General features: G+C 36.1%; 6 protein-coding genes across 14 annotated transcripts; 4 read left to right on the plus strand and 2 right to left on the minus strand.

Moving 5' to 3' along the window:
- The first annotated feature begins 3,747 nt into the window (after positions 1 to 3,747).
- On the plus strand, positions 3,748 to 7,132 carry LOC131929736 (uncharacterized). Its single transcript, XM_059286085.1, has 4 exons — positions 3,748 to 3,827; positions 4,503 to 4,623; positions 5,733 to 5,805; positions 6,314 to 7,132. The coding sequence occupies exons 1-4, from the start codon at positions 3,776 to 3,778 to the stop codon at positions 6,881 to 6,883; spliced, it is 816 nt and encodes a 271-aa protein (XP_059142068.1). The 5' UTR covers positions 3,748 to 3,775; the 3' UTR covers positions 6,884 to 7,132.
- A 5,217-nt stretch (positions 7,133 to 12,349) lies between these two features.
- LOC131929729 (tumor necrosis factor ligand superfamily member 10) lies at positions 12,350 to 37,443 on the plus strand. 4 transcript variants are annotated; one of them, XM_059286074.1, is made up of 7 exons: positions 12,350 to 12,564; positions 31,313 to 32,258; positions 32,574 to 32,601; positions 32,866 to 32,949; positions 35,022 to 35,212; positions 36,891 to 37,011; positions 37,269 to 37,443. In XM_059286074.1, the coding sequence occupies exons 2-7, from the start codon at positions 31,650 to 31,652 to the stop codon at positions 37,415 to 37,417; spliced, it is 1,182 nt and encodes a 393-aa protein (XP_059142057.1). In that variant the 5' UTR covers positions 12,350 to 12,564; positions 31,313 to 31,649; the 3' UTR covers positions 37,418 to 37,443. The 4 variants fall into 4 exon arrangements, with proteins under 4 accessions (XP_059142057.1, XP_059142060.1, XP_059142059.1 ...); XM_059286076.1 differs by lacking the exon at positions 12,350 to 12,564 and adding an exon at positions 14,959 to 15,007; XM_059286075.1 differs by lacking the exon at positions 12,350 to 12,564 and adding an exon at positions 30,756 to 30,878.
- Positions 37,444 to 46,218: 8,775 nt separating this feature from the next.
- LOC131929727 (tumor necrosis factor ligand superfamily member 10) lies at positions 46,219 to 53,732 on the plus strand. 6 transcript variants are annotated; one of them, XM_059286066.1, is made up of 7 exons: positions 46,219 to 46,352; positions 48,230 to 48,979; positions 49,393 to 49,420; positions 49,793 to 49,867; positions 50,171 to 50,373; positions 50,840 to 50,960; positions 51,437 to 53,732. In XM_059286066.1, the coding sequence occupies exons 2-7, from the start codon at positions 48,335 to 48,337 to the stop codon at positions 51,586 to 51,588; spliced, it is 1,224 nt and encodes a 407-aa protein (XP_059142049.1). In that variant the 5' UTR covers positions 46,219 to 46,352; positions 48,230 to 48,334; the 3' UTR covers positions 51,589 to 53,732. The 6 variants fall into 6 exon arrangements, with proteins under 6 accessions (XP_059142049.1, XP_059142054.1, XP_059142050.1 ...); XM_059286071.1 differs by lacking the exon at positions 46,219 to 46,352 and adding an exon at positions 46,415 to 46,503; XM_059286067.1 differs by lacking the exon at positions 46,219 to 46,352 and adding an exon at positions 46,454 to 46,581.
- Positions 53,733 to 56,147: 2,415 nt separating this feature from the next.
- LOC131929728 (uncharacterized) lies at positions 56,148 to 62,801 on the plus strand. The gene is made up of 6 exons (XM_059286073.1): positions 56,148 to 56,238; positions 57,707 to 58,356; positions 59,167 to 59,194; positions 60,360 to 60,437; positions 60,944 to 61,231; positions 62,492 to 62,801. Exons 2-6 carry the CDS (start codon positions 57,793 to 57,795, stop codon positions 62,608 to 62,610), a joined length of 1,077 nt encoding a protein of 358 aa, XP_059142056.1. The 5' UTR covers positions 56,148 to 56,238; positions 57,707 to 57,792; the 3' UTR covers positions 62,611 to 62,801.
- Positions 62,802 to 81,711: 18,910 nt separating this feature from the next.
- On the minus strand, positions 81,712 to 84,765 carry LOC131929716 (metabotropic glutamate receptor-like). Its single transcript, XM_059286055.1, has 2 exons — positions 82,594 to 84,765; positions 81,712 to 82,215 (listed from the first exon to the last, which is right to left on the minus strand). The coding sequence occupies exons 1-2, from the start codon at positions 84,763 to 84,765 to the stop codon at positions 81,712 to 81,714; spliced, it is 2,676 nt and encodes an 891-aa protein (XP_059142038.1).
- A 7,430-nt stretch (positions 84,766 to 92,195) lies between these two features.
- LOC131929718 (salivary glue protein Sgs-3-like) lies at positions 92,196 to 92,870 on the minus strand. Its single transcript, XM_059286058.1, has one exon. The coding sequence runs from the start codon at positions 92,868 to 92,870 to the stop codon at positions 92,196 to 92,198; it is 675 nt and encodes a 224-aa protein (XP_059142041.1).
- Between the last annotated feature and the right edge of the window lie 13,195 nt (positions 92,871 to 106,065).

Genomic DNA, 106,065 nt, shown 5'->3' on the forward strand with positions numbered 1-106,065 from the left:
CTGGTTATTAAAGGAAAATATTTGCAGACATCAGGGACTCAGTGAGAAATGAAACATTAGATATTGAATCAGTGCCGGCGCCAGGTTATTTAACGCCCTAGGCAAAACTTACTAAAACGCCCCCTTTCACACAAATTAATTACTTATAAAACATATGTATAAGAAATTAAACTGGACTGTCTTTAGTTATAATTGTACAATGTCTATATTGTGTGATTATGTAACGATTTTAAAAAAATAAAAGGTATAAATATTATAGATTCCAGCCTAAAATTGTTATATATGAATCCTTTGGGAGAGGGTGAAAAATATGAAACGACAATGCTTTAGATGTTTAATTTACGACTAAGACTGTATGTCTACTAACATTAAGTATTGCAATATACAACGGCTACTGATGCATTTGTTTTTCAACTTGATAATGCTAAACAAAAACTACCTAGAACTTAAGCTCTATATAATTTTTACAATAGCAAATAATAACTTAAGGTGTATTTATATGTAAGCGGTCAACCTAGGGTGCAGGAATTTGAAATGAATGTAAGTTAGACAACTAATTATCTCCCATTTAAAAATCCAAAGATTAAAATTTTATTCCAGGGAAATAACTTTCACACGAATAGCTAAATTAACCATGTGTAACTAAGACATGCTTTAAAAATCTAATAAAACTCTTTAAATTTCCATACAAAATGATTATAACAAATTGTTTGTATGAGCTATGTAAGATTGCCAAAACAATATCTTCTATTTATTGAATATTTAATTGTTGATTTTGTTTGCAAATAATCTAAAGACGGTATCTTTATCATAACATACTTCTATTTAATTTTGATGACATTCACTTATTTGTACATACCATTATAATTCACTACCAAAAATTTTGGATCCCTAAACTAAGGGACGCCTTTCAAAAATCAAACAGGGTTTTAGACAATGCTAGAATTATTGATTAAATATAAGAGTATTATAACTTGAAAAAAAAATTTACGGTAAGTTATAAATTCCATACTTTTTAATATTATATATTAATACTTTCAGAGAGGTAATATAGTTTCCTAAAAACTAAAGATTTTTCAGCTAGAGGATGCCAACCTTTCCTTGTAGTGTGTTCCATACTGAATTGAAATCATCGATAAACTCTACTACTCAATATACTCTGGTACATTCACAACACATATCAAGCTTCGATACTTAAACATAACTAGACACGATGCTCCAGAACTACGACACCAAACTCTACAAACGGTACTCCCAATCAACAACGATTTCACTGGACCGACTACTCAGCGCGCTTCTTCCAGATTTTTTTCTCCGGGGGGGGGGGGGGGGCACTTGAAATCTTCCGGGGGGGGGGGGGCAGTAGACTTTCTTCGGGGGGGCGGACACTGTTAAAAGTATATATTTTCTATATAAATTATATAAATTTCATTTTGTTCGGGGGAGGGGCGGTAGAATTTTGTTCGGGGGGGGGGGGGCTTTGCCCCCCCTCCCCCCCCCCCCCCCCGAAGAGATGCCTGGAAGAAACTCTGCTACTACTACACTTTAAGAGTCAATATAATTCGATACCTTAATACCACAAGAATGAATACTTCCAAACTCTAAAACTACATACTTCATCACCTGCATTCTCATTTCTCTATTACCAATCAGATTCCACTAGACCAGAGGTCAGCAACCTTTCGAGCCGGAAGAGCCAAAAGTTACAATTTACATAAATTCCCATTTTTTAAAGAGCCACTAAAATTTTTATTTCAATATTTTGGCATTTGATTAGCATTAGATCTAGACTTTTGAATTTTGATTTGAAATAAATAGCCTTAAATATGAAAGAATATATATATACTTAAGTATACTAATATTTCGCACACAACATATTAAAGTATTATACCTAGCTCTCCAATAATAAAATTAGTAATCAAATAATATACCTATACGACTATCTCAACCGTAGGAAGCTAATTACTTTAATAATAATCATTAAAAAGTTTTAAAAAACAAACGTTTTCTGATTGAACTAAAAAGTAGAAAATAAATACTATACATCACAATAATGCAAGCGATCACTCTACTATAAGCGATGAAAAACGTGGGGCGCCGAAGTAAAAGTTATATTACTATTGATTAGATAATACTATTGACTTTTATTAGGGAGCTTGTAGAGAGTCAACAGTATTAGAAACTGTAAGAAAATCACGGCGCCCCACGTTTTTCATCGCTTATGATTATTATTTTCTACTTTTTAGTCTTTGTCTGTTTGTTTGCATTGAAATCTTGCTATCGATTTTATCTTTTCACTTTTTTTTTGGGTAAACGAAGACAACTCGTAAAAAGACAACTCGTAAAAAACGAGAGACCCTTTCTTCTTCGGTCTCAATCGCAAGTGAATGATTGTCAGAGGTTAGTTGATAGCGGTTAGGACGAGGGCTGGTTACTGACTAGAACACATAGATTTGAACCCGTGTCGAGTGGGATAGCAATCGTATGCCCAACCACTCGACCATATCGTCTCCCCCAAACTGGCCACCAGTGGTAATAGTTACCTCCTGTAAGTTTAAAGTCGGTTCAAACTAAATTATCTGCCCCTAAGCCTGTCGCGACGTGGGATCGTTCGCTTCACTGCGCGCGGCAAGAGAGAGGCGAGCTACGCGTCGCTCGTTTTTTTTCTAATGGCTCGCAGAGGAGAATTATATATATAGATTATATAGCGGTCTAAAATGCTCAATAAAATGTTTCCATTGATCAAATTTAGTAATAATAACAATTGAATATTCTATGGTCATCCAAAAGAAAGCTTCCCTGAAAATTTCAGCGCGCTAGCTAACTGGGAAGTGCCAGAAAAAACACATCACTCATGTCAAATTAATGTATACTGCCGATAAAGAAATGCATTCTGAATCATAATAATATTCATCATTTAACGATATTTGAAAAAGTCGGCACTTGGGAAGTTGTTTTTTCTCTATAATAATTTTAACGAGTTTTAAAAATAATATAAAATAATTATTAATAGTTGTGCATGGAACTGGAGAGCCGCATCTTGACATTAAAAGAGCCGCATGCGGCTCGCGAGCCGCAGGTTGCCGACTCCTGCACTAGACCTTCATCTACAAAACAGACGAATAAAAACTATGACAATTTTGAAAATTTAACACTTCGATACTTTATACCTATGGAACCATATCAGAGAACAGCCTTCCGCCGTTACTCCCAAATCTAAGCGATTCATCAAAACTTACCAAACAAGTACAATACATTGAACACCCCGTCATTACAAAACTCTATACACCAGGACAAATTTCTAATTCAAAGTCAGAAAAAACGATACTTACAAGCCCTATTAAAATTAGATATTTTGTTTGAAATGTTCGAAATTTAAATTACGAACTTATTTAATCGTTTTCTACATTAATTATGTGACACCAAATTGAAAAGGCAAAGTGACTGGTAAAAAGCGCACTGACCTTTCCAATTTAGGGAGGTGGGTTGCATTTTCACCATCGCGAATAAATATAAGCCTATATAGACCTAATTTTGGGGTGCGGGTGCACAATTGATAGTTCGTCCTGGGTGCCAAAATAGATCGCTATGCCTTTATAAAAGTTATTAATTATTAGGTACCTTTTGATAATAGCGATTAAACCGTTTGCGACCCCAAGGGATGGCGCCCTAGGCGACCGCCTAGTTCGCCTAATAGGTAGCGCCGGCCCTGTATTGAAATACACATTTTAAAAATGTTTTCAGGTTTGGCCGAGGAAATGTTTGCAGATCGTTGATGTCGATTTCTTGTCTCTCTAGTTTCGGCTGTCTTGCTGCCAGAACATGGGGTAGGTGATGCTGTTGTTTGTGTGTGTGTGTGCGTGTGTGTGTGTGTGTGTATGGTGGGTGGGAGGGGTGGATTTAACGCTTTTAGTTGTGTAACATCGTCTGTTGGTCTGGTTTATAATTCATTTTCCCCAAATCTCCACGATCAATTGCTTTCAGAACTAGCCAGCATAAATATCTCCAATGGAAATTTAATAATTTAACCTTTTTAAAAAGATACATTAATCGTCGCAAATACTTTTAAAAAATCACAATATAAAACGTAAAAAGGAAGATCAAAAGCAATAAATATGCAGAGTTACTGTTCTTACATATCATATGGATGTTTCGTAAATAGGGCTAGTAAGTAGGTCAACAACCAGTTCTATGGCTCATGCAGGTTTTATTGAGTCGTAGAACTGGTTGGTGACCTACTTATCAGCCCTATAGGGAGTAATGGCATTTAAATGAGACACTTGATTTCCCCCCCCCCCCCTCACACACACACAGTAGTAAATAATGGGAATTTTATGAATTGGGGTGGTTTTTAGAAATGCATGTTGATCTAAATATGTTGAGACCTGCCAGTGGCGTCGCTAGGTCCGGTGTCACCGGGTGCGGTTCGCACCCCCGCACCCCCTTGCTACGCCTCTGAGTCCTGTTAATACTTATACTGATGTCTTTCAATTTTTCATCAGCTCCAGCCCTTCAGGCCCCGCTTATTGTGACAGGTCTCAGTATCGTGGCCAAGCTAGGTGTGGGGGCGAGCTTCGGTTGTTGTAACGTGTGGATGGGTGAGATTTACCCCACGGTCATCAGGTAGGTGATGTATGTGGTCACGTGTCAAATCTAACCAACGATCATCAGGTAGGTGACGTATGTGGTCACGTGTCAAATCTAACCAACGGTCATCAGGTAGGTGACGTATGGGGGTCATGTCATATCTACCTGCGGTCATCAGGTAGGTGACGTATGGGGGTCATGTCATATCTACCTGCGGTCATCAGGTAGGTGACTTATGGGGGTCATGTCATATCTACCTGCGGTCATCAGGTAGGTGACGTATGGGGGTCATGTCATATCTACCTGCGGTTATCAGGTAGGTGACGTATGGGGGTCATGTCATATCTACCTGCGGTCATCAGGTAGGTGGCGTATGTTCTCACGTGAGATGTACCCCAGTCATCAGGAAGTGACGTATGTTCTCACGTGACATGTACCCCAGTCATCAGGAAGTGACGTATTTTGTCACAGAGACCTACCCTCCGTGACGATGAATGTGACATTATCCTTGATCGTTTAAATCGACCCCACGTTGACTTTTTTTTTAGAAAAATATGTAGGTATGTAGAACAAAAAAAAATGTAAATATCAATTTCAGATATTATAAACTTTAAGCGCATTTGGTTTATCCGGTCCATGTAGATTTTAGAAGAATAAACAACAGCTGATATTTTATTGTTTATTCTTCTACAATCTACAGGGACCGGATAAACCAAATGCGCTTAAAGTTTATAATATCTGAAATTGATATACATTAGACAGATGAAGTAGAGTTTGTTTAGTAACCTCGTCGCCCAGGGTGATAATGTCATCAGCCCAATGCACTATGTCCACCCGCGTTAGTTTCGCTAACGTCAGTCATGTACCCATTAGAGCTGGGTGGACTCCAACAAACTAGGGCCTGGAATCTGGACTCGAGACTTTCGTGGTAGCAATCGTAAGCTCTATTATCCGCCCAGTCGAGTTCACTCTCCTGGCACTGTTTGAAGTACCCCGTTAATGACGGCCCGGCCAAGTGCAAACTCTACAGACCTTTTACATTTACAGGTTATAGGAGCAGATTCACGATACTTACATTTCTAATGGCCCGTTAACTCTATGTATCGTAAATGTAATTAATGTATTTCAATTTCAACTTGCCTTAGATCTCTAGCTTATGGCGTTACAAACACTTTGGCTAGGGTTGGTGGGATCCTGTCACCTTATGCTGTCAATCTTGTAAGTTGTGTTCAGAACTAGTCATTAATGTTCTTTTTAAACATGAATATATATATATATATATATATATATATATATATATATATATATATATATATATATATATATATATATATATATATATATATATATATATATATATATATATATATATATATAATATGCATATGTATATGTATATGTATATGTATATGTATATGTATATGTATATGTATATGTATATGTATATGTATATGTATATGTATATGTATATGTATATGTATATGTATATGTATATGTATATGTATATGTATATGTATATGTATATGTATATGTATATGTATATATATATATATATATATATATATATATATATATATATATATATATATATATATATATATATATATATATATATATATATATATATACATATATATATATATATGTGTGTGTGTGTGTGTGTGAGAGTGTGTGAGAGAGAGAGAGATGGAGAGAGAAATCAGATTGAATTAAATTACCCTTTCAGGAAGACCGTGTAATCCTATCATACGTCATCATGGGGTCAATGTCCGGTCTGTGTGTACTGCTGACGATGTTTGTAGAAGAGACCAAAGACTCTCCCTTACACGAGAGCCTTCACCAAGTGGACGTCAAGATAGGAGCACTCAGTAACGGAGTTCACAAGCAACCGTCTGGCCAGTTGCATTTTGACATGAACGAGCTGAACGACGTGGGAGATGATGCTCTTAGTGAAGCAAAGATGACGGGAGATGAACCCAATGAAGTTGGGGATAAATCTTGGAATCAAGAAGAATGGCAGTTAGTTTCTATGAATACATTTTCCTCTCTAGAAAACGACCATGATAGACATGGTGATGGCGATTTGAAAAATGATGTTGTTACACCTAATGATGATGAGAATGATGACGTTGAATCACCTAGAGAAAATGGTGACGATGATTCGCCAAATGAACATGAAAATTGCGATGTGAGTTGTCCTAATAATGAGGAAAAGTGTGATGCTTGTTTACCTAATGAAAATATCACCTGTTCGAGGGATGAGAATAACATTGAAGAATTTAACCAACGTCTGTAAATAAAGCAATATATATAATTGCTACAGGCAATTAAAAGAATTTTTTTATTACCTAGAATGTTACTGAAAACGAAATCTTTCATAAAGGAGCCCTAACCCATTAACATAAAAACCAAACGCTTTATTTTTAACATTGGCCATAGTATGATTTTATTCATCGAGTAGCTAAGATTCAGCAAAATATGAAAAACACAACAAATTAAAACAACTTTCTTCATGCTTATATAATTTCGGCAATCTGTAGATTATGGACCCAAATCAATATTTTGATCATGTTTATTTGCATACGTCTTCGTTCATTTATGCCGTGTCATTCTAGCATCGCACCACTCCCACCCCAAAACACCCACCTACCTATCATTCACCTAATGCTTGATCTATACTAATGAGAATATTCTCCTAGTAGTCAACATGTCCATTACATTTTTTTTTAAATCATGTAGGATGTCATAAAAATAAAATAGTTATAAAAACTTGAAAGTTTGATTTTTTGCCAGACTTGACTAAATATGTGATGTATTTGATGTATTTAGTAGTTTATGTAACTTAAAACAATCTTTTTTAAAAGAAAAAAAAAATATTGGTTGTTTTAATTTTTTCACGGAAAATATAAACAAGGCGTAACTGGGTCATGTGGTTTCAAAAGTATAGTTTTATTTTTTTAAATTTACCGGCAATGTTTTGAATACAAATTGCTACAAAGCGGGGTTTTCAGAAGATCGAACATCATAGGCTTGATAAAAAACAAATAGAAATGTAGCGTTAAAAACACATTAAATCATTTGCAAGTTCTCCGCATTCGGAACTGTTATATGCTTGATTCTTAAAAAGTACATTTTTAAATTTCTTTTATGCTAATTTTTGTTTTCATTGCCGCTTTAAAGCAAAGTGACAGAAACACAATTTCTGTCATTTTCACCAATTATGATGGAATGAGTTTCATCAGCTCGTCGATGTTCATTAACTTAAGTATACCTATTGTTTAAACTTGAGATTATTGGTTAGTAAAATCCTAAAATCTGCTGCTGTATGTGATTTAATAGGGAAAGGCGTGGTTCATTGGCAGAGCGCACGCGGATGCTTACTCGGAAATCTTGGTTTCAGATCTGAGACATGAGTTCGAAAGACGTTCGACAGTCTCCCCAGCACTTACGGATACCTGACTCACGTTAGGAACAGTAAATACTGTTTTGCTGATAGAGCTGATCACATTCTCTATTCTATGGCTCGTTTTGGAAAGAGATGAGCTCTACTTCACCTGACTTATAGACCGCCACGTAAGAGGCGGTTGTCTTTAGGTTTTTGTTTACTTTGTGGTAGTTGTATGGTATGTAAGATTTGAAATAAGATTTATCTATCTATCCAACATTAAATTACATGTAATACAATCTAAATTACCGAAAGTAAAAGCAAATGTGGTTATTTCCCTTAGGCTAGAAAGCTATTTCGGTTTGTTATTTTCTAAACTCTTTCTAATATTTACAGTTACAGGCAAAACTTTATAAATCAGAACCATATGCAATTCAATATTCAATTAGTAATTTTATAATTTCCAATAATCTAAAAAAATACCGATATTCAAATTTATTTTTTCCATTCTTGACAAATGTACAATTAATATTTTAGTTTAAAAAAAAACAATCAGTCAATGCTAATAATACTGGCTCAAAAAACAAAAAAAAAACATTGAAAACTCGCAGATTCACTGGTAAAAAGCATGACGGGGGGGGGGGGGGGCTGCCAGTTGTTTAAAATATATTAAATATATATATATATTAAATAAAAAAGAGAATATAAGTAACGTTTGTTATTAGTAATACAAGATCGTTAACTAAAATTATTTGATAATAAAAACACACAAAGTAAAGACAAGTGGACGTTTCTTCGTTAGTCCATAAGAAAGATGTTGGAGACTCAACAAAACGAGCAGGGAACGGAGTGGTCTAGAGGTAGAGAGCTGTACTGCTAATTCTTGAGTTCGAATCCAGGTTCGAATCAATAGACCGTCCCTGAGTCCACCCAACTATGATGGGTACGTAACTTACGTTGGGGAAAGTAAAGGCGGCTGGGCATAGTGCTGACCACACTATCTCTTTATATGCTGAGGTTATAGAAAAGAATGAACGTTACTTCACTTGCCCTATACACCGTCATGTTTGAAAGGCAACTTAACTTTAAACAAAAAGAGCAACGGTGACTCAGCTTTGGGCTTAGCTCGACAGCTAATAACATCTTAGCTTAAGGCGACTGTATGTTTGGGAAGAGAAACATGCTAAAGAATGTTACATTTTTAGGGATAGCAGTTGGGGAAAGAGTTTTTTTTTTAATTTTGGGAGTCAGCCGAAAGATACGTTAAACCATACACCTACATCTGTTGCACATTGCATCTATCATTAATCTAAAACTAAATCTATGTGACTACTATGTCAGGAGACAGATAACAATACAGCTAACCCAATAATCTTGGGTTCGATTCGTATTTGGCGAAACTAGAATGTCTGGGCCGACAAAACCCGTTCTTTTATATTCTTAGATAACAGAAAGAGGAAAACTCTATTTCAATAGACATTTTTACCATCGGGTGCGAATGGTAAATGTAATTTTTTTTTTTAAAAGTTAAAGCCATTTTTTGTATTAGTCATTATTTACAGCTAACGACTAACTTGTGTTAAGTATAACCATGTAATATGATACAGAGGAAGATAATTGAAATCGTTCAAAATGGGAAATAGTCCAAAGCTCAACCGACTAAATATAAAGTCCTTTCCTTAAGTGGCTTTTTTTTGTCAATTTGATCACTAAAACAAGCTAGTCACCACAGTAATATTTATTAATCATACGTTAATTGTTTTTTTAACACTAGGTTAGAGTTCAAACAATGAGACATTACTAAACAGTATGTATTTTTTATTGATTACATTGATTCCGGAAAATCACATACGTCAGCATATTTGGAAATTACTGGAATCTAAAAATAGATACTTTTTCTTGAAATGCTGTCATGAACAAGAAATGAAAACAAACCGGGACGGAAATCTAGATTTTTATTTCTTGAAAATAAGCTTTACATTAATTCAGAGGACTTAACAAATGCATGTAGATCTTAGTTACGTGGAATCTATATGTACCGTGCTATATGAGTAAAAAAAAAATTTAACATCAGATTTTAATATGGAAAAAGTATAGTTTAAATTTACGTAAGTTTTTTTTCTTTCTAATTAAGCTAATAACATTACAATAAGATGGGTTTGATGTGTTTTTTAGCGCAATTTCCATTCTGGAGAATTGCGTTTATTAACTCGTCTTTTCTGGGACTAGATGGATGAATGGATGGATGGATGTGTGTCCGCAGCTTTAAGTCGTATCTCCTCCTCAACGAAGCAATATCGAGGACTAGTTCCAAAAGCAATTATGTTAAGCAAGTTACGAGGATGAACATAGGCCATAAAAATTCCGGGTTTCTTTCATGGATTTCCCGGAAAAGCCAAAAAACCTCGAAAAAATGCAGTTTTTTGCCCATATCTCGCCAACCAGACCACTTAGCGACTTGAAACATGTACCAATCGATTCCTGCCATAATTTAGAACAATATTGCCGAAGAAAGTTTTCAAAAATATCCTTTCGTTTGGTCACAATTTTTTTATTAAATTAATTAAAATTTGGACCGAATTAGTAGGCATTTTATGCAACCACACCACACGCGTCATCACGTTCAATAGCTGCGCCATCACGTTCAATGGCTGCGACGTCACGTTCGGTAGCTGGGCGCGCAATGGTTTTTAGTCATGTTACTCTATTGTAAATAAAACATGTAAAATACTGAAAAAAAAATTAATAATAAACGTTTTAATAACTAACCAATGGTTTTACTAACCCTGCTCTTGATTTACGCTACGACAGAGCTATTTTTAGATAACACAAGGAAATTGCGCTAAAATTGTCACTAGACTTTTTTTAATTACTTGTTTTAAAAGTTTAGTGAGAAGTGGGGGTGGAGTTACTGATGAACAAACCAATTATATGATTTATGGTTGGAAAGGGGGAGGTAATCCCCATGTTGACACAAAAAACGTATTTTGAGAACTATAGTCATTGGGATTAATGGAAATAAAATATGTTGATAACATGTTGCTGGAATGGTTTCAGATTTTAAAAATAACTTAACCAGAGTGGTACAAGATTTTCAAATAATAGGCGGTATATAGCAAATCTTTAAATTAAAATATTAAAACCCTGTTTTTTTGTGGTATAATGTTATTTGAAATTAGTTGAATTTAAAAATTACGAGCAACAACATAGTAACAAGCGATTTTGTGTATAATGGTTTGACTCTGATGTTTATAGTTTTTGTGTTTGTGTAACGAACCGCGTTATCAAGGAAAATACAGGTTATGTGTATATAGAATGTTGGAATCCAGAAAACGTGTACGTATTGCTGATTTGAACTTAGCTATATATAGTGCTAATTTTTGTATACTTAACACACAGTTATGTTTCAGTTATCATATCAGTTTATATATAGCTATAAATGGCTGAGCAAAGCCTAGCCGATTCCGGATTCTATGAAATAAAAACAAGATTAATGTTATTGAATACTGCCATATCAGATAATACATTATATCAGATAATACATTACATAGTACACCCTGTAACACATTTAGCACGCTCAGTCAAATGTGTTCGAATATTAAAATTCGACGTCGGTGTTTGTTTGTCTATTTCTTGTGTTTGTCGCAGGTTGGAATATGGCTTGTAAGTAGGTCACCAACCAGTTCAATGGCTCATGCAGGTTTTATTGAGCCGTAGAACTGGTTTTTGACCTACTTAACAGTCCTATTTGTTAGGAATCAGTGATTTACAAACGGTTTTATTTCGCCAACATGTATATCATTCTAAATTTAGGAATGTCTCTAACCTAAAGAAATAAAAAAAGTATTCAATTTGATCAAAAAGACACACATGAGCTCAGAGGTGTAGCGACCAAATACCGGCGCCAGGGGCGAACTATCAGCTTTGCGCCCTCTCTCTAATTTGTACAGTTATTCACATTGGCATTGGCAAAAAAAGCCAATGTCACTCTCCCTTAATGGTTATTATGTTGGTTACACGCAATAGTTGTAGAAAACAGTTAAATGAGCCCACAAAAACGAGTAACGGCCTATTTCATTATTATATCAATTATTTTACTTTTACTATTCTAGCCAACGAAAAAAAAAATATTATGTTAATTTTCTTATTTTTAGTAAAGGCCTATGTAATGATAAAAAATTATAATATAATATTGTTTCGATGTATAGCATAGACCACCCCCCCCCCCACCCCCCACCTCCCACTTCGTCCGTTTAGCGATGCCGTTGCACGATTCAAGTAGGCCTATAGGTATAATAATTAAGTCTTTTCCCAGTAGCCTAAAAACTTTGACCTACTTTGCTTTTCTAAGAAAAAATATTACTTGTTAACAAAGCGGGTTGCGGTTTACACATAAACTACCTTCTCCAGTATTTCAAAGTGTTATGTTGTTAAACGCTCGCTGTTTTAATTCATTGTTGAAGAAAACGTTTGTAAACGGTTATTAGCGTCAAGAAAAGTTAGTAAGGGATCACAATGGCTGCAGGTTATGGAGTGTTTCAGTTTCGATTTGCGCGGGAGGACGCTAGAGAAACAGTTTAAACTCAGACAAGGTAAGTTAACATGTTTACACTCGCTGTGCAAAAAATATACTGACTGTGTCATTATTAATGATTACCTCTAATTATATATACTTTTGTGTTATAATTTATGATTAACTGAAATTATATGAAATGTGTATTTGTTGCAATGTAGAATTCGATATATGGATAGAGGTCATTTATAAAGACGTCACATTTGGAACGGCTGGGGGGGGGGGGGAGAAAGGTGGAAGGGAGGGGGGGGGGTTAAATTCGGATTTGTGAGACAATATGTGACAAGTGGAGGGGGAGGGGGGATTAAATATTTGTTAAAAAACTTGACGTTTTTGATAGACGACTCCTATGCATATTTACAAGAACTGATTTAGGTTGAAAAAATATTAGCCTACACTACAGCACGTAAGTCTTTCAAATAATGGAATCTTGACTAGACAACCAGAGGCGTAGCGACCCTTCCCGGCGCCCGGGGACAAACTTTCGATTTGCACCCCCCCCCCTCCTCGAACTTTTCATTTACACCCCCCCCTCCCCTTAAACTTTCGATTTACACCCCCCCCTAAGGTCGGCGGCCGGGGACATATGTCCCCCCGCCCCACCCACCCCCCCTCGCTACGCCTCTGTAGACAACCCCTGCCACTAATGCAAAAATTGCACGGGTAAAAAGTTATGCCCCGCCACTTCTTGCCCGGACAATTTAATGCACAGACGCAACCTTGACCTATTTCTGGTGTCAGCACATAAATATTTAAACGCACGCCATAAAATCAACTCCTTATCTACCTCTACGGTTAGGGCTAAGGATATAGTTTGGGCTAGGGTTGGATTAGGGTTAAAAACTAAAAATACAAGTTTCATAATATCCTCTTTCGTATAATTTTTTTCGTATTTTATTTTTTAATGTGGCGGTGGTTAACTTTTTTTGGCCGGGCTTCTTCTGTGGACGAGATCCAAATAATGTGCACACGTGTACATATTTGAATAGTATTTCGCTAAAGCAATGTGTGCATAATCAGACATACATAAAAGGCACTAGTGCGTGGAGAAATAAGGCCCCCTTTTATTTCATATAGCTCAAGTTCCATTCTTGAAGGTCCTTTGATCCTCTGTTAAAAGCAATCAGTTAGAGCTTCCTTGTCCTTGAAGTGTTGCGGCATTTATTACGTGGTGCCGTATTTTTATTACAGTGTTACCTGGTGCAAAACACAGCACCACATACAAGCACATACAAGCAGGTGCACGTTACAAACACACATAGCAACACGCAAACACGGTGTCTTGACGTGTCTGTAATTAATCGATGTAGGCACTTAGTCTTTTTCTGTTCGTCTTTCTTCTTTGTTCTGAATTGGACGGGATATTCCCTAAGACAACTACGTGTCAACTTATTAAGCCCCATATATGCCATTGACTCCAATTTCAGCCTGCTTTTTGGATTTGCTTTCTCAGCCCTTGTCTCAGAACAAACTACAAGGCAGCAGTTGCTTGATTTTTGAGTTGTCTCTCCTGGATGAGTTACTGTCCCCAGCTATTGAGCCTCATCTGCCTGGGGTTTCGATCTCGCGAATGTTCGATTTAGCAACTATGAGGTTTAACAACCCGACTAAGGCGACCCCTTTCTTCTGATGTGTTTTGACGCATTTATAGCAAGATGTAGACCCTCGTGGGTTTTAATACGTCTTGGAAATGATAAGAAAAATAAATACTAACATAGTTCAACAAATAAACATGTCATGAAGATGACAGTTGTGATGATACGGCCTTGTGTAGCTCCAGTTCTGACCTTGAACCTTACTCTTTATTTAGGGCTCTCACAGCATTAGTTATCTGCATGCACTTTGGGAGCCAGTCATTGTTTTAGTGATGGAAATCGTTCTCTCATCAACATGCCTGTCGTCTTAACATTCTTCTACTTGAACCAAGAACTCATTAGAGCTGAGTCGACTCAGTGACTTTTATAGAATCGGTCTGAACTTCAGACTTATGGGCAACTAATAGAGTATTCTATCAATCTACAAAACGTCTTCCTAATTAAAACTTAATAAAATTTTCATAACACCATTATGGTACAGTATTAAAAAAAATAATCTTGGAGTTTTGATGAGCTTTAAATGTGTAAAACATACGCAGGTGTTTTTAAATTATATTTTTCTCTCAGTTCTGTTGTACAATGTTATCATAAAAATTAGTTATCATGGAGAAAGCACGAGTAGGCAGGTGACGCCGTGACGTATGACTGTAAAATGTGCATATGTCAAGGAGATTTTAAAACTTCTTGGAAAAAGATAACGAAACAGAAAATAAAACTGTAGGTCAGGGCACTAAAGTGACATCCATAATAGTGGCATCCATAATGTTAGTTGCAGTATCACACAGTCAGATAAATACAGCAGTTAGGTTGCTCGATATGATCCATTAAGTTTCTGCATCTTGTGTAAAAGTGGGCAGTTATATCAGGGTAAGTTTGCTTTATAAAGATCAACATCGAATTTAAAATAAAACGTAGTTCTATAGTCGGGGTATACATACTGAGTAGTTTAAATCAAAATAAAACAAGGCAGACTTTTTGTAAAATAAAATTTAAAAAAAAAATGGGACGGCGCGGCCTATGCTGTAGAGCTAACCCGAAAGTCTCGAGTTCGAATCCAGGTAAAAGTCAGTAGAACGTCCCTAAATCCAAACAACTCTGATGGGTACCTAACTCACGTTAGGGAAAGTAAAGGCGACTGGGTAAAAGGTGACAGGACAAATGATCTCAGGACAAATGATCTCAGACAAAATATCTCTGACAAAATATCTCACGGACAAATGATCTCAGGACAAATGATCTCAGGACAAATGATCTCAGGACAAATGATCTCAAGGACAAATGATCTCACGGACAAATGATACCAAGACACAACATATCAGGACAAATGATACCATGGACAAATGATCTCAGACAAAATATCTCAGACAAAATATCTCACAGCAAAATTTAAATAGTGTATTGGATGATTTAGTTGATCGGAACATTTTTTATTGACTGTCGTATGGTATTGTGTACCATATTGAATAATGTTTATAGGCCTATATAATGATTTTAAAAATTGTTTACCACAAAAATGTGTCATATTGCACTAAACATTTAAAACCAAGATTACTAATTTAGTATGTGAAGATTAAAGACATTTTTTTGATAGATGAGCTGGCCAAATTTGAGACAATCCTACCATGTTCTGAACATTTTTTTATTGACTGACAAATGTTTTTGTTTACTATGTTTAATATTGTTTATAGGCCTATATAATAATTGTGAGAAATGTTTACAGTATAAATTTGTCATATTGTACAAAACATTTTAAACTTGAGATTTCTAATATAGTATGCGAAGATTAAAGAATTTTTTTTGATAGATAGCGTAGGGGGATTGACAAACATGAGACAATGCTACCACGTAAGATGGACGAAACTAGATCAAAGGGGATGAAATAACAACAAGGCAAACCTTCGTATCAAGGTGGCCGCCCGCTTTTATAGTAGAGACTTGCCTTTAGGGAAAGACAACCGCCCTCCATGGACAATACAACTAGCATTCAAGGTCCATTGTTATGCGTCGGTCACACCTTAGTGATCAGGTGACAAATGCTTATTTAAACAATCAGCGGTCATCGCGGAGCTAAGTTTGTTTTACTGTGCATGAAAACAAAGCAATATTGGTAGTGCTTACTCGGCTATGGCCTCATAAGTTACCTAGCAGAAATGTTTTAGGTCCTTAGTTTCTGGTGAATTTGTTTATTAAAGCCAGAAGTGGAGCAGCAGTCAAAGAGATTTTGAAATGTGAGGGTAGAACATGTCGAGCTAGAGTTAACACAATAGATGATCACATAGTATTGAAGAGGTGTGATCATAACGATGTACCTACCAGCAAATAAACGTAAACGTTATATTTGAGTTGATGCTGCAATAAAAACAATAGTGTTACGTTACGAACCTGAAGACCCATTCACATTTTTCAAAAATATTTAGCGTGTTCTGATCATTAATGTTATTTTATTTGTTTTATACATTATCATTTATTATACCTTTCAGGCTAAAGGAGTAAGTTTGTTTTAATTTTTACTTTTTCAAATCAAATGCTATTACAAAGATAAAGTTTCATAAACCATTTGATGCTTTGTTCAGTTAATCAAATTCATTTTATTCACATTTATTATGCGTTAAAAAGTAAACAAAACTATATTGACATTTAATTAAAAAAAAAGTTCAAATCAACTAAAATCATCCAATACACTATTAAAATTTTGCTGTGAGATATTTTGTCTGAGATCATTTGTCCATGGTATCATTTGTCCTGATATGTTTTGTCTTGGTATCATTTGTCCGTGAGATCATTTGTCCTTGAGATCATTTGTCCTTGAGATCATTTGTCCTGAGATCATTTGTCCTTGAGATCATTTGTCCTTGAGATCATTTGTCCTTGAGATATTTTGTCTGAGATCATTTGTCCTGAGATAATTTGTCATGGAACCGGGCAAAATGCTGACCACTCATTCCTTTAATATGCCAAGGTCAAGTAACATATTATGAACTCTACTTCATCTGCCCAATGTATCTTTTGGTCTAAATGAGGATTATTTTTTTTCTTTACTTTTTTTTTTTTTTTTGTAAAATCATTCCCCATTATGCGGCACGTATTATTTGATCTTCGATTAAAATGGGGTCTATCTTTTCTTTGCCCATAAGATTGTCTTTTCTTCCTTGTGTTACAGATGTTGCCCATTATTTTCCATGTTAACCAGTGTTTCTTCCAGACTTTTTTCTCCGGAGGGGGGGGGGGGGGGCACTTGAAATTTTCGGGGGGCGGTAGACTTTCTTCGGGGGGGGGGGGGGGGTCGGACACTGTTAAATTTATATATTTTCTATATAATTTCCATTTCGTTCGGGGAGAGGGTAGCATTTTTTTCGCCCCCCCCCCCCCCCCCCCGAAGAGATGCCTGGGAAAAACTCTGGTGTTAACAAGTTTGCCTGTTTTCTTTGTTAACAAACTTCGCCATTGTTTACTTTGTGCAGCCGGGCATGGCGACTGAAAGTGAAACTGAAAACATCTTTATTCTTATCACCATATATCTTTAGCTGCAAGGTTAGGTAAGGTCAAGGCCAGACTAAATAAAAATATATTAAAGTACATTACGTCCCTTATGGCATAGCTTAGCCCCACCCCACCCCATACAAACACACCCATCTCTCTCTCTCTCTCTCTCTCTCTCTCTCTCTCTCTCGTTTATTAACCCTTCGCCCTGTAAGTTTGTTCATCATTAAAAACTGATATTATAAACTTATTTTCTTTGCATTTTAAAAGCATTTTCTTATCTGGTAAAGTATTTTGCTTCCATGTATAAAATTAACATCGGACCACGCCCACATAGCTATTGCCACGGTTTACTTTGTTTTGTTGTGAAGTGTCAAAATCCTGTTTTTCATTGTGCTTTTATTTATATAAGTAGATCTACACTCCGCAGGAAAACAAACAGGTTTATATTCTAGTGCTCTGTCGTAGCTAAATACAGAACCTAACTATTTGCTCCCAAGGTTGTCGACCTTGAGTATGGATTTAATTATGATAAACAAGTGATTATATTTCTTTGATCGCGTGAGGACGTTTCATTGACCTATAATGGTTCAAGGTCATGGCGACATCTAAAATAGTCAATAATGCCGTCTGCTGTTGAATAGATTGTTGTTTAGAATTTTGTTGCAAAAAACTTAACGGCAAGGCTGTAAACAGTTTGTCTTGGTATTTTTCCATTACAGAGAGAGGGGAGGGATAGAGAGAGAGAGAGAGAGAGAGATAAAGAGAGAGAGAGAGAGGGAGAGAGATAGAGGGAGAGAGACAGAGAGAGATAGAGAGAGGGAGAGAGAGAGAGAGCGAGAGAGAGAGAGGGGGAGAGACAGAGAGAGATAGAGAGAGGGAGAGAGAGAGAGAGAGGGGAAGAGAGAGAGGGAAGAGACATACTTATATGTTTGTAGTAATTAGTATTAAAATAATTGCTTGTTATTATATAAAATCGTCATACGTCGACATAGTATTGTATTTTTAATAACTCTACCTTAACCTTAACACTGGAACTAACCCAAACCCTACTCTGACAAGACCATATATGAACATATTCTCAATCCATACGTTAATACTCTTCATGACCTTTTAACCCGAAAGCCACATTTGACCCTGAAAGTAATACCCGTTTAAAAAAAAACACCATTCAATGCTATTTTTGTCCTGCCGGTGTTTTTATTAAAAACAGCCAAACGCTATTTTTAATATGACCTAAATCCTAAATGTCTTTGACCCTAAATGTTTTTCACGTTACCATCTCCGAAGTAAACCTCGACCACTTCTATAGTTTTGTTGTCATGTTGTAGTTGAAACTCAAACTTCTGTACACCATGCGATCAAAATTCGACCATAATTTATTAATTTTAACAACTGTAAACGGTAATGTCTTAACGAGATTCTCTCGTCAAAGTGAGCATCTAATTATCACTGCATATCAGCCGCGAGTGTGCACAATCACGTCCTTATCTTCTTAGATTTGTGTTATTTGAAATATTATTTGAAAAATACGAACGATATGTAAATTGAGATTTTAAAACTAATACATTTGTTGTTTTTTTTCATTTTTTTTATTGCTATAGGGCTTGTAAGCAGGTCACAAATTCTCGTTCTCGTACTTGCCAGCTGGTAGATTTCGAGACCGTAGACTTACAAGCCCTATACCGGCATGGTTTTGCCAACACTACATTGTTGTTCCACATTCGATATCATCCAAGCCGGTCATTGTTCGCTTTATTTGCTTTTTTTTTTAAATTAGATACAATTTCAATGAAACTTTAGTCAAAAAATTAAAGAATGAAATATATTTGTGCGTACTCACTATTTTAAAACCATCAATAATAAATATATGCGATGGTAAGCCAATAGTAATACATAGTCTACATACAAGTCTACTCTCTGCAGTGGCGTAGCGAGGTCGGGTGTCACCCGGTGCGGTACTTAATGGTGTCACCCCCCCCCAAAAGACCCTACCCCCAGAGGCGTAGCGACCCTTCCCGGGGACAAACTTTCAGATTTTCGATTTGCACACGCCCCCCCCCCCCCTCAAGTTTTTCTCTATATATTTTGCTATATTTTGCCTTGGTGTCACCCCCCTAAATGGTGCCACCCGGTGCAGTCCGCACACCCCGCTCCCCCCTCGCTACGCCTCTGACTCTCTGAGACTGCTTGACCACAAACTACAATGTGGTTCCACATTATTTTATGTATCCCTGTTAGTCTTGATTCACACCCCTCCCCCCGACCCCCGGGTCTTAAGGAATGAACTGGAAGTTCACTATTGGTCCGATTATTGTTACGGTCAGAGGTCACTTTATGCGGCATAACGTCTTCTAGTGTTATTGTTTTTATTTGACTGTATCTATATATATAATTCTCTTCTGGGAGCCGTTAGAAAACAAGCTGCAAGCGCCTCCTTGCAGTCCCCTCTCTTTCTCTCTATCACTATCACTACCACCCCCACCCCACCCCACATTGTCTGGTGAGCTGTGTTCACTCTAAATGTTTACAAATCGTAGAGCCGTAGAGCCGGGTTTCTATTAGGGGCAGATAATTTAGTTCGATTTTAAACTTACAGGAGGTAACTAAGAAATAACTAAGAGGAGGCTGCTTTCACGGGGGGGGGGGGGGGGGTGTAGGGTCGGGGTTAGGGGAAAGGGGAAAGGGGGGGGGGGGGGTTAGTGTTTTTAAAGCAAATATTTTCAGTGGCAGCATTGGTACTGTCGAATTCACAAATTATGAATTGCTGAAAAGTAGAAAATAAAACAACTAACTAGCGGCCTATGATACGCTGCGGGTCGGCTCGTTCAATGTATTTGTAAAATTAGCATAAATACATTTTTATCGTTATGCATTCCTTCTCAATGTACAATTCAAATTGACAAATGCGATTGTCATATGTAAGCTATGTGCTTAAATAGGGATCTATTTTATTTTTAACATAACTCAACTTTTCAAGAAATTCTCTAACGCTGTATCTGAAAAAAATGCGACAGCTGTATTCATGATGAAAATATATTCTCTGAAAACTAGACAGATGTATTAGAACGTGACTGCCCGTACATCTTTATATTTTATAATGTGTGATTCGACTATGTACACATGGATTATATTTTAAGAAAACTTTTGTACCAAAACCTGTGGTGAAGTAATTGTTTAAATATATCTCAAACTTGTATTTAGGACATTGATCACCCCCCCCCTCCATCAGTGTTTCTTCCAGACTTTTTTCTCCGGGGGTAGGGGGGAGGGGGGGGGCACTTTAAATCTTCGGTGGGGGGGGGGGCGGTAGACTTTCTTCGGGGGGGGGGGGGGGGGCGGACACTGTTAAAAGTATATATTGTCTATATAAATTATATAAATTTCATTTTGTTTGGGGGGGGGGGGAGGCGGTAAAAAAAAATTCGGGGGGGGGGGGGGGGGGGGGGGGGGGGGGGGGGCTTCCCCCGAAGAGATGCCTGGAAGAAACTCTGCCCTCCATCCCTACTGTTCTCTTTGTAGCTTGAACGAATCTTGCTTTTTTTAAAAAAATACATCATTACAAAATTAAGTATAAATATAGGGTATACATTTTCCTAAAATTCGTTTTAAATAGACTTTGGAATTTTTTTTAGAGTAAAACCACAAATTATCGACGTTTGATTGGTTACTTTTTTAGCTAGAAAAGTCTCGCAGGAAATATAGAACATGACGATTTTCATGAAATTATACTTTCTTTTTTTCTGTATTTTCTTTTTGGTTCTTGATCTAAACAAAAGGTCGAGAGTAAAGTTTTCTTATAGTCTATTCGTCTGTAAGCGAATCGGTTGGTCAATACATCAAGCTCGCCAAATAAGGAATTTATATTTTTTCGACACATTTTCAAAAAATGAAAAAAAAATAATACAAGAAGTTATGACATTATAACTTTCTGTTATTGTCTTTACTTTTTCCTCCCTCCCCCCCCCCACCCCTCCCACATCTAATTTTCTAGAAACAAACATCATGACATACCCCCCCTTATCTTCTCTATTATTTTACAGGCGGGTTCACGAGGCAGATGAAGTAGATTTCTCCTGTTTCTGCTATCTCAGCATTACATACAGGAAATACAAAAAATATTACAATGGCTATTGTTTTGTTTTCTTTCCTTATCTTTAGCTTTAGATTGTGTTAACCTTGTTAAACATCTCACTAACAGATACCATTGTTTAACATGTAGATCAATTGCTGGTGAGTAAAGACGTGAATAAGTGTGAATACACACAGCGACACAGTTAAGTGGGAGTAAGTGGCTCGTAGACGGCCTTGAATGGAAAGGTCAAGGCTGCTGTGTGAAGTGTTTACATAGAATGTTGTGTTTTTCGGGAAAATTGTTATCGCAGAGTGTACGTTTCGCGCCTTCTGCAGTTGTAGTTGTATACGTTTATTTCCTGCGTGTTTGTGGGTGCATGCTAGTGCAGGAGACAGGCATATACATATAGTGTATGGGTTGGCAGATAATGTTTGCGTGGGCAGATGATGCCTGCGTGGGCATATAATGTTGACATATAGTGTCTACGTGGTCAGAAATTGTTTGCGTGGGCATAAAGTGTCTGCATGGGCATAAAGTGTCTGCATGGGCATAAAGTGTCTGCATGGGCAGATAATGCCTGTATGGCCAGATGATACATATGCACAGAAAACAACTTTCGAGTGTGTTTGCCCTTAGGCTACATAATTAAGTACCTGTTCACAAATACATTAATTTTAATAAATGAAGGTGTATAATTTAATAACTGAAAGGTAAATGTCTGCATTTGTGAAATAGTTGCTAACCAAACACTCACAAAAAACATTAATTTTAATAATTAATTTAATAATTTAATAACTGAAAGCTGAATGACTTAGGATGTGAAGTAGTTGCTAACCAAACACTGAGTTGTGGGCCGTAGACAGGTGCCTGTCACACATCTTAAACTTGCTCTACTTGTCCCTGATGGTGACCGACTTGTTTCACTCCATCTGTCACGCATGGGATACTCCTTGGCCTGCCTTTTTATTTATTTACATTATAACTTTATATGTGTTTGTTGAAACATCGTACTACGACAACACACATCCCCTGTAGAAATGTACACACTATTTTGTTTATTGTGATGTGTGAGTGTGTAGCTGGTATTACCCAAACATGAATTTTACTGAGGGACCCTGCAGTAACATTTTTGGACTTGGGAGTATGAGTTGGTTATGGAGTAAAATGATAAAGGATGCAATGTGACACCCAGCCCCTCCCCCTTCTCCGCACTCCATACAGTATCTTATTTTGATATTTACAGTATAGGTCTAACTCTAAAGCACGGGTTCCCAACCTGGGGGTCGCGACCCCCCTGGGGGTCGCGAAGGGCTTTCTGGGGGGTCGCCAACTGGTATACTAAACCTTAGTAATTTGAAACAAAACATAAATATTTAGAAGAATTTTTTAAATTCGGCTTTACTAACATCACTGGAAAGGAAATAGAGAAGAAGCAAAGCGTACTGTCTAAAGTTTTTCTCAGTCACGAGTTTATGAAATCTTCAAAACTAAAACGTCATTTGAGACGAGTCATTCGAAACACACCAAAAAAAAGATATGGAGCTCTTTCGTCGGTATGAAGCTAGTTGCAAACGTCAGAGACTTGATCGAACAGGAAGTTTTCACCAAGGAAACATAGCATTAGTGCAAGCATCACATGAAGTCGCGACAGAAAATGCCAAGCAAAAAAAAAAAAAACACAATAGGAGAAAATCTCATCAAACGCTGTATGTTGAAGATGGTGAAGTTAATTCTTACATGTCCGTAGATGTTAAATAACACATTTTTATTGAAATTAAGCTTTCACCATTTTTTGCTTTTCAAGTTGATAAATCAACATACGTGAGTTCGTGTTCGCAGTTTCTGGTCTTTGTCTATATTCATTCAGATGATAGCAAAGAAGAGTTGCTCTTTTGTGAAGATAGCATGGAGAAAATAAATTAAAATTGGATGATTAAAATGGGTTAAAACGGCTGTGAGGGTTTGTACGGATGGTGCACCATCTATGTTTAGGTCAAAATCGAGCTTTCAGAAAGCAGAAAAGATTTAGCTCCCTAACCACTGCCCTCACCAATCGCCATCAAGACTCCATTGCTAGTATAAGTGGTAAATTATATAAAATCTGGAGCCTTCAAAGTAGGCTACTGAGTAAAGACCTGAATAAAGATCACGAGGTTCTGCTCTTCTACACTACAGTGCGCTGCTGTCAAACGAATTGTTGTGAATCGTGTTTTTTAATTGAAATCTGAAATCAAATTGTTCTTGGAAATGCAAAGGAAACAAGACCTTTTGGTATACTTAAAACGACATAGAGTGGTTGGAGAGAGTATCAAACCTAGCAGATGTGTTCGAACATCAAGATAAGCATAACCTGAAGCTTCAGGGAAAATGAACGAATATTATAACTTTCCATGATTATCTCGGGGCATTTTTATCAAAGCTGCAAAATCGGCGAAGAAAATAAATCTTGGAAATATTGTAAATTTGAGAAACTCTGCAGTGTGGTAGATGAATCTAATTGTTAGATAATTAAAATTTTGAAAGAAGAAATTTCTGGGCATCTTGAATCAAGTGAAAACGAACTGCAGCGCTATTTCTCTGAGCTGAAAAAAAAGGATTGACGCATTATCCATTCTCTTCTTCCTGCATTCACGATGAATTACAAGATGAATTCTTTGATTTGTAGAATGATTCCGCGTAAGATAAAAAACTGCACACTCAATTTTGGTGTAGTATTCACCATTCATACCCAAACGTAAAATTGATTGACTTTTCGAGAATAGATTTTCAACACTATTTTTCGTTAAAAAACAAAATTAAGATAATGATAATGACATAGGTTGGCGTTAACAAAAAAAGATGCTTTAAAAAAATTAACCACGAATGTTTAGTGAATAGTATGCAATTTTACTCAAGGTATTAAAACAGTTATCAAGAGTAGTTCATATTGAAAGTCTACTAGAAAATGTTATTTTAGTGCTTATTAATTTCCATAATAATTTCGGCTTTTTAATTCGATGGGGGTCGCGGGTCACTTAATTTTTATAAAAGGGGGTCGCCACTCGAAAAAGGTTGGGAACCACTGCTCTAAAGGATAAGCTACAATTTCAAGAAATCCCATTTTTCACTGGGTTACTTTAAAATTCTGGGGAGAAAGGGGGGAGCGGACACTGGTTAAATTACATATAATTTCTAAATAAATTATATATTTTTTCTATTTCAACCCCCTCCATCCCCCGAAGAGATGCACGAAAGAAAATCTGATTATTATTTTTGTTATCTTGATCTCAAGATTAAATAAATGATTCGATTATATAAATGTTAGCACATTCTCTAACCCCCTCCCTCCCCCCCCCCCCCCCCGACCCATTTATTAATTCATAAAACATGTCGTTTATTAGTTACACAACAATTATTAAGAAAAGTACCAGGCGATACACATACCTCAACTAATGAATGTTATTTAAAACGGACAATGTTATACTCATGAATGTTAGTTGAAATGGACATTGTTATACTCATGAATGTTAGTTGAAATGGACATTGTTATACTCATGAATGTTAGTTGAAATGGACATTGTTATACTCATGAATGTTAGTTGAAATGGACATTGTTATACTCATGAATGTTAGTTGAAATGGACATTGTTATACTCGTGAATGTTATTTGAAATGGACATTGTTAAAAAATAAAATTAGCTCCCCCCTCCCCCTCCACCATCTTTTTTCTACCATCTCCTCAGTTATGTCACTTCCTATAAGTAGCTTCTCGTTTTTTTTAGAAATCTACTTACCACGTAATAACCGCCTGCAGAGTTTGAGCGGGAATAAGAGCCGAGCTGGTAGTTTTCCAGAAAAAATGTTTCTTTTTCCTGAAAAACAGATTTTGTTTGCCTGTTGCTCGGTAACTGGCATAGTGCTTATCCTAATCAGCATTTTTTATGGCAGAATGATACAAGTTGTTTGTGAATTTACTGGAAAAGGCGGTGCTGCCTACACAAAAATTCACTATAACCAACTTGTTTTGCTCTCTGCATTAATGACGGCTTTGCATCGACTTATTTAGTTTATAGGAAAAGGGTAAGCACAAGAAGCAAAGAATTTTACGTGAAAAAAAGAAAGAACTGAATTTAAACATTCGGTTCAATTTTTATTTTGTTTTTATTTTTAAAATTCTACATAATAATTAACATACATGTTGAATCCATAATCTTTGCTGGGGACCTGGGTAATTTTTATTTTGAATTCCAACTATACAGGAAGGGAAATAACCCAGTATTGTATTATTGTGTTCCAATTTAGACGAACCGTGAAAGAATCCGCGAAAATGGGGCGCATATGGTTAACTTTTGGGGGAATCCAAAATCAGATGTAGGCCTCGAAAAGGTTATCTCATGACAAATCTTTTTAATCTCTCGATTTAGGAAGAAATGAATCACTTTTCGACTCATTTTGCCATAGTATTCTTAAAATTTAATTTAACTGTTAGGATGTTCAAATCTTGGAAATCAAAGTTTACAGATTAACGATAAGATAAAGGCAGTGTAAAACAGAGATATATTTCACTAAATAGAAAAAAAAAAGTTTACCGCCTTAATGGCACGATCGGAAACGTATTTATAGGAAAACGTGTTTAGGTTAAAAAAATTTACCTGGAATCTTATCAGGTTTTCTTGGAAGTAGCTAAACGTGTTTCTTGCTTTGTGGCACGGTATTGGTTATTTAGATAAAGGCTCTTTTGTCGATGGTCTTATATTAGAAAGTGGGTATTGGCTGTAGAACGAAAGTTATACTACACATAGAGTACATATTTTCACAAGCTTTTATTTAGTTCACATTGTGTGCGGGTTTAGGGCTAATCTTGTAACTCAATTTTTACCCTCTTAGTTCAAACTGTCCAGATACCTTCTTCCTCGATAACGATACATCAATTTTCTTATCTGATTAGATAGGCAATTAGTCATTATGGGACGGTGTGGCTTAGCAGTAGAGAAGCAAGACTGCTAACTCAGGAGTCTTGAGTTTGAATCCGGGTTTAAATGAGTGGAAAATCCACCCACGGTAGGGAAACAAAGGCGGCTGGGCATAGTAATCACCATATGCCGAGGTAACTGAATCATTGAACACTATTCATCTGCCCCATATGTCTTGGGTGATGATGGATCAGTCTTTACATTTTAATTATACATGTTTTATTTCTAAATTTAGTAACAAATCTCAAGTGATCGATCGATCAGCTATATGTCGAGGGTACTCTGTCGCTGTAGATGATTTCCTTCCTGTTAGTTGGTCACGAACAGTTTTGGGCAGATAACTCTCATTTAGAGATCATGATTTACTAGTTGGGTTTTTAAGGAAATATTTTCAGACGTAGCCTCTGTATTTCGAACAATTGATTGAAAAGTATGAAAACCCCCAAATATAACAACTTTATAATAAGTTTTTAAATGCACTACAATTAGAAAATGAAACAAACTTCTTTAATTAATGTGCTGGTTGCTGAGGGTGGTACTGGAAACTTCTTAGTGTGAGGGGAGAAGAGACGGTGGTTAAATTATATACTGTCACTTTTGATGTGTTTTTTTCTAACTTGGTTAATGGGCGATGGACGTTCCATGGATAGGTAGTGCTTCCCCCCCCCCCACTCCCCACCCCCCCTCCCATACACGAAGAGATGCTTGAAAGACACAATGTATTGAGTAGACCGATGTAGCCGTATAGCTACCGCTATCCCTGAAGCTACCATGAATGTATTACGTAATGTAGTCTCAGTATCATTTAACCTAGAACTGACCATCATGGACGTATTACGTTATTTAGTCTCAGTAGCATTTAACAGATGTCTGGGGCTGACTATTATTGTTAATATATTACGTGGTGTAGTCTCAGTATCATTTAACAGACGCCGAGAATAGACCATCATGAACGTATTACGTTATGTAGTCTCAGTATCATTTAACCAAGCACGCATCAGTTGTAGTGCTAAAACACACAGGGAACCACCCTACCTAGACCACTATGTTTGGGAATTTCTCAAGGATATTTTGGGGCGCCGAGCCGCACGCGACGTACCTTTTACCTGGCTACCTGGTCTAGAAACAGATTTATTCTATACACAGTAAGACGTGATCCGTATCCTGCCATGTGATTTTCCCGGTCTCACTCTGATAACGTGGTATAACCACAACATAACACAGAATCTTGCTGTATAAGTTATGACTAATACAGATATGATACTTGTAATTTTTTAGGGAATCTTTGATGCCATGGATTTTACGTGTATAAATAGAGAAATCGTTGATTCCTAAAGCGTTTATATGTCGCTACTTTATAAGACAAGGCTCATATAGAAAGTGGATGCATATGAATTCTGTGTTATATAACGCAACAACAAAATAGTCAAGATCATTTTTTACTGTTGAAGAAAATTCATATCAGATTAAAATTAAAGTTTATTTTTTATTTTTTTTATTTAAGACAAAATACAACTTTATTTTATAATCAGCTAAGGTAAGCTAAAACCCATTGTAATTCATTTTACATTTGTTTTAAGATAATCATTTAATTTTCAAAAACATGTGATCGTGATACGTTTAGAAAAGCAGAGATTAATTAACTTCAAAAGATTGACATTTAAACAGTGCCATAGGTCGGCCTGGTCGGGTCAAATCCCAGGGGAGATGAAGCTTGATACCTCTAGGAGAGACAACTCCAAAATCAAACAACTGCTGCCTGGTAGTTTGTTCTTGGTTTGTCGAAGGCTATGGAAGCAAATACAAAAAGAAAAGCAGGCTGAAATCGGAGTCAATGGCCTCAATGGCGCATAACCAGCTGACACGTATACTTAAGTGTGTTGAAGGGACCCCTTTCAACGCTAAAATTAAGAACAAAGAAGAGAGAAGAAAATGTAACAGTGCTAATTTAAGGAAAGAAATTGATTAGGTTCAGCAGTAAAATAAGAACGTCGACATACGCATGGAAGAATACTCTATGTTGAAAATATGAATTGCTATCGACAACAAAAATGAAACAAAGAATGAATCTTAATGTAAATTAGGACTGGGAGATTTAAATATCATTTGTGAAATGAAAAAAAAACTTCAATAATTAAATTTTATTAATAATTTTTTTTTGTCGTCTTGATTCGGATAGATCCCCTTTACCCCCCCCCCCCCCCCCCCAAAAAAAATTGAAAAAAAAAGTCACTGGCACTTATAAAAGAGCCGGACTTCCTGCTAGGGACACTAAGACGTTGCCTGCTTCTAAAGTTTACGAATGCATTAGATTTGAATACACTAGGACGTCCTTAAGTCGTCTTCCCAACGTGAACAAGTACCGCATCAAAGTTGGGGAAAGTCAAGAAGGCAGGCCATAGTGCTAAATACACAGTTTTTTTTTCTGCTTAAATCAAACAAACAGGTGAATAAAAATTCACCTGACATAACGGCCGTTAGTTCTTGTAGGGGATTTTATTTGTATTCATTCCAACCGAATCTATTTTTATCTTAATTTTTTCGGTGAAAAACTCATTCTGGAAACCAAATATTTTTTAATTCAAATATTTATAACACAACGTCCATTTCACCATTCGTACACCGTCAGTTCTTTTAGGGGATTTTATTTGTATTCATTCCAACCGAATCTAATATTTTAACTTTTTCGGTGAAAAAGTCATTTTGGAAACCAAATATTTTTTAATCAAATATTTATAACACAACGTCCATTTCACCATTCGTACACCGTCAGTTCTTTTAGGGGATTTTATTTGTATTCATTCCAACCGAATCTAGTATTATCTTAATTTTTACGGTGAAAAAGTCATTTTAGAAACAAAATATTTTGTATTCAAATATGTATAACACAACGTCCATTTCACCATTCGTACAGGGGAGTTGTTGCTATAAACTAGGTAACTAAATATAAACAATAATTTAATTAACGCTCATTATTTGACTGGATTTATGAAAATATTCAATTATATTATTTGTTTAAAATATTTTATTTTGAGTTTGAAAGTTTGTAGTTTGGATGAAAGTTTGGTGACTCGTCGTATTGTTATCTTTTGTTGTGACACGTGACAAGATAGCAGAAATGTGACATGCGTGTGAATTGTTTGTAGTTTGGATAAAAGTTTGGTGACAAGTCTTAAGGTTATCTTTTGTTGTGACATGTGACAAGATAGCATAACTGTGACAGGCGTGTGAATTGTCTTGTTTGTTTTTACGTGGAGTGTAACGTTGGCTTTAACTAGAATCGACGTCTGCTGTGTGCGTGTCTGTGAAATGTATGCGTTTGCGCGTGAATATGTGTATGCATTTGGGCATATATGTATATCGTGTTTTTGTAGGTGACTGTATATTTTGTTTGTGTGAACCTTTATATGTATGTTTATGTGATTATGCGTTTGTTTATATAAGTTTATATGTGAATCGATGTGGTCTATGTAAGGCGATGTGTTGTGCATCTGTCGTGAACGTGAATAGGGTTCTAAGATTGTGTGCGTGTACAGTGGCGTAGCCAGGATCGTCTCAAGGGGGGGGGGGTTCCAATTTTTACCCGGGGATTTTCCCCCCCCCCCCCCCCCTCAAACTTTCGATTTGCACCCCCCCCCCCTCAAACTTTCGATTTGCACCCCCGCCCTCATACTTTATATATATATATATACCCTAACCCCCCCCCTGCCTACGCCACTGTGTTTTTGTTTATGTGTGTTTATGTCTATGTTCATGTATGATGTTGCATGTATGTTATGTGTCTTTGTACGTTGTGTCATTTGGTGTCTATGTATGGTAGACAATCGTTATTTGCTGGGTTTTGTTTTTGTGTAACATGTTTACTTGTACATACTCTCGACAAAGCTCTCACTTTCATTCTAAAACTTGTCTAACTAAAGATGCTCTTCCTGTACCGCCATACTGTGGTCACGTGATACACTTAAATATAACAGGAAAGGGGGTTTTGTTTTTAAAAATTCCAGTTTTATTTTAGTTACAATACAGCTTTTTTTTTAGCGCGAAACGAATAATAAAAGTAACAAAACAAAACCCACTTTAGTCTACTAACAAGTTTCTAGAAAAAAAATTGTCAATTATGCAAGTCGACATATATTACAAATCATGTTACTGTTTTGTTTACTTTTGAACGTTTCTCTGCGATTATAAACGTATTACTTACACGATTCAGAGATGAACAAGCTTCCAGAATGTAGGTTAACTTATGCCTTCTAGTTTTTCTTGCAATTATTTTTATTAAAATGTTTTTTTTTTTACATTTTAATTTTATGCCTATTTGTACTGCAATTTAACGCTATAAAAAGTGATAGTGTTTATTTTATTAAATTTTCCTTTCAAAACTGACGGTCTATTGGGCAATTGAAGTAGAGTTGTTTCTGTGACCTCAGCATATGAAGGGATAGTGTGGTCAGCACAATGCTCAGCCGCCTTTACTTTCCCTAACGTGTGTAGGGTACCAATCATAACTAGGTGGACTACGGAAGGCTCTGATAAATAGTGTTTATTTTAACTAATTACAATTGTCCGCAAATTAAGTTAGTAACATTTTGTTATTTTTTTAAATTATTGTTCAGCAAAATTATTGTTGCATTGCATCTGTATTCCGTTGTTTTTTTTACATTTCAGAAATCATGAAAGCGTTTATGTATAACAATAAATCTGCATGATTTATTGTTATGTATATTCGGAAGAGTATAACACAAATAAAATACACATAACACGATTTGATATTCCTTATCTAAAATCAACTTTTAAAAACTGTAAAACCTTCATAACAACGGATTTACGTATTAATTGTATGCTCAAGTCGAGTTGTTATTCTTGGAGAAAAAGAAAGAAAAAACAAAGCTTGACAATTCAAGAACTTGTGTTTTTATTTAGCTATAAAACGTAGGTGAACTTTATCACGAGTTTATTTATCAAGATATAATACCGCGAGATACGCAACACTCTCAGCAGAAGTATGTATGCCAACAGCAGCTTCATGTCTGTGTCTAAGAAAACGAGCAGACGCCAAAATAGCACGATGTCATCGATCAGCGTCTCCAGCGACTCATCGATGTCCGTCAGAAGTGGCTCGACAGTTCAGTCCCCTAACACGTACTCCTTCGACCCTCCTATCACCACCCTGCAAAGGCAGAACTCAATACCGCTAGACTACGCACCCCCTCCGCCTATTCCCTTATCGAGAACACCTGAATATCGTAATCAACAAGACCTAATCCCATTACGTCAACAATTGTCTATTGAATATGAACACAGTCGAGACCCACGGAGTCGAAAATCAGGCCCAAACATCCTGCGAAGAAGGAACCTAATTCTTCTAAGCATCGTGTCATTATCGTTGAGCATCCTCTCCTCCATGCTAATCGCCTTCTTGTACTTCAACAAAGAGTTAAGTCATGGCGATGTTAAGGCATCCAGCATACAGGAGACCTGCTTGGAGTGCGCGGCCTTGAACTTTATAAACGCGGATGCCGAGTTGTTCCAGAAGCTCCTCAAGAAACAGAAAGATGGCACGGAATTATGTTGTGCCAGGACCAGTGGCCAGATGTCAGCATTGATTCAGTTGGTGAGTAGCTTTTGATGCCAGTTATTTTAGAGATAGTTATATATATATATATATATATATATATATATATACATATACATATATATATACATATATATACATATATATATATATATATATATATATATATATATATATATATATATATATATATATATATATATATATAATATATTATATATATATATATATTAACATTTTGTTTTATTTACTAGCCAACAGACCTAAGCAATAACTTTAATTTTTTTTTTTACATTTTTGCTCTAAAGACATGTTTAAGTTAATATAAATTGTAATCATTACTTGTATTCGCAGATGATTGCCAGTAATTCAAACATAACATGTAAGTTAGATTGATTTAAAATTATTGTTATATAATACGATAATGTAATCTAATATAAACAGCAGTTTACACACTTCAAAGTGCAGATCAGCATAATGTATCAAGTCTTATAAAATAGTAAATAATTTATTTAAAAAAAACATTTGAAGAAGAAAAAGTCTTTCTGTTGTGTTAGAGTTTGAGTAAAGTTATCTCCCTTACTTAAGTATTATTGTGGATCATAGTTGAAAAATGACATCAACATTGGTTGTTCGTTTGTTGCAGTGTCAGCCAATCACAACATGAAACAGTTCCTCTTTAGCCCAGTTAGTGCGCATGTCAGCTTTCAAGAACCGGATTCGCCGATTGGTAAGCTAGAAATATAATTAGTCTGTTAATTTATTCATTGCTGTGTGATTATCTGCTCAATTTAATAAACAAGTTAGTACGTTAAATCGAACAAAGTCATCGTTATCTTCTGCTATATTTTAGAATTTCTTCGTTGTAAATCAGCACTTAAGATTTAAATATCTGGCAACATTGTTACAACTGGCATAAATTAGCAGTTATTCTGTGACGTAAGAAGAATTTTTGTTTCTATTTTTATACTGTTTTATTAATGCTTATATATGCTTGCATATGTTGATTAACAGCAATAAATATGTATAGTTCTGATAGGTGCCGAAGAACATTACAAGCTATTTTCTGTTATTCCGAGATCCTAAAATTGATTCTAAACCCAGTTCTTAAGCTAGTCTGCTTTCTAGCAATTACCCTGACTCTAGCCCTGACCCATTATACTGACACTCACTTTCATCATAGCCCTGACTATAACCCAAAGTAGGTGCCCTAACCATAACCAAACAAGGTGCCCTGACCCTAACCAAACTAGGTGCCCTGACCCTAACCAAACAAGGTGCCCTGACCCTAACCAAACTAGGTGCCCTGACCCTAACCAAACAAGGTGCCCTGACCCTAACCAAACTAGGTGCCCTGACCCTAACCAAACTAGGTGCCCTGACCCTAACCAAACTAGGTGCCCTGACCCTAACCAAACTAGGTGCCCTGACCCTAACCAAACTAGGTGCCCTGACCCTAACCAAACTAGGTGCCCTGACCCTAACCAAACTAGGTGCCCTGACCCTAACCAAACTAGGTGCCCTGACCCTAACCAAATTAGGTGTCCTGACCCTAACCAAACAAGGTGCCCTGACCCTAACCAAATTAGGTGCCCTGAACATAACGATACAAAAGGCACATACCATAAAGAAACAAAGTGCCCAGACCATAACCAAACTAGGTGCCCTTACCATAAAGAAACAAATTGCCCAGGCATATAACCAAACTAGGTGCCCTTACCATAAAGAAACAAAGTGCCCAGACCATAACCAAACTAGGTGCCCTTACCATAAAGAAACAAATTGCCCAGGCATATAACCAAACTAGGTGCCCTTACCATAAAGAAACAAAGTGCCCAGACCATAACCAAACTAGGTGCCCTTACCATAAAGAAACAAATTGCCCAGGCATATAACCAAACTAGGTGCCCTTACCATAAAGAAACAAATTGCCCAGGCATATAACCAAACTAGGTGCCCTTACCATAAAGAAACAAATTGCCCAGGCATATAACCAAACTAGGTGCCCTTACCATAAAGAAACAAAGTGCCCAGACCATAACCAAACTAGGTGCCCTTACCATAAAGAAATAAATTGCCCAGGCATATAACCAAACTAGGTGCCCTTACCATAAAGAAACAAAGTGCCCAGACCATAACCAAACTAGGTGCCCTTACCATAAAGAAACAAATTGCCCAGGCATATAACCAAACTAGGTGCCCTTACCATAAAGAAACAAAGTGCCCAGACCATAACCAAACTAGGTGCCCTTACCATAAAGAAACAAATTGCCCAGGCATATAACCAAACTAGGTGCCCTTACCATAAAGAAACAAAGTGCCCAGACCATAACCAAACTAGGTGCCCTTACCATAAAGAAACAAATTGCCCAGGCATATAACCAAACTAGGTGCCCTTACCATAAAGAAACAAAGTGCCCAGACCATAACCAAACTAGGTGCCCTTACCATAAAGAAACAAATTGCCCAGGCATATAACCAAACTAGGTGCCCTTACCATAAAGAAACAAAGTGCCCAGACCATAACCAAACTAGGTGCCCTTACCATAAAGAAACAAATTGCCCAGGCATATAACCAAACTAGGTGCCCTTACCATAAAGAAACAAATTGCCCAGGCATATAACCAAACTAACTGCCCAAACAAGGTGCCACAACCATAACAGACTTTTCTTTATTCACAGCAAATATGTTCGAAAAGTCAAGTTTGAAGTTGTCATAACTAGGCTTTTCTTTATTCACAGCAAATATGTTCGAAAAGTCAAGTTTGAAGTTGTCATAACTAGACTTTTCTTTATTCACAGCAAACATGTTCGAAAAGTCCAGTTTGAAGTTGTCCAACCCAGACGATTGCCTGGAGCGCAACTGCAGACATCACACCAGAAATGTCACACTCAGGACAGACAGACTGGCCATTGTACACCCAGGCTGGTACTTTGTGTACAGCAGTGTCTTCATGCGTACGGTTACGTCATGTTCCAGCCTAAAAGAGAAGGTACGTATTTTTTATAGTGTTCACATGTTGCTAGATATATTTTTTAGGTATTCCCTTTTTACTTTCTCGTATATACGAAGTATAGAGAAAGTATTGTAATCGTGCACAAAAATCACTTGAAATTTTAACAATTTTCACCGTATTACACCTCAGTCCTTCATCACATCCGAAGTATAGAGGACTTATTTTAATCGGGCAAAAATTATCAATCCAGATTTATCAAAATTAAGAGGTTTTATGCGTAATCCAGTCTGAAAAACTGGGCTTTGCAATTCTGTCCGTATGTCTGTGTGTCTGTCTGTCTGTGTGTAAACACGATTACTTGAGTACCGTTACAGCTAGGTTGATGAAATTTCATATATAAGTATTTTATCAAAATCGTAGATCCCTATCAACTTTTGAGCGATTTCTGATAACCGGAAGTGGTACTTTTTCTACTTTGAATTTTTCAAAAGCCTATAACTTGAGTACTATTTCAGATAGATAAATGAAATTTCACATGTAAGTATAAGATCTAATTCTCTACCTTCTGTCAAATTTTGAGTAATTTCCGTTGCCCGGAAGTACTAATTTACGCTACTTCCGATTTCTCAAAAAACTAATGTAAATTTTTAAAGCAATAATAATATTGCGCACTATTATGCACTTTTTTATTTGGCGTTCACTTGGTGTGCAATCTTTTGTCTACGAGATTTTATTCTTTTTTTAAAACTTTAAGTATTTAAAATGGATTAAAAATAATGTCTATAGCCCGAGTTCTCATCCCCTGTTGTTTTATATAAGAATATTCGAGAAAGTTTAGGGGAGATCACTCCCGGTTTATTTTTGTTTAATTTCATAAGCAAAATGCATATATTCATATAAAAGTTTTGACATGTTGAAATTAAATTATTTTTTTATGGAAACATATTTTTTTGGCTGAGAAAAGTAACTTATTTTGTCAAATCTTTGAACAAATCGTGTGCATTTTTTTCAATATTGCCTCATCGTGTACAAATATTGAACAAACGTTGTATACATATGCGCTATCTTATAGTACTAATTGTGTAAAGAATTATTTTCTGAAAGCAATAAAATATATCAGACACAAACGGGAATATAAAGAAAATGTCAGGTGTTTTATAAACCACAATTTACTTCTTATTATACTGCTTTAAATGAGCACAAACATATATGTTAACGAACATTTTGTTAAAAAAATTACTTGTTACGAATTTGATATTTTGTTGAATCGGTATAGTATACGTAGATGATCTTGAATGATTGATAACTTTCTAAGATAGTTTTAAGTTTATTTTAGTTTATGACTTGTATATTTTTATAGATTTATTTATAGTCTCTACCAAAGTTAGAGCTAACATGTGGGTTCCGTGTGGTCGGGTCGGTAAAGTTCATGGCTGCTAAACCGAAAAATCACGATTTCGAACTTAAATTTACAAAGCTTGTTAGAAGGGGGCGGCAACTCATCAAGTAGAGAAAACTCAAAAAAAGAAAAAAAATCAAACAACTGCTGCCTTGTGGCTTGTTCTTGGGTGAATAAATCCAAATAGATACGCAGGCCGAAATCAACGGCCTATATGGCTCATAAAAGGTTGACACGTAGCGTTAATCGTTTTGGTGAAAATCCTTTACTTAAGAACGAAGGAGAAGAGAGCTAAATTTAAAATTCCACTTTCAGATATGGGGCAATTACATAATGCGACACAAGCGTAACAGACCCGACAGGACAGGTTGTTTGGTTAAAACTGCTCACACCTGCTGTAGTAACTGTGCAGCAGACTACCATACAAGCTACACAGGTAAAGTTGATAAACATCTGCACAGGTTATCATATAAACTCGTATAGTCCATTCATTTATTCAAATGGACTCAGGACAAATAATCTCAAACAAAAAACCTCCGACTAAATATCTCACGGACAAATGATCTCAAGAATAAAAGATATATATATATATATATATATATATATATATAAATAAATAAATAAATATATATATATATATATATATATATATATATATATATATATATATATATATATAATTTTCTTTACCAGCGGGAGTGTTCAACTTGATGGAGGGCGACGAGATTTACATCGAGGTTACCGCGAGTGGACTTGTGGGATATAAAAAGGAATCGTCTTTCATGGGGCTTGTTATGTTGGGCAGTGACAAGAACGCAATGATGGGACTTAAACAACTTTAAATAGAGGACTTAAACAACCTTAAATATGGGACTTAAACAACCTTAAATAGAGGACTTAAACAACCTTAAATAGGGGACTTAAACAACCTTAAATAGAGGACTTAAACAACCTTAAATAGGGGACTTAAACAACCTTAAATAGAGGACTTAAACAACCTTAAATAGGGGACTTAAACAACCTTAGATAGGGGACTTAAACAACCTTAGATAGGGGACTTAAACAACCTTAAATAGAGGACTTAAACAACCTTAAATAGGGGACTTAAACAACCTTAAATAGGGGACTTAAACAACCTTAAATAGGGGACTTAAACAACCTTAAATAGAGGACTTAAACAACCTTAAATAGGGGACTTAAACAACCTTAAATAGGGGACTTAAACAACCTTAAATAGGGGACTTAAACAACCTTAAATAGAGGACTTAAACAACCTTAAATAGAGGACTTAAACAACCTTAAATAGAGGACTTAAACAACCTTAAATAGAGGACTTAAACAACCTTAAATAGAGGACTTAACCTTAAATAGAAAAAATATGTAACAATACTGCAGAAAAAAAAAACTGATGGTAATTTAATAAACCTAAATAAAAATAAATTTAGCAGAATTCAGCAATAAAAATTGATGGGATTTTTTCTGCCTTAAAAATGAGAAATATATAGCAGAACTGCTGCAATAAAATACACTATGTGTATGCAAATCTTATCATGCTTACTGCTCAAGCTATAAAAACCACTTTAATAAGCAATACTGTGATATATTTGTGATTTATTTGGATAGTATCTTGACCAATTGTTTTTGTTTGTGTAATAAAGCTTGAAATATTAATATCTATTAAGCTTATGTCGTGTTTATGGATTGTGCATGTGATTTTCTCAGAAGAACTTTGTAGGAAATATTAGTAAGATATCATATATGTATAGAATTTTTGTAGGAAGTATTACTCTAGATTTCTACACGAGTAAGGTATAAGAATAGATCTTAGTTTTTCAACATAGTGATACTTTTTTATGGTAACTAGGATGATTTATTCACAGTTGTTTGAAAATTACAACTTAGTTTAAATTTGAAGAATTGTATATAATATATATATATATATATATATATATATATATATATATATATATATATATATATATATATATATATATATATATATATATATATATATATACATACATATATATATATATATATATATATATATATATATATATATATATATATATATTATATATATATATATATATATACATGTGTGTGTATGTATATAATATTGTGTGTTTGTGTATATTCACATATGTTGTATATATGTATATACATTTTATAATTTTAGCTTGAAATATAATATTTCAGTTAATTTTATACATGTTATCATAAGTTAATAATTTTAAAATATCCCTTGTAGATTTGTTTAAAATATGTTTACCATGTTTAGTACATATGTACTTTATTATCAAAGTTTGCTGATTTTAAATGGCCTTTTAACAACAAAAAAATCGCAGAAGGCTTTCATATGATAAAGGTATAGGCCTACGATACTTTTAATTTGTGTTTGTGTTGTTGTATATTCACATATGTTGTATATATGTATATACATTTTATAATTTTAGCTTGAAATAAAATATTTCAATTAATTGTATACACTCATGTTATCAACAAGTTAATAATTTTAAAATATCCCTGTAGATTTGTTTAAAATATGTTTACCATGTTTAGTACATATGTACTTTATTATCAAAGTTTTGCTGACTTTAAATGGCTTTTTAACAACAAAAAATCGCAGAAGGCTTTCATATGATAAAAGTATAGGCCTACGATACTTTTAATTTACATTCTTTTTTGCTAGCGTGACGGATTCATGAAAGATTTAAAATAAATATTCTGATGAAATCAATTTTTTTGTTAATTTCTTACTATGATTTTATTGTCTGTATGTGTGTTGTGACAATATATTATTGTATACTATGAGGTATTTTTAAATTCAGTGGAACAAATCAATCGAAGTAATGTATGAAACCTAACGATCTTTGGGGAGTGAAGTAGAGTTCACCTGTTTCTGTGACCTCGGCATATGAAGAGATAGTGTGGTCAGCACTATGCCCAGCTGCCTTTACTTACCCTAACGTGATTTAGGTACCCATCAGAGCTGGGTGGACTCAGGAATGGTTTTGCGAGTTAGCAACCTAGCTCTGTAACGCTAGGCCTCTCCGATATTGATACCGAACAATAACCCTCATCCTCGCCTTACTTGTGACATCAACCGCTTACCCTAACCTAAAATCTTAAAAGAAACCAACCAACCATACAACCCAAACCATCCCCTTAGTAATGAGTCATAAAGTCTCCCTCTGTTTTCTCAAATAACCATACTAAATAAAAAAACGGACGCTACGTTACTAATTTGACCCTCCCTGGTTCATATTTTATAAAACTACGTATACTAAATCTAATACCATACCTACATCATAAGGGTTTCCTACGGGCAGGCATAAAAAGTGGTCTAGATATTTTACCTGAGTATGTCTCCGTGGAAAATGGGGTGGGGGGGGGGGTCTTCTTCGATTACTGAAAGGGGTCATCCATAAATGACGTCACACTTTTTTGACGATTTTTACCTCCTCCCCCCCTCCCTCCCCTCTGTCACACTTCGTCACAAAAAGCCAGACCACCCCCCCATAAAATGACGTCACAACTCAGCCTACAACCCATCTCAAAGTTGCTGTTGAATTTTTCTTAAAACATCGATATTTTTCCAAAATCTTGTCAGAATTCTTTTAACATAGAGTATTTTGATCAATTCCTATTACAATTTATTAAAACAGTTTTATAAAACGCGAAATAACGGCTAAAACTCGTTTACTAAAATTGCTTTTTTATAATGCAAAAGTGTAACGTCACACCATCTGACCCCCCTCCCCCTGATTACACACCATCACAAAATTACAGACCCCACCTCCCCCCTACGAGTGTGACGCCATTTATGGACGATTCCAACAAATTGTTCTGTTTGTTGTGATGTGTGTTTTGTATGTGTATTTTAGTTAGAATGAATGTTGGTGCTGATATATTATGAAGTTATGTGAGATATGTAACGGCGTGTATTGCTGTGGAGAGGAAGGTTGATTGAATTCAGTCTAGGTGCATGAAGTTAGAAGTAGCTTTCATCTTTCTTGTTGAAGTCGGAGTCAAATTTCTGTCTACTTGTTGTGAGGTAGAGATTATTTAACAATTTTTAAAATTAAAAATGTTAAAACAATTCTGATATTTTTGTTTAGTTTTTAAATTAAATTAAAAACATCTAATACATAGTTGTTCAACTGTTACCCCCGCCCCCCGCCAACAGTATCTTCCACGCATCTTTTCGGGGGGGGGGGGGGGGGGCGGGCTCTGCAAATATTATGAGAGGGACAAATGTTTTTCAACCTCATCTCAAACATGCCCCCACCATGCTAAATTGTGTGGCTTAGACGTTACCACTTAAATGTGTTTGCATAGGAAACGATAGCAATCTTCATTAGTGTCACTGCAAATATAATAATCTTGATATAGATCTACATCACATACATTGAATAAATTAGGATTGATATTTTTAAAAGCGGCGAGAAGTTATTGGAAGTTTTTGTTACACTGTGTAGCTACGTCTCATATTTTAAGCAAACGTCAACAATTACTTACATTTTTTTTCTCTAAATGTGGTGTTTTATTATATTTTTTTTTAATTTTGGAACGATAATATACATTGTTTGCTTTAGTGTAGAAACGTAATATCAAAATGCGGGTCAAATAATTAACTTGTATTTACGAATGACATAAAACATTCATTTTATCCGGTGCACAGTACTTCTTTTTTGTCGGGGTTCATTTTTGTACGGAGCCTATTTGTCGGTGTCATTTCGTTGTTTTGTCTTAACGCGGTTGATTCACTTTTCATCATACGTTGCGGGGGTGGGGGGGTGTTTCTACCCCCACCATGCTAAATTGTGTGGCTTAGACGTTACCACTTAACTGTGTTTACATAGGAAACGATAGCAATTTTCATTAGTGTCACTGCAAATATAATAGTCTTGATATAGAATCTAGATCTACGTAATGTGAACAGTTTTCTTTCTGTACAGCTCAAAATGGACCAATGTGTGATTCAAATGTTTAAACTCCCTCACCCAATTTAATAACCCAGCAATATTCTTTCTAATATGGTCCGGTTTTCTACGATTACGAAGCAATGAAATAAAAACATTTTTAGAATATAAAATAATACATTTCTACCACATCTCACACAATTCTGGAATGACCCTTACAGCAGTCATTGCGAGATGAGTCGCGATGGAGGAAATAAATTGTCGAACTATAAAACTAGATGAAACAGTTCCTTACACATGTATGTAAAGACGTCGACGCTCTTAAAATAAAATATATGATGTCATAAAAGTCTTAAATTAGACCCGACTCGAATTGGGAAATTTTAATTGTCATCGACTGAGATAAAATCACCTACATCATTTGGTTTTTTTTTTTTTTTTTTTTTTTTTTTTTAACTGAGCTGGATAAAATGATTGTATTTTCTATGAAATTGTAATAGGCTATCGCCGCTATCGCTATCACGAGTTCCTTGTTTGGTCCTTCAGTTAAAAGGAAATGAACAACTGTTCATCTCCACGACACAAAAACATGTAGATTCTATATAGAATGATATAAAGACCTGTTATATTAAGAATAGGGAACATTTAAACAATTTATGAAGAAAATATTTGACTTCCTGTTTCAGGTTAATATAGGCATTTAACCAGGCACGATTCAAAAGTTTTCTGCACAAATATTAGCCAATGGTGATATTTTAAATAGGAAATTACATTCAAATATGTATTATCAAACTCTTTTTTTATTTTATTACTCGGCGTTCGTAGAAAACGAATATAAATGATATTTTAAAATTACAAACTCAAATGAAAACTCTGGGTGAAAAAATGTTAAAAAATGGTAACGGCAAGCTACGCCTGGCATTGTCTGTCTTGGTGTAAATTTGAACAAAATAAACATTGACAGCTTTATTTGCGTCAAAGCTACGGGGAAATAGTTTGTAAGAGTTTGTCAAATGACTGGATTGGGTCATACTGGCCAGATGATTGAAAGCGAGAAAAAAAGTAAACACCGTCTGTACATTTAAATAAACAACAAACTGAATACACATACTCGACGTAGTTTGGTGGTAGAGCTTACGCCTGCTAACCAGAAAGTCTCGAGTTTAAATCCCGGGTTCGTGTCAGTAAAACCTCCCTGAGTCCACCCAGCTCTGGTGGGTACCTGACTAAAACTTGGGAAAGGAGTCTGTGTATTGTACTGACCACACTATATATTATATATGCCGAGGTCACGGAAACATGTGAACCCTACTTCATCCAATCTATGGACTGACAGGTTCGAAAGAGTAATCATACACATATAGGACGGCGTATGCGGGAGGTAGAACACTATATATTGTTTAAAGAATAGTAGACCCACTTTAAAGTGCTGACCCTCATCCGCACACATAATTACTGAGATAACTATATGTTTTCTAATTGAATTAAAATTAAAAACACCAAGACGCACATATTAGGCAGAGTTTCTTCCAGGCATCTCTTCGTGAGGAAAAAAGTCTACCCTACCGCCCCCCCCCCCCCTCCCAACGAAATCGAATTTATATAGAAAACATACTTTTACCAGTGTCCGCCCCCCCCCCCCCCCCCCCCGAGACAAGACAAAAGTCCGGAAGAAAAAGTGATATTTGGACATCACATAAAGACCAAAAAGCAGAGTTTCTTCCAGACTGTTTTCTTCAGGAGGGGGGCACTTGAAATTTTTCAAAAAGAGAAAAAAAACTATAAATGGTACAATTCACAGTGTACGTGTGTGAGTGGGGGGGGTGTGGGGGGGATGTCAACCGCTGGTATCGTAACCAGTGGCACCCAAACACATTGACCCTACTCCTACATGTTATAAACTTAATTCAAGACCATTGTATTTTTCATTGGGTTTGAGCTAGTAATCACGTTTCGCACTGAAAGTATGACATCATGTTCATTAATTTTAGTTGACTAATGAATTATCTATCACGTTTAGTGTGAGCGCCTGACATGACACTAATTTAAACTTTGTATCGAGTAACTAATAAGTTTCCCTTTCAAACCTGAAGGTCTATGGGGCAAGTGTAGTAGAGTCCACTTGTTTCTGTGACCTCGGCATATGTAGAGATAATATGGTCAGCACTATGCCCAGCCGCCTTTACTTTCCCTAACGTGAGTTAGGTACCCATCAGAGTTGGGTGGACTCAGGGACGGTTTACTGACTTTAACCCGGATTCGAACTCGAGACTTACAGGGTTAGCAGTCCAGCTCTCTACCGCTAGACCAATCCGTCCGACAAGTAACCCATAGCAACCAAAAAAAAAGACGTCCATTGAAATTTGGTTTGTAGCATGAACTTGGTCATCTTAGACGCGGTGATTCAATCAACTCCCCTGTACCTTATACACACAGGGCCTGTTACCAGAGGCGTAGCGAGGGGGGTGCGTGGGGGGGGGGGGGGAATATGTCCCCGGGCGCCGACCTTAGGGGGCGTCAAAATGGGTTGGAAAAACAAATTGAAAATCTATCTGAGGGGGGGGTGCAAATCGAAAGTTTGTCCCCGGGCGCCGGGAAGGGTCGCTACGCCTCTGCCTGTTACCGTGTTGCCTGACGGTAAGACACGCACGGTCTCTTACCATGTAACAGACGACACACTTCAGTTGTGACCTTGGGTTCAGTCACAAGCCAGCAAACGTGTCCCAGTTTATAGCCAGGCTACATAAGCGCCATGAATCACAAACAGCTAACTAAGTTCACGTTAGAAAGCGAGAAATTAAATTTAGCATCTTTTGGATTGCAATGTTAAAAATATAAATTTGAGAAAAACCACAGATGTGATGATCATTCATATCTCTAAGCCAGTGGCTCAGGCAGGATTTTGTCTTAGGGATGATGTTTCAAATAATCTTTCCCAATATTCCACTTTAATTGATAAATAAATGTATTATCATAATCATCATCATCATAATCATAATAAAAATGGTTATGAAAATCACAGTAAACACAATCACAATCATAATCATCAACATAATCACCATCATCATCATCATCATCGTCCTCGTCGTCATCCTCATCCTCATCATCATCATCACCATAATCATCATAATTATCATCATCATCATCATCGTCCTCGCCCTCGTCGTCGTCATCCTCATCTTCATCATCATCATAATTATCATCATCATCATCATCATCATCATAATTATGATCATGATCATCATCATCATAATAATTATCATCATCAGCATCATCATCATAATTATCATCATCATCATAATTATCATCATCATCATCATCACCATCATCATAATCATCATAATTATCATCATCATTATCATCATCAGCATCATCATCATCAGCATTCCCGTTGAACAAATGTGGAGAATAGGGACTCAGACAGATCTCTCCATTTTACTTGGTTTTGGGCGATTCTTCCAAGTTTGATCCATGACATTCCGGCTGCATATGTTTCACTAGAAACTGATCCCTACCGTTATTATTTTGATACTGCTTGGCCTATTGGCTTATGACGAAGAGTCATTATCCCACTATACGCTTTAAACTTATTAGAAAGAATCATAAACTTTTAAATGCTGGTGGTAAATTTGTTCAGAGAGTAGGGATCGCATAATGATTGCGATGCAACATTTCTAGTCCCCTGCCTAAAGCAGTAGGGGGGTGGGGGGGGGGGGGAGTAGTCAACAGATGACGCCACGCTTTTAACCCCTCCCATCATCAAAAAACGTCTGACCTCCTTTAAAATATCACTCATCAAACACACTGACCCCCCTCCCTCCTTTTTTTCATTTACCGTTTTTTTTTCCCGAAAGAAACAGCGAATTTATTATTCTAAAATGTTAACAGTTGGGTCAACATGGTGTCTACTGTTTAATTTTTTTTAAACAATTTAAAAAAAAAAACAACCAAGAACAAGTGTCTTTGAAAATTGGGAATTAATTGCCATAGCTCACTTTCCAAAAATATTTTTCAAAATTTTTACAGTTTGACGTCAAACTTTTTGAATCCCTTCAAAACAGTCAAACATTTTTAGAAAACCCTAACTTATAATAAACACCACTTTAAAATAAAAACTCCCTTTATTACATTTAAGCTACACACATCCGAATACACATTTATAATTAACGTTATGCTTAAACCCTGAGTGATGGAGTGGTTCTGTCCCTGCTAGCTAAAAACGTGGCTTAGTTTGCTTCAAACGTCACCGCTAGTTGTTTCGGTTTCCTTGAAATCTAATAATAGAATTAAACTAGGTCAAAGAAGTGGTTTTCCAAATGTTAGTGTTTTATTTTTATGTGCCTGTATAAAAAATATAACATCTGTTTCAATAGTTGTGAATAAAAATGTTACAGACTTTTACCCTCTAGCTTAGTTCAATGTTTTATTAACATTATCGTTTTGGATAGACTATCGGACTATTGTCATTTCAATCAAGAACACGGCTGGCTTCCCTTGAATGAACAAAAAAAAAAGTAAGCCATTATGCTTTAGCTTGGGGGGTTCCCCTAAACCCTCAATTTGAAGTTGGAAATTCAACCAGCCTAAAACCTAAGGAAATCTCCATGTCAAAGAAATCTAAAAATAACTATTTAAATTTCCCAATGAGTTGGGGCGGGTAGTTTAGGTCAAGGATAAAAGATAGCTTCGCGCTGTGTCGGTTTGGTTAGTTGTGTAGAGTTTGAACCAGGCCGTCAGGCTGACATAGTTCGTCCAATCGTTAGGCTTAGTTAGGAACAGTAGACTTCGGTCTAGTTTAGTTGGTTTGTTTCACATTCAGTTTTGGTTTTGTTGCATGGTATAAAGAGAAAAGGTAAATTTCATCTCATTTCAATTTTAGTATAGTAGCCTATAAGAGACACTGTATGTATAATCTATAATATCTAGAATTCTAGTAGTTCCAATAACATTACACGTAGATCTAGCTAGATTCTAGAAATCTAGACCCAGAAGAGTCTGCAAAAGTGTGTATATTAAATATTATAAATGTGTATTGCTAGATTTAGACTGTGTTGTACAGATCTATGATCTATGAATAAAGGGTAAGCGGAGGCTCGGTATTAGAAATCTAGTTGTTTTTTTTAACTTACTCTCAAACCTGGCTATAGATATAGATCTAGACTAGATCTTGTCTAGACTCCAGATCTATGCCCAAGAGGCAAATAGTTTAATAATAATTAGTAATTAGTAATTAGGACTAACAAAAAAAGTAACATGTTGTAAGCTAGATCTAATTTCTGAAATGATTAATCATTAGGCCTATACAACAAATATCTGAGAGTAAATAGATTTACTTAATTCATAAGGATCTAGGCATGCGGCACATTTTTAATCTGGATAATAAACTTAGGCCATATAGTATTAGTATAGTCACTTAGCCTCTAGCCTAAAACTAATTTTGTTAATTGTACGTTTTAACAACTACTTCCAATATTATAAAATTAGGCTTATCCTAATAGTCCATTGTTAAATCCTACTACATTTACTAGGAGTCGATCTAGATCTAGATCTATTAGTTACTCTTACTGTTATATGTATTATATCTATCACTTATTAATTATTAATATTTAACTAAGGACAAATCAAATCAGGACTCAATCTGTCTATTAAACTTAAAGCCACCCACTGTACGATGTTCTAGCAATTTTCTATATTTATTGTCCGGAAAATGACACAAATTTTAGACTTATGTTTAAGTAGGCTAGGTCTAAAATTATATTTTGAAAGTCTATAATGAAAGTTGCAAATATTGATTCCGTGGTCTTAGCTTTTGTGCCAGCAGTCCGTAGATTATAAATAATTTCTAAGAAAATTTCGCTTTCATTTTCGTTTTTCCCTCTGATAAAAAGGCCAAAGTATTAGGCCAACACTTGCCAGTTAGACTTGCCGCGTTTGGATAGTTTTTGTTCTGTCAAGGAAGCGGCGCAACTCCGTAGGTACTCAACCCTTCTTACTGCCCTTAGGGCTTCGGACCATTAAAGATGTAATCGTAACGTTTTAATTGGCCTTCACATACATTTTAGGAATTAGAGATTATTTCGCCGTTGGCCTAAATAATATTTAATCCAGGCTTTCTTGAGTCATTGTGATCAATTTAATGCAACAAGTGCTTAATGCTTAAGTAAAATAGTAAGTAAACTACAAACTATCTAGATCTATTTACTATTTTCCGCTGTCATAAAAATGAGAGGTCAGGGACAAAAAACAACTATAAAATATTTATTAAAATATATGATAATCCTAATATAAATAATTTGTTTTGGTGTACACAGACTTGTAGACTATCACTAGGTTTATCTTAAATGGTATGCCCTATCAATGTTATCAGAATACTTATTTAATCAATGTAACAATCTAGATCTAATTATGTCCATTATTTATGGATGTAGCAGATAACAATGTTGTGTTACATAACTAATCTTTATTGGATTATAGTTATAGGCCCTATATCTAAGTATAAATTGGCCTATTAAACTTCATAACTGAAACATTTCTAATTATCAATTTAACTATTCTTATATTTTATTTTGGATGCTAGTTTAGGTTTGAGTTATGAAACATTCATAGTAAAATCCATATCTCTATTTCAAAATGAATAGGAAATCGATTATTATTTCACTTGTGTAGCTGATATTTAGAATAGCATTATTAGGAAACAAATACCTAAAAAATAACTTTTTTCTTCTCCAGGTATTAACAACTGTTGGAGCATCTTTCTTTATGCAGTGATTGACTTTGTTATGTAATGAACATTTCCAAATAATTAAGCTTTGAAAATTAAGATACGTACAGAAAATGACTTCTCATAATTTGTCGTCGGATGACTCAGAAGCCAATCTCATGCAGTCGGAGAGCGACTCGTCCTCCTTAAACAGCAACAGCTCCAACTTTTCTATAAGGTCTGGTTCCGTATACGACCCTGCGTACCAACAATCATCACGTATTACCATACGTCCAACTACGCAGGTTTCATGCCCTCCCACCTACCCAAACTCTGTGCTGTCCAGGCCGTTACCGTCACGCCCTGCTCCTGGTCCCCCCCTCCCTCCCCCTCTGTCTCGACCAGTCACACCTTGCATAGAGCCACTAGTAAGGCCTACCATTCCACATAATAAAAACTACAGCCATAGAAGGAAGCCTCGTATGTGCCTGTTACGTCGACGCACATTAATAGTCCTGAGTACAGTTTCGCTATTTCTCAGTCTGGTTGCTGTGACTCTGTTAGGGTTGTTGTATTTCGACAAGGAGCCTGCGACATGGGAGAGTGGGATGTTCAAAGAAGGAGACTACGAGACCTGTATTGAATGCAGCTACTTCTTTACCGGGTCCGGGGACCCTGGGTATGAGAACTTGCTCAAACAGCTGACAAACAAAATGGAGAAGGGGAAGACCCAGTGTTGCGCCAGGACCAGTGGACAACTGTCAGCTTTGGTTGAATTGGTGAGTTTAGTGGTTTTGTTTTTTTTAAACTGGTTAATTGAATACTTATAAAGCCATGGTAGTTAAAAATGGGACCTTAATAAAGTTTTCGTTACTGAATACTTATAACGCCATGGTAGTTAATAAATGGGACATTAATAAAATTTGTTACTGTATGCCTATATATAATTGGTATTACTAGAATTACAGTAATTTTTTATACCAATATTTGAGAAAAAATTAAAATCACAGTAGGATTAGAAATGTTTGTTTTCCAACTTTCTAATTTGTAACTTTGATGTTACAATGAGTATTGTAAATGTAGTGTAAAACTCAAGCACCTTTGAATATAGTCTACTCTGCTTCAATTGCTGATAAGAGTTAACTATTTCACTGTTTCATTAATAAATGCATTTTCTTCTGCTTCTTTTCAGATGACACTCAGACAACAGAGCATAAAAAGTAAGTATTATTGTGCTTCTAACGTCAGGTTAAAAAAAACAATTGAAAGTAAATTAAATCACAATTATTTTTTAAAAACAAACAGGCTTAATGTTTATTTATTTTTATTTTTTAATTGTTTTATTTCAAGAAAAACAAGTGGTGTCCAGTGTTTTTATTTATTTTTTGTCTAAAATAAATTTTAAAAAATGATGGTGTTTTACTTTACAATAAAAGTAATTATAAAATAATTTGATAATACATTAGAAATTTCTAAAATATATTTTCAGTATATTGTATAAAAAAAAACAACTAGGCCCCTATAAAGATTATTTTTTTAAAGTGGTACATATTTGCATTATTTATAGCAAAAATTGTCCTTTAAATTTCCAGTACCCAACAATCAAGACACTGACAAGTTCAAGTTCAGTCCTGTTAGTGCTCACATCAGTTTCAAGGAGTCAGAAGGTAGGCTATTTATAGACATGTATAACCTCTTCTGTAAAGTTTAATAAACTTCCTTAAATTTGTACCTTTGGGAAAATTTCTTTCAAAATATTTTAATTGATTGAATTTAAATGCGCTTTGGAAATATTTAGTTTAACATACATTGTACAAGTTCTTATTAAATTCATATATTTTTATACAAACCACTTTTTATCTTAACCGAGATTTTTTCCCCTCACATTTGTTCTCACATAGCAATTAATGTCATTTAGCTTTAATCTTATTTTAGCATTTTTTCAACTTTGTTTCTAACTTCCTTTCCAGAAAATCTGAACAAAGAAAACAGAGCACACCTGGAGCTGAGCGCTGAGATAAAAACTGATCCATCTGGCCGTCAACACGCCAGGGAGGTGATCGTCAAAAAAAATTTCATAACCATCAAGCACTCCGGATGGTACTTTGTGTATTCCAGCATATTCTACCAGCCATCTTCTGAGAAGAAAACATGTAAACAGTACAAATTCCAGGTAAGTTGCATTTTTTTTTTTACAATGTTAATACTTTAGTTTCTTAAGCAAAGCGTAAGACTAAATCCATTGTTGGGGTCATTGTGATCGGGTAGGTAAAGCTCAGGTTTGCTAGGCCAAAAAGTCCAAAGTTCGAATCTTTGGGGGAAATGAGGCTGGATAGCAACTAGCCCAGGAGAGAAACCTCCAAAACAAATGTTTTCTTGTAGTTTGTTCTTGGCGGAATCATGGCTATGAAAGCAAATCCAGGAAAAAAAAGCAGGCTAATATTGTAGTCAACTGGCTTATAACATGTTGACACGTAATACTAAAATGTGTTGGATGAAATTCTAGTCCTACATTGCAATTAAGAACAAAGAAGAAGAAAACTAATGTGATCTCTAAATTTAAATTTTCACTGTTTTAGTTAAATTTCTCTGTCAACTTACATACAGACTTTTAAAAAAAAATTTTGTATCAATTACAGACTTGGATGAACCACATTGTTCGCAATAGCTACTCTCGGCCGGAATTCAATGGTGACCTCTCATCTGCTGCTCACACTTGTTGCGACACCTGTGATAAAGATTACCACACTAGCTATACTGGTGAGTACAGCTTCATTGCTGTGTCAACATTAACAACAACCTCAAAGTCGGGGAGTGACTTTAAAAAAAAAGAATACCAAGCATCATAGAGAATAAGACAGTTTTCCACATTTGCCTGACATTTTAACGAGCTATTAATAGCCATGTTTACATTCCAAATTTTAAATTTCCGATCTTGGACCTGACTAGTAGATGAAGTAGAGTTCACCTGTTTTTGTAACCACATCATATAAAGAAAATAGTGTAGTCAGTTTAATGACAAAACCGTCTTTGTTTTCCCTAACCTTAGTAAGGTACAAATCAGACTTTATACTCATCTACATACAATACATAAACATATATAAAAACACAAATTTACATATATACATTTAATGATTGTTTAATTGTTATATTAAAGTCGGAAGTAAATGTTTACTTTCATACAATAATGTGAAAAAAATACAAAAAGTAATGCTTTGATTACAATATTATTGCAGGTGCAGTATTTAACCTGTTAGAGGGTGATTCCATCTATGTTGAGAAGGGGGGAGATGGGAAGATAAAATATGAAAGTGAGGCCTCGTACTTTGGACTAGTCATGCTCGGAAGTAACGAAGAAGATGAAAAGATGAAGCAGCTAAAGATTTGAAGCTGACATCTCATGGAGTTAGTATTAAGTTAGCTTGTCTAGACAATAGTGTTGGCTCATTTCATCATCTTTTCCCATTCGTGCCAAAGACACATAGGTCAGATAATGTAAAGTTCATCTGCTTCCAAGACACGGCATACAATGAGATAATGAGGTCAGCATTATACCCACCCGCCTTTGTTCCCTTATGTGTTAAGTACCTTTGAGAACTGGGTGGGCTCAGGGACACTCTACAGATTTGACTTAGGGGTCAGCATTCTAGCTCTCTGCAGCTAGGCCACGCCGACCCCTGTTGTCTCGTTTAGCTCAGCTAAATGGAGTACACATCATGTACTGAGAACAGAAAACTATCACTCAATAGCAGAAGAATGCTAATCATGATGTTAGTTTCTATCTTTCATTACTCAAAGTTCCATTTCATGGAAAGTTTGCAAGTATGCATTAAGTTTCTACCCAACATTTCAGCACCCCTGTTGGACTAGGTGACTTTTACAGGGAGTTGATATTACCTAAGTATATTTATATAGAAAAAGTTACAAGCATACCCCCAGTGTGTAACTTAGTACTAGGTCTTTGTTAGACAAACAGACCCTAGTCAAAAGGCAGTAAATAGGAGATATAGTTTATCAGAAATTACAACAGAATGTTTGTTGAGTATTACTTGTAAATGGCTTTTTACATCAGTTAGCTTCACATAATAATAGTATAATGCAGCCTGTTGGTAGAGTATGCAACTGTTATATACCTACAATATAGTAAAAGATTTATTGTTATTTATTAGAACAATTTTTAAAAATCTTTACTAAATGTCTATGTTAAGTTTTAATGATTTTAATATTCAGTATAATGCTATTAGTGGCTTCATTGAAAACATGTCTTTCAAAAGATAAGAAACAAATCTTATGTCCATAAAGCTTTATAATTGTGAGCAATAGTCTGTACATTTACTTTATCTCTTAGAAGTTGGTCATTAGTAAATATTTCAGTATTTATGGCTGATTTTTGAGGTATTTGTGCCTAATTATTAGTAAAATTCTGATTTTTTATGTATGTAAATATAGTTAATGAAAATTATTTTTGTATTATAATTATTAATATTTGAGTAGGCTTGGTTAACCAATGTAATAATATCACATCTTAAAGCTTGTGTCGAGTTTCAAGTAGACTGTAAAACAAGTTTAATTTAGACTTCAGTAACCAAGTGTTACAGTTTTTCTAAAGACAAGTAATATTATAAAACATTTTTAATTACCAAGAAAAGCTATTTTACTAGGTTAATGAAATTAATATTATTTAAACATCTAAACATTATGGATTTTTTATTAACCATTCATTTCTTTTTAATTTTCATAGGCTACCCATGCATAATTCATTAAGGCCTACCTAAATGTTATTGTAGAAGTTTTTCTATTTCCAAAGATTTCATTACTTATTCCAAAATTGAATGTTTTTATTATTATTGCTTTGATAATGTCAGTACTCACTGAAATCTCAATCCAATACATGTTTGCTCAATCATAAAAGTTGTAGCCTATTATTGCTAGAAAATTCGTCTTCAAGCATCTAATGGTTTTTTTTTTGTAAACATCATACTGAACAGTGCCACTCGATGTTAACATTGAAAAAAACACAAATGGTGGCTGCATGGTCTAGAAAACTACTTAAAGCATCTTCTAAGTCTCAAGATGACTTGACATGATGTCGCAATGTTGACAGCCTTCATTTGTTTTAAATCTTATGATGGCAGATAGGCTACCTGTGTTAAGCTGTTGTTTTTTTTTTAAATTCTAACCGTTTTACATTTTTTTTATATTTGTCCAATGTGACATACAAATATTACATTAATATTTTTTTTTATAAATATGTACATATATTATATGTAAAAATAACAGTGTTTTAAAAACTATTTTGTTTTATAAATCTGTTATGCCTACAAAAGGCTTAGAGTGTAATATTATTCACGTTGACATTTGCATTATTTTTTTAAATGTATTTTGTGGGAGTTGATGTGATTTATAATGTAAATACTAGACCTATTATGCTAATTATTGTTTATAAACATGTAAATTTGTACATAGTAAATTGGTTTGTTTGTTTATGCTTTGTTTTAATTTCTGTTATTGTTGTTGGCTAATGATAATTAAATATTACATTTGCAATAGGTTAGTCTTATTCTATTTAAAGACATAGCAAGACGTGTAACAAGACAAAAAGCCTACACGGTATAAAGGCTGTAATTGAAAAAAAAAATTGTTAAAAATATACAAAGTGGGGGGATAAGGCTGACTGAGGAAAGACCTACAGTAAAAAAAAAATAAACCCATACACATCTGGTTTATACATTATCTTATAGTATTTTCACTTGTAAAAAAGATGAAAGTCGGATTATTAAAGTTTTTAAATATCTTATTTAAGAAAACACCACGCACATGTATAAAAGCGCATTATTTTACAATTTCCAGCAAGTAAATCGATATATTTCTTAGAAAATGTGTATGCCTTTATTTCTGTGGCTTTCTTTCAAATAAGATTTTCTAGCGAAAACTGACTTTTTTCTGTGACACTTTTGTGTCACTGTTAATGAGATTAGTCACCACAGTGCGTCGATTCTGTTGGAGTCAGTAAATTGTGATAATTTCCACTGAGTCAGGAGACAAAAATTACCAATCCAAATTTGTCTATTGAGCAAGTCTGATACTTTCTGTGTAATGTGACAACTGACCAGTCTTAAACAACAAAAGCATGACAAGTAGAAACTCTACTTATTCGACTCACTCGCGGGGCGTGTATTCTTTTGAGGAATAAAATAACACACTTAAGATTGTAAAACCAAATGACAAATTGTCTCGTTTTAAATGTGACAACTTTCATTAAACACGACAATGACGGAGAGAGTGTGAGTCACACACGGCAGGATGTGTGTTTCTAAAAAGTAGGCCTATGTACACATTGGGAAAATTTAAAACATACTAAAAATCTTTAGGTATAATATTTATAGCAAGTCATTATTAGATTATGAAATATTCAACACGTTTAAATATAAAGCGAGCAACCCTTTTACTATTTTGACATATGCCCAAATAGACCTGTCGCCTATCTAAAAAAAGAAGAAATTGCCTAAATTAAATGGGAAATTGAAGACAAAATATGACTCGCATAAAAAATACACATTAGTTTTATATATATATAAATATATGTATATATATATATATATATATAAATATGTATATATATATATATATATATATATATATATATATATATATATATATATATATATATATATTTATATATGATATTTTAGTTTAATGAAAAAACAATTTTCATTATTTAGAGTATAGATCTAGTTGAGAGACGTCACATTGATTATCTGATAATTATGGACATTTTAATGAACCGGACACAAAACCAGGTCACCCGTTGTAGAGTTCTTCCTAGTCCAGTACAGGGTACGACCCAAAAGTGTAGACGATTTCTTCCTTGTCTGGGTTATGGGCCTACGGCACCAATAGTTAGGGTTTTCATTTCAATATATCCTTACAAAATTAATGTTTGTTCAGCAGAAGGAACTAGAGGTGAAAGGGAATCCTAGTTGGAAAGGCTTTCTTTTTTACTAAACCAGGCCATTAAACTTGGTTGCTTTTGAAACCCATTTGAATCGGTATAAAGAACCAAGGGCCTGTCATAACTGGCGGATTTTTGTGAATTATTATATTCGTTCTATGAAACTAACTACCCCCTCCCACCCCTGTACCCCATCTATAGGCTACTAGGTCCACCCCCTTCCAATATTCCTACTTTAAACCTGCGATTTGTGTACGAGAAGAACATTCAAACTTGTGTTATTTAGTAATTTGATCAAATCCATGTGAAAGTAAAGTGAAATTGCATGCTAACCTACATGTTTACAAATGTTCGAATGGTGGAATGTTTGCATGCTACTGGGTCCCTACTGAAAGTTTTGGGTTCAAACCAATGTCTAACGCTGTCCACCAAACCGCGAGCTCTGAAGATTATGTTGTTCGAGTTTGGCGATGTGTCAGATTGGTAAAAAAATCGAGTCGGTAAAGCTCATGGTTGCAATTGCAAAAGGAAAATATGAACTACACTAAATACAATATTCTTTTATATACCGAGGTCACCGAAACAGGTGAACTCTACTTCACCAACAGGCTATAAATTCTAAGATTATAGTACAAGCTAGGCTGCTAACACGTACGTTTCGAGTTTAAATCCGGGTCCAAGTCATTAGATCGTTCAAGAGTCTACCCAGCTCTAATGGGTACCTAAATCATGTTAGGGAAATTAAAGGCGTCTGGGTAAAGTGCTGACCACACATTCTTCTCGTATGCCGAGGCAAATACACATGACCTCTACTTCATCTACCCAATGGATCACTAGGACTAAAGAAGATTCTTTACTTTATATTCATCCATTTGAAAAGTAAACAAGTCTTAAATGTGTATACACCTATTTTTATCAGTTTGCTGATGATTTCTATCTATAGATTGCAATCCTAATTAAGTAATGTAGACCAAATTATGTCATTGTTAAGGAAAAAAAAGTCTAAAAATAATTTTGTAATTAAACAAAAATACACAAATCATAATCATACAAGAGTTAGCATAAGCTGTGGTGGTCGCTTTCTATGTGAGTATTTTCTTTTTTTTTTTAGTTTTAAAATAATTTCCTGACACTACAATCTGGCAAGAGTGACTGCTGATTGCATAATTATGTAGTGTCGGTTTTATCGGCCACAATTTCTACCATCATTTGTTCAGGGCAATTTCCCGGTGATATTTGTAGCAAGATACCTATGGGCGGGAGGAAAAGGGGTATAGGACATAGAGAACAGATTGGGGGAATCCCCGATCCTTGCATGATGGTATATTTGTACTACATATAGCACAGTGTATATGCCAATTATAGAAACGTCACGATTTTCCTTTTCTGCCCAAGACACAATATGGAGCCGCCACAGGGTGCTACTTCCACTTTTGTATGTCTCCGGCAATTTTCTTGGCAGCCCCCCCCCCCCCCCACCCAGACAGTACTGTCTCTGCCAGCTGCTTCCCGCCGTGCGCCTCCACGCCTCCCTGGGCCTTTGAAGAGTAGGCCTATGTCCATTAAGCTATTAATATTCACGTTTGCTGGTCACTTGACGGTTACTCGTGTGTAAGTGTGTGTGTATGAGTATGTGTGTATGTGTGCATGTGTGTATGTGTGTAAGTGTGTATGTGTGTTTATGTGTGTATGTGTGTGTGTATGTGTGTGTGTATGTGTGAGTGTGTGTATGTGTATGTGTGTGTGAGTATGTGTATGTATGTGTATATGTGTGTTTATGTGTGTGTATGTGTGTTTGTATGTGTGTGTGTGTTTAGAAAATTATGGGCCTAAGACTATCTGCTCTTGGTAATATCAGGAAGATAAAAACAGTCTGAAAGAAACCGAAAGCTTATTTAGAGGACGTCTCGCTCTTTTAACTTTATATATGCGATATATATATATATATATATATATATATATATATATATATATATATATATATATATATATATATATATATGTGTGTGTGTGTGTGTGTAGAAAGGGAGGGATGGGAGGGGGTGGGTTAACGCTATGTTAATTAACCGTATAGTTTTTAGAATCGTATTTACAACTACATTGAGATGAGTCGATAATGTATGGATAAATAGGCCTATACCACTGTGCAGAGCAAACTTGTTGAAAAATTATTACACAAATATAGGCATAAGACTACCCATTTCCTAGTAAGTAATATCAGGACAATAAAAACGGTCTGTAAGAAACCGAAAGTTTGTTTAGAGGTCGTTTCGTTCTTTATTAATGGTGTATGTGCGATATATATATATATATATATATATATATATATATATATATATATATATATATATATATATATATATATATATATATATATATATATATGGGGTGGGGGTGGGGGTGTGTGCCAGACAATTTTGTCGAAATCGGCCATTTTGCAAATCAAAAGTAGCCAAAACAATTGTAATACAAAATACACCCCCTCCCTGTAGAGTAGCTGCATTATTAAATCACATACATTCATAAACTTGTGTAACAACATTTTCTCTTACAGGTGTAAACATAGGACAGGTTCAACGATATTTTCAAGTATGAGATAACGACACCGTATGGTATCTTTAATAAGAAAAGTCCTATAGAATGTCAAAGAAAAAAAACTCCGCAGGTGTCTCCCCAGTCCGCTTGACGCATCTAACACCACAGACAGGTGACAGTGAGTACTTCAACACTACAAGATCAGACCACACCTACTGCACAATCGACACGCCCACCAACGGAACGCACGACAAGCATGATGACCCGGAATCTTATCCGTTTCCGGTTCGTCAATCGACTACCATTCGCAATTTAAATAATCACCAATCACCTGTCTACCAAAATCTACTGACCCCGTACGCAAGATCTTCATCTAACAGCAATTCAACAAAACAATGTTGTTTTAGAAAGCGTTGTCTTATAATAATCATAATAGTGTCTTTAATCACGAGCTTAACAACGGTAGGATGGATGAGTTTTAAGTATACTGAAACAATGATGTATGAGTTATCACGTGGAGTTGGATCACATGAGACCTGTGTTGAATGTCAGCGTTTGAGAGAAGACAGCGATGTAGTGCTGTTGGAGCGTTTAAGTCAGAGGGTAGTCAACAGCACGACAATGTGCTGTGCTGTGACCGCTGGTCAGATGTCCGCGCTTATACAGCTGGTGAGTTGATGTGTATTTATGTCTTTTTTTCGTGGTGAATATGGGATGGAGTGACCTAGAGTTAGAGAGTTAGAATGTTATTGTTAACCCGTTAGTCTCGAGTTCAAACCAGGGTTCAAGCCATTAGACGTCCCTGAGTCCACCCAACTGGGATGGATACCTAACTCACTTTAGGATAAGTAAAGGCTGCTGATCATAGCGCTGACCATATTATCTCTTCGCATGCCGAGGTCAAAGAAACAGGTGAACTCTACTTCACTTGCCCAATACACCATGGTGAATAGCAATGTTCAAAAACATTCACATTTCAGCCGTTTTAAACACCAGAGTTCACTTTATATCTCTCTAAACCACTGACAGACAATGTGAGCAACCAATAAACATTTCACATTACTGAAAAACACGGTGAACCACTGACAATTATCAAACATCACCAACCACTACAAAGCCACACCTTACTTTACAGCCATTGAAGTCTTCACATTAGATCTACTTTTTTGACCAATTTTATCTATCCTTCGATGAATTTTTTTTTTCTTCATTCACAATTGATATTTTAGCAAATTAGTAATTGTTGTTTATTCCTAAGTAAAGACTACTAAAAATACACATTCGATACCAAAATCACTGACGATTTCTAGCCACCTATACACTAATAACACAGCACTGATTAATGCTAATATTGGCATAATTTCTTGCAATAACTTCATATACATTATGTTGCTTTTTACTTTCTTATCCATCAGATATATGTACTGTCGTTTCAAATTTATATTAATTAATTTTTTAAATTTGTTCTTTTGTTTTTAGATGTCAATTAGAGAAGACAGGATCAGAAGTAAGAAATAAATTCATTAGAATATTCTCTAAAACAGCGCTATCGTTAATTTAGGCATACAGGGGATCAGTATTTATTTTTCATGGGTCCCACCCTTCCCTCTTTACCGAACTCGGTAGCCGGACGTTTTTTCGAATGGATAAGTGGCTTTCGGGAATTCGTCCTACGCGGGCTAGTATCCATTCGGGAAAACGGCATTCGGACAAGTGTTTTTCGGGAATTTTTTGTAGACGCCTCTTTAATAAGCCTTGTTATTAATAATTATTATAAGGAGTCATTTGGGAGATATTGTTGCCGTTAAGTGTTGATGGTGATGAGATGAACTTTCTGTAGATTGGGGTATCAATTTTGCTGTGTCATAAGCAAACTACTCACAGTCTCTCACGTAACTTTGAGAAAATTGGCACTTCAGTTAAAGTTGTATTTACATTTCTTTTCAAAGTTTGAATTTTATTTATAGTTGACTTTCTACCCCATAGAATTTGTAAATCATAAAGGTTAAATTAAAGCTGTAGTTATATGTTTTAGTTGTATAAAAAGTTAGTAGTGAAGATTTTGTTTACCCCAGGGAAAATTTTAATTGTACCGATTTTAATTGATCGGCATTTACATTTTCGTTTCATTTTAAAGTTTATAGTGTGTATTTTTATACCCCACAAAAAGTTAATTAGAACTTTAAAACCTTTGTCCTATACCGCAAAAATCTAAAGACAAATGACAAAACCGAAGTCTGTTCGTATGGGAAAATGTAGCCCGAGAGTCTCGAGTTCGAATCCGGATTCAAATCAGCGGAACGTCCCTGAATCCACCCAGCTCTGAAGAGTAGCTGACTCACGTTAGGGAAATAAAGGCGGCTGGGAATAGTGCTGACCACGCTATTCCTTCATATGCCGTGGTCTCTGAAGCATTTGAACTCTACTTCATCTGCCACATGTGTCTTGGGCACGAACGGGAAATGATGATAATGAAAATTTAGCTATGTTCATCGTAGCATCGTCCTCATCTCCCCAACACCTTCATTCCTTTATTAGGACAAAATGGGTCGTTGAAAGTAACATTTAGATATCTACATAATACAGTCGTAACACCTACACATATAACACGTTTTTTTTTCGCAACCAATCGCCAAAATAAAGCACATTAAATATAATTATGTATTTCACAGGTTGGAATGAAGCAAACAGAAAAAGGTTCATATTTATTCCAGTTAGTGCGCATGTGAATGTGGCTAGTTTGACTGAAGGTAAGGGTAGGTACTTTACTAACAACACTTTGTTTCGACTTGCACTGAATGATAATCTATAGCCTTGAAGTTCATGACAATGCAGTCACCACTTTGTTTGTATTAACATAGGCATTTTAATTTTAAAGAACTTGCAAACAATTTAGTTTAGGTCGGCGTGGTCGAGTCGGTTTCATTCTTAGCTGCTGACCCGTAACGTCCCGAGTTCAAACCCCCGGCAGAGGATGCTGGGAACAGCAAACTTTCTAAGAGAGATAAAATCCAAAATCAACCAACTGCTGTCTTGTAGTTAGTTCTTGGTTCGAAGCAAATCCAAAAAGAAAAGCAGGCTGAAGTCGGAGTCAGCGGCCTACATGGCGCTTAACCAGTTGACACGTAATACTTAACTGTATTTGAGGAAATCCCTTTCAATTAAGAACAAAGAAGAAGAAAAAATATAGTTTTATACAATTATTTATTCTTATTTTAAATTTCTTAAAATATAAACAATTTTTTTTTACCTGCAGAAGTGAAAGGAGAATCAAATGTAGCCATTCGTACTCCGTCTAATCGTGACAAAGGGAGCACATACTCAAGGGGGGTAACCATCTACAACAACTCTGTATTAATACGTCACTCTGGCACTTACCTGGTCTATGTGAGTCTGTTACTTGAGTCTGAGAACAATACAAACTGTTCTCGCGAGAAGACGAGAGTCGCCATCACAAGAGTAAGGGGCAAGACTAGAACTTGTTTGATGGAGATGTTCTACATAGATGAGTTGTGCCTCGGCACATATCAAACTCTCTACTCTTGTAAGTATTTAGTTTTTTACAAACTTTTATATAAATTACATTGTCGAGTTCGGATTAGTTCTTGTTTTACAAAATTTTATTTACATTACAATGTCAAGATCGGGAAAGTTTTTTTTTTTATATTTTTTTTTTTTTGTTTTAAATAAAAATACCAAGTTCAGGATTGTTATTTTATTTTTTACAAATTTTATTTAAATTACTATGTCGAGTTAAGGATTGTGTTTTTTTTTTACAAAATTATTTAATTTACAATGTCGAATTCGAGTTCAAGATAACCGGAACGTTCCTGAGACAACCCAGTTCTATTGGGTACCTAGCTCGCGTTATGGAAAGAAAATTGGCCGGAAATAGTGCCGAAATCGTTATTTTTTTTCATATGCCGAGGTCAAGAAACATAAAAACTCAACTTCATTTGCCCAAATAGATCGCTAGGTGTAAAATGAATCTAACTTTTTTTTTTGTTTTTATGACTTAAACACACTACATTTGTAAAAATAGTTCTTTTTTTATCTTTAGCACTACGTTTGTATTATTTCCGTAGCATAGCATAAAATCTACTATAGAAATAAATTCGTAATGTATTGCTTTTTAAAAATCAATTATCTTTCTACAAAACACTGTTAAATTTAAATTGATATTCATTCCTAACCGTATCAAACAGCTAATCTTACACTTCCAACATCGTTGTTTGTTTTCAAATATAATAATACAATGTGTTTCAAAACGTGATTCGCTATACTTGCCATTGGCGCCGATTTAATCAGCTTGACTTTCTAGACGTGCTTCTGTTGTCTTCGTTCACCCAAGATCCTAACCAACGCAGCAGTCGTTTGTTTACGTTTTTCTCACCTAGATGGGTTATTGTCCTGTACCCCCCCCCCCCCCCCCCCCAAGTCCATAAGATGGGTTACTGCTCTGTCCCATACGTCCATAGAATGGGTTACTGTCCTGTCCCTCAAGACCATAAGATAATGTGACCCACTAAATAATATCTTCAGCTCAGTTGTTGGGGTGGAGGGGGGGACCTTTACGTTGTTTCTGGGCTAGGAGTAATTTTTTTTTTTAAATCACGACTACACGGCCTAACTAAATAATTGTAAGCTACATTTTATAACCCAAAAACACACAAATTTTGATATGGATGCACTCTGTTCTGAAGAGTTACTAAATTGTGAATGTTTTCTATAGTTTTGATAAACCCTTTACAATGTTTATTTTTAAAGTGAATTTTATTTTTTTGATCTGTTTTATGTTTTTCAGCAGGAGTGTTCCGCTTATTGGAAAAGGACCAGATTTTTGCAAATCTTTCAGGAAAAGCTAAAGTAAAGGATGGTCAGAAATTATCATTTCTTGGATTGGCAATGTTGCGTTCTAATTAGTTGAATATACATATATTAAGATTTAAATTTGTAAATACTGTAAATAATATATGAACTTTTGTTTTATACCAAACTGATATGTTGATATAATGTGTAATAATATGATTTTACAAGCTTGTATTTAACTTGCTTCCTCATGCTATTGTTTTTAGACTTGCTTTGTAGTGGATCAAAACTGGCAAGAAACTATCGACAATTTCTAACGAATTGTGTTTGAAACTTGGCACTTGGTCAAGAAACCATACAGTGTTTCTTCCGGGCGGGGGGTGGGGGGGGGGGAGCACCTGATATTTTCGGGGGGGGGGGTGCAAACGGTAAAATTATAGGGCCTACATTTGCTATATGTTTCCATTTCGTTCAAGTGGGGGGGGGGGGTTGGGGGTTGGGGATGGCGGTAGACTTTCTTCGGGGGCTCCGTCCCCCCCCCCCCCTCTCCCCGAAGAGATGCCTGGAAGAAACACTGAGCCCATGACAATGCAATCCGACATCCAAATTTACATATTTGGCTGCATAATTAATGTTGAAAGAAATAACTAATGTTTTCTATTTTTAAAGTACAGTTTTTGTTCATTTTGCGCCCACGATTTTTAGTCGTACATTTCTATTGTATTAAAATTTATCAGAACTAAAACACAAATATTTAAAGATCGACTCACGCATTTCTTTATAGTTATTTAAATAGTGGTGCTTTTTATACCTTTAATGAAAAACATGTATTCTCTCCTTTTCTTTGTATAATTGAACCAAAAGCTTGTTATTAAAAATTGTTTATGAAATTTGTTGTTCTCCTTTTCAATAAGCTTTTACTTAGTTCATAATGTAGGTGAGATTTTAGCAAATCTTGTAACTCAATTTTATTTTGAAACACCTTTAACGCATAGTGTTATGTTCCACATAATCTCGATTTCAATGGCAATGGTATATTATGTTTCGAATGACTTTAGTCAAATTTTACAAGCGACCCTTGCTTTTAAGTTATTTTAGTATCGGTGCATTATTATATATTTTTTGTTTAAAAATCATATATTTCATTCTTTTTAGCGCATCACAATCAAAGATTTTTATTTAAATGTTTTATTAACATTTTAAATACAGCTTTATTTGAAGTGCATAATGTCGGGACCATAACAAAAATTTCTATTTTGCTTTAAGATAAAGATGAGGAAGTTTGTGGAAAACAGAGGTCAAAATCTGAGACCTGCAAATAGCTTGGGAGGGCGGGTGTGTGTGTGTGGGGGGGGGGGGTGGCCGACGTGCACTTAAAATGTTGGGGGGGGGGGGGGGCAGCAGTAACTAGTTTAAGAATACTTTTGTAATTCACCTTATTACAACCATAAGTACATCATTCGGATATATATATATATATATATATATATATATATATATATATATATATATATATATATATATATATATATATATATATATATATATATATCCTAATCGCTTCTTGTTTACTATGTACAGTACATAGATAGAGTCAAATGACGGATGTACCTTATCTGATGACTCCATAACTGTTATTAAATATCCGTGTTGATGAGTCACCTAAGTGCTCTAGTTATTTTTCCTTTTATCGTGAACTGTTACGATAACATTGGGGTGGCGTACACTGTAATTCTAGTGCTGTTCAAACGAAAAGATAAATAGTTCAGTGCCACACTTCCAGTTTCGCTACGTCTTTAGACTTTAAACAGTTCACATTGCATTGTCATTATGTTTATCTTTTTCTGTTTCTGCCCAAGACACTTGGGGCGGATGAAGTAGAGATGATCTGCTTTAGAGACCTCGGCATTTGAAGGGATAGTATGATCAGCACTATGCCCAGCTGTATTTGTTTTCCTTAACGTGAGTTAGGTACCCATTAGAGCTGGGTGGACTCTGGAACACTCAATAGACTTGAACCAGGATTAGTCGCGAGTTTCAGGTTAGCAGTCAGTCTGGCTCTCTACCGCTAGGCCATGCCGTCCCCAACATTACATTTTCTAGTAGTTCGTCGTGCGCTTTTAAATACATGAAGACGAAAAACAAAGATATAGAGTTTTACAGTATTCATATCAATATAACTAATACTGATAGTAAGGAGTAATGTCCCTAATTAAACTTATTGGTTATGTAGCAGTATATTGTCGACCTCTACAGACGACATTGATATAACCGTACAAGACAAATAGCAGGTTCCATCTCTTAAAGGTCATACTCGCTTTTTGCACTACCCCGTCTATTTTCTTTCAGTCAGTTACAAAGAAAGCTAAACAGAAAGTCTCGAGTTAAGAACACGGGTTCGTGTCAGTAAACGTCATTGAGTCCGCTCAACTGTTGGGTACTTGACTCATGTTAAGGAAAGTAAAGGCACATGGGCATAGTGCTGGCCACACAATCCTTTCACCTGCCGAATTTACTGAAACAGGTGAACTCTACCTCACCTGCTTTATGGCCCGTCAAGGGTATTTTACATTTGTTATAGTCGATATACAACTACACATTGTTACAGATAACCTATCTATAACATTTAAAAATAATTTATTCCACTCAAACATAATAGTGTGCTTCTATTTCAAACACTCTTTCTTAACCCTAACAAGATTATTTTTAGTTAACCTTACGTAATATAAATATTAGTACATGAGATGTATGTATCATTTGAAAGTCATCTCATTTTGTCAGGTCGTTGCACGGGAAAGAGCCCCAAAGAAAACACGAGTGATAACAATTTGAGGATCACTGACCCGAAATCAACGATAGCGGACTTTTAAGGGGTTTTCCTTTTCTTAAGAAAACAAGCCTTCCGGCAAGTGATTCGCGTTTTATCGGCACTCCTGATGTGACATTTCAGGTAACAGACAAGCCTTTAAGGCTCTTATGACACGATACTGTTTCGGAAATATCTAGTCGTTTCTCGTTTACAAGATGGAGCAGTCTGTATTAGTCATAGCTCGAAGTTAAACATCCCTTCCCTGTTAGTAAATTAAATTCCCGAAGCCAGAGTAATATATAAACTATGAATATCCGTTGTAGTTGCATTGTTTTAAGTTGAATTCCGGAAATTGTTTTAGATCACGAAAGCCCAAAAAATCTATCGGGAATGCTTGAAAAACTATTAATAGAATCCTGTATTTTAAGGTACCAGCTCCACAGTACAGCTGTCGTATTGAGGCTCCCGTTATAAAGATGCTCAACACAACTACCATCATATAGTAGCACACACGTCACAGCAGCCATCATGCAGTTCCACATCAGAGTTTCATATTTATAGATCTATATTTCAATACTAATGCTATAGATCAGGGGTTCCCAACCTTTTTTTTACTCTAGAGCACAACCTAAATTATCGGTATGGTGGCGGGCACCACCTATTTTACATCGACAAACTCCTTTCATAACTTGTCATTTTCCCATAATTTATTTTCTTTTCGTATTTTCTTATTGTCATTATGTATTAGTAAATAATAAACAAAAATGTTTCAAAATAATAAAACTATTTGGCATTTTTTTCACATTGCATACACACAGAAAAATGTATTTACAAAACGTAAATAGTGCAGTCTGGCTCGCCGCTAGACAAGTTGGGACAAGTATCGAACATATTTAATAAACCTAGGCAGTCAAAAAAAAAAAATTAAAACTGTAACAAATAAATAAAAATTAATCATATTTTAAAATAATGTTCATGAAAAAATTCTGTCTCTGTCGAATAGTGAGAGGCGGGCACATACGAATCGTTCAGCGGGTACCATGGCGCCCGCAGGCAGAAGGTTTGGAACCCCTGCTATAGATCTAAATCCCAGTAACAATGAAATAGATGTATATCCTAGTATCAATGATATAGATATATTTTCAATGATGTGTGATATAGATAAATATCCCAGTATCAATGTTATAGATATATATCAGTTTCAATTTATATAGATCTATATCCCAGTACAAATGTATCTATCTATATCCCAGTATCAATGATGAAGAAAGTATATTTACAATTAACAATTATATAGATATAAATCTCAGTACCAATAATGCATCTCTATTTTCTCAATATGAGTGATATGGATCTATATCCCATTAAAAAATAATTTGACTATAAGGCGATTGTAACCTAATCTAAATCTAACTATTTCATGATAAACTAACATTGCATGAGTAGCCAGTATTAATACCAAATCATCATGGTGCCCTCTACCAGTTAGTATTTAAACTTTGGGGAAGTTGACAACCAACTGATCCAAACGGTAATATAACCTATTATACTGTAGGCTAAACAAAAATAAATTTCATGAACTATATTCTTAAACGCAATTTTAGCCAGACAAAGGCTTCTGTTAACAACATAGGTCGCCAGAACATGTGTTTGGTAGTTTGAGAATCTTAACAACACTGGTTCCAGTGTTTCTGTCAAACTTTTTTCTCCGAGGGGGGGGGGGGGGGGTGAACTTGAATTTTTTTTTGGGGGGGGGGGGGGGGGGGGAAATGGAGAGCGGACACTGGTAAAAGTATATATTCTCTATCTAAATTCTATTTCGTTCAAGGACAGGAGGGGGGAGGGGTAAGACTGTTTCCCAGGAAAAATAGCAGCTAAGTTTATAGTGCGCATAGGTCAACAAAAGGACCCACTGTAAAGGTTATCTAAATAAACCTACAAAGAAAAATATTTATATTGGACCGTGGAATTTAGATAGTTTATCTTCATGCCTGTTTATAAATAAATATATGCCCAACCCGGAGTTTCGGTTCTCCTTTACCTCCCTGGCATGGTGACAACATAAGCTCCTAATGATTTCATTTAGAATACAAAGATAATGGGCCCGGCTATGGGAAAAACACAGGTTGACCTAAAACTGTTGGGAGGTGTAATAAATGTGTCATCCAATTTGGGGGCGGTTATGATTTTTGTATAACGTACTACAATGAATTAGATAGATAAGAAACTATGATGAAGCATCCATTTGAATTCTCTTAAAATTGAAGATGATAATACGTTATTGTTGGTTTAGATTATAGTTACTTTATGGAGGAGATGAAAGGGATAGATCTATATGATGCCATTTTAGTGAAAGTGTCTGGGTGTAATATTGCCAAGTGTGTAAAAACAGATTAAATATTAATATTGTGATGTTATCAATGTTAAGGCTTTGAGATATGTAGTGGATTAGGGTTAGAACAAGAAATATGTAGCATCTTTGTGTGAGGGAACAGAATAGTCGGGATCTAGAGCACTCGAGTGCTATCCTTAAAGTATGGGGTTTGTTTCGCTGGCTCACAGAATAACCCAGGTCTAATGAGTACCCGAACTAAATTGGAAAAGTGCAATAGTCTCTGTTTATTTGGTGTAAACAAATCCAGATAAACAAACTACATCGTATGACCTATTAACTGTCAGATCCGACATTTTATCTAATTACCTCAGCCATATTAATGGAGGAAAACAAAACAATAACAATAACAAATACGCCCCTCTGATTTTTTATCATTAGATCACACCAAAACAGTGTGTGTTTACCTTGACCCTTCCACCTTGCAAAGGCGTAGCGACCCTGGGTAAACTATCGATTTGGCTTCCCTGATTTATAGGCCCTATATAGTTATTCCCTTTGGAGAAAAAGCCCCCACCACCTCCCCTATTTGAACACATTGGGGGCGCTTTTTACTAGTCATTGTCCCAGTAGTTTTTACTTCCGTAGATGTTGATGTAGAAAACAGTAAAATCCGACTGTAAACAATGAAAAGGCAACTGGTATTCTTAAAATAGTTTGTGTAGAATTCAGTAACGCAGCTAAAAAGAAGTTTCTTATTTCTAAAAATAAGCTTCTTATTTAACTTTTGCTATCCCGTTTGGCGCCCCCCCCCCAGGGTAGGGGCACCCCACCCCCTCTAGAGATCACCTTGTTTTAACCTTTTAGAGGTCATATCATCTCGACCTTAATTATTCCTTATGTAATAGGCCGTATTCGTCTGTGGTGCATTAAAGTAGACCTTAGTATGGGCCTAGCAAGTAAACCAGTATGTGACATCACCCATGACACTAAGAGTACCTTACACGTAGCTACAACCATACTGTTGTGTTACAGCACACACTTTTAAAGGCTGAATACATTAAACATCTAAATACAGAAAAGGGGTCATTTATCATACATTATGTCAGGCACCTGTTATGAATTGAGGGGGGGGGGAAGGGGGCAATATATAGTAAAGAAGGAGGACGTACACTAAAAATGAGTGAACATAAATTGTGTATAGAATTTTTAAAATATGCAAATATATTGCAAACCATAATATCTTTCGTTAGGATTTATATGGTTAGTTTAATAGTTTTAGAGGCTAGAGTATTGTGACGTCTTGGGTTTTGTTACTAGAATTGGGGGAAGGGTAAAGACGGAGCAGATTGTGTGACGTCATGCATAAACGGCCCCACCCTTCCCCAAAGCAGATGTTTCATTGTGTGTGATGTTGTGCAGATGCAAGAGATTAGCCAAAATTTTGGACTTGTCAAGATAAACCCAACCAGAATGTTTACACCTGTCACACAAACATAGATTTTAAAAGGGGGATATGAAACTTTTACTTTTAGTTCGTAACCCTAATCCAACTCTGACAATGACACTAGCCCTAGCCCTAGCCCTAGCAAGCCCTAGGTACATTACCAGGTAGTGTGTTGTGGTTACGTGTGTCAAATTATGATGTGCTAATGTGTGACAGTGCGCTGTGGTTAAGTGTGTCACGATGGGCTAATGTGTAACAGTGTGCTGCTATAAAGCGTGTCGCACTGTATGTGAACAGGTGCACAGTGTTCAATAGACCGTGGTTGGGATTTTAGACATGCTGACACAATGAGACTGTCATCTAATCAGTTCATACATGATATAAAATCAATATATTTAATAGTGTATAACCAGTGTATTCATTCACCTATACAAAGCATTTATTGATTTATCGACACGCTTATAAAAGAATATTTATATTAATTTTATCAAATCAAATACGGAAGGTGACATATTAGTAATTTTTAAATCCAGATTTTGAAGACTACGAAATATCTTCCCTTCAAAGTTAAGCAGGATTGTGTATTAATATTTATGTCTACGTGAAAGCAAGTAATACTTTTTGTTGTAGTCCTGTTTGATGGAGGTGGTGGGTGGGGGGGGGGGGGGAGGGGCTTATTTAAATGAGGTCACGCATTTTAGACGATTTTTACCTCCCCTGTCCCAACCGTCACAAATCGTCACAAAAAGAGCCAGACTCCCCCCACCCAAAATTGACGTCACATCTCAGTCTACAATCCCCGTACCACCCCCCCCCCCTCACTAGTCGTGTCACGCCATGTTTGGACGACCCCTAGACTGTAGTCCCTGTATGTGTCCGTTACCAAAGGCTGAAAATGCCAACTCAATCCGTTATAAGTTCCCCTTTCGGTTATATGTTGCTATTTCGGTTATAAGTTCCCCTTTCCGTTATAAGCTCCACTCTCCGTTATACGGTCCCCTAAGGTTACTCTACCGACCAACCATGCTGATCATTAACCAAACGGACACCTTACTACATTTATCTACATGTCATTCGCCAAATTATGCGTGTATTCTAAAAGTGATCAAAGACAAAATTTATAAAACGAGTCGACCCGCTGCGTATCATACGCCGCTATTTAGTTGTTTTTTTTCTACTTTTCAGTAATTTATAATTCGTGAATTCGGCAGTACCAATGCTGCCACTGAAAATATTTGCTTAAATACACTAACCCCCCCCCCCCCCTTCCCCCCTCCCCCCACGTGAAAGCAGCCTCCTCTTAGTTACCTCCTCTAAGTTTAAAATCGTTTCAAACTAAATTATCTGCCCCTAATAGCCGTCACCAAACCCGTCTCTAGGCCTATGATTGTAAAATGTAAACAGCGTGAACCACAGATCACCAGACCATGTGAGGGGGTGGGGGGTGGTAGCGATTGAGAGGAAGAGAGGGGACTGTAAGGCGCGCTTGCAGCTTGTTTTCTAACGGCTCCCAGAAGAGAATTATATATATACGAGCCGGCCCGCGGCATAACATACGCCGCTATTTAGTTGTTTCTAATTTTCAATAAATCATAATTTGTGAATTCGACAGTACCAACGCTGACACTGAAAATATTTCTTTAAAACACTATAAGTAGCTCGTTAAGGACCATAACCCCCCCTTCCTTCCCTCCCCCCCCCTCCTCCCCCCCCCCCCTACGTTTAAAATCGTTGGCTCTGCTTGTAAACATTTAGAGTGAACACAGCTCACTAAAACCATGTAGGGGTGGGGAGGTAGGGAGAGCGTTTGCAGCTTGTTTTCTAACGGCTCGAAGAAGAGAATTATATATATAGATAGATAGATTTTCCCCTTATTATTGCTCTTTGTGATTGAAAACAGTAAACTACAATTTCTCCACTTGAAATTAATCATGTTATTTTAATTTTCATTTAGCCTAGCACACACTAATGTGCCTACACACTAACTAGGAAGGAAATGTGTCCTTATAGAGTAGTGTCACATAAACATAAAGGCAGAGATTTCTTTTTATTTTCATACTTCCGGAATACGCCCACTTTCAATTTCATGTGTTGAAGGCCTTGTCCACAAACTAAAACACTGTGAGGGGAGATAAAAAGAAAAAAATTGTCACATAAAAGTATACTTACTGCAGACAAATATTTTTAATATATATATATATATATATATATATATATATATATATATATATATATATATATGATTTATTTAACGCTATTAACGATAAGTACGTGTGTGTTGGGAGCTGGGTGGTGAAGGCGGGTTGGGGGGGGGGGGGGGGGGAGCGTGGGAAGGTGGCTGGAGAGAAAATAACACTCCTAAGAAAGCGTGTTTCAAATAAAACTGAAGACGTTACGCATTTGAATGAAAAGCTATATACCTCACGCAGGAGTTTATATTCATTATGTATTTACATTTAAAAGTGCTGGCTCTATATATAATTATCCTTTGTTTATTGTCCCTTATTGCTACTGAGTACTATACAAAAAGTAAAAAAAAAAGAAGATATCTAGTAAAAATAAATAACATAAGTACAACAAGCAAGTCAAATAAATAAAATGCAAGTTACCTAAATATAATAATTAGAAACTTTAAGTAAAAAAAGCATCAACCTTAAAAAAAAAATTTAAATTAAAAAACAACAACAGCAAAAAAAAACAAAAAACAACAAAATAAAAATGTTACGTTACTAGGTCGAGTATTTCAGTTTCGGTCTGCCACAACCCCCCCCCCCCCCATCCCCACCCATCCCATGCCCTAATCACTTTTGAACACACATCAATAGATGACAAGATATCAGCACACGTCATCAAATCAAGAAGTTCACAACATCAGGTGATGCGAGCCTCGACCGGGTTGGTAAACCACAGTAGTCAATGCTGACAGACAACACAATTAGCATACGACAGGTCAGTGGCATGTTTAAAGTGGGCATGGACTTTAGCGTCATCGTTATCTCACTGAGATTAGAACCCCAGACCAAGGTCTTTTGATAACAACTATTAACATCTGCAACAAGTATAGTATCATCGACGCCAGAGTTTCTTTCAGTCATTCCTTCAAACGAAATATAATTTATATAGAAAATATATACTCTTACCAGTGTCCGCACCCCACTTCGTAAAGTTCAGTACGCCCCCAACCCCCGCAGAAAGAAAAGTCTGAAAGAAACACTTGTAGACGCGTTATAATAGTATGTTTTCTAACCCAACACATTAACTTAACCTAGACCTTATCCTATTAGGGCTTGTAAGTAGGTTACAACTTCTCGTTTACGTACTTGCCAGCCTGTAGATTTCGAGACCGTACAACTTACAAGCCCTATTCTGACACTTTTCCTTGTACAAATCCTATGCTTGACTTTCTTGAGCCTAACCTTAATCTGTCATTATATGAACCTGATTCTATCGGGACATTGAACCTAAATAGCAACAAAACAACACAGTAATTGCTTTCTATTGTGTATAGATAATACCTTACATTTTTATTTAATCATTGTTTACAAACAAAACCCAGACATGATTAGGGCAAAGGTTATCAAAGTTCACATCCTACCGATTTCCAGTTCATCCGATAAAGTGATTGAATTGATCTTTTATGGCAACTTATTTTCGGTTACTATCTGTTTGATAAAGATTTTATCAGGAAATCAATTTGTGTTTACCTCATAGCCAAACATAGGGATGGGTAGGGAGTAGTAGAGTGTAGAGGTGGGTAGATGAGGAACTGGAGGCGAGGGGTGATAACAAGAATGAAGACGATGGTTTAGTGAAGGAGGGAGATTGTTGAGGAGGCGAGGTTAGAAAAATGGATGTACGGATAGATCGAGGGATGAAACGATGGATGGATTGATGGATAGGATAGTTGAATGGATGGATAGATTTCCTGATTGGCGAATGAATGGACTGAAGGATGGATGGATGTTGAGTATTTGTCAACAATGTCTACACAAGATAAAATTTTAAGATGTTCCGAAATCAGTATCTTGCTAGTACAGTGGTTCCCAACCTTTTTCGAGTGGCGACCCCCTTTTATAAAAAGTAAGTGACCCGCGACCCCCATGAATAAAAAAGCCGAAATTAGTATGGAAATTAATTAGCACTAAAATAAGATTTTCTAGTAGACTTTCAATATGAACTACTCTTGATAACTGTTTTAATAGCATGAGTAAAATTGCATACTATTAACTAAACCTTCGTGGTTAAGTTTTAAATTTTTTTTAAATTTTGTTAACGCCAACCTATGTCATTATAATTATCTTAATTTTGTTTTTAATCGAAGAATAGTGTTGAAAATATATTCTCGAAAAGTCAATCAATTTTACGTTTGGGTATGAATGGTGAATACTACACCAAAATTGTGTCTGCAGTTTTTCATCTTACTCTGAATCATTCTGCAAATCAAAGAATTCCTCTTGTAATTCATCGGGAATGCTGGCAACATCAAGGGAAGAAGACAATGGGTAATGCGTAAATGCAGATTCTTCTTTTTTCAGCTCAGAGAAATAGCGATGCAGTTCGTTTTCAAGAGATTCAAGATGCACAGAAATCGCTTCTTTCAAAATTTTAATTATTTCACAATCAGATTCATCTACCACACCGCGAGTTTCTCAAATTTACAATATTTTCAAGATTTATTTTCTTTACCGATTTTGCAGCTTTGATAAAAAATGGGCCCGAGATTATCATGGAAAGTTATAATATTCGTTTATTTTCCCTGAAGCTTCAAGTTAAGCTTATCTTGATGTTCGAACACATCTGCTAGGTATGATACTCTTTCCAACCACTCTATGTTGTTTTAAGTATACCAAAAAGTCTTGTTTCTTTTGCACTTCCAAGAACAATTTGATTTCAGATTTCAATTCAAAAACACAATTTACAACATTTCGTTTGACAGCCAGCGTACTGTTATGTAGAAGAGCAGAACCTCGTGATCTATATTAATGTTTTCGCTCAGTTCTTTGAAGGCTACAGATTTTATATAATTTACGACTTATACTAGCAATGGACTCTTGATGTCGATTGGTTAGGGCAGTGGTTAGGGAGCTAAATCTTTTCTGTTTTCTGAAAGCCCGATTTTGAGCTAAACATAAATGGCGCACCATCCGTACAAACCCCCACAGCCGTTCTAACCCATTTTAATCATCCCGTTTCAAAAAAGGTATTTATTTTCTCCATGCTATCTTTACAAAAGAGCAACTCATCTTTCCTATCATCCGCATGAATATAGACACAGACCAGCAACTGCGAACACGAACTCACGTCTGTTGATTTATCAACTTGAAAAGCAAACAATGGTGAAAGCTTAATTTCAGTAAAAATGTGTTATTTAACATTTACGTACATGCAGCGTTTGATGAGATTTTCTCCTATTGTTTGTTTTTTTTGCTTGGCATTTTCTATCGCGACTTCATTTGATGCTTGTACTAATGCTGGTGAAAACTTCCTGTTCGATCAAGTCTCTGGCGTTTGCAACTAGCTTCATACCGACGAATGAACTCCATATATTTTTTGGTGTGTTCCGAATGACTCGTCTCAAATGACGTTTTAATTTTGAAGATTTCATAGAATCGTGACTGAGCACAACTTTGTACAGTGCGCTTTTTTTTTCACTATTACATTTCCAGTGATGTTAATGAAGCCGAATTTTTAAAAAAAATTCTTCTAAATACTTATGTTTTGTTTCAAATTACTAAGGTTTAGTATACCAGTTGGCGACCCCCCAGAAAGACCTTTGCGACCCCCAGGGGGGTCGCGACCCCCAGGTTGGGAACCCGTGTGCTAGTATTTCAGTTGAAAGAGAGGTAACTCGTAAAACATGACAATGTTATCTGCATTAATTCCCTTTTCGTAGTTTTTAGAAAGTTGTATTGATACATCGATTCATACAGTTATCCCGAAAACGATGTTTAATGTATTGAGGTCTTTTTATTTTAACACTTAGTATAAATGTACGTATCAAGTTAACATTTGGCAAACTTTTACAGCTATTCAACTATGTTAATAATATTTGCTGAAATTCATTGAGCATCAATTTTAAAAAAAATCCTTAGTGGTATAAGATAACCGATTGATTAGTACCTCTAAAATAAGATTTATTTTATTAGCCTCGTTACTATTGGTATATTTTATAATTATGTTAAGATATGTGTATTATTACACACACCATTGTGTTGGAATAAAGGCTACGAGTGTACGCCATATATAATTAAATAATTTACCTAAACCTTTTAATTAGATGAGATTTCTCAATACATGGGCATGGCCCAAAAAGTAACAGTGTTGTTTTCTTCTTAATCTTCATTTATATAATAACCAGAGGCGGATCACGTGAGAGGCTGACCGGGCAAATGCTATTGGTCTTCAGAATCATTGGCGTCACTCTGTTCAGTGACACGGTAACTGAGGGTGTTACCCCGCCCCATTCAAGCTATTTAGCATATTTTTATTTGGGTATTACCCCTCTTCCCATTTATGTAATTATTTAGAAAAAAAAAGTTTTTACATTACAATTTGCGTTTTTTACGCTTTGATGTAACCAATTTGATAGTGCCATTCGGTAAGGGTCACACCTTGCCTCCCCCGCATTTTGACGAACTGCCTTGAGTGTATGCTACCACATTTCGTAGATATATTTTTAAAAAAAACGGGAGTGATCTCCCCTTAACTTTCTCGAATATTCTCATATAAAACAACACGGGATGGCAACTCGGGATATAGACATGATTTTTAATCCATTTTTAATTACTTAAACTTTTTAAAATAAAATAAAGTCTCGTAGAAAAAAAGAATTGCACACCAAGTGAACGCCAAATAAAATGTGTACAATAGTGCGGAATATTATTAGTACTTGATAAATTCACTTGCTTTTTTTTTTTGAGAAATCGGAAATAACGTAAATTACTACTTCCGGTTATCAAAATGTCTCAAACTTTGACAGAAGGAAATGGCAGAAAATTATATCTTAAATTTGATAAAAGAATGAAAATAAAACGGTGAAGAAAAGTTTACACAAACGTGATTACAATCGAGACAGTACATAACTTGAGGCACAGGTAATTTATATAAATATTTTAAAAGCTATAAAAGTTAGGTTTGACTCTTTAGTTTTTTTATTTAATTAAATTAAATTTCCCTTGTAAATAAAATTTTTTTTATAATTTCATAATAAACATGTTTAATTGATAAAGTTGTAATATACTAAAATGTTTTATTTACGTTTTTCTAAACTTAAAATACTTTTATTTAAAACAGCATTTACTTGCTTGTTGTTTCCCCTAGATAAAATGATTAAATCATATGGGAAATAATTAATTGTGACTTACACTTAAACAAATTAATAATATAAATAGTTAACTAATGTAAGCTGTACATTAGGCACAGTTGACTCAGTCACATTAATGAAAGGTGTGGTAATCTCTTTACTCAGCCGACTTAAACACTTGTGAACAAAAAATGCAAATTACACACGTCCATAAAATAGCACGCTACACATGCGCATAAAATAACCCGTTACTAATGGGCAAAAATAGTAACGGGGTGGGGTGGGGGTTCTTCTGTTAATTGAACGATCTTGTCTGCCTTACTGTGTATTGATGTTGCTCCGTATGTTTTGTCGCTGTTTTTCTGCTGCTTTGTATACTCTGTCGTTTGTATACTCTGAGCCCATTTTCCCTTTATACTTTCTCGATACGAAGTATAGAGGAAGTTTAGTAATCGTGCAAAATATCGAAATCGAGACTTTCACAAATCTCTGAGTCGGAAAAATATATTTTGTCAGTATGTCTCTGTGTGTGTCTGTTGATGTGTGTGTGTGTCTGTGAACACGATAACTTGAGTACCGTTACATTTAGTTTGATGACATTTCATATATAAGTATTGCTTATCCACATTACTTTTGATTGTACGGCTTTTTTTTTTTATTTACCTCCGCTTCCTTTCCCAAAGTTGTTGAATTTCTCTATCACAGTCTGCACAGCTTTTTCTGTTTGTGCTAAGAATGCTGTATCGTCTGTGTCTTCAAGTATTTTCTTGCCTGCGTGCTAGAAATCTACAGTCCTTTAATCGAGTTGCCCTGTTGAATGTTTTCTAGTAGGGGTTCTAAGCTAAGAATGTATAATAGGGGAGATAAAAGACAACCCTTGTCTAACTGATTTGTATATTTGAAATGCGCTTATGACATTAACGTGTATTAATACATGAAGGTTCGCATTGCTGTTTATTATTTCGACCCGTGTTTAAAAATAGGGTCTAGGTTGTAAGCATCTATTATTTGATCTAAGCTGTCAAAATCTTGCTGTTGGTCGATACTAAGAATTGCTATTTGTATGACGTCTCTTTAAGTGTGTATGTTTCTACATGGTACGCTATTATTGCTGATCGGGGTGTATTAGTGTAGGCCTGAAAAGTTCCAGTTTCTTAACTACTCTTCTTCTTCTTAGTTCTTAATTTTTAATATTAGATGGGATCGAGCCTTATCTGCCAGAGGGTTTGAACTTGAGACTTTCGAATAGATCAACCATGAGCTTTTTGCCGACTCGACCACGCCTCCACAATTAAGGATACGTGTCAAATGGTAATGCGCCATTGAGGCCATTGACTTCGATTTCAGCCTGCTTTTCTTTTTGGATTTGCTTCCATAGCCGTTGTCCAACCAAGAACAAACTACAAGGCAGCAGTTGTTACATTGTGGAGTTGTCTCTCCTAGAAGGATGGCTGTCCCCAGCTAACGAGCCTCAGCTGTCCGAGTCTTAACTACTGATGTTGTCAGTATTTTATTATCATTGTTCAGTAATGACACAGGTATGTAATTTTTGTTCCGTCCGTCTCAAGTATAGGGAGGAGCGGAGTTGCTTCCAAGGGGTTCATTCAACCATCGAGTCTCATCTGCCCGGAGTTCCAGCTCTGGTCTTTTCGGTTTAGCAACAATGAGACGCGATCACGTCGACCTTCTGATTGGTAAAATGATGAGTAGATAAAAGCCTAAAGGACTGAGTGTTAAAACGAATATTTTGATAAAAGTGACGAATAGGTTAATGCAGTATCGTAGTGGCACTTAATGGTGTCACCCCTCAGTAGTGATCTTTCCCGGGGACAAACTTTCAATTTTCGATTTGCACCCCCCCCCCTCAAAGTTTTCTCTATATATTTTGATATTTTTTGCCTTGGTGTCACCCCCCTAAATGGTGTCACCAGGTGCGATCCGTACCCCCCCCCTCGGTACGCCTCTGGGTTAATGCAAGCGATTAGTGTTTATAATAGAAGAGAAGGAATGAAATAAGACGCATCTTGTCATTAGGTATTTGTTTAGATCTAAAATACATTTTTTGTTATTACCAAATAGATACAAATATAAATCGAATCAATATATTTACATTTCTTGCATATAAATCTAATCGTACAATATGTAGAGGATTGAAAATCATTCTTCTGTTGCAAATTAAAAATTACAAAAATGCATGCTGTTATGATTACGAAATAGATGAATAAAAATCAAATCGAAGTATTTCTGAAATACGATTGCCTGTTGTAAACGTGTGTAAATAAAGGTTAAATAGTAAATTTTGGGGGAATCTGTGAGGGAGTGAATTAGGGTTTGTCCTAGGCCTAGTTCCATACTATCCATCGTAAGATTCCCAAACTGACTCTACCTTTGTAGGGTGTTGTCGTAATTCAAATACCTATTTAAAATGTCTATAGGGAAAGAGAAGTAGAGTTTACATGTTTATAATTTTCTGGTGATTGCAGGATACAATAAACGCGTTTTTCGTTAAAAAATATTTAGTATGTAAAAGCTATATTTTATTTTATTTTTTGTTGAAAAAAAAAATCAATTTTTCTAAAGTTTAATACAATATTTTTAGCGCAATTTCCATTCTGGAGAATTGCGTTTATTAACCCGTCATTTCTGGATGGATGGATGAATGGATAGATGAATGTGTGTCCTATGGGTACTTACATTAAGCGTTTTACTTGTGGAAAAAAATGTTTACCCGAGAGGGATGTTATGAATGATTTCAATGACCACCGAGATAGAAAACCATATTGATACTAAATAGATCTACAGAAATAACTAATGTCTAGTTTTCTACTATGATTTAATTTTAAACGATTTAAGTTTTAGTAAAACATGTCTTGAAATGCTCAATATATAACTTGTTTTTTTTAATTATAAACTAAAATATTCAATTACATATCTTTCAAACTGGTTTTGTATTTTAAATTAGATTTTTTTTGTTCAGAATTTGAATTTAATTATTATTTGCCTCCCCTGAATACAATATTTTTATAACATGGGAGGCTATTCATTACCACGAACAACTAGCGTTAACTTTATCATGGTTGCATCCGAGTATGTTCCATGTTTCAAAAATGTTTAAACGTAGATATGTGTGAAAAAACAGTAATAGTATCAATAATGTTCGCAAATATACCTATTAGTCATGTTTGAAATGTTAAGCTTTAAATTTATTTCATGGTCTTGTGATTGCATGAATTAACTTTTATATTAAAACTTTGATCTCGTAAGGACAAACCTCCCTATACTTTATAATGCCAGCAAATTTGAACGTCTTAAAAATAATATTGGTAATTCGATATTTTATGTAGAGAATGTGCAAATACATATACATCATTATATAATGCTTTACAAAGGAATGGGAACAGTAGACCTATAAGCAAAAATAATACAGAAACTTAAAAGGTTTAATGAAAGCTATTAAATGCCAAGTATCAAATTAACTGGTATTAAGCATTTTAATTTAATTTAAAAATAAATAAAAAAAAAACATTGTTTTAATTTTTAAGAAGAACCAAAACTCTTCATTTAACATCAGACATTTTATTACTAGGTTTTTTCCCTTGTTTTAATTGTTATACCATACTGAAATAGGAGATTGTTAGTAACATATTTATTCGTTTATTAAAAGCTTTTATGTAATAATGCACTAAAAAGTAGAAAATAAATTATACACTACTATTTAAATAACTATAAAGAAAAGCGTGGATCTCTTCCTAAAGGTATCCAATATATACTAAAGTGACCCACGCTTTTCTTTATAGTAATTTAAATAGTAGTGGCTAATAGTTAGGGAGAGACCAACGCTTTTCTTTATAGTTATTTAAAGAGTAGTGTATAATTTATTTTCTACTTTTTAGTGCATTATTACATAAAAGCTTGTTACTAAAACGTATTTTTATGATTTTTTTTTCAGTACTTTACATGTTGTTTTTTTTTACAATAGTTACATGACTAAAAACCATTGTCAAGTTTTTAGCTAAAGTTTCATTATAGTATTAATATAATGGTATGGCGTAGTCTAGTGGTAAAGAACTAGACTGCTGTCCCGACTAAAAACCATCGCGCGCCAATCGAACGTGATGACGCGCTTTTGTCGTAGAGCCCCCCCCCCCCCCCCCGCTCCACGCCCAACACGGCCGTGATGACGCGTGTGGATAGAACTGCCTACTAATTCGGTCCAAATTTTAATTTATTCATAAAAAATTAATTAGGCGACCAATTAAGTCAGATTGAATGTCACGATGCATTGTCTTCATGTCTTGACCCACGTACCAACTACGAACACTATCTGTCAGTTAAAAGTGCCTGCAATTTCACACGGGCGTTTCGATCTAGACTGACGACAGACTGACGACAGACAAAGGAAGTGAGTTAAATAAAAGCTTGTAAAAACAGTGTTTCTTCCAGACTTTTTTCTCCGAGGGGGCACTTGAAATTTTTTTTTTGGGGGTGGGGGGGGGGGGGGCGGTAGACTTTCTTCGGGGTGCGGAAACTGTAAAAAGTATATATTTTCTATGTAAATTTCATTTCATTGGGGGGGGGGGGGTGGGGGGGGGGTGGGGGCGGTAGACTTTCTTAGTGAAAATAAATATTTGTATTACTTTACAATCATGCATATGATTCGTAGACGTTATAGCAGAAACGCTGTCTTATCATACAATCAAATTCTGTGAATTAGGGTATAAAAGTATTGTGTGAACAGCTGTTTCCATTATTTCTCCCAACTCTCGTAAGGTACCCGTTAGAGCTGGGTAGACTCAATTACGTTTACCACACCCGAGCCCATTAAGACCTCAGTGTGAGCTCAACCACTTGACCACGCCATGTTTTCTATAAGACTAGTAAAAAATTATTTTAAGTTTTAAAAACAAAGCAAACACGTAACACCTTTAGTTTCATGTTATTCATCATATAGTTTGTGTCAACTTCCACAGCAAGGCGTAGCCTTAAATTTTGTTTTTGCTTCAAAACATGTTTTTTTTTTGTTTTTTTTTTTTTGATATCTTAGCGACGAGTTGTGGCGAGTGAGGGCGTGGTCGAGTGGTAGAGTGTTTGATTTCTAGCCTGAATGTCTCGAGTTCGGAACTCGGTTTGGGATTTGTGACTATAGAACGGCACTGAGTCAACCCAGCTCTGATGGGGATCTGACTCACGTTAGGGAAAATAATTACGGCTGGCAATATTATTGACCCTTAATATACCGAGATAGAGAAACATACAACTATACTTCTTCTGCCCTATTTGTTGCTAGGTTTAAAGAGGAACTTTATTTTTTGGTAAGTCATTTTTTATGACTCACTGGTAGGGTTTATCTGATCATCTTGTTGTATGACAAAAGGTGAGTTGGTGTTTACAGTTCTGTTCACGGTTCTGTTCACACCTGTAACAGTGGTGGCTGGATCTATCAGGTAGACGGCGGCGTAGACCTTGGGCAGGAAGAGAAAGACCAGCGCCACCGTGTGGTTGAGGATGAGCGAGACAGAGAGCAGCAGCACACGGACGTACTCACGTCCAGCCGTGAAGTAGGTGGGGATGAAGGCCAGCCAGATGACCAGCGTGGTGGACACGCACATCGAGATGAACCGGGACTCGTTGAAATTGTCCGGAAGTTTCCGGGTCTTGAAGGCGAAGACGGAACAAAGGGAGACAAGGATGAGGTTGTAGGCCAGGAAGGACGATAACCCTGGGAGAGTCATGTCACATGAGAGTTCCACAAACTTTTCTGTAAGGACAGGCTGGGTTGTTTTAGCTGTGGGGTTAAAGGTCGCCGATACGTACACACATAGGACTAGCTGTGAAAGAAAAATATATTTAAAAAAAACAACAGCATCCGGATTTAAGTAATATTAAAAGATTACATTCCGTATTAAATAATTCTAACGATCAACTTCTAAATATAATTTAAAAGCCAAACAAAACTTAAAATCTAGCCAGAATTAAAGTAGCAAGGGTCGTGCTTGTTACTTAAAGTACTGTTTTTCAAGTAAAACTGCAAACAACAAACCGGTCAAATATTTCTTAACTATTGGTTAGTTTCCTTAGTTAAGAACGTGTTCCCGGAACAAATATTTTAACGCAAAACACTACAACTAAAGATAGCGACGCTATGGATGTCTAATGCTCTCTAGTTTACACTAATTACATACATAATTAATTTTGTATCATCCTACCTGGATGAGGATCAGAAACAGCGACATAAGTATCTGTGACTTTGGACTGACGAATCGCATCGATCTGTTGGTCCCACTCTTAAATATTCTGTAGATGCGAACGGCTTTGATAAGAAGGGGCGAGTACAGAGAGGCAAAGCTCAGGCAGAACGTGAAGAACAACACACTACACATGTGGTGTGTTGGGTACGTCTGGTAGCAGATGACCGTGACGTAACCAACGGATATTGCCAGGATCTGAATTTGGCTGAGTTCTCGGCTCGCTGCTTTGATGACGCGGCGGTCACGCAGGTAAACGTATGATGCACTGACGGCACACGTCAGGAGGAGAGCTACGACAGCAAAGCTGATTTGAAGAACGGATATGGTGCTGGAGAGTTGAGTGTGGGTCAAGGGGATGGGGATGCAGGTGGTGTAGTTGGTGTCGGGGTCAGGCCAGGTTAAGACCTCGCAATCCTCGCACCCTTCTTTGAGAACACGTTCATTATCCCGACATGCCCGGCACTCCCAGCAGCAGACTGGAACTTTCTGGATCCTGTACTCACCAACACCGCAAGGCTTGCTGCACACCGATTCAGGCTGTCTGTTTAATCTATCCCCGCTTCTGTTTGAAAGAATGTCATAATCTTTGATATGACGCCAAGAAATTGGATTATCTGTGTAAGTAAAACTTCGAGTACCTACGTCGAAGTAAGCGACAACCCATTCACCAAACTCTTTCTGTGACTGAACTTTAATCAACTCATCCTCTACTGCATGATCTGTGATTTGTTGAATGACGTATCTACCTACCGAATCGCCGTTATTATCGAATTGTATACGTCCACTGTATCCAGTAAACGACAGGTTTTTTAAATAACGAATCAAAATTTCGCGCTTCACGCATGCGCGTGCTTTTGTTCCTGTAACACCCGGACATAAATCAGAAATGAGTTTATGCGCGCCGTGAGCAAGGGCGAGAACTGAGTCCATTTGCAGGGTTGTGAATGTGAGAAAATCAAATTTAGACATACTAGATTCGTCGATGTAGTTAGCACACGTTCCATTGTTAAACGAACAGTTGCTTAAACTTTCCCAATTGGGTTTGAACCAGGGATTCGCGGACTTTGAAATATTTTGATTTTGTATGTAGCTGTAAAACTCATTCACAAGCGGAGCGTAGAAGGAAAATAGAAACGTGCCAACAGTGAATTCTTTTGCGGGGTATAACAGATCTATAGCGGCAATGGAGTCGCCGGCCAGCCATATAAAATGTCCACTAGCATTTTGTTTATCTACAGACCTAACAAGTCGGACAAATTGCTCTTCGTCCATGAACACGATAACCACACGAGCATTTCTATGCGCTACAAGTCCCTTTGCTATAACGTCAGTATCTTCTTCAGCTATCATTGGGATCCACGTAGCAAGACAAATATTGAAGCTCGAAGCTACAGATTTGATTGTGTTCAACGCGCTTTCACCATAGGGCCCTTCAATATACACCACAGAAATATAACTCCAACCGTTTTCAGCGACGAAATTCAACATGGCGTTAACTTGAAACTTATCAGGGCCGATAACTCTAAAAAAATACGGATGGATTTTTTTATCGCTGAACTCATCTGAAGAAGTTACGGCCCCTATGAGAGGGATCCTAGCTGGGGTGTAGACTAGCGACACGGGGGCGGCGGTGCCACTTCGTAAGGGCGCCAGCACCCCGATTACGTCATAACTAGTATCAGACTCTTTGACGCAAGTGGCGTTATCAAGACTTTTCCCGGCACAGTTTCCAGAGAAAGTCGGTAGGAACTTCAACGATTGCGCTAAAGCCGCCGAGGTGATCGTGCAGTCATTCAAGATATAGAACCCCAAAGTAATGTTCGGCAACAGGTCTTCTCGTCTATTTATAGCATCGACGACATACGCCACTGATTCTGAATACTCGATGGCTTTGGTGCCTTTACGAATGACATTAGTGCAGTAACTTCCGGACGCCGGTTGTGTCGCCATGACGATAGCGCCAATGTTGATGTCGCCAGGTTTAGAGTATACTCTCTTGTCTAGTGAGTGGAAGATGAATTCACTTTTTGTGCTCACCACTTCACATTTATGTAGCACTAAAACTATCACTTGCAAAGCATAGACTAAAGTCACTTTTCTGAATTGTAATCTGTTAGCTGTTTCATCCATGATTTTTTAAAACTCTATATATCCTTTTCTGTGTAGTTTAACACACGTTTATTATTTTTAATTAACACGAGTAAAATTACTCCAACACAATTCGGTATAGTGGCTCTAATCCCAATTAAAATTAAACACTGAAAAAAAGCCGAAAAGATTGTTCATGTGCTTGACTGGCACGTTGCAAAACTTTTAACTAGTCTTCGAATAATTTTGTTTTTCCCAATTTCTTTGCCGCTGATACAAGTGTTTATAATTCTAACATCAACTATTGCAAATTTACCACAAATTATATTTTTCCTTTGTATCCACAGTAAGTCGAATGGCTCACAGTAATTTTAATTGAAATATGAACACATGTCTTAGGAAAACGTGCCTTCATATTCCATCTGCACAAAAGGTACTTTTAAAGATGATTTTTCGGACACAAAAAAGATGAAGTTCTCTGGGTCTTAAGAACCAAACAGTAAAATCAGACTGATTATAAAAAAATACATTTTCGCTAACTTTTTTTTTAAAACGTGGACGTAAATTCTAACTATAACCCAGATAAGTAGCTTTTCATATGATGTCTCTCTAAAGCGGAAACATTAAGAATACGAAGTGTTCACTAACTGGACATCGATTGGCGGTTTATTTTTATAAACAGAACCGACTGAATTAAGTAAATTTCATCCGTGATAATGTGTGCGTGACTTTTTGATTCAACCTTAGCCACACTTTAGACATTGCCAATCGCCGCTAAACAATTTGTATGTGACATTTGCCGCCTCACAATGTGCATGTGACAATTGCTGCCGCAGAGTGTATATGGGATTAGACAGTGCATCGCCAACGGCGACACTTGGCGGAGAAAATTGACTCACGCTTAACGTGATTATCACAAAATGCAGCGTTTTTTGTGAAATGATAATTTTTTACCGGGCAGAAAAATAGGAAATATAAAAACAATTTCCTGGACTTTTGTTGAGAAATGTTTCGCAATAAATAATAGCGGACTTTATTTAGAAATCTCTACTTAATAATAAACGGTATTATAAATATATTTGATGAAGGCTTTTTTAAAACTGCCTGGCCGATCTATCTTTTGTTTCCCTTTCCATAGCAACTAACTGCTGTAAGCTAAAAAATTTACCAAACCTTTTATAAAAATTATATTTCAATATTTCTATTTAACATTTATGGTGCACTTTATAGTGTGTTAATTATTTCAATTTGCATTAAAACCACACGCGCTTTTTAAATCAGTTCGGCTAATTAGAAGAAGTAATTATCTACATTCACGATTTACATTTTTGTACACACTTGCAGAAAGAGTTTCTTCCAGGCATCTTCCAGATCTACCGCTCCCCCCCCCCCCCCCCGAACGAAATTAAATTTACAGAGAATATATACTTTTAACAGTGCCCCCCCCCCCCCCCGAAAATTTCAAGTGCCCCTTCCCCCCCCCCCCTCCCGGAGAAAAAGTCTGGAAGAAACAATGACTTGCAGAAAAATTCTGAGTGAAATGGTAAATTATTTTTGCTTTTAGTGCAATTGAATCACAACAGCAGTTTTGTAAGCGCGACATCAACTGAATAGAAAAACAGCTAAGGCAGAAATGTAAAATACATATGTTGAACAAGAGCATGTATCAACTTAAGAGCAATCAGTGAGAGGTAGGGGTGGAGATGTGGGGGTTGAAGTACTTATCATCGATTATCTGCTAAAATTGCAAACTTTCAACCTTTGTACAAAACCGTAGTCAAGATTTATACTTTGTTTAGTTGACAGATTCACAGCTTCATTTAACTGGAATCAGCGTTTTGACTCGATCAAAAATAAAATAAAAAATTGTATTGCGTTTTCCCTATTATTTTGAACACGTCTAATAATAAAATGTGGCTTTTTCATGGAGCTACTACCACATGAATAAACCTTGTCATCAATTCTAATAGTAGAATTTGCTACTAAGTTACCTATAGATGGATGTAGTATACCCGTTGTTTTATTCTCATCAGAGCCACTATTGCTAAGACCATACAAACATACTTTGAGTCAAACTTGGTGCACAAATAGTTTTGTTTGATGTGGTCGGACGTTTCACTCAAATCGATTGCTTGATAACGTATATATGTATATATCAGTGGCGGAACTAGAAAAAATGGGCCACCCCGCAAAAAAAATTTTTGGGCCCCCCATATATATATATATATATATATATATATATATATATATATATATATATATATATATATATATATATATATATATATATATATATATATATATATATATATACAAACACACAATACGAACATAGGATACTCATTTCTGGCCTGATCGGGTTTTGAAAAAAAAAATTCAATTAAATTTAATCACAACAACATGTCATGTGTGTGAGTGCATTGGTCTGTTTTGAAAATCTGTTTTCATTTATGTTTGTCTTAATACGTCTAATTATTAAGTCGGTCAAAAGTATATAAATCATGAAGCTTTGTATAAGTAATGGTGTCTCGTGTTATGTTTATTTTTGTTTTTTTTTGTATTTATATTATTAATTTTAACTACATTTCATTTTTATACTATAACATTCTTTAGTAGGCTACTTATTTTTTTTTTAAATAATAATTAAGATAAGTAATTGCTGTTTAATTTGATTATTACAAATCTTTTAAAAGGAGCTTATGAGCACTCCTATTTGACTATTTGAAAAAGGGAAATAATTTATGGAAGTGGTTTGAACGTTTGCCTGCCTATCTTTCACACTACAGCTCATGTGTATATTTTTTTAAAATGTTTATGCAACAGCATGTCTCAGCTACTATATAACATCACTACAGTATTAGAGCTGTTATCTGTTTGTTATTTACAAAACCACTATCAAGGTGTCAATGACGAAACTAATATATATATATATATATATATATATATATATATATATATATATATATATATATATATATATATATATATATATATATAACACGCTCTCATTCGTGTATTTATTTGAGAAGTTTGCCTTGTTTTCTAGATCAGTGGTTATTAAACGTAAACAATATCGGCACTTTATTTTTTTTTTTATATTAGTTGTTGGAGCGCTAGTTTGTCTACACTACCACCGATACGAGCCAGCTTAGTTGTTGAGGCGCTATCTATTCGCTTCTTGTAAGGCTAAGAGCGGGAGGGTGGTCTGAGAAAGGAACTTCAACAAAGCACCGATGTGCTTTTTTATCCATCAGTACCAAATTTGGGATGGTCTCAAAAAGCCGTCTGAATGTCTAGCGGCCTCTCGCGCAATTGATGTTTTTTCAAAAGAATTTTGCCGACAACAGCGTGTGTTTGATTGTAGGAAAAAGAATATACAAGAGCGTGGGATGGTGTCTATAGAATAAAGATACTCCAACCGCAGCTACAGTATTCTTTTTTTCAAAACAACCATCAGGTCAAAAATGCAAGAAAATTAATTTTAACTATAAAAAAATTATTATGGGCGGCTGTGGGCCCCTTAAACGGCGTGGGCCCCCCCCCCCCCCCGCATTGCGGGGTCTGGCGGCACTGTAGTTCCGCCCCTGATATATATATATATACATATATATATATATATATATATATATATATATATATATATATATATATATATATATATATATATAAGCATTCTCACAGTTTGGCAGTAGGCAATTTCTAAAGCAGATTTAGTGTTAGCCACTCCCAGATTTTCACCAGATTTGTATTTATCTCTACACTCCATCGAAGCTTGTTCAGCTGTTGTACATTGTGGACAGCGTTCAAAAACAGGGCGATGTAAGCATCAAAATGAAAGTAGAACCTCCCTTTAGTGTCCCTGTATGGACAGGTATGGCCTTCTTGAGAATCAACGTGAATCGAGACCGAAACTGGAACTAACTCAAGAGTCAGCCAACTGTGACCAGCACGCACCTGTACGTTAGATAACTGATCAGACCACCTTGACTCACCAGGACGAAGCGGTGAGACGATTTTAAATTACATGTCTGATGAAAAGTTTAATAAACCGAGGGAAAAATTGAATGGCTGGTACAGGTAAGCCACTCGTCCCATTCACTGTGGTGCAAGCTTTAACGTAGCTTTGAATTGTTGTGATGTGGGTGTTGGCTGTTTAGGGATGTTCTGCACTTGTGATGACTGCTGTTTAACATGAGATGACTAATCTTACAGCTATTTTAAGGACAGGTGGTACATTTGTGATGTCAATGGTAAAACATCCCGTGCACACATTTAGTATTGAGAGAAAAAAAAACGTGTTCTTTGCTGAATGCACAGACTATCAACATACGATGCATTAAAGCCCTTAAAATATGTTATATTGACTATTATACTTCGAATTACAGTGCAGATGAGGCTCGATAAGTGAGAGCTACAACTCCTCTAGGAGAGACAACTCCAAAATCAAACAACTGCTGCCTTGTAGTTAGTTCTTGATTGGACAAACGCTATGGAAGGAAATCCAAAAAGAAAAGCAGGCTGAAATTGGAGTCAACGGCTTAAATGGTTCATAACAAATTAACACATAATACTTAATTGTGTTGGAAGGAATCCAGTTCAAAATAAAAACGAAGAAGACTCATACAATATAGAGCCCTTTTGTACTTAAAATATAGTATACAGATTCCATTACAGGTGTAGTGCAATGACTCACTTAACATTTGGTGCACCCACGTCCCTATACATAACATTTTGCACCAATTTCACTATAAATTGGTGCACCGACTCTGTAATAGCATGGTGCACTGACTCCCATTTATGATGTGCATTGACTCTTTTAACGTATGATGTACTTAAGCAGTGGCGCAGCGAGGTCGGGTGCCATCCGGTGCGGCACTTAATGGTGTCACCCCCAAAGGCGTATCGACCCGTCCCGGGGACAAACTTTCAATTTTCGATTTGCACCCCCCCCCCCCCCTCAAATTTTTCTTTATATATTATGCTATTTTTTGCCTTGGTGTCACCCCCCTAAATGGTGTCACCAGGTGCGGTCCGCAACCCCCGCCCCCTCTCGCTACGCCTCTGTACTTAAGTACTTAAATTATAAAGATAAGGAAATCATCAAATGCAATTTTACTTCTCTCTAATAAATAAAACAACTCAATTATTAATATTACTAAGTTATAAGAAAACGAAAAAAAAATATAAATATAATATCGGGAAAACCCTAAATTACAAAATCATGTTCGAAGTGATTTTCTTGACTGTTGTGTAGTGTAATCTATCAGGGGGGATATAGGTTAACACTGTGTAGTTAGTTCCTCTCTTACACACTCATCAGGACACATTAGCAATGCACTGTGTTTTGTATTTTATTACATCTTCCACATTGACGCCACGTAAGTCTCTTTGTATGTGTCGTTATCATGTTGCATAAATCTTTCATGTGCCATGTTGCTTCGAACTTTTTATAGATTAGTTAGTCATTTTTAACATGCTTCTATTGACGATACACGCCAATAAATTAATGCTACATAATTATAATGTTTTTAAAAGAAAAGCAAATAACATCCACATGACAAATTTTTAAAAATGTTAAAATCGACTAAAATCATCCTATATACTACACATATTTTGCTGTGAGGTATTTTGCCTGAGATCATTTGTCCTGAGATTATTTGTCATGGAACCAAAATAAGGATCATTGTCTTTTTGTTATCTCATAAAAATTACATATAAAAGTAATTAAGTACTAACCATAATTTTTCTTTTAAGTAGTATATTTCGAAAACAGCACATCTTTTTTTTTTAAATGAAAACGTGTGATTCGCTTTTGAATATACAACAAACGTGATAATGGTGAGATCGTAATCTATATACTACTAAAACTCAACTTTGTTTACATGTTTGAATATTTATTTGTTTGCCTGATCGAAAATTGTGATATGTTCGACTCTATCTGGAAAGCTGTAAAATGGTATGCAGGTAGAGAATAATTTTTTAATGCAGACAGACTGTTGATCACAAATTTATTTAAAGACGTTAATTAATTTATTGATTTATTCCTACGCAGAATAACCCATTTTTTTTTAAAATGTTAAAACCTTGACTAAACTTTGTGGGAATAGTGACGTCACAGGTTTTTGTTTACTCTTTAGTACAATAAAATGGCGGCGTCTATTGAAGAAAATTGTGTTCCCATTCAAAAGTTTAACGCGTTCTAAATCTAATTTTCTGTCGGTCATAACTTTAACAATACGTCCGTTTGCTGTATTTATTACGTTCCAACACTTATATCAATTTTCAACTGTCTTTTTCATTTAGTTTTACGATAAATTTCTCTAGATCTAAAGATCAGCTATCGAAGGAAATTTATGAATCTAGCCTAGATCTAGATCTAGCCTAGATGTAGGTCACTAGATTCAATGTAAATTCTACATCTAGAATCTATTTCAGGCCTTAATTATTTTATATAAATCTTTGTTTGGCTTATTTAAGATAAAATTTAATTTGAAAGTTAGTACTAGATCTACTAGACTTATTTTTAGATCTAGATCTAGAATCTATACGCGTAAATCAAGTTGCATAAGGAGACACATAGTATAGTATAAAAATTCACTTGTGACGTCACGAGTAAATAGCTAAAATGGTAGCGTAGTCAGCTCTCATGCAGGAGGCACGGGTTCTAGACCAATATGTCAATGAAATTTTTTTTTTCAATTTTTTTTTTTAGATGTGAATGATAACGTTGCCTATCTGAACTTGGCAAGATACAGGGCAGGTGAAGTAGAGTTCATCTGTTTCTTTGTCCTAAGCATATGAAAGGATAGTGTGGTCAGATACATGCTCGGCTGGAATTGTTTTTTAAACGATAAAAACATGTTGTCTGAGACTTGGCAGGACACTGGGCAGGTGAAGTAGAGTTGAGTAGGTCACCTGTGACGTCAGTTTATGAAGGGATAGTCCGAAATCGGTGTTTTCGGTGTTTTTAAAAGATAAAAAACATATATTTGAATGTGGGGTCTGTTTTTTGTGACGATAAGTGACACTGCAGTAGCGTACCGAGGAGGGGGGGGGGGGACGGTAGGGGAGGGGAGGCGGGGGGTGGGGAGGGGAGGCGGGGGGGTGGGGAGGGGAGGCGGGGGGTGGGGAGGGGAGGCGGGGGGGGGGGAAGGGGGGTGGGGAGGTGGAGGGGGGAAGGGGGGGGACATATGTTGGGGCGCCAAAATGGTTTGGAAAAATAAATTGATAGGTTGAGGGGGGTTCAAATCAAAAGTTTGAGTGGGGGGGGGGGGTGCACATCAAAAGTTTGAGGGGGGGGGGGGGTTCAAATCGAAAACTTTGTCCCCGGGCGCCGGGAAGGGTCGCTATGCCTCTGAGTGACAGACGTGATGTTTTTTGATGGATGACCCCCGAAACCCACAGTTATCCAACGGATGACGGGTATTCTAGTTATATTTAAAAACACAATAGATTCTAGAGCAATGTTGAGATTAATCATTGTTAGTATATGGGATCCCAATTTTAGATCTGTTTGTTGACTCTGCTTGATTGTGTGCATAGTCAGTTGTGACAGGGTCATTTGTGGCAGTGTCATTTTCGGCAGGGTCAGTTGTGACAGGGTCAGTTGTGGCATGATCAGTTGCGACAGGGTCATTTGTGACAGGGTCATTTTCGGCAGGGTCAGTTGTGACAGGGTCATTTTCGGCAGGGTCAGTTGTGGCAGGGTCAGTTGTTTCAGGGTCAGTTGAGACAGGGTCAGTTGTGGCAGGGTCAGTTGTGACAGGGTCAGTTGTGGCAGTGTCACTTTCGGCAGGGTCAGTTGTGACAGGGTCAGTTTTGGCAGGGTCAGTTGTGGCAGGGTCAGTTTTGGCAGGGTCAGTTGTGGCAGTGTCACTTTCGGCAGGGTCGGTTGTGACAGGGTCAGTTGTGACAGGGTCAGTTGTGACAGGGTCAGTTGTGACAGGGTTAGTTGTGACAGAGTCAGTTGTGACAGGGTCAGTTGTGACAGGGTCAGTTGTGACAGGGTCAGTTGTCGCAGGGTCAGTTGTGACAGGGTCTGTTATGACTCTGGTTAATAGTAGTTGGGCCACGCTTGATGTGTTTGGATCATCCAAGCAGGCTATAGGTTTAGACACATGTGTTTGATTTGATCTCGCTAATTGCATGTATCAAAGTGTTCTATGGGACTTCATTAATTTATATGTAGCCCATGGACCAGCTGCGACCCTCCCCCACCCCCTGGACTTGCTATAATTTAGATTGCTGGTACCTTCTGTCCTGAGACCCCCCCCCCCCACGGACTTGCTATAATTTAGATTGCTGGTACCTTCTGTCCTGAGACCCCCCCCCCCCCTAAGAAGGTCGGCTATAATTTATGTAGTTGGTGACATCTAGACTTAAAGGCAACCCTTAAACTTCCTATAATTTACATTATTGGGTCCTCTGGACTTTTTGTATACCACGTGTTTTGATCGATTTGGTGAAACTTGGAAAAGGGGGGGGGGGTGGAGTTTCTAGTACGCTGCCTATTTCACGGAAATTCTTGTATGCCAAGGCCCAGAACTAGTCTAGTTTTACGGCAGGGAAATAATAATCCACACTGAGTTTTTATTATCGTTCTTGGCATACACAAGATATTTACGATCGTACCTAATGACTCGCTACATAAAGATGAAGTAGTAAGAATGCATCACTCAACTAGAACCGTTTGATGTCTGTTTTTTTTTCCAAACAAATATAACGTGGCACACGGGCGTTTACGATTCACAGTTGGGTTGTAGCCGTGCATGATTCATCTGAAACTACCATGACCTGTATCTGAACAGACCAATAACAGTTAATCTCACGGGAAACGTGTCTTCTCTCTACAACAACAAAAGCTTTCTTGCAATGTATTAGGTGATTTCCCTTGAAACCCCTGCTAGAAAACCAGTGATAATGTTAGCACCTTACAATTTATAGCCTGCAAAAATAGACTTTTTGGTCTTGTAGTAACACCAGTTTAAAAGTCGACTGCCCCATTTATGTTAAATTAGATAATGAAGTTAAACTTTACTTTAACAACGTTGTAATGAAACCAGGCTTTAGCAGTTTTCTTCGTTTTACAACATATTCTTAGAAATTTTGTTTCGTTTTCTATAAGAATTATTTGTATGCATAGCGTGGCTCTTAGACGAAAGACCTACAGGTAAAAACATTGTATTGCCTGCAGGTGTATGAACTTGATTTTAGCAGAAGCGCTACCTCTCCCCCCCCCCCCCCCCCCCCGGGAACAAACTCTCAATTTCCCCCCCCCCCCCCTCCCCATATATTTTTATATTTATAATACAAAACTGCAGCTAAAATGAGCTTTTAACTTTTTTTAAAACCCATTTTGGTGCCCACTAGGGTCGGTGCCCGGGGACATATTTACCCCCCATCGCTACGCCTCCGTTTTTTTAGGAGTGGTAAAAAATATGTTGAATCATCTTTTATTCGTACCTCACAAGGCGGCAAGATAGAGGTTGTGTGATGGGCCCTCAATCGTTCATATAAAGCAAAGTATAGTTACACAGTCTGAAGCCAAATCTGAACATTATCTTTGGTACAATGAGGTCGATGCAGTGAGCTTGTTGTATATGAAGACTGATTGAAAAATGATCTTATACTGGGCATAGAATTGTTTATACAGAATATAAATACGTATATGGTGTTATACTGAACACATAGCTTAGCGATCAATGTGCCAAAAGGGGTTACAGGAGATACTGATCTTTTCCTTCTTTCTTAACTGTTATATTAAAAGGGATTTCTTGCTTCAACTTAAGTATTACGTGTCAGCATGTTATGCGCCATGCAGACTAATTTCAGCCTGCTTTTCTTTTTGGAGCTGCTTCCATATTATTTGTCCAACTAATAACAAACTACAAGGCAGCAGTTTGAATTTGGAGTTGTCTCTCCCAGAAGAATTGCTGTTCCCAGCTAACGAGCGTAACAACATAATCATGTAGGTGGTCAAGAAGATAATGTGTTTATAAATGGCAACAATGCTAACCGTCTGATTTAGGCGGACGTATTTAGCAATGCGATCGTTAAAATAGGTCAAGCAACGCCATACTTTAGCTATTCCTTTTTGATACCATTTTGTGATGTCTTTTTGACTTCTTGTGAAGTTTTTCTTGGTGCAGCAGGCTCATAACGAACAATAAGATAGACGAGGCAGTTGATGTACTTGTCCTGGTAAATACAGGGTATTGATGGATGTAGGCCTGGTATCTAATGTAACAATCATCATGTTCCCTTTTGTGCCCGAGACACATTGTGTCAATCAAGTAGAGTTCATCTGTTTCAATTACCTCGGTGTACAAAGGAAAAGTGTGGTCAGCACTAAGCCCAGCCGTCTTTTGTTTCATCAACGTGAGTCAGGTACCCATCAGAGCTGGGTGTACTCAGGGACGTTCTACAGATTCGAACCCGTTATCAAACTCGAGACTTTCAGGTTTGCAGTCTAGCGCTCTACCTCTCGGCAACGCCGTGGTAAATGTTGGGTTGTCGCCCACTTCAGCTTTTTTTCTAGCTACTTGACTATTTCTCCAAACCAATAAAAAAAAAATCTAATGTGGCTTATGTGGATAAACGAAATAGATCCCCCCGGCATATAACAGACTGTACGATCAGCTTTGTATATGTTTTCTATTTATATCTTGGCCTCTATGATTGTACCGTGCTTATCCAAATTCGTTTAATATACGACATCAGCCTCAAAAGTAAACTCTTGACAACAAAGAGACATAATTGTATCATTACTTCAATATCTGTATTGTGTCGTCTAAACAAAACTTTTAACAACAAAGAACTGACTGTTTCACTAGGTCTATGGCTGATATGAATCATACTGTTTCACTAGGTCTATGGCTGATATGAGTCATACTGTTTCACTAGATCTATGGCTGATATGAGTCATACTGTTTCGAAAATGAAACTAAAAAAGCTTCCTAGATAACACAATGTAACTTTTGTCAACGCGGCGGGGAGGTGAGGCTTGTGTCAACGCTCCGGTAGTTACGGTTGTTGTAACATTCCTTTTGGGTCTTAGGTCGTCCCTTTGTCACATATGTGACATTGTATGTGAAAACTTAGGTCGTGTCTTTGTTACATGGGTAACATTGTATGTGATAAGTTAGGTCGTCCGTTTGTCACATAGGTGACATTGTATGTGCTAAGTTAGGTCGTCCGTTTGTCACATAGGTGACATTGTATGTGAAAACTTAGGTCGTGTCTTTGTTACATGGATAACATTGTATGTGATAAGTTAGGTCGTCCGTTTGTTACATAGGTGACATTGTATGTGAAAACTTAGGTCGTGTCTTTGTTACATGGGTAACATTGTATGTGAAAAGTTAGGTCGTCCGTTTGTTACATGGTTAACATTGTATGTGATAAGTTAGGTCGTCCGTTTGTTACATAGGTGACATTGTATGTGATATGTTAGGTCAGAGGCGTAGCGACCCTTTCCGGCGCCCGGGGACAAACTTTCAATTTGCCCCCCCCCCCCCCCTCAAACTTTTAATTTGTACCATCCTCCTCAAACTTTCAATTTGTTTTTCCAACCCATTTTGGCGCCCCCTAAGGTCTGCTAGTGTTACATTTTCTAGACCCCGTGTTTCTTTCAGGGTTTTTTCTCCAGTGAAGGGAGAAGCACTGGTATATTTAGGGGAAAGCACTTGAATCTTTCGGGGAGGGGGGGGGGGGGTAAATTATCTAGGAGAGGGGGGCAGACACTAGTAAAAGTATTTTTTTTGTAAACTATATTTCGTTGAGGGAGGGGGATGCAATAGACGTGCTTTGGGGGTGAGGCACTGCTCCTCGCGGAGAAATGCCTGAAAGAAACACGCTGTACGTTCAGTACACACTATGTCATACACGTCTGGTGAGCTTGTTAATCGATTGTACGAAGATAGAGAGAATATGAGAGGTAGAGAGTCACAGTCTCCGCCAGGCTGAACAAGAAATTAAAGAATTATAACATTTTGTAATTAGAATTCTAATTTAGCGATCAATTTTAATTGAGTGAAATTACTGGGGGACGGAGTAGCGCTCTCGTCTGCTATCCTGAAAGTATCGAGTTTAGATCTCGGATTCGAGTATGTTGGACATCCCTGAGTCCACCCAGCTCTATTGGGTACCTGACTCACGTTAGGGACAGTAAAGACGACCGAGCATATTGCCGGCCACACTATCTCTTCATATGGTTTGGTGAAGAAGAAAAATTATATTTCAGCCTAGGTCATATTTCATTGAATAATATTAAATACAGGAAACAATTATTTTTAAAAAAATGCTCATCATAAATAACAATTTAAAAAGAAAAATGACACTCCCTTATTTTTCTTTAATGCACATGTGTTTTTTTAAATTTTATTTTATAATTATATACTTTTTTTTTGCCTGAAATTTTTGCCGTATCGGCAATCTTTCATCCCGTAACAAAAACTGCATAAAAAGAAGAATTCATAAAGACGGAACGCAAAACAATATATTTATGGTTCAAGCCATAAAACAAAGGAATTAATTCCAATCTTAACTCTAAAATGTGCCCTCACGTAATCGACGAACGTCATTTAATCAACTCTCATCTTAACATCAATCACAAATGAGGAAAACAAAGCATGCATTATTAATATTATAGAGGGTAGTTAAAAAAACAAAACGATTGAACTCAATATCAACCATCCCATTAATTTTAGTTTATGTCATTGTTTTATTATTTTCTTCTTGTACGTCTGTAAATGATTTCAAACAACCGGCTGAAATTAAGTGCTTAATTAAACAAAACAAATTAAAGAAGAATTTGTTTTTATGATTATTTAATGAAATCGTCGGCTTGTCGTTCACGATATTACATTTTAATGGTATCGTTGCACTTCAAATAACTTTTACCTTAACCCTAGAATTATTTTTATTACTTAACTTAAACCTAACTTTAATAAGGATCCTAGCCTTGACTGTAAACTTTACTTAAACCATAATCCTAAACTTGACGACACAGCGATACTAGGAGATATACTAATTTCAGTGCGATACATCTCTGTTCTATTTGCCCTTATAAGAACCGCGTTATACATAACCATAACCTAGTTATGGTGTTGTCTACATAATTGTTATCGTTTTTAATCAATGAATACTGCACTGATGTGCACAGCGGTGCGGAAAAGCGCACACAATTGACCTTTCAGCATGGCTATTGTGAGTTCATTGTGAGTTTATTGCTTCGAAGTGTGTGTAATAATAATGAGATAAAGTCCTGACGCATAACGTTTAGAAATCAAGCAACGGTTTCCATAGCAACGTTATTTCACATTTGCAAATTTCCTTGATTACCTTTTAAAGTGGTCAATATTTTGATGCACAATTACTTTTATTTGTGGCTTATACATAAGTTAGATGAATACGTTTGGATTTAGAAAGCTAAAAGCTAGACTAACTACACCGCGTGTAAGCAGGGCCGGCGCTACCTATAAGGCAAACTAGGTAGTCGCCTAGGGCGCCATCCCTATGGGGGGGTGGGGGGGTGGGCGCAAAATGTTAAATCGCTATTATCAAAAGTACCTAATAATTAATAACTTTTATAAAGGAGTAGCGATCTATTTCGGCACCCAGGACGAACTATCAATTTTGCACCCCCACCCCCCAAAAATTAGGTCTATATAGGCCAATATATTTATTCGCGATGGTGAAAATACAACCCCACATTCCTTATTTGGAAAGGTCGGGGCGCTTTTTTCCAGTCACTTTGCCTTTTTAAGTTGGTGTCACATAATTGATGTAGAAAACAATGAAATAAGTTCGTTATTTAAATTTCGAACATTTCAAACGGTTATCTAATTTTAATAGCGCTTGTAAGTCTCGTTCTCTCTGACTGAAATCAGTCCTGGTGTTTAGAGTTTTGTAATGACAAGGTGTTCAAATTATTGTACTTGTTTGTTAAGTTTTGATGAATCGTTTACATTTGGGAGAAACGGTGGCAGGCTGTTGCTGATATGGTTTCGTAGGTATAGAGTATCAAAGTGTTAAAGTGTCATAATTTTTATTTGGCTGTTATGTAGATAAAGGTCTAGTGGAATCTGATTGGTAATAGAGAAATGAGAATGCTGGGGATGAAGTATCGCGGTGCTGGAGTTCGGGAGTATTGATTCATGTGGTATTATATTGACTGTTAAAGTGTATTAATGTAGTAGTAGGTCCAGTGAAATCGTTGTTGATTGGAAGTACCGTTTGTAGAGCTTGGTGAAGTTAAACAAGTTGGTGTCGTTGTTCTGGAGCATCAAGTCTAGTTATGTTTAGGTATCGAAGTTTCATATGGGTTGTGAATGTAGTAGAGTATATCGAGTAGTCGAGTTTATCGGAAGTTAGATAATTTCAATTCAGTACGAAACACACTACAAAAAAAGATGGGCGTTTTCTAGTTGAAAAATGCTATGTTTTTGGAATCTATATTACCACTCTTAAAGTATTAATATATAATATTAAGAAGGTTGGAATTTAAATCTAAGCTTAGATTTTGTTTTTTTCTCAAATTATATTTTTTTTTATATTTAATCAATACTTCTAGCAATGTATAAAACAGTTACCCGTGTTTGAATTTTAAGAAGGGCGTCCCCTTATTTAGGGGATCCAAAATTTATATTATATTTATATATATATATTAGTACTGTATAATTTTTTGTCATCAAAATTGAATAAAAGGATTTTATAATAAACCACACCATATATAGGCTTTTAAACAAAACCTACAGTTAAGTATTCAAAAAGTAACGTATATTGTTTTCACATAGCTAATGTAAAAGATTATTATAATTATTATGTAATGAAATTTAAAGCGTTTTTTGTGCTTTTCAAGCGTCTTATTTACACTTGGTTAATTTAGCTATTTTTGTTTCAAAGTTATTTCCCTTGATTAAACTTTTGGTATTTGGATTTTCAAATGGGAGATAATTCGTTGCTTTACATTCATTTCAAATTTCTGCACCTTAAGTTGACCGCTTACATACAAATTCAACTTTAAGTTATTATTTTCTATTGTAAAAATTATATAGAGCTTAAGTTCTAGGTAGGTTTTTTTTAGCATTAACAAGTTGAAAAACAAATATATCAGTAGTCGATGTAGATTGCAATACTTAATGTTAGTGGACATATAGTCTTCGTTGTAAATTTAACATCTAATTAATTGTCATTTCATATTTTTCACACTCTCCTAAAGGATTCATATATAACAATTTTAGGTTGGAATCTATAACATTTATAACCTTTTATTTTCAAAAACCAAAAAATCGTTACATAATCACATAATATAGACATCTTACAAGTATAACTAAAGACAGTCAAGCTTAAAACAGGTAAGTTCCGTTTTGGAACTCACCTTGGGAGGTCGGTAGAGAGCCCAACACTACAAGAATATTTTTTTTCGGTGGGTTTTTTTCAGACTTTTTTCTCCCTGGAGGGGAGGAGGGGGGCAGTTAACAATTTTTTAAAGGAGGAAAGGGGGGGGGGGGCTGTGTCGTAAAGTACAAAGTAGACTCTTGGACTTTTTCAATAAAATGTGATTACGCTTGCAAACTGTAATTGAAGGAACTAATACAAACTTTTGAGACGAAGGAGGCAAGTAAAATTTGATTTTGATGTCTGCGTATAATGTGTATGCAATTGATAATAAATTAATACGTCACTTTTAATTAATTGTTTTCTTACACATATGTTTTAGTAATTAATTTGTGTGAAAGGGAGCGTTTTAAAAAGTTTTGCTTAGGGCGCTAAATCAACTGGCGCCGGCACTGCTTGTAAGACAGGCTTCTTTAATAGGGCTAGTAAGTAGGTCACCAACCAGTTCCACGGCTCAATAAAACGCGCATGAGCCATAGAACTGGTTGGTGACATACTTACCAGCCCTTGTACCCTGAAGCTAGCAACTATTGCAAAATACTTTGAACTGCCGGACACGTTCTATTCAATAAACCACAAGGCTCTTTATCGAATGCCTGATTTGTCAGAACGTTGATTTACCAGAAAGCTATCGCGAAAAGGCCGATTGCTAGAAAAACCGTTTGTTTGGCTAAACGACTATATAGTAAAATCTTATTTGTGGAGCCCTAAAAAAGTTAATTGCTGAGATGAAACAAAGTGGAGCTTAGGAGAAGAACGAATACAAGTCTTCGAATGTATGTCAATTAAAAAAATAATAGCCCAACAAAGGAGAATTCTAAAGAGTGGAGGTTCTCCAACTTTATAAACCTGAATGTGTACAAACAATAGATGAGTATAGTATACACAAAGTATGGGCTGTTTGTAATATATATTTTATATGTAATCTTACATAGGTTTTAATTCAGAAATTTCATGTTATCAGTTTTAGGAATCATACCAGAAACAATACATTTTTATGTATAAAGTTAACATTTTTTAATGGGTATTGGAAAACGTAAAGTGGTCAACACTATGCAAAGTAGGGGGTTTACTATCCCATCAAAGCTAAGCAAACAAAAGAATGTCTACGTACTTAACCGAACCAAATTTTTGAGCTCTACCATTCAATCACGCAGTCCGATGTGTATATCTATACTATCAGCATATAGTAAGCATACCCAGAAAAGTAGTATACAACTACATTGTAAAAACATATCTTTGGATTTCATTATCTTAATTTTATTAATTTATTTCAGGAAGGAAGTTACAAAGCCAAGCCAAACAAACAACCAAGGACACATTGTCTAATTAAATCAACTAATCAAGAAGATAATGTGAGACGAAATTACTTCAGATATGTGTTGACGCGTTTCATTATTGAAACTCTTTCACTTAGCTCAACGATTGGAATAGAATGTTTTCGAACTTTAGATTATTTCAAAGAATTCTTTCTTAAAAATGTCGAGAATTTAAATATCAAGTATAAACTTGTCATTTGTAATTTAATGTATTAAGACGTTAAAAATTTGCTAAAATGAAATTAATTGTATGCATAATAATTTGATAACCTTTATCAAAATTACGTGATGATTATGTGTCAATGTTGAAACAATGTTATACCCAACAAGAGAACAATCCGTCTTGGTCGAAACCAGATTTTTAGATAAGAGACGAAACAGTGAAGGCACCTGTATCTCTTTACTGAGTTCCTGCAACTCCTTCATATCCGTCCGCTCTGGATCTACCCAGTCTCCTTATCAACGGCCCCTCCCTGACATCCCAAAGCTCATATCCCCTCCCCCGTACCCTCCCCCACCACCCCCGCCTGATGCCTGCCCACACACCTACCACCAAGACATCCAGCACCGGAGACGACCTCCACCGGTTCCGCCCAACGGCAGCAATAGAACGTATCGGAGAAAATTCTGCGACAAACTTTCAGCTGTTTTCTTGCGCAAGAAAGTTCTAGTGCTGTCCAACATTTTCTTGCTGGTGTTGGTTGTGTTGTCCGTGTGTATGTTGGCGTTGATGTACACACGTTGTGAATGGTGGTGCCATGGTTGTAAGAAATCCTGAGCAGGTACGTTCACTAACCAGGTATGATAACACATTTTATGGCATCATTTATTTGTAGATAGTTATATTGAAAAGGCTGTAAGACATCATAAATAGGTACGTTTACTAACCAAGTATGATAACTCACATGCATAAGGCATCATCTATTTGTAGATAGTTATATAGGGTTGTAAGAAATAATGAGCAGGTAGGTTTATTAAACAGGTAATCACACATGTATACATCATTTATGTGTAGATAGATATATAGAAATAACCTTCTAAAAATGGGTCTCGTGGATTTTTTAAATGTATAAATTATCATATTCTAGGGGACGGAGTGGTAAAGTTGTACAAATCTTGATTAGTAGCCTTAATGTCTCTAGTTCGAATCTTGGTTTGGACTTAGGACTAAAGGACGTCCCTGAGTCCACCCAGCTATGATAGGTACCTGACTTACGTTAGGGAAAATAAATGTAGTTGGGCATAGTGCTGATCAAAACATCAAATACCGAGTTCAAGAAACACATGAAATCTACTTCATCTAAACTATGGATCTGAATGGGGAACTTTACTGCTTTTTAGTTATCAGTCATTTTCCTATTTGAGTTCATTACTGAAACTCGACTTGTCTGCAAGTACTAAGCATGTAACTTGTTAGGGAATAGGTAGATACAGGGAGAGAACTGGGAATATCATAACAGAGCGAAGTTCACTCAGATGCAATGACTGATTAGTGATTTAGGTAACGATGTAAGTATAGATTTCAGATTCATAATAATGTGATTTTGTGGTGATGTGAAATGTGGGAAGTGTATATGTAGGAAGGAGAGCTGTGTGTGTGTGTGTATGTGTGTGTGTGTGTGTGTATGCCTTGCTATTGTGTTGCGAAGCAGTGTCGTATCCGGGTGTGTTGACGTGTGTGTTGTTGTACGGAGTGAACGACTGCAACAAGGAAGCAACTGGTGTTGTGGGCGGGGGAGGGGGTGGTGTATTGCAGCAGTCGGGGGTTGGGATTAGTACAAGGAGGAAGTATGTTATACCTGAGAACAGATACATGGATCTAGATTATTTTAAAGAGACTTAATACACCATCTCCGCAAGGACTTATGTTGGTCTAGGTCTACTTGTGTTGGTTTGTGTCTACTTGTGTTGGTTTTGGTCTACTTGTATTGGTTTTGGTCTAGTTGTATTGGTTTGTGTCTACTTGTGTTGGTTTGGGTCTACTTGTGTTGGCCTGTGTCTACTTGTATTGGTCTGCGTCTACTTGTGTTTGTTTCTGTCTACTTGTGTTGGTTTGTGTCTACTTGTGTTTGTTTTGGTCTACTTGTGTTGGTTGGGGTCTACTTGTATTGGTTTTGGTCTACTTGTGTTGGTTTGTGTCTACTTGTGTTTGGGTCTACTTGTGTTGGTGTAGGTCTACTTGTGTTGGTTTGTGTCTACTTGTATTGGTTTGTGTCTACTTGTGTTGGTTTGTGTCTACTTGTGTTGGTTTTGGTCTACTTGTGTTTATATGACGACCGCCCACACAGATCTGCTCTATGTCCAGCTTTATCTACTTTCTAAATGTAAAAACCATGTACACGCCAGGAGTTCATGAACCCAGGGACATACGTTAAAATCTAGTCCTTGAACCAGAACACAATTTTTCTGGTAGCAGTCGTGCGCTCTACCGCACGACAACGCCATTTAAATAAGTTTAACGCATAGCAAAATACACATATTTTCGAACAACTTAAAACTCCAAGTAAGAATAATTAAATACAATGCAGCTACTATAGTATATAGCATAAAGAAACACAAAACATCGTTATTTTTTGAGGGTACGAAACTACTATTAGATTTTATAAGATACATCCACCATTTATCATTGAGTGTACAGGGTCGCTATAGTTGCTAAATGGATAATCTTTAAATAATTAATTAGCAAATTAAACGTTCGTTTCATAAAGTTTTAATTCTTGATTTTAAACATTTTTTTCTGCCTACGGTAATGGTTTTTTTATGAATTTTTTTTTTTTTGCATGAGATGTTATTTGTCTTCCAACAGAGACAATGGCATTAATCTATTATTCGTATTTTTCCTTCCACAGTTATCTACCTTTTTGTTACAAGGCAGCAATTTAATAAAAGGGGACAAAAGGGAGACAAGAAAGCAGCATAAAACTAAAATAATAAACACAGCTAGAGTTATTCCACCTGATCTCAATACAATCCTGAGTGATGACATTTATGTTTGCCTACTTGACATTGATTACGAATTTATTTGAAGAAGGCTACTGTAATTACTGGCTTCGTAAGCGATTTATTTTGTTTAAAAGTGATAAAAGAAGGATGTTTTTGATAGAATGGTTATAGATGAGTTGTTAAATCTTTACATTACATGTACACTGTTGTATGTCTCAATATAGATTGATGGACGTTGTGTGTTTTCAATGAAGTTATTGGTTGTTTAGAGACAGGGACGCAAAGTTAATGTGTTGAATTTGACCCTTCATGCCTGACTATATGTATAAAATGTAACTCATTGTGCTTTCCTACAATCGTATTTTATTTACATGTTTTACATATTCAGTAGAAAATGTCGCACACTTCCTGGACAGTTTCTGCACATTCTACGCACATTTCTACTACAAATAAATATCACACTCATAAGACAGTATCTGTGTTTAGCCTAGAAAGTATCTGCATCTTTACAACGATGTATAGTAGCTACACCTTCTATAGACAATATCTGACAACAGCGTCTTCTCTCTTCTCTTACTCTCTCTCTTAATCCCGTTCGTGCCCAAGACACATGGGGCAGATGAAGTAGAGTTCATCTGATTCCTTGACCTCGGCATATGAAGGGATAGTGTGGTCAGCACTATACTCAGCCGCCTTTGTTTCCCTAACGTAAGTTAGTTACTCATCAGAGCTGGGTGGACTCAGGGACGTTCCACTGAATTGAACTCGGATTCGAACTCGAGACTCTCGGGTTAGTAGTCTAGCTCTCTACCGCTCCACCTTCTCTAGACAATATCCGACAATATATTAACAGCGTCTCCACAAAACTGTTAATACATTGTGAAAGTTTAGCTCCTATGCTGCTTGCCACATAAACGTTAGCTAAGATCTCAAGTACATTTTAGATTTAGACTTGGCGCCCTTAGAACTCACTAAATCTACTAAACATTCCGTCCTTTAGAACTTAGACCAACTGCAGCATACTTTTTATATTAAAATTGTAATTTATTGTACGTATATTAATTTTTTGAATAAAAACAAAACTGCATACATTTAATTCTTTAATTAACACCATTTTCTTTCAAAACGCTACAACAAAGCTTGAACTGCCTTATGTAGTTGTATTATGATAAAAGTAATGAATATCAAATTTTATTCTACACCGCATCTGAAGCAATTTTTTTCGACTTTCGGAAGCGGATATGAATAAAGTTAGAGTTTATCATAATTTGAAAGATAATCCTGATATCCTAGTATATAATATGTATACAAACACACTCATTCATACATATATATACACACACACACACACACACACACATATATATATATATATATATATATATATATATATATATATATATATATATATATATATATATATATATATGTATTGATTAACCAATATAGGCAGTTGTTGAGTTAGTGCTTACTATGAAGCAGATATCGCACAAAATAATAATTTAGGTTACGTGAACCAGTTTATATAACGCATCACGTGATTACCGTTTGACGTCATTCGTGTCTCTGTGGTCAGTCCATACGGTAATCACGTGAATCGGCATGGCACATTTTGTAACAAAGTGTATGCATTTTATATGGTAAATTCTTACATTTTTACCATGCATTGAATGCTTGATAA

The sequence above is a fragment of the Physella acuta genome, unplaced genomic scaffold (genome assembly GCF_028476545.2).
Source record: "Physella acuta isolate Inbredline_101_S28 unplaced genomic scaffold, ASM2847654v3 ptg001665l, whole genome shotgun sequence".
In the NCBI taxonomy this organism is placed as follows: domain Eukaryota; kingdom Metazoa; phylum Mollusca; class Gastropoda; family Physidae; genus Physella; species Physella acuta.

Bases quoted from the DNA above. Each gene is read 5' to 3' on its own strand.
- LOC131929716 (XM_059286055.1), bottom strand. From the start codon at position 84,765: ATGGATGAAACAGCTAACAGATTACAATTCAGAAAAGTGACTTTAGTC. The intron at 82,216-82,593 runs GTAGGATGATAC...TTTCTTTCACAG, and splicing joins TGTTTCTGATCCTCATCCAG to CTAGTCCTATGTGTGTACGT.
- LOC131929728 (XM_059286073.1), top strand. From the start codon at position 57,793: ATGTCAAAGAAAAAAAACTCCGCAGGTGTCTCCCCAGTCCGCTTGACG. The intron at 59,195-60,359 runs GTAAGAAATAAA...TGTATTTCACAG, and splicing joins TAGAGAAGACAGGATCAGAA to GTTGGAATGAAGCAAACAGA. The intron at 60,438-60,943 runs GTAAGGGTAGGT...TTTTACCTGCAG, and splicing joins TGTGGCTAGTTTGACTGAAG to AAGTGAAAGGAGAATCAAAT.
- LOC131929729 (XM_059286074.1), top strand. From the start codon at position 31,650: ATGTATGCCAACAGCAGCTTCATGTCTGTGTCTAAGAAAACGAGCAGA. The intron at 32,259-32,573 runs GTGAGTAGCTTT...TTGTATTCGCAG, and splicing joins TGTCAGCATTGATTCAGTTG to ATGATTGCCAGTAATTCAAA. The intron at 32,950-35,021 runs GTAAGCTAGAAA...CTTTATTCACAG, and splicing joins AGAACCGGATTCGCCGATTG to CAAACATGTTCGAAAAGTCC.
- LOC131929727 (XM_059286066.1), top strand. From the start codon at position 48,335: ATGACTTCTCATAATTTGTCGTCGGATGACTCAGAAGCCAATCTCATG. The intron at 49,421-49,792 runs GTAAGTATTATT...TTAAATTTCCAG, and splicing joins CAGACAACAGAGCATAAAAA to TACCCAACAATCAAGACACT. The intron at 50,374-50,839 runs GTAAGTTGCATT...TATCAATTACAG, and splicing joins GTAAACAGTACAAATTCCAG to ACTTGGATGAACCACATTGT.
- LOC131929718 (XM_059286058.1), bottom strand. From the start codon at position 92,870: ATGCAATTAGCGAGATCAAATCAAACACATGTGTCTAAACCTATAGCC.
- LOC131929736 (XM_059286085.1), top strand. From the start codon at position 3,776: ATGTCGATTTCTTGTCTCTCTAGTTTCGGCTGTCTTGCTGCCAGAACA. The intron at 3,828-4,502 runs GTAGGTGATGCT...ATTTTTCATCAG, and splicing joins TCTTGCTGCCAGAACATGGG to CTCCAGCCCTTCAGGCCCCG. The intron at 4,624-5,732 runs GTAGGTGATGTA...AACTTGCCTTAG, and splicing joins ATTTACCCCACGGTCATCAG to ATCTCTAGCTTATGGCGTTA.